General features: G+C 40.6%; 2 protein-coding genes and 1 long non-coding RNA gene across 3 annotated transcripts; 2 read left to right on the top strand and 1 right to left on the bottom strand.

Moving 5' to 3' along the window:
* Window positions 1-8,482: 8,482 nt before the first annotated feature.
* LOC309704315 (uncharacterized protein) lies at window positions 8,483-13,277 on the bottom strand. Its single transcript, XM_082529388.1, has 2 exons — window positions 13,035-13,277; window positions 8,483-11,604 (listed from the first exon to the last, which is right to left on the bottom strand). The coding sequence occupies exons 1-2, from the start codon at window positions 13,078-13,080 to the stop codon at window positions 10,016-10,018; spliced, it is 1,635 nt and encodes a 544-aa protein (XP_082385514.1). The 5' UTR covers window positions 13,081-13,277; the 3' UTR covers window positions 8,483-10,015.
* Window positions 13,278-13,298: 21 nt separating this feature from the next.
* cacng2a (calcium channel, voltage-dependent, gamma subunit 2a) lies at window positions 13,299-97,567 on the top strand. The gene is made up of 4 exons (XM_082529389.1): window positions 13,299-15,186; window positions 66,774-66,857; window positions 91,832-91,972; window positions 96,748-97,567. Exons 1-4 carry the CDS (start codon window positions 14,961-14,963, stop codon window positions 97,281-97,283), a joined length of 987 nt encoding a protein of 328 aa, XP_082385515.1. The 5' UTR covers window positions 13,299-14,960; the 3' UTR covers window positions 97,284-97,567.
* On the top strand, window positions 93,430-95,645 carry LOC309704322. The gene is made up of 3 exons (XR_014276191.1): window positions 93,430-93,513; window positions 94,287-94,410; window positions 94,552-95,645. It is a non-coding gene; the product is annotated as an uncharacterized lncRNA (long non-coding RNA).
* Window positions 97,568-107,021: the final 9,454 nt, after the last annotated feature.

Genomic DNA, 107,021 nt, shown 5'->3' on the forward strand with positions numbered 1-107,021 from the left:
AAAAGCAAGTAAAATACTGGCTTGGTGTATTAAACAGGCTCAGGCTGAAAGAACAATAAACTCTATAACTACAGATGAAGGACAGATCACAGCTGATCCTAAACATATTAATGACTCTTTTTGTACTTTTTATAAACAGCTATACAAAACTGAGCATTTAAAGTCATTTTCATCAAAACAAACTTTTTTTTTGGATCAGCTGCTTTTTCCTAGTCTACCAGAAAACGATATGGATGAACTAGAGGTTAATATAACAGTAGAAGAATTTACTAATGCTATAAGGAACATGAAAGGGGGCAAAACTCCTGGACCTGACGCAATACCAATAGAAATATTTAAAATATTTAAAGATAAATGAATCCAGCCTTTATTGGATATGTATCAGGAATCATTTGAATCTGGGTCTCTCCCCATTTCACTTAATGTTTCAACAATTACTTTGTTACTGAAACCTAATAAGCCAGCAACACATTGTAGTTCTTACAGACCAATCTCACTGTTGAATTATGATTGCAAGATACTTTGCAAACTATTAGCTATGAGATTAGAGACACTCTTGCCTAAAATGATTCATTCAGACCAGAACGGCTTTATCCAGGGGAGGCAGGGGTTTCACAATATATGGAGGGTCATGAATATCATTTATGAGAAAAAAGAGACCAGAGACAATGCGTTAATCTCAGTGGATGCGGAAAAAGCCTTCGACAGGATCGAATGGCCATTCTTATTTGAAGTTTTGAAAAAGTTTGGTATTGGAAACAGATTTTTTAAATGGATTCAATTGATATACTTCAACCCTCAAGCAGAGATTTTAACTAATGGTCTTTTTTCCACACCATTCAGATTATATCGTGGAACTAGAAAAGGGTGCCCCTTGTTACCTCTCTTGTTCACCTTGCAATGGCAATTCAGAATCATAAAAACATATCAGGAATTAAAGCAATGTTGACCACCTTATTGCCCTATATGCAGATGATGTGATCCTGTTCTGCCCTAATTTAAACAAATCAATACCATCCATATTAAGTCTCATTAATACATTTAGTACATTTTCGGGTTATAAAAGAAATTTTGATAAATCCGAAATATTATTTTTGAATAACAATGAACGACAAAATCCTCCAATCAACACTCCCTTTCTGCTATCTGAACATGGGTTTACTTATCTGGGTGTGAAATTAACTCACTCAATTGAAAATATTCTGGCATCCAATTATAATTCCTTAACGACGTCAGTTACTACACTTCTAAACAGATGGACGAAACTACCTAAATCTTTAATTGATCGTATCAATATACTAAAAATGTCAATTTTGCCAAAATATCTTTACCCTTTTCAATCAATACCTCTCTCTCCACCAAACTCTTTCTTTTTAAATTTGCAAAAACTATTCCGAAACTTTATTTGGAATAACAGAAGACCAAGACTCAGAATCTCATTATTATACCTTCATTATGAAAGAGGGGGTTTACAACTTCCAAATTTAAAGTGGTACTTCTGGGCTGCTCAAATCAGAGCGGCAATGCTTTATTTTGTTAATGAGCAAATTCCAGTGTGGGTTTCTATGGAGTCTACAGAAATCAAAATTCCCCCTTCCTTACTAATTAAACAAACTAAGAACCCTCTTTTAAAAAACACTATAATGATCTGGTTTGAAATACATAACTACTTGGGAGAAATGATACCACTGTCTAGGTTTACTCAGATATTTGGAAATAACTTTCTTCCTTGTAGGGCGAATGCAGGTTTTCAATTTTGGTTTTTCAATTTGGAATAATACTCTTATGTCTTTTGAACAACTTAGAAGTACTTTTTCTATTCCTGTCAAACATTTTTTAAAATTTCTTCAATTAAGAAATTTTATCTTAACCACACAGCTTAGAAATCCCCACCTACTCCTCTCTAGAGAACACAGTTATAAAGCATCTGATGATGAGTGGTATAAATCATGCTCCTTGGCCAAGAGTCAGACAATTAATGTGCAATCTCGACTACTTCAATATAAATGGTTAACAAGACAATATCTTATTCCTCAAAAATGCATTATTTTAATTCAAACATCCCAGACACCTGTATTAAGTGTCGAGTGGACAGGGGCACTTTATTTCACTGTATATGGGAGTGTCCACATGTGAAAATCTTTTGGGAAAAGGTAATAAATCTGTTGAGTCAAATTATTGGTGATGTGATTCCACTTAATCCTAAAATATGTATTTTAAATATATACGTGAATAATTTTATAACTGCTGCAAACAATAGAGCTCTGTTAACGATTGGACTTTTGGAAGCCAAGCGCTGTATTGCTATGTGTTGGAGAAATCCAAAAATATGTGGACTATCTCAATGGCTTAATGGACTGACATCTATACTATCTATGGAGAAAATAACTTATACATTAAGAAATAAACTGGACAAGTTTTGGGCGATATGGTCAAAATTCTACAACTTTCTGGAGAACTGCAACGTGCACACTGTGGACTTAACAGCCTGAAACTGTAACTTGATTTGTATATCTGTCCTTCCCTTCTGTTATGGTTTGCTTTGTTTTTGTTTTTGTTTGTGTTTTTTTTTGTCTTTTTTGTTTTTTTTTATTTATTTATTTATTTATTTTAAATGTTCACGGTGCACCATGTAAAACCGGTTAAAACCAATAAATAAATGTTTTGTTTTTTAAAAAGTTCAGCATTTCTGATCCACCAAGAAGCTCCATGTTGAACATGTGTGAGAAAATAATCTGTATAATGACTACAAAGTACAGTCAGTGGAAAAAAGAAGAAAAAATTTACTGGACTTTGCAGTCCTGTGAAAAACTAAATGCACCCCATGATTCAGCAGTTTGTACAACCGCCTTTATCAGCTCGATAAACTTCAAATAATTGTTTTCTGTATGACTTCATCAGTGTGTCACATCGTTGGGGAGCGATTTTGACCTGCTTTTCTTTTTAATGTTGCTTCTGTTCATTGAGGTTTGTGTGTATTCACGCATGCACACCTCTCTTAAGGTCCTATCACAGCATTTAAATCTAGTTGATGTCTTGACTGAGCCAATGAAGAACAGATTCTTTCCCTTTTCAGTCCTTCTGTTGCAAATATGCTGTTGTGCTTGCGATCGTTGTCCTGTTGATGACCTCAGCGAAGCTCAGCTGTTGGACAGATGGCCTCACATTTTACTCTAGAATACTTTGGTATACAGAGGAATTCGTGGTCAACTCAATGACTGCACCACCACCGTGCTTCATAGTATGAGGTGTTTGCGCTGATTTGCTCTGTTATAAATGGCATCTATAATCCAATTTTGAGATCCCTTCCCAGACTGGATTATAGATGAGATTCATTCCCAGGTGCCTTAACACCCACTCACATCTTCGGTCATTTGATCTCAGCAAATCACATGATAGGGTGGGGCTAGGTTTCACAATGGGTTCACCCGAAACCTTGGCTGATTGTGACCTACACCCATTTTCACGCCTTGGCTCGTGTGATTGGGTAGTGGATCAACAGGGGGTCCATGACCCTCCAGGGAAAACTCCCACAGGGCTTAAAATCTGGGACTTTCCCCCAGTTGCTCGTAGAACTGAAGAAGCTTCTCGGATGAGAGGTGAAACGTCTTCAAGGAAACATAAAGAATTCCAGACACTTTTATTTCAAAGCTCCTCAGACTACAATGACCTGGATGACTGAGAACCTTCACAGACACGAGGTACCTTTTGGGTTAATTGCACTTTCTGGGAGTCATATTTTGGAGCGAATCTGCTGGGACATCCACTCTTGTGAAAATAGAGAAAATACAAAAGTCTTTGAGAATTAATTACCAGGAAAAAATGCACTTGAAATACCAACAATGTATTACTCTGTTATTTTTAAATACCCTAGGACTTAAAGGTATATACACACACATATACTTAGAGATGAATACAAATAAAATGAACTCCTAACCATGTACAGTAACTCTTAAAAATATAGCTGATATATAAAAGAAGAAAACAACTAATTACATAACTAATCACGTTACTTAGAATAATTAATTATATTAGAGGGAAAAATCTGTTAAAAGTACATTTTTGTGGCCTGGTTTGACTATAGTTATAAAGTCCTGACTCCAGCTCTATTAAACGTGATTGTACAGAAATAAAGCATGGCAGTACTGCATCATTTTGCATTGTAACTGTTAAATGCAACATTAAATGTTCTTCAATCTGAACCTTTAAAAAGGTGCTTGTTTGTGTTTGCCTAAACTAACAGGTGCCGAGACCTTCCAGTTGAAAAAAGGTGGAGGAACCATATGCAGTTACGTTGCACCATTGTCAGCTACTTAGTGAAACCGGTGTTCATTCTGCAGGGCGGTAAACTCTCAAGGATCTCTGCAGCACTTTTCCCTGCAAACAGACCTCGAGCTCTCATTTGCCCTCTCTGCCAGGATTTGGGTCGCTGTTCACTTTCATTAAGCAATTATCCTTGGCAGGCGAGGAGGGCTCACAAATTTAGGCCTTCAGAACCACACTTGCACTGGTCCCATGTGCACTCTTTATGCCAATCTGACAGTAACTCAGCAAGCTGCAAATCCAGCCCTAATCGGGAGCTTGTTAGAGCGTCCCTGGAGCTTTGGGTCCAGGACGGCCTTCGGGAAATTGCACTCTGGGGTAAAATAAGATTTAAAAAAACAGAGGCTGCCTTAAGGGTGGTCAGACTTTGAACGTTTGTTTCCATCCTCAGTAATTAAATCTGATTAGATTGAATGTCTGGGTAAAGAAGCACCCATGGGTCAGCAGATTAGATAGCACAGTAAGTACTTTGAAGGGCGTGAATTTTTTTTACAATATATAAAATCAGGGCTTTGCAATTTCAGAGGCTGTCTTTGTATTTTTTCAAAGACACGTTCTTGGGCAATCCTATATCAAAGTTTTTAAAATATCATTATTGCAAATAATGCAATGGGGAAATTCCCAAGAATTTTGTCTTTATTTGTATATTTGATGACAACTTTTTATAATTAACTATTTATTTTTTGAGTAACGGATGTAGAGTCTGTACCTACAAATACATTCTTCCTTGAATATTGTGTGTGTGGCTTTTCAAAAGCCAAAAGATACATATGTGTAATTAAAAGTAGCCTTTCTGCAGTTTCTCCTATATTTTTAAGGGGGGACAACAGAAGACAGCCTATGCTAAACTTTTTTTTTCTTTGAAATTTTTTTGTCTGTTGGATTTTCACATTTACACATTTGATACATTCCTGTTGTCATGTGCCTCCTGGGCACACTGTATTCCCATTATTTCTGTACTGTATATGTGCAGCGAATTGGTGCTGGGTTTAGCCCTGTCACTTAAAGCAGATTCAAACCTTCCAGAAGTCTTGTTGATTTTAAGCTGGCTCTAGGTGAAAATGGGAGACAGACAAAGATGTATTAACAAGAACAATAATAAAAACAAAGAATAAACAAAAAATCCCCCAGTTTAGCATTGTTTTAAGGCCTTTTTTCCCCTACTTCCACCTAAAGACCTAAAATGACCTTAAATTAGCAATCTCAAAATCAACTGTCTTAAACGATGTGTTTCAGGAACATACTGACAGAACTCTGTGGCCTGCTTAAAGAATTTTATATAGCTAATTAATTTCATAATCATAAGTCATTTAGCTGTACTGATAGTCTTGGTCCATAAAGTGACTGAAGTGGTCAGTAATCGTGCAAAACTTGAAAACAATATAGAGGCCAAGATATAAAATGACATAAAACAAAAATACTGAATATGTCTGTGAAGGTTCTCAGTCATCCAGGTCATCGTAGTCAAAGGAGCTTGCAAAGAAAAGCGTCTGGACTTCTTTAAGTTGCTTGAAGACGTTTCACCTCTCATCCGAGAAGCTTCTTCAGTTCTAAGGTCAAATGGTGAGGAGTCACAGATTTAAACCTAGTGGGAGTATCCCCCCACAGAGGGACAAAAGGACCCCCTGATGATCCTCTAATCGCTAATCTCTAATCTAAAAATACTGAAATAATACCTCAACATGACTTATATTTTTATTCACTTTTTTGTTATTTCATGACAGTACACACTCAGTTAACTTACTAGCTGTAAATCACAGAAGCACATTTTTATTACTGTCTGTTGCTTCAGTAATGTGAAAAAGTACAGTGTTATCACATATAACTCTTTTCCTTTTTTCAAATAGCATGTTCACATTAACTAAGTGATCAAATAAATGCATTTTATTCAAGTCTGAAAGGTTTGAAGAGAAAGTACAAGGGCAACGAGACACATGAAACATGGGCATTAAAATACTATGATTTTATAGGAAAAGTAAAAAGACAAATTCATGGTAGGAAATATTGTCACATGTAAATAATATTCATTTTCGGTGGAAACCTTCCCAGAGCTATAGGGTTACATATGGAAGCTGGGGATCAAAATTTTAGGAAAAAGGAAAATCTGAGTCCGAAATAAATCCACCTGGTAGCTTGAAGATTAAGTAAGGTGTTACGTCCCCTGGCTAGTCTAGGGGGGTTGAAGGGACGAACATAAATGTGGATAGAAAAGGAGGAGCCAAGATGGTAATTCTAAAAGGTTTATTTAATACTGGTGATGGGGTTCAGACCGAGGTGTAACGTCAGGGAGAGCCAAGGCCAACATAACAAAACATCCCTGACGTAGAAATAAAAGAAACTTACCTAACTCCAAAGAAACAAAATATACAACCTATAACCATAACCTACCTAACAACACATAAACAGGAGAAAACAGGGTGTCAAAACAAAAGGCAGCTCTCCCCTACAAGCAGTCTGAACATGAAACAACAATGCTCACACAAAATACAAAGGCATGCAAGCCTGCACAAGTATGGCAACCAAAATGGCCAGAGGGCACAGAAGCACAGCTCCACAGGCCTTAAGTAGTGCTCTGCTGATTACCAATTAGCTGGACTCTGCGCAACATCCAATCAGGACAGAGGAGGTGGAGCCTGGACAAAACAAAGGGTTAATAGGGAGAAGAGACATCCTCCTGGGGGATGTAACACCCCCACCCAGAAAAAACAAACGTATAAGTTTGTTAACCTTACACCATCACATTCTTGAGAGGGCATCGGCCACAATATTTTCACATCCTCTCTTATGCTTTATTTCAATGTTGTAGTTTTGTGAAATTAAAGCCCACCTCATCAATCGTTGATTGTTGTTATACATACGAGAGAGGAACACGAGAGGATTGTGATCAGTGAAGACCTCTACAGGTTGGGAAGTAGATCCCACATACACGTCAAAATGCTGAAGAGCCAGAAGCATGGCCAGAGTCTCCTTTTCAATTGTCGAGTACCGCCTTTGATGAGTATCGAACTTCTTGCCAAAGAAGCAGACAGGATGACTCACTCCTTGTCCATCATCCTGAAGAAGAACAGCTCCAGCCCCCACCTCACTGGCATCCACTTCAAGCTTGAAAGGTTTCGAAAAGTCTGGAGCAACAAGAACAGGTGAACTCGACAGAAGACCTTTTGCACATTCAAAAGCATGTTGACACTCAGGACTCCAAATGAATGGTACCTTCGGGCTGCACAGGTTTGTCAGTGGTGTTACGACTTCAGAAAAATTCCTACAGAAACACCTGTAGTAACCAACCATCCCCAGAAATCTGCGCCGCTCACGGCGTGTTGTTGGCACAGGAAAGTTGAGAATGGCATTAACCTTTGCACTGATAGGGCGAACCTTGCCCTGCCCAACTTCCTTTCCAAGGTAGGTCACTGTAGCCTTACCAAACTCGCATTTAGCCAAGTTGAGGGTCAAGGAAGCATCAGCTAAACGCTTGAACACAGTGGTTAAAGTGTCGACATGCTCTGACCAGTTGGAAGAATAGATGACCACATCATCAAGATAAACATTACAGTTCGCCACACCAGATAATACAGTTGACATTAACCTCTGAAAGGTAGCAGGAGCATTTCTCATTCCAAATGCCATGACTGTATATTGTAAAAAGTGATCAGGTGTTACGAAAGCTGAGATTTCTGATGCTCTGTCAGAGGTACTTGCCAATAACCTTTAAGAAGGTCAAGCTTACTCACATAAGCAGCAGATCCGACGCTGTCAATACAGTCCTCAATACGGGGCAGTGGGAAAGAATCAGGTACTGTTACTGCATTTACCTTGCGGAAATCTGTGCAAAAGCGAGGTGTTCCATCTGATTTTGGCGTAACCAGGCACAGAGAACTCCATGGACTATAGCTTGGGATAGCCAATCCATGCTTCAGAAGGTAGTCTACTTCTGTGTTCATCATTTCCCTTTTCGCCATATTCACACGGTAAGCATGCTGCTTAATAGGCACTGCATTCCCAACATCAATGTCGTGCTCTATTACAGTAGTACGGGAAGGCATGTCCCCAAAGAGTGTTAAATGAATGTTGACGAGCCTTTCAATGTCCAACTGTTGCTCACGGGTCAAGTGGGACAGATATATAGACAACTGGGACAGTACCTCAGAATTAAGCATTCTGGTAGCTGGCATCACAAAGTTTGAGCCCGTCTTCATCTAAACTTGACCTCAATCCTGAGGAAGAGTTCAACAAGAGAGTTTCTGGAGATGAGATTTGCTCTGACGGAGATGCCACAGGCTTATCTGCGGTGCCACAGAAAGAGTCAGCTCTAGAATGAAAGGATTTGAGCATATTGAGATGGCACAAGCGTGTTTTACGCTTCCTATCTGGTGTTTTAATCACATAGTCAGTGTCATTTACTTTCTTATCCACCTGATATGGTCCACAGAAGCGGGCAGACAATGCAGAGCTAGCAGTTGGTAGAAGAACCAAAACCTTGTCACCTGGATTGAAAGATCGAGGAACGGCTTTCTTATCATACCAACTCTTCATCTTCCCCTGAGCAGAGGAGAGGGCTTCTGCAGCTGCCAACCTGGCCTTATGGCTCTCTCCACAGACGCTCCATCAATGGTCAGAGGAGCATGTTGGGTGTGCATTCTCCTGAAGTCCACAACAATCTCCTTCGTCTTCTCCACATTCAGAGAGAGATTGTTGTCAGCACACCACGTGGCCAGGCGTCTCACCTCACTTCTGTAGTCTGTCTCATCCCTGTTGCTAATGAGACCCACCACCGTTGTGTCGTCCGCAAACTTGATGAAGAGGTTGGAGCTGTATGATGGAGTGCAGTCATGGGTCAGCAGAGTGAAGAGGAGGGCCCTGCATGCATGACCTGCTTGAAAAGTTTAGACAGAAAGTTAGTTCCTTGGTCTGTCTGGACTACTTTGGTAAACCAAAAGTAGTGAAGAACTTTGTCAAAACTTTAATCACCAAAGGTGCAGTTATTCTCCTGAGTGGGACAGCTTCTGGAAAACGAGTCGAAGTACACATTGCAGTCAGTAAAAACTGATTACCATTCTTTGACTAGGGCAATGGACCAACACAGTCCACAATGACACGTTCAAAAGGTTCACCAAGTACTGGTATAGGATGAAGAGGAGCTATAGGAACTGTCTGGTTTGGCTTTCCTGCAATCTGACATGTTTTACAAGTGCGGCAAAACTCAACTACATCAGCCTTCAATCCTGGCCAAAAGAAATGGTTGAGTATCTTGTTGTACGTTTTTGTAACTCCCAAATGACCAGACAGGGGGTGCTCATGTGCAAGGGAGACTACGTAGTGACGATACTCAAGAGGCACAACAATCTGATAAGTAGTGCTCCAGTCACAGTCATCAGAACAGCTTCCCTCTACGTCTGCTGTTAAACTTGGGTGGGCAGTCCACTTGCGCATCAAGACCCCATCTTCCAAGAAATAAGAAGCCTTTTTATTTCCTGTTTCAGAAAGAGAAGTAAAGCGTTTAGTCAATGAGGGATCAGACTTCTGAGCAGCAACAAGGCTTTCACGTGTGACTGGCAAGTCTAACTGTGGGAGATGGAGATCCTTCCACTTCTCAGTAGTATCCTTTGAACCACTTTTAAGATCAATCAGGGTTTGCAAATCATCTGTAGCCAGAGCCTGAGCCAACGAAGAGTCTGACAAATCAATTTCTGCAGCTTCACGTCTTGCTTGAGCCCTGGTGAGAACACAAGCAGGAAAAACAGGTTGCTAGGTCGTTGCTCTTCAAGTTTGATTCTAGATCATTTGTTACTTCGGGAACAGGTTGCACTTTTCCACCAGCAATATCATTTCCCAAAATAAACTGCACCCCTTTTATGGGAAGTGAGGGGTGTACTGCCACAGAGAAGATGCCATTAACCAACTTTGATTTGATGTTTACATAATGCAAAGGAGCTTCAACATAGCCCATTTCAACTCCTTGAATCAGAATGCTACCATGACAAGAGGAATGGTCACTCAAGGGTAATACATCAGATAAAATCACAGATCGTGACCCTCCCGTATCTCTGAGTATTTGAATGGGTTTTTCATCCTCAGGCTTCCCAGTCAATGACACAGTGCCATCTAAGGGAAAGGGTTTGAAGCAGGGATCAACTCCTTCACTTTGGTCCCCTCTCTCAGCACGAATGGTTTTAATTAAACCTACTCCTTTTGGTGACTGGTTCTTGCGCTTCAAAGCGGGACATTCAACAACAACATGACCAAGTTTATGACAATAGAAACATTCCCTTTCAGTCCTTGGAGCAAAAGTCTGTCGTGGGCTTGAAGGATCCTTTCGTGGGGGAGGTTCTCTGGTGGTAACTTCACGTTTCTGCACAAAAACAGTTTTATGAGTCAGCACAAATTCATCAGCTATCACAGCTGCTTCTTTCAAAGTGGAAACCTTCTGTTCATTAAGGTGTACAACAATGCGTTCTGGCAGGCCATTTTTGAACTCTTCCAGCAGTATCAGTTCACGTAAGGAGTTGTAGTCAGGAACTTTACTTGCTGTTATCCATCTATCAAAAAGAGTAGCTTTTTCACGAGCAAACTCTACAAAAGTCTGATTTGCTGTTCTTTTGTGATTGTGAAAGCGTTGCCTATACGCTTCGGGAACAAGTTCATAAGCAGCAAGGATAGCAGACTTCACTACATCATATTTCAAACTTTCTTCCAAAGACAAAGCAGAACAGACTTCTTGTGCTTTGCCTACCAATTTGCACTGAAGAAGCAATGGCCAAACTTCTCTCGGCCAGTGCAATGACGCCGCAACACGTTCAAACACATTGAAATATGTATCAACTTCTGATTCACGAAATGGAGGTACCAACACAATGTTTTTACTCACATTGAAACCACCTGGGTTTACATGGGAGGAGGTTGTTTCATCAACAGATGAATTTGCAGAACTAGGTTGAGTAGTAGTACTTCTTGAAGTCTGTGCCTGTAACTCCAACTGACGCAGTCTGACCTCCCTTTCAATCTGCAACTCCAGCTCCAACCTTTTCAGCTTTAACACCTTTTCTGTCTCTGTTTCCAACTCTGCCTGACGAGCTTGGGCTTTATCCTGAGCCTCCAATTGTAATTTAGCCAAACGTACCTTGAGTAATACTTGTCTTGAACGAGGAGAAGATGGAGTAGCAAAAGAAGGTGAGCCATTAGTGCTTAACTTTTCCACCGTTTGTTGCTCCCCAGCAGCAGGGTTTTGCCCTTCTTCCTTTAACACAGCAGGCTTCACTCCTTCATTAGGGGACCTGTCAAGAGGAACTGGCAAACGAGGTGATTTAGAAACAGGAAGCAGGCCTTCTTCTACAAGTTTGTTTGAAACAGCAGTTTTCAAGTCCTCTTTCACCATTTGCCTTGATACATTTAACTCAAAGTGTGCTGCTATAGCAAACAAATCATGTTTTCTACACACATTTAGCTCCTCCCAAGAAGGATTACTCAGAAATGCACTCAAAGTGAAAACACCAGTTGCCATACTAACTACCTCTGCCAAATACACCAGCAGAAACAAACTCCAAACCTTCACCATCCACAAATGGATTAACCAGGACTTTTATCCCAGACGAACCGCCAATTTATGTTACGTCCCCTGGCTAGTCTAGGGGGTTGGCCAAGGCCAACATAACAAAACATCCCTGACGTAGAAATAAAAGAAACTTACCTAACTCCAAAGAAACAAAATATACAACCTATAACCATAACCTACCTAACAACACATAAACAGGAGAAAACAGGGTGTCAAAACAAAAGGCAGCTCTCCCCTACAAGCAGTCTGAACATGAAACAACAATGCTCACACAAAATACAAAGGCATGCAAGCCTGCACAAGTATGGCAACCAAAATGGCCAGAGGGCACAGAAGCACAGCTCCACAGGCCTTAAGTAGTGCTCTGCTGATTACCAATTAGCCGGACTCTGCGCAACATCCAATCAGGACAGAGGAGGTGGAGCCTGGACAAAACAAAGGGTTAATAAGGAGAAGAGACATCCTCCTGGGGGATGTAACAAAGGTTAAAGTTACGTATGATGATTCTTGTATACTTTTATTTTAAGTAACAACTTAGAGCTTTAATTTATAGTGTGTTATTTTGAAAATAAGGTGAGCACCTCTAATTAACTGAGAAAATAATTTCATGGGACCTCAGAGGTTCGATGTCTTTGGGTTACACAGGTTTTATCAATTGTAATACACATGTTTGAACACCAGGGGGCGACAAACTCCACGAAGGAACATCAGCGCTTCAGGGAGCTGTTCTTTCAGCACCACAGCCTCTCACACAACACTCACACAACATCGCTGCGCTAATGCCGGACATTACTTACACAGGAGTCCGTAATTATAAAAAATAAATAATAATAAAATAATAATTGAATGTACCGCTGGGTTCATATCTTCAAGCACTCAATGTCAGCCAAGCCTCATTCACTCTCGCTACTAAGCATCATTAAAGAAAAATCGCGTAATCAGAGCGGGGATGTCTGCCTGTAGCGCCGTGCGCTGTAGCTGAAAAATCGAGGCTTTTAGTAACAAAGAACAAAACAAAAAACAACAAAAACGCGAGAAAAGTGACATTTAGAGTGGCTACTTCACAGAAGAGTGCGAGAGCTGCAACGATTGGATCGGGCGATAATCATCACAATAAAGCCATTAAATGCGTAAATTCCTACATGTGTGCACAAATGCAACCCACCATTCAAGAAGAGAGAGAAAGCGAGGGGGGAGAGAGAGTCCACCATCGCAACACCCCCTCCTTCCGTCCCCTCCACCACTCACAGAAACGGAATTAAAAAATCTTTAATATCTTTCCAGCAACTGGCCTCCATTGCTGCAGCGCTGAGCGCGCGCACACACGCCGACACTGTGGGCCTTTAAAGCGTCGCCAGAGCGGAAGGAGGAAAGTGATCCTCCGATTCAAGAGCGGCTTCTTTACACTGAAGGAAAAAGGGGGGAAACGGCTGGAGTGGATATGTTGAATGTATAGCGCTGCTCACATTGACATCGTGACAACACCAGCGCTGTCCGTGGATCTGTGCGAGTCGCTCTCCTGATTGTGTAATATCATTTTTTCACCCCCTTCCTGCAAAAGCGGCCGAACCTGCACCCGAGAGCGCAGGAGAGAGAGCAGCGGCAGAAGCAGCAGCAGAAGAAGAAGAAGAAGAAGAGGAGGAGGAGGAGGCGAGAGCAGGGGGATCACAGCCTTCATCAGAATTTATTTTTTCTTGTTATTACATGGCGCAAGGGCTATACAAACGGGACCGTCCTGGGTGTGATACTGCCACGGTGAATTTGGATATCCACGCAGCAGCAGCACCACCATCCTCCTCCATCCGCCGAAGAAGCACCGTGGGTTGCGACGGCGCCCACACCGACTCCTCATCCTCCTCCTGCCGGCTCCATGTCGAGTGATGGTCGGCTTGCCTTGCTGGATGCTCCCCGCTCTCTCCGGATCGTCGACCACCGAACCTCCTCTGACCGCAGACCCCCATTTTCGGCGGAAACCTTCCCAGAGCTATAGGGCTACATATGGAAACTGGGGATCAAAATTTTAGGAAAAAGGAAAATCTAAGCGGTTAATTTATTTTTTTTAACTAATTTATTACTATTTTTGTTAGGTTTCGATCTGGTTTTGAGCGTGTGTGTTTCTTTGCGCCGGCTAATGAATTAATTTAGTCGTTGAGCCTTGATTTCCTCATTCCACCGGGTTGATTTGTGAGAAGACAGATTTGCTTTTAACCTCACAATAGGCTGTTATAAAACACGCAGGGAATCGCTTTTATTTCCTCTCGACAGGACTCGAATCGGTCCGTTTGTTTACTCTTCGCTGTCACCACTAATATGACAGATTTAGATTTTGTCCTTCGTTTCCTTCCCCAGTTTATTTTTACTAATAAAAGCCACTAGAATAATACTATTAATAACAACAATAGTCTTTAGAATAGCTCTCTTTCTGAATACTTACTAGTAAACGTAATGTTATAGCCTTTGACTAAAGCAACTTGTTGTAACAGACGTATTGAACTGTTGTACTTCAAACCTGCCATTACTCCAACACCGCACCCCCCACCCACCCAGCCGTCTCTTTGCTCCATTTGAGCTCGTGTAAATTCAGCTCAGTGCTTATAGCTGTGATCTCTACAAGTCAACGAACAGGTTGTACAAAATCAGCCTTGCTTGTCTTTTTAGGCTCCTCTTAGTTACCCCAGGCTTTAATTAACCAGTCATAGATCTGTGTTAATAATCACATTTGTAGCTTTTGTTTTCTTGCTGCAAGTGGCTCCAGTGCTGGGCTCCATCTGCAGCTCCAGGCCTGCTGAGGTGCTGTCATCCTCTGCATACCTAATTTTTCCACACATCTTTTTGGGTGTGAAAGTTAAAACAAACAGAGAGGAGAGACTTCACCGCCTCTTCCTCTCTCCCCCTTCTCTCTGCCATAGTTAGTTTTTTCTCTTGTTTTGGTCCTCACCCAAACGCAACCATAAGGTTCCTACCGCATCCTCCGCCTCCTTCTTCCCTCTCCTTCCGCTCGAGTATATCCCGTTTTTTCGGTTTGATTTGGTCCCGCAAATTTTCAAATATTTACTTCCTATACATCAAGAGGAAAGGGGGTCCCCCTTTCATGGAATGCGGAAACATGGGTCTGTTCGACCGCGGAGTCCAGATGCTGCTGACCACGGTGGGCGCCTTCGCGGCCTTCAGCCTCATGACCATCGCGGTCGGCACGGACTACTGGCTGTACTCCCGCGGCGTCTGCAGGAGCAAGTCCATGAGCGAGAACGAGACCAGCAAGAAGAACGAGGAGGTGATGACCCACTCGGGCCTGTGGAGGACGTGTTGCTTGGAAGGTAAGAGGAAAGTCGGTTCTTCTGTGGTGCTGTAGTGCAACATAAACTTTTCCAACGTGTTCATTTGCGTGCGTTTGAAGCCGCCCGCCCGAGAGGCCTCAGCACTGCCACGACACAAGTGTACTGTGGGAGGGGAACCTATTCTCTCTCTTTTTCTATGCTACTCAATGTAAATGAGATCCACTGCAGAGTTTCCCTGCAAAGGGTGTTTAAATGTGTGTCAAAAGCCAAACGATCTCTTAGGATACTGAATACGTCACTGACCTTCTTGGTGCCTCAAATGATACAATCTGATAGAAGGAAAGTAAAAATGCAACATGTGACCTGGCTGCTGCTTATGAGCTTATATGTGTTCTGCATTTATGGGGAAGGAGATTTCTACCTTATACCAAACATATCAACGTGCTGTAAAGATCTGACACCATCATTTAGGTTTCATGTTCTAAATCTGTTTGAAATGAACTTCACTTTTTAGCACTTAGTTATGTTTTGTTGAAAAAGAAACAAAGAAATTTCACTTTTAGCCGAAATGACAAGTCCATTTTCCAGCAGGGTGAAACAGGTTTCTGTGAGGAAAACCCAAAGGACTACACGGATGTGCAGCTAATAGATGAGAACAATTCGGATTAGAATGAGTTTTTCTGAATTTGTGGATGGTTTCAGTTTTCATCTTTTTCATGAACAAACCAAAACTTATATCAGTAGAAATGGCATCTGCATCTTGCAATGGATCACAAGGTCAAGAAAAGTTAGCATGGATCCCAAAAAGTAGGCTTTCCACATAAATTCTGTCTAAAACTAATGTAACTCATTAAATCTCAGCAGTTTTGAGCTTTGGAAGAAACTGTTGTAACTTTTACCTGGTGTAAAATAAGCCCTTATATAAAAATCACGAAACTGAATTGCTGCACTTCAACGGTTAATTTTGGTGTTTAGCTCCTGCAGGCAGGCTGAATCAGGTTTCCGGTTGCATAAAAGTCACCCACACCAGTCTGGAATTGTTTATTCAGTCCGGCTTTAGAGTTTAAATAATAAATTAACAACACATTCACAGGCTGTAGGTGGAGATGAACCTTCATCATATATCACCCTGATATATTGGCATGCCAATAAGCTGGTCTAACCCTAATTAAAGGAAGCTGCAGGAGATCTGTACCTTTAAAGAGGATGTGACACCGGGGCAGCACGTTGGACAGAGCGTGAGGACCCAAAAGTCGAGATGCAGTCACATCTGTCAGCAGGCCTGACCTGCCTGACAACCCTGATGATGGCAGAGCTACCTTCGACCTCCCTGTGCCCGGTACTTTCTGAGATGTCAAACTGCCTCACGTCCTGAGTGCAGGTTTTCAGACGACCTCGAGTGTCTGCCCTGTCAGACGGCGGCGGCGTGTTTCCTGTCATGCCCCGGTGGAGGCGGTCGGTGCTGACTTGGAGTGAGGTGCTGTAACCTTGTGAGGGCACAGAGCGTTACAAATCTGTTCATCGTCTTAGCTGTGAGCCCCTGAAAGGCCTCAGTGGCTGACTTCATGCTCTTCTGCCCCCTGTGATAAGCAGCACCCTCTGTTCAAAGTTTAAGAAGAAGAAACATTTAAAGCCGCTATAATGAATATCTTTAAAATAACTATGATAAAATAGCAGTGCGAAAGAGGTCGCTTGTGGAGTAGGGATGAATTATTGACCAAATCTACAGCTTTCCTTGGCTTACAGAGCTTTAAGGAGAGTTTAAGGTCATTATTTAACTGTGGAGGCAGTGCACCTCCCTCTTTGATTTCTGCTCACTATGAAACAGCAGGTTGTAAGAGACTAAACAGAGGGCGAAGGTGGAGGAGACCAAAAACAGACCAAAAAACAGGAGTGGAAATTGAAAATTTATTAGCTGGATACAAACTCAGATCCAAGTGATTTGGAGCTGGATGTGAAAATAAGAATCTTTTTGTCAACATCCAGTTAAAGACTGATAATATATTTAAAGAAAAAACAAATATGTTGCCACTTCAAATGTTTAGACACAAAAATGACATTTAAATGATGTGTGAAACAATGTGCTTTTGCTTTAAAATGAAAAAAAAAAATATATATATAAGATTTGTCATGTTTAAAAATTCTCCCTAGTTGTGTAAAATTGACATTTCTTTCATTTTTAGTAATCATGACAGGAACAAATTAGGAAGTCAGGGGACACTGCTATAATGCCACAGAGTCCCTGTAGGGAGGAGGTTGGGGTGAATGAATATCCGAACAAAACATTTAAATTAAATATGGCTGAACGTTTCCTGGTTTAAAACTATTGTAGAATGCCTTGAGGCCATCATTGTTGTGATTTGGCACTGAATTTTAGATGCCAGTCAGTTGAACATACTGAACGTTTCCTTGTTGAGTCTGATGATTTGCTGCTTTTTTGTCATAACTATTAAAGTCTGAATATAAAAGCAAATTAACAAGTATTTTATGCTTTTTCAGCAATTTCAAGGCAAAACTCTAAATAACCTGGAGCACAAAAATAATCATTAATTGCAGGTCTGCTAAAAAAAAAAATAGACATGCCCGATATGCAACAACGGAAATATGTCACTCTGAAAATGAAACGTAAGGTAAAGAACAAGGAGTGTAATGGTATTCAAGTCATGCTGCTGTTCCTGTTAATGAGATTCAATACATTTACCCTTAAAAACACCTTTATTTGGTGCACAGCCCTTCTTCCGATCACAGCATTGACACCTCAGCTGTTCCCGAGAAGCTGCTCAGGTGCTGGGATCAGAAAGCTGCGGTCTCACCAACACAGCTCGAGATGTGAGGCAAAAGAGCTCAGCTGGCCTTCACCTGATAAATAAGAGGAATAACACTAAACACTGATACAGTGATTATATTAGTCGACATAGGATCACAGTTACAGCTGGAGTGTAATTGTGACAGTGACTGGCTTTTATCCCTGCCAGGCCATTATTTAATTGGCAAACAGAACAGCACGGAGTCAAGATGAGAGCAAAAAACATCACACTTAGACTCGCTGTGCGCGCATGTGTGTGTGTGTTCCTTTTGCATTAGCACAATGTGCTTCTTCCTTTGAATCCAGGATCAAAATGGCAGGAAATAAACCCAGATTTGTCATTTGTGATTCATGAATGATCCCCGGCCCAGAAGAGGCAGGGGAGTGGAAAAATGGGGCCACTGCATTTACTCAGCGGGGTCAGATTCATTTAAATTCTAATTCAAATGACTTCCTGCTCAGGAAATTGGGTCTTAAAAAGCGAGTACATTTAATTATAGGTAGTTTGAGCAATTTTATACCAAAAATTGTGAGGGGGAAATTGAAAAATAGGAAAATATAGAGCGGATGCAGCTGGAGAGAGGCAGCGATAAGCACCAAACCCTGCCTTGTTTCAGCACATAGAGAGTCAGGAGGAGAGATATCAAGTTTACATTTCAGATGTTAATTAGGCTTCAATTTGTAGCTCCGCTCTATTAAATCAAAGTGCCAAGACGGATAGTATTCACGGTTCCCCGGTTCCTCTAAAGTGAGCTGGTGATCAGGCAGCGGCTGAGGCTGCAAATAGTTGAAGTGGTCGCTCCATCCTCCTCGCAGCAGTGAATGCAGACTGTGTGTTTGGCAGCTCGGTATCCCACACATTCTGCTTACTGAGTGTACGCAGGTAGGCGACCGTTTGTGTTTGTATAACAGCTACAGAAGAAGAGAACCTGTGAAAAAGCAAAATGGGAATACCCACACTGGGTGCACCTCGACCTCTGCTCCGCTCACTGCTTGTCAGAGAAACAGAAAAATCTTTCTCCTGTGGATCTACAGAAAACTGATCATTTACTTTCCCTCAGTATAAAACCGTGCAAGTGTGCTTTGGAGGTTTGCGCTGGGTAAAACACAGAATATCTCGTATTGATTTAGCAGATGTTCACTTTTCCTGTCTAAAGCTGAAATAACTGATCAGTCAACGCTGTTTGTTGCACATTTTAGGATTTGCTGCTTTTCTTTCTCAGAAATTGATTTGAACTGTTGTTTCAACAAATCGGCTTTATATGAAAATTGAAAAAATGTCACAACTTTCTCTCAGTGAGCAAAAGTGACACCAAAATGAGGCAGAAATGGAAGCTGCCATCTTGCACTGATGACTGGAAGACATTGTTCAGACTTTGGTGGGTTCAGGGGCATTTAAAGAAATGCAGTTATAACAGGATGCCATATGTGATTTTCCATCACTAAATCTTTCTCAAAAACAACAGCAAGTTGTGCAACAGCATTTAAAATGATTTTTTTTTTTTATTTCTGGAGGAACTAATTTTTCCGTTTATTATGACACCGCATAATTTGCATCCAGAGCTTTTGCAGTAGCAACTTGGGACGCATTGAGCTAAGAGTGACGGAAAGCGGTTATTGCTAATAGTTTTCTAGATGCTGGCATTTACTGAGTTTTACAATATCTATAAAATAAATGTATATATAAATCTATAAACATTTCTATAAAACTGTTACTTTTTAGGTCACATGTGTTGTGAAGGTTTTGTGTTGTTGGTTTAAAGCTTTGACTTTTGTGTTGGCTTTAGTTCAGGATTCCTCTTTTGGTGTATTCATCACTGAGTTTGAGTTTGTGCAGCATTATCTGAGCACTGGTTTCTGTTTAGGCTCATGCCTCTAGTTTTCAGCTGTACCTCCCTCCCTTAGTTGCATCTTTGTGGTGCAGTGTTTCTTTGAGTCAGTCTTGTTAAGTGTGAGTTTTCTTGTTTCTGTGTTTAGTCGTGTGTATTTTGCTTCAGTATTTTTGGCTTCCTGTACTACTTTTCTTTTCTTGGATGTTTTGTTTTGGTTTTAACTTCTTGCCTGTCTGATCGTGCTGATTACATCCACCTGTGTCTTGTTCTCCTCCTGTTTCTGATCCTGTCTGTTGTCCTCTTTGGTTTTGTCCCTTCAGTTTCTTTGTTCCTTATCACTGTTCCCACCAATGGGTCTGTACTTCCGTTTGGAATTGCTCACCTTTGGATTCTGTTTTTTGTACTTAACTTTGACTGTGTGGCTTTACTTACTGCTTGAATAAAACCTTTCTTTTATGAATTTGGATTCACCTTTAAACTGACTCTGAACAACGTAAAGTTCAAGAGGCTGAGGGCAAAGCCTCAAAACCACATCTGCAGGCTCTATTTCACTACTGCTCACAAGCATTTATGTCAGCCTTACTTACAAATGATCTCATCATATCAGCAACGTGATGTGATCATGGTGTATCTTCATAGTTAATGCTTTATATTTTGGACCTAATATCATTTGAGTAAATAAATAGATTGGTAATCAATAAGTAAGGCAAATTTAGTCAAATCGTGCCGGTGCATTTATCAATATGCAGGCTGAGTTTTTCATCATGTGGCCAACAATTTCTCAAACATGTCTGCAGGTAGAAGAATTTTGTGTGTTTCTGTGCTTTTGCAAGAACATGCACATAATACAAAACTTTATGCCTCAGATATAGGACCCTTATTGTCAACTGCAAAATTCCTCATGGATATGACTAAAGTTCAAACGGAATGCGTCACTCTGTTCAAAGCTCTCTGGGGATGGATCACTTGCTGTCACATTCCTGAGATGTGATTGGTTCCAGGGACATCAGATGATTTCTGTTGGACCCCCTGAGGAGATCGTTTTAACTGGAACAATGTCATAATCAGCCAGCACATTACAGCACAGTTACCAGTTATGTCATCGCACGGATAACACAAGCTGCAACGAAGAGTAATAACTGATCAGTTGTTTTAGCATCTAACTCTTTTTTTTAAGCAAACCGTCACTTTTTCCATCTTTCCTATTCAATAAATCAACTGCTTTCATGCTTTTAGGATAAAGCAGCTCTAGAAACAGGACCATCATCATGCTTCAGGAGGTTTCTAGGACTAAAAAGTGCCTTTGATGGCTTTATTTTGAGAGAAACATCCGATTCTTTTATGCACTGCAAGTCTAGAAAACTTTCAGTATTAGTGTGAAAATACTAATCTGAAAAATACTAAGTACTATTTCTTAATATAGCTCTTGATCACTTAAATGAAAACACATTAACGTGGCACAATTTTAGGAGTTTCCTTGAAAAGGTTTAAATTTTTATTTATTCTGTGTCCGTCTTCCTTCAGTTTTTTGATCCTCGTGTCAAATGTTTTATTAGTTTAGGTGAACCTGGGGCTTTAATCAGTCCACACTGAACAGTGGCTTAATTTTCTTTTTAGTTGTTTGATTTTATCTAGACATTACTTTAGTTCTTTTTGGTCCTTTGCCATTCAGCCTTAAACCAGCATTAAAAGTCCAGTGACTGCGGTTCCACATACACACAGATGTGGTTGCACACAGTGTGGGTGCAGAGAGAGATTCAGCTGGTGAAGCATGAACGGTGCAGAGTAAACATGTGTGATGCGGATGAATTGGTCCCTGGAGGCCGCCGCTCCTCCGTCCTATCTGGGACGTCTGTAAAAAAGCCGCCTCTGCTCCTCCCTCCTCGTGCACGTCGCTCGTAATCTGAGGCATTCGTCTTCATTACAGCGCCACCCTCCGGCTCTACCGTGGCTTCAGGATGAGGACACAGTTTAGGAAGAGACGTTGGAGAGAAATGGTGCACTTCATGATGAAAGAGGGCCACATTTTTCTTTTGTGCCTGGACCTAAAGCAGTGAGACTAATCTAAGTCTTTCTAGCTGTGTCCAAACCACAAAAGCTAAAATACAATAACTAACTAAGCTGTGAAAGTTTTTTCACTTAGTGTTCGCTTCTTCCAGGGTTTACACCGCCTCTCGCCCTTTGAGAGCTGGCACACACTCCAACCTGCTACAACCCTTAAACTGGATAAGCAGAAGAGAATGGTGGGATGGATGGATGGATGGATGCTTTTTCATCTAATCATTTGACCTATGATTTATGAAATTTCAAAGAAATACCCTTTATATTCTAAAGTCCCAGTTGGTGTCCTTAAATTTCCTGTTTTGTCTGAATCACAGTCCAAATCCAAAAGAGATCAGGTTCATTCTTGTTGCATAATGTTGCAGGTAAAGAAAATATATTTAGAATATTTGTAGCATTTTTAAACAAGACTTTGAACCTATGTTGTTTGTGAGTCTGTACATGCTCGCAACATTAATATCTTTAGCAGGTAAAATATCAACCTGTTCATCATTCTAGCACAGCCTATGTTGAACCTATATTATCAGGGAAACATAAATATGTTTCACAAAAGCGTTTTTGTGCCAATTCACCCAGCATCTGTTGAGATCAAGTAGCATCCTCTGGGGATGAAGGCCATCGCAGAGGTGCAAAAAAACTGCTGTTGAGGCTGGCTCCGAAAGAGAGTCATCCCTAAAGACCGTGTTAAAATGTCCAACTTTATAGCAGAGATATGCATGTGTACAAAAACAGGGCATTTTTTTGTTATGTTGTTCTTCATGGCGGCTGTGTGGGGGCAATTTCTTTAAATTCACTGATACAGGCAGCTGTAGAGTATAGCTGCTGGCTAGGCTTCAACTGAACTTCAGTTTAACACACACTTTGCTAACATGTTAGCTACTAACAGTCAATCCAAAAATGATCACATCTGTCTGCAGAAAAGCACCAGAGCAACATCTGTAAAACCAGGTTAGCCATAAAGGTATGCAGAGTTATCAAATCAGGGAGGTGACATTTTTACAGCCGCTTATAGTCGAGGCATCAACCAACTGATCTCCGTCATGGGTTATTAAAATGTATCCAGTGGCTGATCATTCAAATGGGTGCATATTAAGTTGGCTGTGGCTGAAATGGTAGAGAAGGGCATCCTCTGATCACAGAGTTTATTGTTCTATCATCCCCAAGTGTAAAATTGGCCCTTAAATATCTGTGCTGCCAGATGTGTATGCGCTCGTGTGTACTCATATTGCTAAGGTGCTACATATATACTACCCAGCATGCTTGAATTTTGTGCTGCTACTCAGGTTTTTTTCATAAGGGCTCTAAAGAGTCAAAGGCAACATGTGGGTGTGTCTTTTTGTTGTTATGTTAAGAGGTGACGTACTATAGGAGACTTACACAGCTCCTGTCCATCACCCCAGATCACAGTTCACGATTCCTGCTTCATGATTTTATGTATTTGTATGTGGGAGTATCTGTGTACTGCACATTGGTGCATCTGAAAACACATGTGGGAGTCATTTCTGTGCATATTGTGCATGTTTGAATAGTGATGTTTGTGCTCAGTGCATAACAGAGAGGCAGGATGAGATAAAAGAAGATAGCAGTGCAGAGTGGCAGAAAAGAGCAGGATTAGTCTCATAGTCCAATCAGATAAGGATTACCCAGCTGGAGCATGCCCACCCAGGCTAATGCTCTGGCCCTAAAGTGGCATTACACTGTATTATGACACCGATCCCCTGTACGTACAGCTGCATGGGACGGATTACAGTTACAAGTCGAGGGCAGCGTAGATGGAAGCGAATACGGCCACTTGTTGGAGTAAAAACTGAGCCCCCTCTCCTCCGACAGTATCGCTGCTCTGGGCTGCCTCCCCCCTTCATCTGATAACACACTGTGTAAAGTGACTGAGCTCTATTGCACTGCACTGTCAATGCTGTGCAGCCGGCGATGGATGGGCTTCATTTTGCCCTCACCGGAGCTCCGCTGAGACAGCACACAGTCACTGACGAACATGACTATTTTATTGGTCTTCACCTTGCCCTCTTTATTGCCCACTAAGGCCAAATTACAGACCAGACATTATCAGATTAAGCCCGGGCTGCAGACAGTCTAAGAACAGTGCAGAACTCTGGCCTTTGGCTGTGATGCCGTTAAGGCTGTCGTTTATAATTCTCACGGCTACAACCAACAGACTCAGATATCAGTGTAGAGTTTATTGATTACGTGTCTGGTTGAGATCATTAGACAAATATAGTCTGTCTTCAGTTTATATTAAACCTGATGTCTTTATCTTTTGTTTCAGATTGCTTTAAGTCTGCTTGGTTTGTCCTTACTTCTGGGACCAACATTTTTAAGTTTGCTTTACTCCCGGGGTCAAAAACTCATAACAGTGCAACAACTTAACAGAAAATAGGCCCAAAATGGGATCCAAATAAACACAAAGTAGCATCCAGAGAAGTTTTCTTCCAAACAACATTTGGAACAGAGTCTTGTTGCTAGCAGCGGTCCTTTAACTCTTTGCACCATGGAGGTCACTGCACCGAGACCAGACTGATGAGAATTAAAGAGGCTGCCTATTACTACTAAGAAATTGTTCTCCAGCGAATGAACCCTTGTACACTTGTAAGACTTTTGCTTGGTTTTTTTTTGATTGGATATATTTGCCTTATTTAGTAATTAAAAAGAATTCCTGATTTGCAGGTATTAATAATGAATATTTAAGGTGGTATTTTAGCTGTCAAGTACTTTGTCACAGTTATGTAAAGGAGCTGTGTTATCACTTACCTGTCACTTACCTTTCCAGAAAGTCTTTGATATAGCACCAGAACCAGCTCTTCACCTGCTGCAGGTTCTGGTTAGAGCAACCGTCTAGCATGCAACTCCAGAGCAGAATAAACACTTCAATCCACAGCTGTAGTCTGAGATGATGGATTTCAAGTTCAGCTGAGTGACTGTGTGGAGAGGGTGCTCAATGATTGAAGGCTGCCACAATCGACTGTGGTCAGCGAGACACCCAGCAGGGAAACACAACACAGCAAAGGTGTGGACAGAGTGTGGCAAATCAGTTTCAATCACTGTCCTGGACCAACGAAGGAAAGCTGTAAATAAATAACGCTAACACGAGCAGCCAATTATACTTTGGCAGCAGACAGACAAAGTTTGGTAAACACTGTCCCCGCCTCACCCTACTGCCTGAACTCTTTCTGCACTGACTCCACTCACAAGTTCTCCTTCTTCATGGAGGTGAACACTGCATCTGTCCATGTTTTGTTAACCAAGAGAAGAAAACCCATAAACATAACCACACACAAAGCATTTCAATAGCTTAACACTTGTAGGGAAGTTTTATTGCATTTACAGTGCTGAAAATACGCAAGCCAACTTAGTATAATCTGCTATCATATAAACTGTATGTAACACAGTATTGTGACATATTTCTGTTGTGCTTTGGAGATCCAAAGCACAAAATACAATCGTAAAATAGAAAAAACTGAATTTTACGTGCTAGAAACAGTAAATAACTCATATGTTATAAATATTAATTTCGTGAAATACAAAACAAATTGAAAACAAATGTATTGAATAAATAAGTAATGGGTTAAAAGTAAGTTAAGCAATTTCTAAGAATGAACAAAATGTGGTTAGACTGATGTTTAAAGCTACATTTTAGACACCTTAATTTTAAAAAGCTAGCTTAAAAAATACATTTCCTTCCCAGTAAATCAAAGTTTGAAAAAGCATTAGTGCTGAACAATGATAGAACCAAACACATCCATCATCAGTCTTATTATTAGCCATGTCGATCATTACATATCCCCTCTCATTCTCAGACAGATCCCTCGTAATGAGAAAAACATTTATCCTGAATTATGGCAATCTCGATTGAACCACGGAGGTTTAAAGCACACAGCAGACATCATTCTGATTCCCTCCTTGTACATTAATAGTGATGGCTCTTTGTGAAGCTGCATTCGGCTGTCCTGATGAAGTCTCTGAGATTAGATGGACAGCCAGAGGAGTGTGATGGCACGGTAATTGGTTTAGTGTATGATTAATGCCTTGGATGGCTTTGATCAATGAGAGAGGGGCTGTAAACTTCGGTAGCACTCTCCCATAAATGCTGTCGCCCTCTTTGCATGGAGATGCCCCCCACCCACCCGTACTCCAGATATGCGCTTTAGCTACAAATTAGGAAAAAAGTCAACTACAAAGCATTAATGACGGGACATGCTTTGAGGAGGAGAAACATCAGTTATTAACCGCTCTGACCCCCAACACCTCCTCGTCCTCACAGCCAGAAGGGCTGCATGTGTGTTTCTGTGTGTTGTTGCCACGTGATATTTTTTAGCTGCAGTTGGTCCTGTTGGGTGGGGTCTATCTTTATCCTACATGACCAGAGAACAAATCGATATGAAACATACCCAGGGCCAATCTTTGTGTAAGCAAACTGTGTGGCACCACAACTGTGGAACCACGACTGCTGGCCGTCTGCTCCTAACTCCACATATTTCCATGACAATTGGTAGGACATATGGATTCGAAACAGAAGCCACCTCAAATCTGTATTTTTAATAAAGATTCTGATCAACATCTGCTGGTGTAAGAATTGTACTGTTACCACAACATTGCATTGATATGCTCTCAGATTAAAAGCACTTTATGCAGAGATGCATAAAGAACTGCTGATTATAATCCTTTAAGCTTCCCAATGACGATGACAATGATGAAGGTGGATGAGTAATAATAATGTGGCTTGAAATATCTCTGTGAACATTTAAAAACAACCAGGCAGTGTTTCAAACTCTAAGTAAAAACTTTAAATTCTGGGAATTTATTTCAGTGTGAGATGAGAAAACTGATGTCATGCTCATGTGAGTGGAGCTTGCTTTTAGTCTCCAACAGCATCAAATACTAATGTTTTGTCAGATGTTCACAGAATCACAGAGAAACACTAAAGGTGAGCTTGGTGTGAGAGCTGTGATCCATCAGCTGCAGCAGCAGGGAAACAGATAGGGTGTTGCTTCCACCTCGTCATGTATGGATGCTTCTTTGGGACCCCCTGACTTTTAAACTCACCGGGTACCACTAAACATCATCTTTTAACATGCACGAGTACGGCTGCTCCCAAAGAATACATCCTGGTAAACAAACAACTGATTAAAATATAAACAGGCTTTGTTGATTTTTCGAGCAACATGACCGTTGGTGATGTTCAGCATTGCCGTGTCCAGTGAATTAGGATAACTTGTGCGTATCACACTTTTCTAAACAAACAGCAGTATTTGACACACTGTAATGTGAAAGCATGAGTCAGTATGGTAAATATGACACTATTGCCATTTGTCAGCTAGCTTAGCTTAGCATAAAGACGGTAAACATTGGGAAACTGGATATGTTCAAGGCAGCAAAATGACTCTGAATGCATCATAGCTTAATTTGTTTCTGCACAAGAGCTGCAAGGTAAAAGAAAGAGATATGTCTGACTAAGTGTTTGCAAAGCGCAACAGTTTCTTTTGCTAAGCTAAACTACCTGCCATTTGGCTCCAACTACAGATGTACACAAAAGATATCAAAATGTTTTCAGTTTGCAAAAAAATATTTGTGTTTTCATTTGCTGCAGCTTTTTAGAGTTGAATCTGTTTGCTTCAACTAATCATTGGGGGTTTTATGTGTCCATTTGGGTATGTTTTGGATATTTTAAGAGACATTATGCCAAAAATCCAACATTTAATATTGTGTTTTGGTGTCATAAACTGAATTTCTGTGGATTGCAGAGATTTTGAAGACAGGATAACATGAGTAAAAAGATTTTTTTAAAATTTTCCTTCCAAACAGAAAAACTCTGCAGTGTTTGGATATCGAGCACCAGCACAGTCAGACTTCTCAGCCATCATCGTTTATTTGATCTCAGCCGCTGTTTATTAAAGACATGTTATCCCCTTGAAAATGTAAAGTTTGCATGTTAAAGTGGCTTGAATAACCACTCGATTTTCAGTAGGATTGCACTCTGATTATGTAGAATTGATCCTCTTACATTGGAAGTGTAATTACCAGCAGGTCTATCTCTGACTCCATCGCAGTAGAGCTGCTCTCTGTTCCACCTCCTCGGCCATATCCTTAAGCTGTGGAAGCATCCCAAAGAGACCCTGTAGTAACTGATAATTAACTGCAGATACAATCCATTCATTTAAAGGAGGCACAATTCACTCTTTTTTCCTGCAATAGCACAGAGAAAGCAATCTTCCTTTTGATTAATTGGTGGTGTCCGTGGTGCAGTTCATTTGCAATCTATTACAGCGTATTTGCTTTGTGTCAGAACACAGCCCAAACACACTGCATCATCTCCGAGTTGGTTGAAGGTATGAAGCAGCGTTGGTCTGTTTGGAGGTTTTACCCCAGCTCAGTTTAGTACAGCCTGCTGATATTGATACTAATGTGATAACAATAACAATAGTGGCCATGACTGTGTAATGTAATTGTGTAATGGATATGCAGCATGAGGTAAGCATTCTGTTTTACCCACACTTGCACTGTAAGAGCTCATGTTCAAAGAAGTTCTCGTAAAGGTTTGGCAACTTCTTTACATGTACGTCGGCCTTTATGAGAATATTAGCATTCAGTTTAGTAGTTTTTAGTTCATTTAACTTTTTTAACTGTACAGCTCTACATCTGTATATCTTTATATGTCTATGTGAATAGCTAGACATGTAAATTATTATGATTTTTATCATTTTCATCATCTTTGACATGGAAATACCAAATATAAATTCCAAAAGTGTCTCTGATGCTCTCAGCTGAAGATTTGTTGATTCCTAATTTACTGTGAGTTTTGTACTGGCTAAAAAGAGTTCAATATGGACCCTTGAAATCTATCTTTTTCATAATTTGGCAAAAAAAAATTAATGTAGACTAATTTTTAAAAAATCACCCAAAGATTTTAAACAAGCGATTGAGACCAAAAACAATAAAAAATGCTTACAGAGGTCATAAATCGCTTGAACTGGGATATTCTGTATGATCTGGCAATTAGACGAATGCAGGTTTAAGACACTTCTGAATAGGTATCACTTTGACCCCCAGATTTAAAAAGTAATTCATTTAGAAGATGTCACAATTAGTAGTCATGTTCACAAAAGACCCAAAGACAGACAAAGCTGAGACAGACAGGCAGGTGGATAAATAAAGGAGCTTTAGTCGGGAACTTATGGATTAACAGAAAGTGCTTCACAGTGTGGGAGGAAAAGCCGATAAACTAACAAAATCCAAAAGAACAAAACAAATGTAGGGAGCCAGTAGGAGAAAACAAGGGATGCCTCCCCAATAGGAGGATGATGAGACAGCAGGAGAACTCACAGACTGTATACACACCGGGAAGAAGACGCAGGTGAACTTTCAAAAGGATTTTTTTACTAATAAGAAACTATAACTAGATTCCTGTAAATGTTACGCTTTCTCGTATCACTGCAGTATAAAGTTTCTACTAGCTCTCCTGGAAAAGTAGCTGCTAAGATGCTGTGGTTAAAAGGAATCAAAGGAATCATGGTATACAAAGAAACAAAGCAGCACTAAAGAAAGCAGACAGAGATGTTCCCACCTCTGCAAAGCCCTCTTAACACCCAGTGGGAGAGCTGCTGACACCTCTGCGACTATCACAGAAGTCTTGGACTGAGGTGATGGGAGGTCTGGGTCAGAGGAGGACGTACGGAGGTAACGCCAGTAGGGCAGTGCATGACAGATGGAGGAGCGAACACAGGGCAAACAAAGAGGGCAAGGAGGAAGTAAAAAGACAACATGATGCAGTTTCATAAGGTTACACAGGCAGAGAGGGCAAAGATGATCCAGTCCAAGTGGCCCTGCATAGTATTCAAAGTGTATATACAAGGCTTTATAGTGTATTTAGATATCACATGTCTTTGGCATTTGACTGTGATTGATTTGTTTTCTGTGCAACAATGCAAAGAGACTAGACAGAGTTGTAATTTCAGACAGACAGACAGACAGACAGACAGACAGTTGAGCCAATGGGATTGATTTCTCTTTTGTTTTTTATACTGCAGGACAGACGCAGTAACAGGTTGCTCGTTCTCACCCCTGGCCTCATTTTTTAGGTCACTTCAGTTATCAAACAACCCTATAACCCTAAGTCTGTATCTTAGAGAAAAGTAAAATGGACCAAAAAGTTTTCGATGTATCTAAATAATGGTTTTCTTTGTTCTGTGACTGACGACACTTAGGAAACAATAACGACCACAAAAAAAAACTTAAAATGATATGTTCTGATTGGATAGGGTTGAGGTTGTTATTGAAAACAATAAATCTAGCTAACAGTATGACACAGTAAGATACTGAGACAAACTGAGGCCTTAAATACACAGTTAATCAAGAAAAGTGGACACAGCAGAGTGACGAGACACAGCTGAAACTAATTTTTTTTTTTTTTTTTGCCTGTCCCGTTTGGCTCTTTTGCCATCAGAATTATTGTCTAAAGGCGGATAAAAAAGATGCCCAACGGATTTACTTTACCAAATGGACCATCCCAGCCTTGCCGTAATGGTCTATTTGGTTCACCTTTTATTGTTTATTTTACTTTATTTTCACTTGCTAAATACGGGACAGATTTGACTGGGGAAAAGAAAGGGGAGAAAGAAAGAGGGAAAGAAAAACAGCGGGGAAGAGGGACGGGGATAAAGGGCAAAAAACAAAAACCACCAAAATAAGCAGACAAAAAATACATATTTCAATCACCTTGATCACCTGTTGAGAAAGAAAAAAGAGAAAACAAGCAGAAGAAAAAAAAGAGCAATATAATAAACAACATCACGATGATGTATGGCATAGGTGTCAAACTCTGGCCCGCGGGCCAAATTTGGCCCGCAGCCTAATTACATTTGGCCCGCGAAGCCATACCAAATTATTATTAGAGCTGGCCTACTGGTATTATACAGCTATTATATATATTGTTTAGTATTAAGCTTTGCTTGTTCCATATTCAGTTTTTCAGAAAAACGTGTTTGAGTCCATAAGAAGAGATTCATTCTTAAATCTGGAGGAAGATTTATTTTTCAGTAAATATTAACGTTAGCCCGCGACTTTGCTCCAGTTTTGAATTTTGGCCCACTGTGTATTTGAGTTTGACACCCCTGATCTATGGGAATATAACACTAAATACTAAATATTAAACATTATTGTCCAGCACGTAAGATCAACAGTGTGCTTTGAAGTAGGAGCCAAAAAGGGTGTAGTTTGTGTGTGTGAGCACCCGTGTGTACACCTGTGAGCATGAGTGCGCTTGTATTTAAAAGGTTCCTTCCTGTAATGATCTGCTAGAGGGTGTGGGGGGCCACAGCCCTGTCCTCCAGGGCATGAAGCAGGTATGGAGGAGATCAAAACTCCAGACATCCAGAGGCCCTCAGAACACAAGAGACCAAGGTCTGTCAAATGGAATAAATTCTGTTCCTTCTAATATATGTTCTAAATATTTGACTCCTTTACCACTCCAATATGGAAAGTTTATCATATTATTGTTTTGTAATATGTCAGGGTTGTTCCAGATAGGTGTACGTCTGCATGGGATTAATGAAGACTCCGTCAATTTTAGAAACTCCCACCATGCTGTCAGAGAAGAGCTGATGCTGACGCTTTTGAAGCATTCATGTCGTTGGATGTTTGAGCTGATAAATGGTAGGTCAGAAATCTCTAGATTATTGCAAAGTGCTTGTTCTACATCTAGCCAAAGTTCGTCTAAGAAGGTATGTTTTAGCCATCCTGAGATAAACTGAAGCCTGTTGGCTAAAAAGTAGTGCTGAAAGTTAAGTAGTTCTAATCCTCCTTTATCCTTGGTCTTTTGTAGTGTTTTTAAGCTTATACATGGGGGTTTATGTTTCCAAAGGAATTTGGACATATATGAATCGAGAGATCTGAACCAATCTTGTGGCGGTTTAGTTGGGATCATTGAGAATAAATAATTTATTTTTGGTAAGACCATCATTTTTATAGCGGCAACCCTTCCCATGAGTGATATGGGTAAACATTTCCAATCTAGCCAGATCATCTTCTACTTTCTTTAAAAGTGGGATATGGTTTATTTTTGTTAGATCTGCAAGCTTGGGAGAAACATTAATACCTAAATATTTTATATTTCCAGATTGCAGTGGTGTAGAAGAGGAATTATGGAAGGAGCAATTAATCGGAAGGACTGTAGATTTTGACCAGTTAATTGAGTAATCTGATATTCTTGCAAAAGAGTTTATCAATTCAATCACCCCAGAGATATTGGTTTGTGAGTTTTGGAGAAAAAGTAACACATCATCCGCATAAAGGCTGATTTTATGTTCCACGTTCTTGCATTTTATGCCCTTAATTACTGTATTCTGTCTAATTGCTGCTGCTAGTGGTTCAATAAAAATTGCAAACAGTGAAGGGGAGAGTGGGCATAACTCAAACTCAGAGCACTAAACAACCCAGGACCATGACAACTGTATTCAATTTGATTGTCTCAGTATCTCCAATCCCTTTAAGCCACCTTTCTTCTGATTGGGTGGCCCTTTAACCCCATAAGGATATCCAAACTCACTGACATCATTCATAGCCAAGAGTAAAGCTCTTGTCTTTCATTTTCACACAATCCGAACTTAATGTTTTATATATATAATGGTATATATCTGACAGAGAAACAGGAAAAGCGCTGTATGTTCATCGTCATCCTGGATGTTTAGGATGATGATCTGCCTGGAAAAAATATTCTCAAATCTTCAGTAGCAGCACCTCAGCATTGAGGACAACATGAACAGTGTTCATCTCGGTGCATAAGCAGTATTTAGAAGAATTTTGAAATGGTAACTGGAACATTGTGACATGTGCAAAAAGTGAAAACTATGTCCTGCTTTCATCTTGTTCAGTAACTAGCTGACCTCTGGCGCATCTCTTCAGTGCTTGTTCAGTGATTGTTTTAAACACAATCTTTCTGCAGCTTGAAAACAGCCATTTTTTTTCTTTTCACATTAATACAGTGGGCATGAACAAGAACAGCACAGAAATTAACCTGCTTGAAGAGTTTACACGGTAGCATTTGCACCCCTCTGAAATCAGGTTGCTACTGCACACACTAAGACCTCAATAAGAATAAACGGGGTCGTTATTATTCCACGTGAGTTTTAAAAATGATTATAATGGGATTGCAGGGTTTTCATGTTAACCTGTTCAATAACACCTCTGCTCTAAGTCAGAGAAATAAAGCACACATACTAAATATTCCATGCATTTTGCACTTTGTGTCAAAAAAATGTTGAAAGTTCTCTCTCCTATAGCTGTAAAACATTTAAAGAAAACAGTTTTCTGCTCGCTTTACACTCGCTTTATTTTTTTCCCAAAAAATATATGGTTATTTTAATTATTTTTAACAAATTTTCACTTTTTTAGGATAAAAAAAAAACTTCTCTTAAGCAGCCACGCTTACACAGTAGGTTTGGGTCCGTCGTCGTGCCCTTTGGTGGCCATGTTGGAGCGAAGCCCCCTGAGGCTGCCCGCCTGCCTTAGAGGACATCAGAGCTGCCTGTCAGTGTGACACTGCTCAGATGGCCATGTTTACTGCACTCCAGAGTGAGTATTTACTGCAGTCGACAGGGCTGGCAGACCCCACTGTCACAGCAAATGGTGCTGTTGGGAAAACAAACATTTGTAATGAGACTGTGTCTGTCAATTGAGGCTGCGGAAAACCACTTCAGTCCAAAACACGAAGGAGAAGTTACGCTTCAAGTTTAAACCGGGAGCAGGGCACGTTCGACATCCTTGGTTTCGTTTTGGTGCATTTTGGGCCGATGCTGAACGTGACCTGACTCTCATTAATTTAGATGCTGTTGGTTCTACCAATCGCATGTCGAGCCGGAGCAGCTTGACGGAGTGACTTGGGTCCTTAACCTGAAGGATGATGATTTAATATGCTTCCCACGTGAAATGATGTAAACCTGGTGTCTGGGAAAGGCTGACACATGATTATTCATGTCTGTGGCGGTATGTACTGTGACTCCAACGCTTCCACAAAGCCTCAGCTGAACTGCTGACGATGCTGCTGATTTTTGCTGGGATAAAAAAGACCGTGCCTCACTAATCTCCAGATCAGAGCGAGTCAGGGAATTTGTCAAAAATGAAGCTGCTGCTGTTATCATCGCTACATCCTGATGTGGGCAAGGATAAGGTGTTGCTAAGTCCACTGAAGAAGATGATGTAATTTCCAGTGGAGCACACTTATTTTCTCCTCCCCCCTCTCTTCTGGCCTATGTTCGTACATGTGTGTGTGTGTGTGTGTGTGTTTGTTAACGTGTGCGCGTGTAGGCATGTATGGGAGCGATCACCTTCATGTCTCTGTTTCCCTCAGAGCAATAAGAAACAGAATGAATATTTAATGAGGAGCAGCGTGGCTTCTCTTTGCTGTGTCAGATCACTTTCCAGGACAGGGAGTCTCTCATGATCATAGCAGCATGCATACAGGCAGCCCAGAGTGTGAAAAGTCACACACATATCCACACAAAATCAGACTTTCACCTGGAAATAACTACAGTTGTCATGTAGAGTCTGACTGCACATGCATGTTTTGCTCCCTTCTTTATGAGTGACACTGTGTCTTACAGTTGTGCTTCTGTAACCAGCCTTTTTATTTTGTGTGTCACACCATTACATCATCACAGCCAGGGCCGACGCTGTGCCGGTCTTTAGGATGACGGCATGAACAAGTTGTGAAAATGAATCTATTATTTACCCACAGTGCTCTTCATACCGCTCGCTGCGGGGCAGCTTGGCCTGCGAAGTCATCTCACTATGCCTTAGTATTGAAAACCACACATCTGGAAATAAAATGAAAGTAAGAACCTAAAGGGCTCCTCTTTTCAACCCAAATGAATGAACTGATCATTGAACGAAATCAAATCGTCTTTGCCATCATTGGTAGCGTGCATATTTCAGTGAAATTAAGACTGTAGGCTACAGAAATGTACACAGCCACTGAAATACTTTTACATGTTGTAGGTGTGTGGTCACCAGGAATAAGACATGAACAGTCTTACTCTGTATTTTTTATTTAATTTCAGGTATAAGTATGGCCCTCAAAAGTGTAGCTTCACAATCTTCAGCTTTTTGGTTTTAAGCAGGACATAGCAGATCATTTATCAAAATTCTTATGTGTTTCCGATTTTTATCTCATTTGGTACACAAATGAGCCACTACAGGCAAAACACATTCCTTCATATAATTCCCACTGTCTGTTATTTTTAATATTTTATTCAGATTAACCTCTTAAAACTATGCTGTTGTTCTTTGAAGGCCTCATTCTGAATGAAATTGTCCACCATTTGAAAGCATAAAACTATGTGATCCGACACTTTTTAAGACAGAGCACAACGTTTTGTTGTATGCCATATTGAATTGTAGCTTCAGTTTTCTGTTCTTAGTTGAGCGTAGTGGCACCCGATACGGCCTTTGGACTTGTATGTTTCGAGATGTCCTTCTGCTTACCTTGGTACGAGTGGTTGTTTGAGTTGCTGTTGCCTTCTTGTTTGGCCTATCCTCCTGTCAGACCAGTCCATTTCCATGTTTAGTCACTTAAATCACCTTTCTTCCTCATTCTGATACTTAGTATGAACCTCACAAGGTCATCTTGACCTTATCTACACTCTTAAATAGATTGAGTTACTGCCATTTCATTGGTTGATTAGATATTTTCATTAATGGGCAGCTGAACAGGTGTCATGGGCCGGTGACTGTATGGGGGTTAAATAATGTGATGCAGACTTACTTTTACGTACATATTGTGATACTGCTTCCAGTTTTGTGCTAAGCTAAGCTAACTGGCTGCGCTCTCCAGCCTCATATTTACAGAGTGATATTGATCTTCTCATCGAACGCTCCATTTGCTGAGTAAAAATGCAAACTTTGCTCACAGAAGACAACATCTTCCCCTTAAGGCAACACCGGCACAAAACATGACTGCAGCCATGTGACTTGGACACACATCCATCTTCCATGTCTTTTTATGTCACATTACAGTTATTTCAGTTTTATTCTTTTGAAAAGTCAGATTCCTAATTTTACTGAATTTAAAATGCCAACTATTCATCAATTGGTTCTCGTGGACTTTTTAGGGCGTCCTTTCAGTAGATTTCAACCATAAACACTCCTGTAAAGGGATCATTTGGCATCATCTTGCACTTACATTTTGGTTTCTACGTTGTCAGAGCTGCATTCTTCATCTAGAGGATTTTTTTTTTGTGCACCTTTCCATCTACTTTAATTTCATCACCCGTTGCTGCTGCTGAGTATGTGCCCTTGAAAGGTCATTTGACAAACACGACATTTGCTGATTGTTCTACACATTCCATTTCTCTCATTTACTATGTAGAGTCAGACATGCTGTGTGTGATTGTCAGCCAGCAAATGTAGGTCATACTCCTCTCCCAACGCCGTTTTTCAGAAATGTGCTTGTAGTACACAGAGAGACAGGCTCGTCAGTGCAAACGCTAACCACATACAGGCTTAATTAAACTGATTACCCAACAGAATTAAGTGCCGATCAGACAGCCTGTCATCTTCTCTAACCCGACCACCTTCCATTGCTTCTCAGAGGCCACAATATTAAATTTCCTTAGCAGCTGTGTGCAGATTTAACTGAAGAAAAAAAGAAGAAAAGATACAGAGGAAAGATGGGAAGAGAAATGAAAAGAGGCAGTGAAGAATTGGTGGCGGTGAAAACGGTGCACAAGACGATGTTTGTCTTATATCAGGGGAGGGGAGGGGGGAGATGGAGGGTGTGGAGGTGAGGGGGTGGGTAAAGGATGGAGATGGGCTGTAAGCACACACACACACTGTAGGTAGTAGCATTTACATAGATGTAATGAAACAGGGAATTGGATGAATGCATGCCTCCATCCATCTAGCCATCTTGCCTCCCTCCTTTTTTCCCCTCCGTTCCTCCTCCCAGCATGCCGCGCTGCTCGCCGCTGCAGCAGGGCAAGAGATGACATGTGGACACTCAGTGAATTGCCAATCTCCACCGAGAGAGAGGGGTGGAGGGGGGAGGTGAGGTTTGGGGGGGGGGACTGAAGGGAGGTGGTTTGACGCATCCAGACTGCAACCATTGGCTTCTTTTTTCCTACATTAAAGATTAGAGGGGGAAAAGAACTGCAGAGAAGCATTACACTGAATACTGGATGTGTCCCCCCCACCCAGCCAACCCCTCTCCACACACTCCTCTCCCTCTCTCCCACAACCTCACCCCTTTCCCCCCTCACACACTACCTCCCCCTCCCCTCCCCCCATACATACTTTCAGTTCAGGAAGAGAAATCAGTAGCCACAAATTAATCATTCTGCCTTGGGCCGACCAAAGGAGGAGGCAGTTCGGGGGTGTAGAGGGTGGGGTGGAGGGGCAGAGGACACTAGAGAGGGGTGTTTAGAGAACTACAGAAAGGTATAACGAGTGCTTTCTCAAGATCTTAAGAGTTTGGGGGATTTGGGACCCCTCACACACGCATACACCCACGCACACATACAACTAAACAAAGAGAGCTAAAACTCTGTGGCAGGTGCAAGACATTGCTGCAGATGGCCCTGCCCCTCCCTGTGCCTGGTTCTGCCAGAGGTTTCTTCCTGTTAAAAGGGAGTTTTTCCTTCCCTCTGTCGCCAAGTGTTTCTTCATAGGCAGCCGTCTGATTGTTGATCTTTTCTCTGTATTATTATAGGATCTTTACCATATATGTAAAGCGCCTGTAAATAAATAAATAAATAAAATAAAAGTTAGTTGAACTGAATTGATCTGAACTGAATTTCTGGGGGGCATTTGTCTGTCATCAGTTTCCTTGTTTCACAGGAGAACTACATTATATGGACAAGATATTGGGACACACCTTTGAATTCAGGTGTATCACTCACATTGCCACAGAAAGAATGGGTCATGAGTCTTCACAGTGAGCCAGATTACTTATCGAATTTAAATGATCCAAATGACATTAACGACACAGACATGATCAAGAGATCCAGTTGAAACAGTGAGGCTTAGCACACGGCTGTTCTGCTCCTTGTGTCGCCTGTCAAAGTAGCTACGTCCACAACATTAAACCTTACCTTACTTAATCTTAGTTACAATTATAAAAGTGAGTTATAAAAAATCATCCCCCTTACAGTCAACAACAAGTGAAAGATCCCCGATTCAATCCCAGAAAGTGACACAAATACCTTCAGGGGATTGCTGCAATCGGACATGTGGAGGTACCCGCTGCAGTAACCCTTGGTGAATGAGGGAGCAGTTCAAAGTAGCTTTTTTTGTGGAGATTATTTAAACTTTTTATTTAACTCTGTTGTGTTATAGTTGCTGAGAACAAACTCACTATGATTTAAGCATATGCAATAAGATTGTGGGTCAACGACAACACAGTGTGACACAGCTTTCCTTGACTCGAGTGATGTAACCATTCCTCAGTGATGTATAATACTGAGTCACCACAATCAGGATTAAGGTACAGGGTCCCGCCTTTGCAGGCTTCTCATTTACACCTTCTAGTATGACACTGCTAAACACATCCAGGTGATATGAGATTTGTGTTGCTTGTTCTTTGTGGTGCTTTGATCGTTGGTGGTAGTGTTTTGGTGTTAAATTCATAAAGTGTCTGTAATTATGATGTCTTTTTTGTTCTGTTGTAATGGTTGTGTTACAGGCCTTCGATGAGGTCTGTTTTTAAACTGTTTTTTTAACAGAAAAGCAGAGACAGGAGACATGAGTTGCGTTCGGTCTGCAGGCTCTTCCTTGTCTGATTTATTAACAGAATTAAACAGTTCCTTTCATTCAGACACACACATTTCTCTTTTAACAACAAAAACACAGTCAATCAGGTCCTTAGGTCAAACCCTTTTGGTTACCTTGCTGTCTCGCAAGAATAAACTTATAAAATAATCATTGTATATGAGTGTCCTTATTTACAATAAATCTGTAACCAATTCTACTGCATTTCAGCATCAAAAACCTTCTGTGCAGTACCATTAACACTGCAATTAACCTGCTTATATACTATTATACATTCTTTATATTCTAACAGATTCAAACCATATATTACATTTGTAAACAATAAACAAAAATATTCTACCATTGCTCACAAACAGTTTACAATCGTCCACAAACAGTACACATCAGACTATTTACATTTGACACATAAGAACTGGGTCCTAATCAACTGTAACTTCCAATAATGTCAGGATAAAAGAAGTGTCTAAGAGCTGCATTTGTCGCAAAATAAAACAGGTAATAAGACCAGTTGCCTATTTAGACTACAAGTGAAATGGTGGCTTCCATTACAAATGGCGGTATAGTTAGCTTTTTCTCAATCGGTGAAAACACACTCTCTCGCAACATTTTCGGTTTTTAAACTAAGACAAAAAAAGGTTTCTTGCCTTTATATGTGCATTGCAGTGAGCAAACTTGAACTACTAACCTGTTTTTTTAACAGAAAAGCAGAGACAGGAGACATGAGTTGCGTTTGGTCTGCAGGCTCTGAGGCACAGAAGCGTTGCAACGGCCTATCGCACTCAGCGCTATCTCCCCCTTGCGGCAATGCCATGCAATTACAGATACAAAGAAAATTTATAAAAGTCAGTTAAGTAAGTCGGTAGATGCTAGGTAGAAAGGTTTCATCATACCTGTCTGTAAAAAGCTTTTTAATGCAGTTTTAACTAAGTCTGCGTTCTTTTTAATGGCCACCAGGGGGCAGTATATCTGGTTGTAAATTACTCTTGGCTTCCTCACACTGTGACATTTGTAAACACTGTATAGGCTCAGTAGCCCATAAAGTTAATCCAATATAGATCATTTTGAAAAACACATGAAATTAATTTTGCAAAGTATGCTCATTATTAGAGTCACAAAGAAGAGTTATTAAGGGTAGGCTCGTTGGTTAATGACTAGTGATTCATTAGCCAGAGTCTCCCTTGGTTTCGCAGTTAGATCCACTCCCTCACACTTCATGTCTGGACTTCACTAACCAGTGGGGCACAATCTGATATCCCCGTGTTGGTGTTTTCCCTACAGCATCATAACATCGGCATTGCATCTGACCAATCAAGTTGTCCGGGTACTCAGTTAGTTACGTCAGCTTAGCTAATGCTATTAAAAATGCACAACATGAGTAACCTAATTTAGGCTAACAGCAAACCTAACTTGATAATATATTTAGTTATGTTGCGCAGATTAATAAAGAAAACACTTGAAATTCTTATAAACACACACTATGACATCACAACAACGTTACTGGTCAGTCGCCATGTTGATTCTGGACCAATATGGTTATAATGATGTGGGACCACACCAGCACTGGGATATCATATACACCACAGGTGTCGAACTCCAAGCCTCGAGGGCCGGTGTTCTGCAGGCTTTAGATGTGTCCCTAATCCAACACAGCTGATTTAAATGGCTAAATTACCTCCTCAACATGTCTTGAAGTTCTCCAGAGGCCTGGTAATGAACTAATCATTTGATTCAGGTATGTTGGCCCAGGGTGAGATCTAAAACCTGCAGGACACCGGCCCTCAAGGCCTGGAGTTCAACACCCCTGATATACACCAACCAGTAGGTGTCATCTTTTACGAAGTCTGTGGTGGAGATTATCTTTTCCATGGAGCCTACCAGGAGGCCATTTAGGGAACTGCACATTTTTTTGCACTTAGGCATTGACATTTTTAAGCTGTGCAGGCAATCACTTGTCCCTAGTATGGAGAACAGGTTTGTAGTCCTCTGTACAACGCAGATGAAAGGCAGTTGGGATCATTTTGGGTCTTTGAGAATGTGTAAAAATAAGAAACCATCTTGCACGGTGCCTGGTGGGTGCTCAGAAGTCACTTTTCATTTTTGTTTTTCTAAAGCACTTCCATTTACGACACAGCACTTGATATATTTTAAAATGAGGGTTGAGACTTCATAAAAGTGAACAACTCTGCATTTTAGTGTTCTGATATATTGTACTTCCTCAGACAATTCAATTTGCGATGCCGAGCATAAAGCAGCTGTCTCGCAGTGCTGGAATTTGTCTCTCCTGCTGATGTGTGATGTCGGGCTGAGCTACAGAATTGCACCTCAGAGAACTTACTGTAATTGGCAGAGATGGGAAAGGTGACTTTGACAGTGTGAGCATGCATTTTCTGATTCCTAACTGTTATCTCTGCTTTTAAAATGGAGCTTGGCTTCACTGGAAAAGCTTATATCCTTTGGAAAGATCCACAAAGTCAGTGTGCCGTTTGCCGTCGATAGAGCATCTCCAGCTTTGATGACATCAGACCCTGAGGCTGAGAGAGTGAGAGAGGTTCACGATCACAAATATTGATCAGCATGTCCAAAGCCATATGAATCATGGGAATTTGTAAACTGAGTAACGCTTCCACTTGAGAGACATCCAATAGCATAAAAGATTTTTTTTTTATGTTGGCATGAGATATTGTATTTACAGTAAACCACCATTACTCACTCCCTCGAGCTGTCCGAACTCCTGCTGTCATATTCATCACTGCTTGCATCTAACTGCATTTCCCCACATCACCTTTACTGGAAATGAGTTTGCCTTTTATGCCTCTCTGTGCATTTGTATCTCTGCGAAGACTGTGTAATCTTTCCGCAATAACCTTATCTGCTAAACTGCACAGGTGTTGCTGAGGTCTGCACTATTCAAGAGCAAGGAGAAGCTGATCGAATTATTTAAATTCACTGAAAACTCTTTTTAAATCATTTTCTGGCAAGAGACTGAAATCTACATTTCATGCACCTAATCGGGGCTTATTGTCTTATTTAAAGGTTAGCACTATTACCCCCCACCAGTAGAATATATACCAATGGGTGGCATTACTGTAATGCATGGTATGCATGTTCAGGATGTTACTGGAAAAATGGAAAGTTGCAATTTTTTATAATAAATTTAGGATTTGAATTGAAAAAATACACATAATTGGCACAAACACACACACACACACCATATAGCTTGACAAAAGAAATTGGTAAACTGTTTAAATTTAGCCTAAGGTTATAAATCCATCCATTTTCTGCCACTTATCCATGTCGGGTTAAAGGGACAACAGCCTAAGTAGAGAAGCCAAAACCTCTTGCTGCCCAGTCAGCTCCTCCAGCTTGTCTGGGGGGCCGTCGACAAAAGAAAGAAAACCAAGGGACCAGTTCACCCTGCCCAAAATAGGGTTATGGTGGCCCCACCTTGGACCTTGAGGGAAACCACCTTGTGGCTGGGCTTTGTACTATGCACAGCATAGCCCTGCTCTCTAAATAGCTAAAGTAACTAGCTAAATGGTTTCAATAGTTAATGGTATCTGACAAATAATTACCTAAAATAGTCACATGGACAGCTGTATAAGGGCACTTTTGTGTCAGCATCCTCTACGCTGTACAATAGTGTTAAACTGCTCAGTTCACAAGTCATGGATTGGTGTTACGGGTATGCTGCTGGTAATTTTGCAGAGGGCAAGGTTAGAAGCATCACTTGATAGAGGTTTCAGACACTAAAGGAAGAAAGGAGTCCACGATATTTTAAGTATACAAAAGTGGGCTGAAAATTTCCACAACTCAACCTGAAGCTTGTCTTAAAGAGGAACTATGTTCTCGATCTGCCAGTTCTCGCCGCATTCAAAACGACAAGTACTTTGTTTGCCTGAGGAAAAGCCTCTCGCTCGCACACGCTCACAGTAGGGGTAGTGGTGGGAGTGATTTTTCACTAGATGCTTTTAAGAAGAGAGGAAACAGAAAGGGAGATTAGGGCATTGTGAGAAAGAAAGGAGAGCGAGGGTGTTAAGATTAATATCATATGCTGGATGGAATCAGGGTGGTATCAGGCACCAGGCAAAAGCAAAGAGAGCACAGGCACCTCAGTATGAGCATAACATACAAAAATGAAATGTGGCAGAGGAAGCCAGATGAACACAAAAGGAAGGCCGTAATTTGTGTAAAATTTGTACTATTTAAAACGTTTAGTAACTGATAATTTGTCAACGCAGCCATCATACTGGTGCAGGGAAGCTGCTCCTGATTGATGTAGCAGAACACAAGGTAGATTTCATGACATTTCTCAACAGTAAGAAATCTTTTCCATTGCTGCAGATTTCTTCCAGGCACTGAAATCCTCCCCAACTGTGTTCTGACTGTGTTGTGACTAATATCTCTGTTTACTTCCTCCACCTCTGAACCCATAAAAGGACTCCAAGTTCATTCTTGATCCTTAAAAATCTTGCATAAGACGCTGATCGCACTGTGTGAACTTATCTATCCACATCACACACAGTTAGCAGAGAGCAACTCGACCTCTTTTGGAGGATGTGGTATAACTGAGCCTTTTCCAGATAATGATGACTTATCGGCCCGTGTGTTATTAGCCAGCGATGGAATCCAAAACATCCTGTTTTTACTGCAAAGAAAGACTGACATATTAACATAGAGTGAGTCATAATCACTGTAAATGTAGCCAACTGTAAAAAGTATGTCTCACTCCCCCTTTCAGGGAATATCATTAGGGCTCTATTATTCAGGACTGATGCTCGGACAGGCTGCAGAACATTCACACTTTCCAACACGCATCAGTGCTGCAGCAGAGTGGCTGGCTTTGAGCTTTGCTTGCTATTGTATGTTAATTTTTATGCTTTTAAACAGCTTGAGAGCTACATTATTCAACGTTGTCGTCATCCACAGAAACAGCACAAACCATCAGTGACGTGTAGTCCTGGTTTAGCTCTAGATGTTGTGTCCTTCTAGCGGCAAGTCTTTCTACTCGGCAGCCATCATGAAACATTTTTGGACATTTATTTGTAAGGTCATTTTGAACTATTATATCATAAGGATATAAATACGAAATGCATCTCGAGTAAATATGTGAAAATGGTTATCTTCCTCTATCTTCCAATACACTACTGGTGGAGTTCTGAATATATTTTTGCTCCACATTATGTTTACAGTTCAGGGATGCAGCTGAAAATCGCATCCAGTGACCACAAAAACCATTTCTGGTCTGCTGGTACAGTGAACTACTTTCACAGTATTTCTTTTGAAAGTCTCTGAACATCATTGTCTTATCATCCAAGCTTCAGATAAGTGAGGTTAAAAGTGAAAAAGGTTGATAGGCTTGAATTTTGCAGCAGTCTTAAAATTGACTTGCTCTGCCCTGAGTTTCACCTCTCAGACTACCTTGCTACACCTTCTTATGACTTTGCTACACTTTACGAGGCACCAAACACAACTTGTGCTGTATTGCCATCTCATTTTCTAATTAAAAAGCCTATATATTTATTTTTAATTTACAGTACTTTATATATGTTCATAAAAAGGCAAAAAGATACGGTATCCGTTAAAGATAAGACAGAAGAGGTGTGTCTGTGTGCTAAAGACATCATTATTATTTTGTAGATAGATATGCAGATCCCAGTAACTCAATTTATTATAATATGTAATGAGACAATGTAACTACGAGTTTCCCAACTCATTACATAGTGACTGCTTAGTCAGACACATTGGATTAGAGGCACAGAAACAGACAAATAGCCGTTTAGCATGTTTTTTATGTTGTGAATCCAAATCACACTTTCCCCTCCGAACCTAACCACTTAATTTTATGCCCAAATCTAAACATGCAGTTTAACATCTTAACACCTAAGCCTAACCAAACAATTAGAAAAAAAGGGGAAAAAAGAAAAAGAAAAGTGATACCAGACAAAACTAGAACTTTCCCGTTTGGAGGGTGTGCGATTTTTACCGTTCCTAACATTAGAAATCGATGATAAAATGGTATCTTTGACTTACACAACGGCACCGTGTTAAAACATAACACAGTGAGGGGGTTCCTGACCGAGCGTCAGTGTGGGACGAGTTACAAGTCAGAACTTTAACAGGAAGTGTATTTTCTTTCATAACTGATTTTTATGCCTGTGTGAGATGGTGAGTGGGCAGGTGGCTGGATACACAACATTTTTTTGGGCAGAGATTGTGTGTTTGTGCATGCGTGTGTGTGTGTGTGTGTTGCTAAGAGCAGCTCTGAAGAGCATTTAACAAGCTGGGATGGCGATCAGGACCCCCAGTGCCCTGCAAACACAAGCGTGAGTCAGCCTGGACCACAGGCCTGTAGTCCCGATCATTTCAGCACAGATCACACAAACAGTACAAAATACTAACTGGATGGAATCATACACACTGGTGCTGCTTTTAAATTATTTCAGCATCCACTGAATGGACTGCTATAAACCTTTCCACAGACATTTGTGATTACTTAATAACAAAGTTTAGCATTTTAACACATTAATAGATGTTGAATTTTATGTGCCTTTAACATTAGTTAGCACCGTCAGTGATCTGGCAGAGCCTCACCACCCTCGTGACAGTCTTGTAACTTTTTTATTCCGGGAACTTTAACAATGCTGGTTTTTACTTTGTTTGTGGTCTTGTAAATAGTTTATATTTTATTTACCATACACTGACAGTGGGCGGTGAGCACTGTGCTTGAGTTCCAGTTTCTTCCCACACATGCGTTTCTGTTTATCCGTTAGCCCTGTGGTAAACTGACAACCTTTCCAGAGTGTACCCAGCCTCACATGCTGGTCAGATAGGCACTTGAGAGAATTGATGGATAGATGGGTGGGTGACTGGGTGAATGATGTGAAACTGGGTGATTGCTTCTTGTGCTGGTGACATAATTTGAAACCACAGTTTCTGCATTAGTTACAGGCTTTAGACACATAATACTGCGGTCCTACTTCCTGCTGGGCCAAAATACCTAATCATTTTCTACATAAAAAGTGATTATCTCATTAGCTATCAATTATAATGACTCCCCACCCTAACCTCCACCCCATATGGTAGCAGAATGAGGGGGACGTTTTTGGCTGACTGCAGCCAGCTACTGTAACTAGGAGTTATTGATTTTGGCTTAATTTCTGGCAACTTTCATTCACCAGATCACAACAACAGTCGACTCAAGGTGCTGTATTTCACTCATAAAGTCTTTAGCGACTTTATCTCACTATACTTGCATGTCATTCATGCAGTCCATGCACTTATTTATCCTGCTGTTGTGCGCTATGTGCACCCTGTAACAGGGCCGTGCTCTTTGACCCTATTACCCAGCATGCCCTGGGAGCATTACTGACTTTCTTTCTCTTTATTTACATTTACATTTACATTACATTTTAATTGACACCTTATTCAAAGTGACTTCTCTGGGTGAATGGGTTGATGGTTCAGTGTCTTGCCCAAGGACACACAGACAGAAGGTCTCCATTAATCTGCAGAATAATGTTTACACGTTTACAGTATTAAAATAAAATAACCTTAATTGACACAGAACTGGATTATAGCTGAAAAAGTAGATTTTTATGATACTATAATACAGTAGTGTTTTATTTTCTTTGGTTGTGGATGATCAGGTAATATATTAAATTCACATAAAATAGAATTTTAATCTCTGTTCCTATATTTAACCACCTGCTGAGACAGAAAGTAAAACTCATGCTACCTTTTTGAGTACCATACTTTTGTGCAGAGGCTTAGTTACTCGAGTAATTGATTAGTCATCTCTTTTATATAATTGTTTGGGTAATTTTAAGGATTGTCTACTCTTATAGGATCATAAATTCAGCAGCTGCATTGATTTGGACTGATGATGTGGCAAACAAGGAATTTGGAGGCATCAGTTTCTATTTAACTGAGCAAACGATCAATCTCTTAATTAAGAAAATAATCAGCGCATTAATCAGTTAGTAAAATAGCCATTAGTTGAGGTCGATTCCTCCAAACAAAGAAATTCTCAAATAAATTCTGAAAAGCACAAATCACGATGAAATGCACAGATCTTTCTTTTTCCAATTTAAGATATTTTAATAAGATTAACCACAAAATGTTTTCGTCTTTGGTAATAATAGTAGCAGGCCTGTTTCATTTTTCCTGTCTCGCTGCTCATACAGCAATGGTTATAATCCAGAGAAACAGCTGCATCGACTGCCTTTGATTTGTGATCTTTTACAGTCGGCAGTAAAAATAACCACACTCCCACCCTGCAGATTTGTCCGCAAGTGTTCCTGCCGTTATTAATGGTGGTCAGGAGTCCAGTTGATTTAAATAAGAGTGTGGCACGTTCATAAGATCAATGGGCAGCTGTTTTAAGAGGGAATTTATAACGACCACAGACTGTCCTGCTGTGCTCACTGTGCACATTTTGCGCTTATACCGTGAGCTCCCTTGCAGGGGATGTGATGTAAATCATAGAAAAAGGCCAGCAGCGGAGGTCAGATCATTTAGGATTTCATCACAGCCAAAAGAGCATCAGCAACTACTTCATCATCACAAGCGCAGAGAGGTGAACAATCCGCGGCGCAGATACCTCAGCGCTGCTGCCAGTTTATTAAACTGAGCGGAATTGAGTGTGATGTTTTCCAGGCTGTGCATATAAACCCGAGGTGAGAAAGTTTAAAGGACGCTTTGTTCTCCCGCTCAGATGCAAAAGCACAGTTGCGAGCTTCACCACGAACACAGAGAGATTAGAGCTCAACACACGCAAAGAGCATTACGTCGCCCTCGTTTCTGCGCAACAAAAAGTTTGACAAGTTGATCTGATTAGCTTCAGCCAACCTAAAGCGATAAAAGCAAAGACGCACGAGTTAAAAATGGACAAGAGAAGATATCGATCGCTACTTGTTTGTGAGGAGGATGAAGGGTTGCTTCAGAAATGATGTGGGCCTGAACTTGAAATACACTTACAGCAACTTTCTAAAAGTTCTTCTGAGCTGAGGTGTGTGTAAACTGTATTTATTTGATCTTGTGTGGAGTTTGTGCTGCTCAGATTTAATTAGTCATTTTTAGCAGAAAATCTGAGCATCAGATGGTTTTAAATTAAATTTCATTGAAAAAAATCCAGGATAAAATTAGTTTAGATACCTTCAAGTGCCTTGATATGGACTTAAAAGCTACATTAGAATGCTGATACTAAGGTGGCTGCATTAGTGGGTCCAAATTTCACATAGTACACTCGAAGGTTGTGGACCAATCAGTTCAGTAAGTGAATGGATTAAGGGACTTGTTCTCAAGAAAAATGCTAAATAATGACCACTTCTGATGACCCAGTGTGAGTGTTTCTGCCGTTTTCTTTGTCTTCTAAGTTCATAGATGGATGACTTGGAGTTTTTTAGGAGCAAATTTGAGTATTTAGTCTTGGGCTTTAGGAGCATTTTCTGGCAATTAACAGACCAGACAGAATAATTGATTACACAATTTTGAGAAACTGAGTAGTCTGTATCTAAGGCTGGAACTACAATTGTTTTCATTGATTTATCAATTCATTTATGTGGTGTTAAAAAAAAAAAAAGCTCTAATAGCAAAAATCTGCATTATTCAACATATTACTTATTTCATCTGCTCCTACTGGGGCTCAGCTACCTCCATCTCCCCTGATCTCAAACAGCCTCTTCTGTCACACCAATGCCCTGCATGCCCTGCCTGGCAGCTCCATATTCAATGCCCTTTGTCCAGTGTAGCCACTATCTCTCCTCTGCATATGTCCAAACCATCTCTAACTTTGTCTTTCCTGACAAAAAAACAATAGCAAAGGAGACCAGGGAGGGTTTTTTTTCTGGAGAAATAGCTGAAATTATGGGTGATTAATATTTAGTAATGTAAATAATGTATTAATTGGTCTGCCTCTTCTCCATTTGTTGCCCCTCATTTTACTGGCCACAGTCAGGGGTGCTGTCACAGTTTTTATAAGAACTAACACTATTCTTTTTTTTTTTCATTTTGTTATTTTTTTTCAATCAGTGATGAAGCCCATTAAATAATAAGCAACTGTTATGTGTGGGTGATAATCCCTAGCCAATCCCTTGGCTCTGGCATAGCTAATAAATTCATGAAAAGCCCTGAAAAAATTATTTAAAATTATTTAAAAAACAATAATAATTAATTTTTGCATTGACCCATCAGTCACACATTTGCAGGGCAAGCCTTGGTTGTTTAATTAAAAATGACTCATGCAGTTCTAGGATGTGTGTTGTACAGTAAAGGGTGTGTTTTTTTTTTTTTTTTAGATTGTTGTTGCCCTGGACTGCCGGACAAAGCTTTTAAATTCATGCCACTCCATTAATTCAGGTCTAAGGGATTAAGAGTCGGTTTGTTGGAGTGCGGCACTGTGCAGCAGGCAGGAGGCATCTCAGTCATGCAGAGAAGATGTTTTATGTCCTGTAGCAGCATGGCGTGTATCCTGTACCTGCCCAGTTTCTAATTCTTTTCTCTTTCCTTTTTTTTTCATGTTGGCCAACAGCTATTAGAGTATTCTGCCCATTTACACAGCACCTGCACTGAAAACAGGGGCATGTCTTTTGTCTTCTGTCCATAATTTAGTTCCTCCACCAAAGTCTTTCTCGCAAATGGAGTTTGCAGGAGAGATTTCATAGAATTAGAAGACTGTGTTATTCATGCTTTATTCCCCATATTTAAGCAACGATGACCGTCACTATCTGATGAGGAGTTGTACTGGATGAGTTCTGGTGCCCTCAGAAGAGCTGTTAGAAACAGAAACATGAAACAATGACTAGTTACACTGTGGTATTAGCAACATTCATGTTACAATTAAACTGATCCCTGTTGCAGAGTATAAAAATGGAGGAAGCATCCATGCAGCTGTTATTAAGACTAAGCTGTTTTAAAACCAAGTTCTGTGAATAAACGCGCACTGGTTCCATCAATTTCCATCAATTTTAGATGGTGTGGAGTCATCAGCCCTGGTTAACTATGAAAATGTCACTTTTTAAGTTTTATTATGACTGTAAAATGCTACATTTTATCTAATAATCATTTCTGATACTTAAGCACACACACTGGTAAATTTAGCCTCTGTCTTGAGCACTTCGGTCATTCCCATCTTGGTCTTTGAAAAGCAGCTTGCTCTGCAGCATGTCCTGCTTTATCATGTATTTTACTGCAAATTGATTTAATAAAGAAATATCATATTGTATTCAGTAAAATCTGAAACTAGTCATTGAGACCATTAACTGATAAGGAAAGTGTTTACTGAAGTCATGGATCTAGTGAGAAGTTGTGTAATATTTTCATACATTTCTATGACTAGATGCTTCCTTTGCAACAAAATGAGTCGCCCCCTGCTGGCCATTAGATAGAAGGCAGGTTTAAGGTAAATGCAGTCAATGGCTAATCAAACAGTGTGAAAACTAAAAATGTTTGCAGAAAACTGCCAAATGTCAGCCTCTTTGTCAGTAGTTTTGTGTGCCTGTAACTCCTTCACCCTTTTCAAATTTCAGACTGCAGGAACAAATATCCTTTAAAATCGTCCTGTTGGAAATAACTTCACCTGAAATCTTAATTCTCTGTGTTAATGAGTCTACTGTAACTGCAGATCATTTTTGTCTTTTGAGAAAACCTCACCCGTGAGCATGTTTATGTTTACATGTTCTCATCGTACTTGGGAATCTGAAGGGTGAGTTGTGAATTCGATTGGCTGATGTGATGCTGTGATGTCATAACACGAGAAGTGAAATACTCATACACAACAGCAAGTACAGAGCAAACACCAAGCCATTAGGACTGGTTGTTGTGATTGACTCTTCGTTTTCCCTGCATAATGAGTGATTTGGGTTGACATCACCCCATTTATGAGTCAGTGTAAGTTACTTCTAAGCATCCTAATTTTCATTCTAACGCTGAAGTCTCATGATTTTACACCAAGTTTGGCAGACTGATGCTAAATGCTGTTTGTCAGTGTTGCTGCTGAGGAACAAATTATCCTGCTCACCACTCTATATAAATTTGCCTCTTTTTTTCTGTTTCCTGGTTGCCTCACACTTTCCACCTGCAGCAAAACTGCATCCACCTCATTGCAGGGATCTGTTTGCCTGTGCTTGTGTGCATGGTGTGCTTAACACTAAAATAAGTGATTTTACTGGTCAGCTTTTTAAAGCATGCTTTATGCTTTAAGTTTCTAAAGAGGACCAAAAAGATTCAACCCCCCCCCCCCCCCCAATGGAGATCATTATATGATTGTGACTGGTGTAGGTGAGGTGTTTTGTTGTTATTCGTGTGAAGTGTTTACTTGGCCTGTGTTCTGGGAATGCCTCTCCCTGTGGGTGCTGCTGAGGGACTCTTCTAAGAACTGGACAGCTTTCACCCCGTCTGACCAGAAGGCTGTGACGCACTCGGCTGCAGCTCCAGTGACTCACTGGTACTCCTGTTCCTGGATCTGTGAAAGCTTGTTCTCTCCTTCATGGCGGTTCCTGCCCTCCCTGACCTAACAGGTCCTGGTGTTTCCACACGTCTCGGCTGTGATGCACAGATGGACCACAGGCAGGAGAAATCCTTCCTACTTCCTCTGAACATGAGGGTGATGGTGCTCATCTTGTCTTCACTTATAATACAGCAGGAAGCCAAACAGTCCACATTGAAAGCAAATAAAGAATTGCATTTAGCAGAAATTCATCAAAATATGAGCTCTAAGCTGCTGACTGACAGCTTTTAGCTTTTTCTAAGCCTGTTTTAATTTATATGCCTGCCAGAAGCACCTTAATCATTGGCCTCAGCTTCTTAAACAAGAGCCAATCAGTTCCCAGATTGCTGTGTAGTACCATAGTGTAATGGCCACATAGTTTACTTGAGGGACAGACAACAGTATCTTGGCCACAGATACTTTGACGTGCAGAAAGGAGCAGTCACAGAATCAATCCACGGACTTTCTGGCTGGTAAATGACCCATTCTACCTCCTGAGCCACAGCTGCCCTAATTAAGTTTTAGACTTTTTGATATCACTTTCATTTCACTAAACCAGCAACTATGTTTGACCTCTGAAAACTATCCAAAATGTCTAACAAACCGTCAGATTTTTCTGGTGTTCCTTTAAAGAAATCCACTTCAAATCAGCAGCACCTCCAGCAGCTTCAACAGTAATGCTGCACAGCGATGGTTCAGTATTAATAATCTAATGATGTCATCTCATATAGAGGGATAAAACTAGCACTTTGATTTTTCATGCAAGGTATTTGCTTCTGGAGTGTTTTACATTGCTCTTTATTATTTGTAGTGTCATACTCCAACTGTTATCTATTATGCTCCTACTGTCCTGCCAGACTAATAATATTCTAATCTAATAAAATACTGTGCAGTTTACATAGCCAAATAATGAGTGAATGAGTTGTCAAATATAAATGGCATGTTTTCTGATCAAATGCCCCTTCCTGTTGTCGCAGCTACCATTTATCTGTGATTCCAGTGCTGGAAAATAAGAGCACTTCTAGATTAGATACGATTAATCTACACCGTGCCTGAAAATGATCCTCCCACTCATTTCACAGCTCCTTTCTGGCCAGAGTTCGCATCACATTAATTTTTGTGAAATCAATTCTAAACTATGAAATGTGATATAGATATATATATCGCAAGGACAGATAGTGGTGTCTGTTGTGAGTGGTCAGATCTGCTGTTTGTCTACATTCATACTGAGAGAACAGTATGAGAGAGCACATTTAATTAGAGGATGTGAACGTCTTCGCTGTTGTCAATTTTCCTTTTGCAAAAAATATTTTTAAGTGAAAAAAAGAGAAAACATAACAAAACAAAACACTGTGTAGGTTGGACGTGGAAAACAAGCAACACTTTCCACTAAACACCAATGTTTTGTTGATCCATCCACCACCTCGACCTCCACACAGACTACATGCTTTATGAAAGAATCAGCTGTCTTCCATGTAATCTCCCAATATCATCTCCCAATATAATTTCTATAAAAAGCAGAGGGTGGTGACACTTGCAAAAGGCAACTACACCCTTTCCTGTTGCATAAAACAGCTTCTTTTTTTTACCATCAAACTGGCAACTGGCCCATTTTACAAGCTCTCTTTAAATGGCTATAACCCCATCACCATTTGTGTTAGAAACAAAATTCAAATGGTTTCAGAAAGAAGAGACAATGAGCATTTGGGGCATATTTGGTGTATCACAGTAGTATAAAGCATTCACAAGGTACTGTTGTCTGAACACAGACAACTCTTGCTCTCTGTGCACGTGGTAAAATCCGCTCTTTCTAGATTTTACCATGGCCTACAATAGCCTGTATAATATCTGAGTGATAAAGGGTTAACATAAGACACATTCATTTCAAATTTTGAGCAGTATTGAAAGTTAATAAATTAACTCCTGAAGATGGTTGAGATGATAAAAACTAAACAGAACCTGTGACAGTGGCTACATATTGAGCTCTTCTTGTGCAATAGGGCAGCAAGCAGAATATAAAAGTAGAACACTATAAATAAGGATGGCTTGAAGAGAGGAGTCAAGAAAGCAGTGAGAAGAAACAAGTATGACTGAGAGGGTCTGGCCTCCCTGAGGGTTCGCAGTTCCTTTGGTAGTGTATCACAGGTGATCTCCTCCCTATTTCTTTTCCATCAACACATCAACTCAGGAGTAAACAGACACACAGTGCTGCAGCGGCTCACAGACAGACGCAGATGTGGCGTTTCAGATCAAAAGCAGTAGACAACTCAGCCATTCAGGACAGAGAAGAACGCCTTTGTTGGGCAAGCGCTCGAGCCGAGCTGTGGGAGGTCAAATGACTGTCTAACATCTGTCAGTCATCCTCCAACGAGCCGAAACCTGACGGCACCTTGCTGCCTCCATTAGTCTGCCTCCCACATCACCTGCAGCTACAGCTGCTGCGTTACATACCTGCCAACCTCTCAGCCTGCAAGATGCATCTTTATTTGGCCAGGCTGCTAATATTGTATTCCTTTTGCTTTCTGGTTAACTTTTCACAGCTAAGACTCCAAATGTCCATGACAAATGTCTTAAAGAGTCATTTCCAACTCCATATTGTTCATTTGTAACATCTACTAGAGCACCTTTGTATTCAGAGACTATAAGATAATGGTCTCTTTCTAATCATCTGCTTACAGGTGTCCACTATTATGGACATGTCCAATATGGGCACAGATGTCCATTATAGTTACTGTTTTTTACTAGACTTGTTTAGGTCTCAGTCACACAGGTCTAGAGACCAGTCAGGAACTCCATGGCAACCTCTGGCAACAGGGGAAAAATGTTTATTCCCCAACTGGCTGGCAAACAGTTGCTAACTGTAACCAGGTCAAACTGGTCACCAAGGTGCAGGAACCAAAGTGGTTGTTTTAATCACTAGATGATTGCCACTGTCGATGCTGACAAATTGCCGTCCTCCAAAACAAACTACAGGTTACTGCAGCAGCTTGCTAGAATCACATCAATCAAAATGAGGTTTTCAGTGCAACACTATATGCATTTGCAACTAATTTTACCTAGCTGACTCCAGCAACCACTTTCCCAGCAACTGGTGGTTACTAGGGTGTCACTGACCTCTCTCTGGGTCAAACTTCATCAGCTGATTTCGCCGCTACGTCAGCAACCCTTTCCAGCCCATCACAGAATTGTAATTTTTCCCTCACAACCTGTTTTTGCTAGATGAATTCAAATTCAAATTCAAATTTTTTATTTGTCACGTACACAGTCATACACAGTACGATATGTAGTGAAATGCTTGGACAACTGCTCGTGACCTAAAGAAAACAAAAAAGGAAAAGGCTATGAATAAGAAAGGAAATAAATATGAAAAATTAAAAAGGGTAAATTTAACTAGGAAGGAATAAAATATAAATTAAGGTTAAAAATGAAATAACTGTACAACACAAATTAGAATGAAGGGTAAATTTAACTGGGAAGAATAAGATAAAGATAAATATATAAATTAAAGTTGAAAATAAAATAACTGTACAACAAAATACACAATACACAATATAGAACTATATAAGAATGTATGAAGAAATCTAAATATAAATAAATATATACACAATAACAGCAGCTGTACAAGTATTAACCGGAAATGAAGAATATAGTGACCAGTGTTGTGCAAAACCAAAGTCCAGAAAGTCCAGTGTGTGTGTAAGAACCATATGTGTGGGTCAGTACTGTGTGGTGGTGTGATTGAGAGACCGTATCGCCTGCGGGAAGAAGCTCCTCCTCAGTCTCTCTGTGTTGGTCTTCAGGGAGCGGAATCGCTTTCCTGACCTCAACAGAGAGAACAGTCTGTTGTTGGGATGGCTGAGGTCCTTCACCATCTTCCTGGCCTTGGTCCAGCACCGCCTGCTGTAGATTGAGTGCAGGTCAGGGAGCTCGGAGCGGATGGTGCGCTCAGCTGACCGCACAACCCTCTGTAGAGCTCGTCTGTCCTGCATGGTGCTGTTCCCGAACCAGGTTAAGATGTTTCCCGCCAGGATGCTCTCTATGGTGCACGAGTAAAAGTTCCTGAGCACTTTGGAGGGCAGTTGGAAGTCTCTCAAGCGTCTGAGGTGGTAGAGACGCTGTCGGGCCTTTTTCACCACGGTGTTGATGTGACAGGACCATGACAGGTCCTGCGTGATGTGAACTCCAAGGTATTTGAAGCTGTCCACTCTCTCCACTGGGCACTCGTTGATGACGGGGGTCTGGTAGTTCCTCTCCTGCTTAGTGCTGAAGTCCACTATCAGCTCCTTTGTCTTACTGACGTTTAGAAGGAGGTTGTTCCTCTGGCACCAGTTCTCCAGATTCCTAATCTCCTTCAGGTAGGCCGTCTCGTTGTTATCAGAGATCAGGCCCACCACGACGGTGTCGTCAGCAAACTTGATGATGGTGGTGGAGCTGGTAGTGGCCACACAGTCATATGTGTACAAAGAGTACAGCAGGGGGCTCAGAACACACCCCTGGGGGGCTCCAGTGCTGAGAGTGGTGGAGGCTGAGACATGTCCGCCCATCCTTACTGCCTGTGGTCTGCCAGTTAGGAAGTTGGAGATCCACTGACACATAGATGAGCTGAGTCCCAGATGCTCCAGCTTGGTGGTGAGTGTGGAGGGAATTATGGTGTTAAATGCAGAGCTGTAGTCTATGAAGAGCATTTTAACATAATTCCCCCTTCTAGTGTCCAAGTGAGTGAGTGATGTGTGGAGGAGATGAGAGATGGCATCGTCTGTGGAACGATTTGGACGGTAAGCGAACTGTAGTGGGTCCAGTGTGTCTGGTAGTGAAGAAATGATGAAGTCTCTGACCAGGCGTTCAAAGCACTTCATCACTACTGAGGTGAGGGCTACAGGGCGATAGTCATTGAGAGAAGCAGGGTGGGGTTTCTTCGGGACAGGAACAATGATGGACTCTTTGAAGCATGTGGGGATCACCGACTGAGATAAAGAGATGTTGAATATCTCAGTGAACACAGGAGCTAGCTGGTATGCGCAGTCTCTTAGGATACGACCTGGGATGCCGTCTGGTCCTGCTGCTTTCCTGGTGTTCACTCTCTTGAAGGCTCTCCTTACTTCATGCTCGGAGATGACGAGCACGTTTCCGGATGGTTGCAACTGGTCACTAGGCTTGTGTGACTGAGCTGAACTGGACCTCTCCTCCATGTTGAAGCATTGGTTTGCTCTGAAATTAATCGAACTACCAGGTTGTCCAAGAAGTCTGCTCTTCTTTGATTTTTTGATTAAAATTCTAGTGCTATTTGTGTATTTGTTAGTGCAACAGGATTCTGTGATTTTGCAACCTGTGAATGCACTTTGTTAACTAGCATTACTGATAATATACCATGCCACCTTCTCATCCAAATGACCCTTTAGAACTTCAGGCTCCAAGAAAAACCCAGGTGGTCAAGTTCAAGCCTTTAGAAATGTAGTGCAAAAACCAAATAGTTGTGACAACAACCAAGGCTTTTTTCGTACAGTTTGTGGGTAACGACAAAAAATTGAGCCTTATGTATGTAACTAGATAAGATCGGTAAATTTCACAGATTCATTTAGTGTGTTTTCTCTTAGCCTTGTGAGTTTGTGTGTACATGTGCAATGTTTTTAACTTTTAGTTACACAAATTAATTATTACATTCCCCCCAAAATCAGTTGGCATTAGCAGCTCAGTTTCACTTACAATTTGGAAAGCAAAGATCAGAAACTATAATTACAGTTTATAAAAAGAACGATGAAAGACAAACTGAATGAGGAGTTAGTGATTATATAGGAATTGATATTAGTGGCATTCTGTAAAAAAACAAAAACATTTTACATTAATTATTTGTACTGTGATTGGTTGGAGCTGTGTTTAGATGCCAGCTTACAAAATACCAATTTTGCACTTCTAAAATTGAATGTGTGTGATTTAAGTGCCATTTGAGCCTCTTCCTCTGCCTCCTTGATTCACCAACACAGGTGAGGGTGGTGTGGGTGGAGGCAAAAAAGCCTTCACTGTATCCAGATCTGAAGTCAGGCCCCATTTTGCAGCTATCAAATGAAATCTCTTGATGGCTGATCCTCACTGCAGTGATACCTTATCTGCATATTTAAAATATGTTACAAAACTGCATAAACTGTCATTTAACTGCGTCTTTAAGTGTTAGCAACAGTTCTGCTCCAGTGCTGACATGGAAAAAGACCCAGTATTGTGTGTGTGTGTTCGTATTGGGAGCGATGGTGCACATGAGCCTCCCAGCCTTAGCAGGGTCATTACCAAGATGAATATAGTGATTATAAGGATGAATAAGGTGTGATTATGATGATGAATAAGACGATTAGGGATCTTGTCATTGCTGCTAGGATGGCTGTTCATTAGGAGGGAGATGATGTCAATGTGTAACATGCATGAACCCATTACCTTTTCATCCACAGGGGATTTATTTGCTCATACCTGTGCATGCATCCACATGGGAATGCCGCAATAGTGTAACTGCAGACTAGAGGAGACCATTTGTGTTCATTTGTGAAGTTAAATGACCCATATAAGCAATATATCTTTTTCCATCCGTGGTGTAATCCAACAGTAAGTTTATACGTTTGACCCGAAAGGACACAAGCATACCTGACTGCCTTTGCAGGCCTCTGTGTGGAGTCAGCGCTAGCTTACAGGCTGCCGTGCTGGTACTATAACAGCTGCTGACTAATACTGCATGCTGTGTCACTGAAGCCGCTTTGTGTCCAGGGGTTAAAGACACCTCACCGGCTCCAACCATGTGATCCCAGATAGCTATATCCATGGCAACCGCAGCGAATGGTTCTGATGTCCACATGGCAACGGCTGCTGTAGGGACTGAGGATGGAGGTGGGAGGAGGAGGATATGGAGGAGGGGAAGGAGGGGTTTCTGGATGCTGACGCACTCAGTGGCTGCCTGGAAAGTTTTCGAGAATGCCACCCACTGGCAAATCAGAAGTGGGCTTGAATCTCTCTGTCTCTAACTCTTTCTCTTTAAACTGCACCTCCTACTCAGTCAAGTCCTCCTGACCCCCCCTGCAGCCCCCCAACCCCCCACCCTCCCCTTCCCATCATGCACCTCCTACGTGTTTGTGTCTCATCAGACCTTTGTCTCAGTTTGCAGCAATGTGGCAGCAGTTATCGTGCTTGATCACTGTTAGAGGGTTTCATGTGTGGGCAGGCGTGACCCGGACGTCTCTCTCCTCTGCCATCCAGGAAAGATTTGTCCAGTTCTGTGTAATTGTTAAGATACTGCTGGTACCACCACTTACTGCAGACACCGATGAAAGTTTGTGACGGTCTGTTTATTTAGGTTTAATCTTAACCCACGTTACATTTGATTATTACTAATTTGATCATCACATCATTAGATATTGATCAACATTAGCTAACTGGAGCCTTATGTTTGCTTTTCATGTTGCTCAATAACCAGCCCACATACCAGTAAAAAAAAAAGTTACCTCAGTAAAGGTCCATATATACATTATTTTAGCTTTAAATTTTATTTTCCTTCGAAGTGAAGAACTCTAGACTGCTGTTAAGTTTCCAAAGCAAGACAAAACATGGTGGACGGAGCAGCCATTTTTTCCTGCAAAGTCCGCTCTGGGGGGGCGGAGCTTCTGGAGATAAAACATGACTACTCCGTTTCATTTCAACATAATTCAGTCTGATAAACTGATAAGCCTTGGTTCCTTAAACAATATATAACAATTACAAGATAGGGAGTTCCTTATATGCAAATTCAGCATCTGGCTTATTGCACTTTTTTCAGTGTGCAGTGTTATAGTTTTCAGTGCATTATGGCAGCAAGCAGAGGTCCAATTCCATCAACAGTTAGTAACGCCCTATCTCCAGCATTTTGGCCACTTTTAATTTGAAAAACAGATATAAATAATGAGTGAAGGTTGAAACTGACTGCACGTTTTTACACTAGAACTTGTCAATCTCAAGTTAAAACAGACTATAAATCACAACTTGCTTTATCCCCTGTTTCACTCTTTATAGGAACCAGATTTTAAAAACTAGCATCATGGTGTATTGAAGCATACTTGCAACAACTTATTAAGACCATAATCTCATCATATAGATCAAAAGAGAGCAAGGCCATTTTTCCACAGATTGGATCATAAACAGCTTTTTGCAGCCAGAGCAGTTTCCGCAGGTTGTAGGCACTTCTGCATAAGATTCACTTGACCACACAACTGATCTTTCATATATCATCTATGCTTCTTTGTTATTAGAAACACTTTATTTTAAACAGAGCTTAGTTTGAAGTTAGGCAGTACTTTAGGAAATCATGCTCTTTAAATAACACAGCGATAGGGAGGCTTTTCAGTCAGCTTGATAGATGAGATGAATTTGTATTTAAAGAACTACTCTAGCAAAATAGTGTTGGGGGACTCGTTAGGTTAACGTGTTACTCTAAATTGGCCGATATGATTGCAAATGGATGTCTGCATCTCTGTAATAGACCTAACTGATCACCTGTCCAGTGTGTCCCCTGTCCCTCACCCATTGTAAGCAGCGTAGACTCCATCCCATAAACATCCCTATTTGTGTAAACAGCTAAAAAGAGGGATAGGAGTCATCTTGGGTGTGTAGAAAGTGTAACTGAGCTTTTTGTTCTTTTATATCAGATAAATTAATCAGCTACTCAATGAAGATAATTGTTAGCACAAATTCGTTTGATTCAACTTAGTAAACCAATGATGAGGAATTTCTGCAAATTTTAAAGCAGGTTTCACTCATTTCTTCCCCACTTCTCACTGAGGTATGAAAGTCCAACTCAACCCTCTTTATTTAGACCAATGATAAGTGATCCCCCTTGAGTCGCTCTCTCAGATGAAACTTCTCCAAAGACACACAAGTAAACTGATCTTCATGTGTCAAATAACTGGAAAGCTCAAGCAGGAATATTGATGCTCTTCTGCGCTGGATATAAAACCAGATAGATGAATCATACGTGGTCATGTTCCCTGTTACTGTTATTTCATCTGCATTTGAGGATCTCACCTACTGCTGATGATACTGTTGTGTGATATGTTGGTTTAATCACTCAGAAAAAGAAGGAAAGTAAGCTAAAATCCCTCCGTGTGTGTTCTGTCAGGCTTTGTGCAGTGACTTCGATCATACTATATGCAGCAAAATGGAGATTAACTCACAGTCGAGGAGGAAGAAATGACTCAAAGCTGCCTTAAAACTTGAAGAAATTTCTCAGCAGCAGGCCAGAAATCTGCCTGCGAGAATGATGGCAAGAGAGAAAATAGGAGTTAGTGTTTCCTGTTCCTGTAATAACCAGGGGCCAGGGCCCATGCTTGTGCTATCAGTGGCATTAGAAAAACTTTCTCAGCTTCGTCACGGACCTTTTTTAACCAGTCAACACCTAAACTTTGGAACAGATCCACACTGGGTTGAGCTCTGCCTCAGCTGGAGCTGGTCCAATATCCTGCACCTAAATGTGAACATCACCCTGGGGAAAGCTTGAATAAAGAGCAACATGGCAACATCACCAGACCAACAAGAGCTCCTCCTCGGTGTTATGTGTATGTGCTGTGTAAGGGCCGTGAAAATGAGCCTGATGCCGGCTGGATAAGCTCCGGCCCCTCAGGACTAGACCCTGAGCCTTGCTGCTGTGGGCAACTGTAAATCTGTACGTTCACCTTCCCACCCCCTCTCATTGCCACACACACACACACACTGTACTTCACTCCTGAGTGTTTCTGCCACTCCAGGCTCTGTGGTAATGAGGTGCTTTATGGCTGCAGGGGATGGGAGGGGACACAGAGGACATGGGGTTAGCCCATAGCTCATTTCCAGTATAGGAGGGAACGGCGGTCAGTGGTGTCTGGGCTGATTGACTTAGTCAGGATAACACCCTCTCTGGACAACACTCAAAGACTTTCCTCAACCACAGCTAAGGGTCCGTGGAGGGACTGGTGATGGCTCACTCCCAGCAAGAGATCACAGATAAACCTGCTCTATCGTTTTATGGCGGCAGCTCAATAAATCATGGTCACTTGCTGCTTTTCAGTCCGGCTGAGCAGGCTGTGGTTATTTCAATATTCAGAAGTGTCAGAAAGTTTCATTTTTCATCTATTCTGTTAAGTTATCTGAAGTCCTTTGAGGATTTTGTTTTTCATTTTATCTGTTCATCCTTCATGTTATAATGCTTCTCTGCAGAGAAATTGGTTTTTATATTAAAATTCCTCTAATTTTACTCCTTGTTAAACACACTGACATCCACCGGACAACACACATTAAACCTCCAGCGTGTTTTACAGCGAAAGATCAGTTCCCATTTTGGCTTGAGGCCTGACTTTGAGCTGCTAATATGGCTAAAATCAGTAGTACTTGTTGAACCATAAGTAGAGTCATTTTGGTCCAGGATGAAAAAATACTAAACGCCTCGTCATTTAATTCAGTACAGCAATTCATGGATGACTTGTTAATTGTTTGTTTTAAAAAAGGGTATCATTACATACTACATACTTTCTGCTGTACTTTACAAAGCTAATAGCTAGATCTTTATACTCTAAAAAGCTAAATAAAGCACAATAAATTTCATACACACTGGTATGCACATGATATTCAAGATACATGCTAAAAACTTGGCAAACAAGTTAGATTCAACTGGTGAAGTGTAACCGTGCATTCTTGTGGTTTCGTCTGCTAGTGTGTGTTTGATTCGTGGTGCTCCAGCATATAAGAGGCCTGCAGCATGCCCTGCCCCTCACACATAGGCTTCTATAGAAGGAAGCTTTTTTTGATTGGGGAATAAATCTTTTTCATCTTATTCAATGAAAAATATTATTATAAATATCATAATTATATCAATATTATTAAGTAACACGCTATTGCTATTTTTTTCCACTTACTTCACTGACTTTATGAAGTTTAGACTTGAGCCATACTGAAATTTTCTAAAGTCCTTGGCTTCTTTTGGGTCTTGATAGTTAATAGCTGACAACCCACTCCAGGGTAAATACTGGGATTCTCAGACGACAGGTGAAATATCTTCAAGAACCAAATGAAGTCCAGTTGCTTTGACTTGAGCACTTCAACCAACCATGAACTGTAGGATTGAGAATCTACATCAACATAAAGGCACAGTGAAAGTGCAAAGTTGGAAAGGAGAGCATGTTGGAGTTCAGTTTAGGGTGAAGCATCGTACCTGCTAGACATGAGCATATTTGCAAAGTAAACATCGATTTCACCAGTTTTGTTGTAACGCTGAACATCTTAGCTGATGGTTGAACATTCAGAGATTCTGTTTAGTGTTGACCACCTCCTGCTCCTGTTGGTAGTTGCTTCAGTTGCTGAGTTGAAAATTGTTAAAAGTTTAACTCAGTACCACCCACTTCACTTCACTTTTTTTTTTACCTGTTGTTGCTACAAGTGACTGAATTTCCCCGACATTTTTTGGTTTTTGAATACTAAATCACTGCGGTCTCTTCTCGAGAGGATGCCCCTTAAAGCTGCTTGCAGTGCGGTGCACTGACTATGTTCAGGATGTGTTAAATTGTACTCAACACACTGCAGTTTGTGCACCAATTAATCTAAACACAAGCTTTGTCTGAAAAATATTGCCAAGGTATTTCTGAAGTTATTTCAAGATCACCTGCAATTTACTGTACTTTTTTCACTCTGTGTAGAAGAACTGTGCAAGCAATATGTGTGACGTTTCAATTAAGAATACTCTATTTTGTAATTTTTAAAATAACACCAACTTGAATTCTGCAGGAAACACCATTAACTTCATTGCATTGTTAAAGAATTTAGGATCTTTAAAAAAAATGTTTGTACCTTCATCCTGGCTCATGGTGGAAAAATATGATTTTCCAGCCGCCTTGTGATTTTAAACACAGAGCTCTTTGGTTACTCGGCATACTGCGCTGAAAGTACAAGAGCTGCTCAGTGCACACAGGTGTTTCTCTTCAAAGTGATAAGTGTTTTGACCCACTGAACACCTGAGTCTTCAGTAATACCTTCCCATTCACCAGTAGTCCCCCTGCCAAAGCTCCTAATGGCCAAACGGATCGCTCCGCGTTGTGCCCCTGCATTCACACTCACGTGGGGAGGCCTCTGAAATGAAAATGCCATTATAAAACATTTACCAGCCTGCTGAGTTTACATGTCTTACAAGAAAAGGACCGTTTGGAGCGGTTAAGTGTCACATAAATCTTTCAGCACGCTAATTGAAGTGGTTCCCCCAATAGGCCACTCTCCACAGCTGGTATTACAAATCACACTACTGTGGATAGGCCAGCCAGCTGCAAACCAAATCTTACACCCACTTGATAACGCTGTTAAGACACACACATGGTGCTCTGTGGGTTGCTGCTGCTGCTGCTAGTTTGCTCAGACAGCTCCACTGGGAGTGTGTAATGTAGTCGTATGTAAACACAAGTCATCTTTCAGTGAAATATGCTCTGAGAGGAGGCACAAGTGTGTCCCCCCTTGCCTCTCTTCCCCCAGAAATGCAACTTATTTAAAGCTTCTTTAAGCAGGTATGTTGAAGAGGTACTGACTGGGGGTAGTAGTTGCAGAAGGTGGTGAGGTTACACCTGCAGTAGTCACCAACTCACTACTGAAACTAGCATGCTACAGAAGCTACAGAAGCTTTGGTGGATTATTTTCCTTCAGCTTCAGTTATCTTTAGTGAAAAGAAATCACCCAGCAGCTGACTGGAAATTTGGTCCGCCATCCAAAGAGGAGCTTCACATCATATATCAGAGCATCAAGTGCAAAACTGTGGAGGACCGGTAAACTCTGGAGGCCCTATTCATGGCTCAGCAATTACACTGACACTCAGACTTGATGTATTCCACCTCCTGCTCCATCTTCCCTCGCTGTCCTTCAAAACCTCTCTGTTACCTGCCCTTCCTATATTTATCTCTCCTCCTCCTTCCCATTAATTGTCTTTCTGCCTGCTTTTCTCTCTTTTTGTCTTCCCCCCTCTTTGCCACAGAGCCTGTTGATGAAAATCCTTTTTATTTCGTTGTTTATTAATGGATTAGAAGCGATAAATGAGTGGTACACTGTTTCACACCTTTTGAATGTCTGAATTTATTAGAGTAGTTTTGTATGAGAAGTGCAGCTCCTCAGTTCATCCAGCGTGTGATATGTGAACTTTAGCTCCTCTTCCATTAAGCTGACTTTATTCTGATAAACACCAGGTGGGTGGAGCTTCTGTACTTCTGTCTAAATGATCCACATAGGTGACCATATTCAGAAATCCTGCAGATCCTAGAATAGAAAAATAAAAGTTTAGAGCTGAGAACAGGAATGGACTGACGACTCTCAATTTGTACTTTGAATTTGGCGTAAAAAGCATAAAGTCATCCTTCCGTGCATCAGTGGGTCAGGATGCTGCTGGTGGGGGTGGTGATGTAATGGTGTACGGGATATTTTGTTAACACACTTTGACCACCTTAGTGCCTGAGCATTGTTATTGACTATGTAAATCCCTTTATGACCAGTTAGTGATCTTCTGATTAACAGGGAACCGTGTCACAAAGATCAAATGAGTTTCAGTTTCAGTTACAAAGCCTCTCTTCACCTCACTACAGTTGTATTTTTATTGTAACTTCTTAGTCAAAGAAGGACTAAATATTAGGACTACATCAATGTTTTAAGGAGTTCACCTCATTCTTTAGCAACTTTTTATAGCCTCTTCTTTTCTTAGTAATCAGACCTCTTTCAGAACTCTGAAGGGGAATCTGAAGGGGAATATGGCGCGTGCCAAATGGCTGACTGCAAATTTTCCATAGATATTTATAAAAATTATATTTATAGATATTTAAATTAAATGATTTTATAATCCTTTAGAGAAAACCTGATATATAAAAGCTTATATATAAAAATTCTTTAGGGGGAAAAGTGCAAAATAGTTTCAGGTTTGGCTGAAATGAAAGAAACGTGGCAGAGTGACTAAATACGACACAATTTAAAAGCAGTTCTTATTGAGCTTTATTTTGAACACTGGTACCCAGACTTCCTTAAAGAAAACATCTGTGTGAACTGGTGATTCTCACATATATCACATGTTTTTTACCATTCAGGTCTGACCTGTGCTTTTTAAATTGCATCAGCTCATCTATTTCTCGTGTTTTCCAGTAGTTTAATGGCTTTGTTAGTACCTGCGAATGTTCATTCATTACAAAATAAGCCCGTTTTTATTTTTACTGAATTATGGTAGTATTTTTGCTACATCTGTAGGCAAACTTTACAAGTGACAATGAGGCAATCAGATGAACATTTCTCCATTCAATACTCGTACCAGACAACAGCTGGCGCTAACCCACAGGTCATGATGAGAGAGTCGATCGAGGGTGCTTTGATGGCTTGTTTTGTCAGGTGACGCTCTCTTTAATATCTGAGTGGTCATCACCAGGGGTCCCCTTCCCACCGCTGTATGTGGGCCATTCACAGAGCAATAACTGCATCCCGCTGTGCCCATCATGCCTCGCTGCCAAGACCTCCTCAGCACCATGGTAACCAACACCTGTTCCCCTAATTAGAGGGACACTGGAGGGAAAGGAGATGAAGAAGTTAATGAAACACTAATCTGGTCCAATCAAACGGCCAGGCATCTGCCTCCTCGCTGCAGCAGCAGGTGACCATAATGGATGCCTTATGGGTGCCTCCCCCGCCACGTCACCCTGAGTGACCTCATCAATGCCAGATCTCTGCACGGAGCAGACAGGCAGGGAAGAGCTGGAGGGAGGGGAGAGGAGAGGGATGCTGTTTCCTGGATGGACAGCATACCTGAACGGCGAGGTGTCAGCCAAAAAGAGATGAGGTTCTCTCTGCACGGCAGTTGGAGCAGCTCCAGGTCGCACCAGCTGCACAGCTCTTGTTTACAAGCTGCCAACTGCTGCCAGAGAGGCCTGATGCTCAGGTGTGCTTTCTAAAGAGATCAGTCCACTCATATGAGCTGTTATGACACTGTCTGTGTTGACCATTAAAAGAACAAAAGTGTTGTGCATGATCATAAACAGTTTGTGTTTAATTAATAGTTAATATTAAACTCTGGCTCTTTTCCACAGTGGGACTTTTGTCCTGTGTCGCTTCCCTCAGCCCCTTCCCAAGCCTGGATCAGCCGGAGGCTTCCTTCCTGTTAAAAGGGAGTTTTTCCTTCCCACTGTCGCCAAGTGCTTGTTCACTGGGGGTTGTCTGATTGTTGGGTTTTCTCTTTATTACTGTAGGATCTTTACCTTACAGTATAAAGCACCTTGAGGTACATGTTTGAAACCTAAAATATTCAGTTAACTTACAGTAAAGACCAAAAGGACCTTTGAACCTGTCCTCCAAGTTGTGGAGCTGTGAAAATGATATTTTAAAAAGTCAGACTGAGAAAAGCTGAAGAACAAAAACATGAACATGCAAAACGGTTTTTACCTTTATCTACTTCACTTATACAACAAAACAAGTAATGTTGGCATGGCCCACGTGTTAGATTCAGTCTGGTACACCAGTAGTAACTGGTTGAGGAAAGTCAAATTCCCTCCTCAATAGAACTGAGGATACATAGTCTGTTGATGATATGGAGTGTAAAAGGTCGACGTGTCTGTCTGATATCAAACTGACTCCAGTTGTAGATTTTTGCAGTGTTTCGTTTAGAGCTCTCCTGAACCCTCTTTCTGTTTTCACTCAACAGGAAACTTCAAAGGCATGTGTAAACAGATAGACCACTTTCCCGAGGAAACAGATTATGAAGCAGACCCATCTGAGTACTTCTTACGTAAGTATATATTCAGTCTTTACTTTCACACACAGAAACATTGTGACTTTTTTCTGTTTGTCTTTAAAGTGACCACACGAGAAAAAAAATCACTTCAGGAATTTTGCTTCTCCTTCTATAATTTCTTTTTGAAATTCTTTCCACTTTTTGCTCAGACTGGAGCACGGTGCCAGTCGCTGCTCTTGGCCCGTGTGTCAGCACCGTCTCTTCCTGCCTTTAGCGTGAGGCTGGCCAGGCTGAGCCCTGCCAAGCAGCTCGTCTGTTTTTACTGCTTGGCTGTGTGTAACATAACGTGCAGTGTTACAGTCGGCTGTGTACCCTGTAAACACAGCCCATTGATTTCTGCTCTCTTTTTCTTTGTGCAAGCAAGACAGAGATGCTTGTCGGACTCATTTGCCTGCTAATCCTAAAAATCACAACAGGTGCTGTTACTATCACTAGGTCAATAGTCCCATTAATCTTTGTATTTGCTTAAAAGATAAGAAATTCAATTTAGAGATTTAGATCAGTAACTAATTGTTAATACTTTTATGAGCACACCTAAGCTTTAAATCCTTTTTTCTTTGAGTGGATTTAATTTGGTTTGTTTTTTTGGAAGGACAGAGAAGAAATTTTTATGAGCTGCCTTCTTTCTTGTAATGCAATCTGTTAACACAGCTTTCATAGAGAAACTTTTTTGGAGTGTAATACTGATTTTGGAAACGCATTGGCTGGAGTCCTCATATCCACACTGAAAAGTTTATATGGACACTTGTAACTTTGTGACTGCTCCAGGCCTGCTGATAGCTGATAGTGACTGTACATGTTTCTGTTCTGCTGAAGTGTGTGGTGCAGCTGTCACTCATGAACTGTAGATACGGAGGTACAGTTCTTCATTGCACAGCAGGAAATATTCGCACTACTCAAACTTCTCCGTGTGCACTCTGTGTGCAAAAGTGCCCCACTGCATCCCCTTGGTTCTGAATATCATTACCTCTGAGACACTCACGGCAATTCAAGAAAAAAATCATAATTTTGGCACCAATGTTGATATGAGAAAACACTAACAGACTACTAGAAAAAGCATAAGACAGATTGAGGGCAAAAAGCATGTGATCATTTGACCGAAAATGAGACTTTAAGTCATAATATCCAGAAACGATTTGTCATTTTTTAACTAAAGGCAACATAATTTTAAGTAAGTAAGAATGAATTATGTTTAAATATAAAGGTTAAAGTAAAAGGAAAGGTGTAGGACCTTCCCTCTTACTTTTTTGTTTTCTTTACAAATCTTTACATTTTTGTTTTTTAATTTCATTGCAATCCTGATGTTTTTGTGTCTCATAGTGTTGTGGAAAACTCTAAATAAAGAACAAATGGCAATAAAAATAAACATTCTGAATAGTAATATTAGTAGTAGAAGGAGTAGAAGTATTCATTTTTATAGTATTCAAGATTTGTTTTTAAACTTCCAAAGAAAGCCAGGCCTTTGTCATCTTTTCGTACATATGGTTTGAACTTCTAACGCATTTTGTGCAACGTGCAAATAAATTCAGGTACAGAAATATTGATAAATCACTGATTTACATGCAGATTTGCGTATATGCACTGCTAATAAATGAGGCCTAATAGCTTGATACAGAAGGCGGGTGTGAGCTTCATCCGAGTTAAAAAATATTTGTACTCTACTCTCTAAAGTTTGCTACAAATAGATGTGTAGATGACTTGGTCATATAACTATATTTTTCTGTAAGTACTGACATCTAGAATTTTTACGTTTCATTAACACTCATCATAATTAAACATAGGTGCCAGCTTTAACGCTCTGTCATACTTCATAAAAATGCCAATGTCCCGAGCCCTGGTTGACCTCATTCCCCCTGCAGCCTGCAGTGATTTGAAACTGTAAGTCAGAAAGTGTCCATCCTCTCGTCTTCGTCTGCAGGGATTGTAATCGAGGCCTGACAGACAGCCTAACGGTGTGTGCCAGTGCTGGATATTAACCCCGGCCAATTAGGCTGCGTTTGACTCAGCGCTCTGAGCGGTTGTTCCCGCCCGTATGCACCACGGTTACGATAACAGTTCTGGTAATGATTCTAACAATGCCATAGCCCTGGCAAAAGCAGATCACACTCATAACAAGGCATCTCTCAGGCTGAGGATGACAGTCATGGGGTAGAAGCAGCGGTCTGGCCCTCAGACCACTGATGCTCTGTGCACGTTAACCTCTTCCCAGGCTGTGACTGGAGGAGAAGGCCGCATTGCTCCCAGTAGCTTGCCAATTAGGACACTCACATCCATAAATATTTCAGCCTCCTTCTTATATAGGTCAGGCCTCTCTCGGTCGTTGTCTCTCTCACTCTCTCTGCATCTCTTCACCCTCACACCTCACACTCATAGTTTTACATGTCAGGAGTTGCACAGTGCCTCATGTCATCTCAGTCACGATGATTTGCAGCATTGCATGTTTTTTTTTTTTTATCCCGTATGCAAGATAAGGTCATGTGGGATGCAGTATGCGTGTCTTTCATGTTAAACCCCAGTGATGCTTTTATACATCGGCGCTTTTCCCTTTCACGGACACACCTGGCATTTCCATAATGAGGAGTTTCACGGTGCCTCTGGGTGGCCAAAGATGGAGAAAAGCTGCCTTTGCTCTCACAGCTGAGGGAGAGAGGGGATAGTTATGCAACAGGAATGATGTCACTTCAGGTGAAGGCCCGACGGAAGTGACATCACCGGCGAGCACGGCGTCCAAAATCAAGGGGACACATTGGTGATGTCATCAGACAGCATAGTGAGGAGGAGGGAGTGAGAAATTCGGTGATGTGGCTGCCGAGCATAAAACAGACAAATCTGACTTTACTGTGCTCAACATACACCCCCGCTCCACCGCACATGCACAGATCTGCTGTCCTCATGCCGACATCCACGCATGTACAAATACATACGAGCATGCCACATGTCAGTAGCTTCTCTCTGTGCGTGTTTGTGTGCGCATGTGTGTCTGCTCCGTGAGTCCAGCCCTCCCAATAGCAAGGCAGTTTGCGCATCCACACGGGGTTATATAAGCCAGCTGAGGCACACTAAAGCGCCACTGGGTTTTTAGATCATGCCGTGTTGGAGCTCCCATCATCGGCTGCTCTACTGGGTGCTAAGCAGCTGAGAGAGAAGAAACAGAGGAAGAAAACGCCTAGTTATGCAATCTGCTAATACTAAAACCAAACAACGTGTAGCAATGAGAGGGAAAAATCATGTGCGGGGAGGAGATGTGGATGCCCGTGGATCCACGCTGGAGCAGGAAATTAACTGTTAGTCACAGGCAGGCATTTTAGTCTCTTGATATTATTTTTAGCAGTATTTATTCTATTCAATTCAATTCAATTCAATTTTATTTATATAGCGCCAAATCACAACAAAAGTCGCCTCAAGGCGCTTCATAGATACAGAGAAAAACCTAACAATCATATGACCCCCTATGAGCAGCACTTTGGCGACAGTGGGAAGGAAAAACTCCCTTTTAATAGGAAGAAACCTCCGGCAGAACCAGGCTCAGGGAGGGGCGGCCATCTGTTGTGATTGGTTGGGGTGAGAGAAGGAAGACAGGATAAAAGACATGCTGTGGAAGAGAGACAGAGGTTAATAACAGATATGATTCAATGCAGAGAGGTCTATTAATACATAGTGAGTGAGAAAGGTGACTGGAAAGAAAAAACTCAATGCATCATGGGAATCCCCCGGCAGCCTACGTCTATTGCAGCATAACTAAGGGAGGATTCAGGGTCACCTGGTCCAGCCCTAACTATATGCTTTAGCAAAAAGGAAAGTTTGAAGCCTAATCTTGAAAGTAGAGATAGTGTCTGTCTCCCGAATCCAAACTGGAAGCTGGTTCCACAGAAGAGGGGCCTGAAAACTGAAGGCTCTGCCTCCCATTCTACTTTTAAATACTCTAGGAACAACAAGTAGGCCTGCAGAGCGAGAGCGAAGTGCTCTAATAGGGTGATATGGTTCTACAAGGTCATTAAGATAAGATGGGGCCTGATTATTTAAGACCTTGTATGTGAGGAGCAGGATTTTGAATTCAATTCTGGATTTAACAGGAAGCCAATGAAGGGAAGCCAAAACAGGAGAAATCTGCTCTCTCTTTCTAGTCCCTGTCAGGATTCTTACTGCAGCATTTTGGATTAGCTGAAGGCTTTTCAGCGAGGTTTTAGGACTTCCTGATAATAATGAATTACAGTCGTCCAGCCTGGAAGTAATAAATGCATTCAGCGTCACTCTGAGACAGGATATTTCTAACTTTAGAGATATTGCGCAAATGGAAGAACGCAGTCTTACATATTTGTTTAATATGTGCGCTGAAGGACATGTCCTGGTCAAAAATGACTCCAACGTTCCTCATGGCGTTACTGGAGGCCAAGGTAATGCCATCCAGAGTAAGAATCTGCTTAGATACCATATTTCTAAGATGTTCAGGGCCGAGTACAATAACCTCAGTTTTATCTGAATCAAGAAGCAGAAAGTTAGCGGCCATCCAGGTCTTTATGTCTTTAAGACATTCCTGCAGTTTAACTAATTGGTGTGTGTTAGCTGGCTTCATAGATAGATAGAGCTGGGTGTCATCTGCATAGCAGTGAACATTTATGCTATGTCTTCTAATGATGCTGCCTAAGGGAAGTATGTATAATGTAAACAGAATTGGTCCTAGCACTAAACTCTGCGGAACACCATAATTGACCTCAGTGTGTGAAGAGGACTCTCCATTTACATGCACAAACTGGAGTCTATTAGATAGAGACAATACAAACCACTGCAGTGCAGTACCTGTAATACCTACAGCATGTTCTAGTCGCTCTAATAGGATATTATGGTCAACAGTATCGAACGCTGCACTAAGGTATAGCAGGACAAGCACAGAGATGAGTCCACTGTCAGAAGCCATAAGAAGATCATTTGTAACCTTCACTAAAGCTGTTTCTGTGCTGTGATGAGCTCGGAAACCTGACTGGAACTCTTCAAATAAACCATTCCTCTGCAGATGATCTGTTAGCTGTTTGACGACTACTCTTTCAAGGATTTTTGATATGAAAGGGAGGTTGGAGATTGGCCTATAATTAGCTAAGACTGCTGGGTCTAGAGATGCTTTTTGAGTAAAGGTTTAACTACAGCCAGCTTGAAGGCCTGTGGTACATAGCCGATCATTAGAGATAGGTTGATCATATTTAAGATCGAAGAATTAATTAATGGCAGGACTTCTTTGAGCAGTTTTGTAGGAATGGGGTCTAAAAGACACGTTGATGGTTTGGAGGAAGTAATTATTGAAGTTAACTCAGAAAGATCAATTAGAGAAAAAGAGTCTAACTTAACATCAATGGTACTAAGAGTAGCTGTAGATAATATTACATCTGTGGGATGATTTCTGGTAATTTTTTCTCTAATGATAAAAATTTTATTTGTGAAGAAGTTCATGAAGTCATTACTAGTTAACGTTAAAGGGATTGTTGGCTCAAAAGAGCTCTGACTTTTTGTCAGCCTGGCTACAGTGCTGAAGAGAAACCTGGGGTTGTTCTTTTCTTCAATCAGTGACGAATAGTAAGATCTGGCTTTGCGGAGGGCTTTCTTATAAAGCAGCAAACTATTTCTCCAGGCTAAATGATGATCCTCTAGATTTGTGACACGCCATTTCCTCTCCAGATTACGAGTCATCTGCTTTAGGCTACGTGTTTGAGAATTATACCACGGAGTCAGGTACTTCTGATTTGAGGCCTTAGTTTTCACAGGAGCTACAGTATCCAGAGTCGTACGTAGTGAGGAGGTGAAATTATTAACAAGATGATCGACCTCTGTTGGAGTAGCGTTCAGATAGCTGCTCTGCTCTGTGTTGGTACAGGGCATTGAAGATGATAACAGTGGGTGGATTATATTCTTAAACTTAGTTACAGCACTTTCAGAAAGACATCTACTTTGATAAAGTCTACTCTTCACCGCTGTGTAATCAATTATTGTAAAAGTAAATGTTATCAGGAAATGATCAGACAGGAGAGGGTTTTCAGGAAACACTGTTAAATGTTCAGTTTCTATGCCATATGTTAAAACAAGATCTAGAGTGTGATTAAAGTGGTGGGTGGGTTCTTTTACATTTTGAGAGAAGCCAATTGAGTCTAATAACAGATTAAATGCCATGTTGAGGCTGTCACTTTTAGCATCTACATGGATGTTAAAATCACCCACAATAATTATTTTATCTGAGCTCAGAACTAAATTAGATATAAAGTCTGAGAAATCAGACAGAAACTCTGTGTAAGGCCCAGGTGGACGATAGATGATAACAAGTAAGACTGATTTCTGAGTTTCACAGCTGGGCATCAGGCTTTCACTGAACTAAAAGTCTGTCTTGGTCTTTCATTAATTAATAGGCTGGTGTGAAAAATTGCTGCCACACCGCCCCCTCGGCCTGTGCTTCGAGATTTCTGATAGTTAGAATGACTCGGGGGTGTTGATTCATTTAAACTAACATAATCATCCTGCTGCAACCAGGTTTCTGTAAGGCAGAGTAAATCAATTTGTTGATCATTTATTAAGTCATGTACTAACAGAGACTTGGAGGAGAGAGACCTAATATTTAATAATCCACATTTCACTGTTTTACTCTTTGGTTCAGATGTGGATACTGTATTGTTCTTTCTTTGTAACTGTTTATGTTTAAGTTGTTTGTTGCTGGTTTTTAATTTATTTTTTGTGTTTTTGGGAGCTGACACAGTCTCAATGGAAATGGGGGTTTTTTTTTGGGGGGGGGGGGGGGGGTAGCAGGAGGAGAGAAGCTGCAGAGAGGCGTGTAAGACTGCAACTCTGCTTCCTGGTCCCAACTCTGGATAGTCATATTTTGGGGGGTTTAATAAATTTGTCCATATTTCTAGAAATGAGAGCTGCTCCATCCAAAGTGGGATGGATGCCGTCTCTCCTAACAAGACCAGGTTTCCTCCAGAAGGTTTGCCAATTATCTATGAAGACCACATCGTTTCTGGGACACCACTCAGACAGCCAGCAATTTAAGGAGAACATGCGGCTAAACATGTCACTCCTGGTCTGATTGGGGAGGGAACCAGAGAAAAGAGTCTGACATTGTTTTGGCAAAGTTACACACCGATTCAATATTGATTTTAGTGACCTCCGATTGGCGTAACCGGGTGTCATTACTGCCGACGTGAATTATGATTTTACTGAATTTACGTTTACCCTTAGCCAGCAGTTTTAAATTTCCTTCAATGTCGCCTGCTCTGGCCTCTGGAAGACAATTGACTATGGTTGCCGGTGTCTCAAGCTCTCTTCAACTTTTGAATTAGTCAAACTGTTGATTATATGATCCAAACCTTTGTTATTTTCTGCAGTAGCAGTTTTGAGAATGTTTTACTCACCTCAATTTAATCATCACAAAACCAAGTGATGTTTAAAATTTGAACAGATAAATATACAGTGCTGTGCAAAAGTCTTGAGCCATCCCACAATAGGTGAAGCGATTTATGGAATCAAATATAACATATAAGCAAAAAGCAGAGTTCATACAACATGCTTGAAGGACACAGTCTGATCCCGCTCAGGCAAGCTGTCTTGTAATTTTTTTAAGCAGTCTTCAAAAAAAGTTCTCCAGACTTCTTGAAGAGCATTAAAAAAACTTGGCTGTTGGCTGCCTTTTAGTGAGTTCTCTGCTGAGATGATACCACACTGCTTCAATGATGTTGAGGTCTTTTGTTCCTGATACTTCTTATCTACAAGTTGACCAAATTTCAGGTAAAAGTAGGACTTTTTTAAGAAAGCAATAAGCATTTAATAATTTTAAAATGTCTTTAATTGTACTTATTTACTTATAATATAAATTTAAGGTGGTTGGAAGATTATTTGCATGCATACCTTTGAATTTCAGTATTAGCTTACTTAGTTAACTAGTTACATATCCAACCTATAAATCATTGAAAACATGCAAAACATTAAGCATTGTAAAATCATTTTAAAGCAGACTAAATGCAAATGTTAATACTGGCATGTTCTTAGCTCTAGATTAGACATTGATTTTGCTTTATTCACAAATCATGTTAATTTACATATTTTAGAATGTCAATAATTAAAAGTGACAAAAATCAATGTCTTTATAGTACAAATGAGCCATAGAGTCAGACTGAGTTTATTTGTTTATGAGGTTGTTACAAATATGACAGCAGTTAACTTAGAAGACATATCACATTTTAAAAAGGAGTTTATGAATCAGTGTTGTGTTTATACCATTTTACAAAAATCAGTTATTGTAGGTTTACATAAGAACAATAATACCATTTGTATTTCTGTTTTTTTTTCTTGTATTGTTTCTTCAAAGATCAATCCCACATTCAATTCAAGTTTGTTTGTTTTTTTCTGTGTGAATGTATTAGTCTGATAAGTGTACACTGTAGAATGAGGGCACAGCTGTGAGCGCCCACTATTTATTTACAGTGGCCCACAGTCGAGTAGTTTCAGCATGTGAAGTCAATGAATATCACATGCAAAATGTTTTCCATTTAGGAGGAGACTTTAATCACAGATTTTTTTGTTTGTCCAGATCCAGCCTTGAGTCTTCTGCTTGCATGCGTTGATCTGGAAGTATTCGCTGACATTGATGACAGAAGGACAGGCTTCTCATGGCCTATGTCACCCTAAGGCCTTGCGGCAGACTGGACGCTGGCCTAAACTGGCTTTGGTGTCGCCCAATAAAATCAATGGGTCTGGGGGAGGACACACAGGGGCTTGTAGGGCACAGGCAGGGGGTAGCAATCACACCAGCTTGCAGAGCAGTGCAGTGAGTCTCTAGTATGAGTTTTGATAGTGTCTGTGTATGTGTGTGTAGAGATAGATAGGGGAGGGATGGGCTATCAAACGGGTATAAAATATGTTAATAGGTGGTGGTAGTTAGTATCCAGCCTGAGTGTTTGCTTCAGCAGCTTCCTAGTTGGTCACACTGACCTTGAGCATCCTGTACTTTTTGCAGTATCCAAGGCAACAAATAAGGAATCCGTTGCCTAATACATAAAACATACAGTGCTTAGACACGGGCCAATAAATTAATAGCCAATCATTTTTGTCCTGGGTGACCGAGTGAATGTTAGCCCTCTAACTTTATATCTTATTAAGGGAGAATATAGAGGAAGCTCAGCTTGTAAAACACAGAGGTGAGGAAGTGCGTCCTCACATTAAAATGAGATTAGCGTATGCGGGACGAGCCACAGTGGTCCGCTGTCACCGGGACATTTGAAAAGACGGCCACACCCTCTCAGATCAGTTTTACACATTTATTCATCAGTTGTGAGGGCTGAAATTTCCAATACGCGCCTTCTTTTTATCTTCAAACATTGAGCGGTAAAAGGGTCAGTGTTGACAGTTTGTGGGCTTTTTGTGCAGCACATAACCAAAGTGAAAATGTTTCATGCAGTGATGCAAGACAGAGAGAAAGCTGATCCATATGCAATCAAAAGAGAAAAAAATACCTCTGGGTACTAAAGAAGAAACTGGTTCAATACATGAATTCCGTATGAGATAAATTTGTGGATTTGAGCTTCTAAGTAAAAGGTAATTTGTGTTGAAAGTATTTAGTTTTTCTGTAGTTTACATAATAATTACAATGATTTTATTCAACTCAATTTGACTTGCGTTTAGCAGGAGGTACTTATGTGGCCCTTAGCCTGTTGTCTCTGTCATGGAGTCATGGAGGGCTTTGAGAGGGACGAGCAGACTCTTGTATTGGATGTGCTGGAGAATGGGGAGCCAGTGATGCTGGATGAGGAGAGGTTCTGTCAAATTTGAATCTTTTTTAAGAAGACCAAAATGGCACTACAGCAATCTTACGTGAGAACTTCAGAATCAGAATCTTTACTGCCATTACACAAAAAGTACAAAAGAATTGTTTGCAGGCTCTTTCATTGCAAAGAGAGCAATATAACTATCTTAATAAACATTTTTTTCTATATATAGGGATTGGATATTTTTACTTGAGTTCTATGATGTTTGGGTATGAGAAAGAAAGGGGCGGAGTCTTGTTGGACTAAAGTAAGCTAAACATGAGGCATTAGTGATGTTGGCAGTGAAGAAGAGTATTATCCAAGACCACACCAAGACTTTTGAAATGGGGGCAGGTGTGGACTGGACAGCCATCTATGTAAAAAGTAACCGTTGAGGATGATGTCACTTTATTTATTGTTTAGTTTGACTGTCAGTGATCATCATACAGATGGTGAATGCCTTAAGGTGTTGGGTTTTGTAGACACATAAAGTATAAAAAAATATAACTGTATTCCAGAATGATGAATATTTCAAAGAGGAAGTAGATCAATTATAAAGAACAGGGGTCTTAACACTAATTTCAGAGGGATGCTGTGTATAGCGTGGAGTTTTAGACATCTAGTACTATTACGCTGTGTAAATAGCAGGTTCCTCGTTTTGTGACATGTGAGTATGATAGGCTTATTGCCCATTGCTTTGTAGATGATCAAAAAGTTCTGTGAAACAGCCATTTAGATTATGCTAAACTCCCATTAAGATCATCTCTGACAGTTTTCAGCACAGCAGCTATTTTCAGATTGCTTTTTTAGATTTTTAGAGCTCACAATTTCCAAGCTTCAGAGCAGAACCTCAGGTGAGGAGACCAGGATAATGCTCTTTAGTTCTTAAACTGATCTTCCAGGAGCTTGCAGTCAACAAGAAGTTCCACTCTAACGTCTTAAGCACCTTCCTAATGGAGACCATTCAGAGGAAACGATCTGAACTTTACTCTGTGTCCTTGTTGCTCATTGTAAATGAACTCTCAGTAATCTTTGGACCACCTGGATCACCTGTGACACCATCCACTTCCCAAAAAAATGAAAATCAAGATGAAAGATTAGTTTTTATCTGGAGGAGATTCAGCACGAGTGAAAGAAGATATCAGGGATCTCTACAGAGAGATCTATAAATAGTATACTCACTGAAAACAGTCCAGAGGTGCCAGCGAACATATTTAAATCAGGTATTGTGGACATTCCTGGTTGCATTAGAAGTCTTCTGATAGATTTTCCACCCTGACAGTATCTAACACTCTGATCAACACAAGTCAGTAAATCTATTCATCATTCAAGCTTCTAGATGTGTGTAGAAACTTTGAGAAGAACATTAAGATGAGTTAAGCAACAAGGATTAAGGAAACCTGAGGAGCAGCACAGTTTGGTTCATATATCTCTGTTTTTTTATGTGATCACACAGGAAACATGGTAACAATGTCCCCTTCTGTTTTTGAGTTATAGCTTTGAAGAATGTATTGAAATGTGTTTTTGCAAAGCTTTATGACATCACTGTGTAGTTAACCTTTGACATTTTCATAAAATCTTGATCTTTGGGACCATTTTTGTCTCCATGTGAAAAGATTCTTAGCACCGTTTTGGCCACATCATGCCTCTGTATGTTGTTCTTGATTCCAGTTTGATGCATGATGTAAGCAAACTTTCATCAAATCTATTTAAAGTAAAATATGTTGTAATGTTGATTAAAATATTGGGTTTATAAAGCAGCTGCAAGCACACAAGCTTTGTACTGCTCATGATATATGTATACTTTCAAACCTGTTTTGAGGCAGCTCAGTGGGGCGTTTCCTTCCCCGCATGTGTGCTGTTGGTCATGCTAAGGTCTGGCAGCGAGCCAGACGTCATCACACACACATTGAGGCGTGATCTGTGGGGACATCAGCAGTGGAGTGGAGGGTAATTACAGTAATTGAAATGTGTTCTGTGAAGGGAACTTTAGCTGTGAGAGCAGGCCTGTCACATGAACTGATTTCTCTTTTACAGTCCACCACGGATCGGCCTGCATGCGTTGGTATGTTAATGTGACGGTGCAGTGCTCGGTAGGAGAACTGCTTGGCTTTAATGACAGCAGGGTGAATATGAGAAGATCATGGGATTGTATTCAGATTTTTGTCATCTGGTGGTTCAAATCAGTGTTTCAAACAAACAACAAAACGTGAGCGTATCCATGAAAAGATTTTGCATCCCTATCATACTAATATGTGCTGTAAACCTGTTCAGAGTTTTCTTTTTTAAACGTGCGCCAAGGTCACCATCACAGAGATCAGATAATCTCAACTATCACAAAACAAAAATACAAGAAACTGATGTTTTTAAAAGGCTTGATAAGGAGTTTTTTTTAGAAACTGTCAACCAAATTAGCCAAATTTTATATGTACAAAACTCTAGAAACTTTATAAAAAATAAGTCAAAAGAGCAAAAACATGATTAATTTCCTGAGTTTACATCAAAATATAAACTTGGGAAATTCAGCACTACTTACTTATGCTGCAAAATGGTTGGGAAACCATTTTTTTTGGCAATTAAAAAATGTTTTTCATAACAGTTTTTGCTATTTTAGAGGGAATAGTGCAGCGGTCCCTAACCCCCGGGCCACGGACCGAGAGTTGAGGCTCAGGTGTGAAATTCATGGTTTTCAGGGGTTTTATCGTTTTTTATCGTTATTTTTTTTTATCGTTTTTATCATTAACTCAGTTTCCCTGGGTCTTTTCTCGTGTGTTATGAATAAATCTTCCTTTTTTTTTGGTACCGGTACTGGTTTTATTTTGTTGTATTTATCCGCAACACCGTAAGGCCGGTCCGTGAAAATATTGTCGGACATAAACCGGTCCATGGCGCAAAAAAGGTTGGGGGCCGCTGCCATTGTGCACCCATAACATGCACATTAGGGCTGCACTTAAAAAAATGATGCCTTCAGGGCCCAATTTTATGACAAAAAGCTTTGTACCAAAAAGTGGTAAGGCATGGATAATGTTGTCATTAAAGTAGTCATATTATGCTTTTTCGTATTTTTTGTCATATATAAAGTCATAGAGGTGGATGTGCATGCTAACCATGTTAAACATTTCAAGTACTGAGGTCAGCATGAAAAAGAAAGTTCAGGTTTCAGGAGAGTTTTTTTCTACTCTGCTCTGTATGATGTATGATGGGAGAGGATATTCTTGGTGATCTCAGATAGAGAGTTGACTCTGATTAGCCTGACTTAAAAGTTGTGTGGCTTCAAAAAGGGAAGAGCAAAAACAGCTCGTGTCAGTGAGTGAATGACCTGACAAACAGCATCAAGTCCCATTTAAGGTAAATAAGGATTATGTGAAACTCTGAATCATTCAAACCTACTTTCTCATTGCTATTTGTTTCACATGGGACTCAAGTCCCAGTAACCTATGTGACAGTCTGCTGCTTGACTCCACCTCCTGTTGTTGTGGACTCGGCCCTCTTTCTACCATCTCACAGCACTTCATTAAAGCTGTCTGACAGTCTGCATTAATGCAGTTATCTATGGTCCATCTTTGCGTTACCATCCTTCAGCTGTGACTTGAAACAGATTAAAAGTGTGGAAGATCCTCAAATGATGTGACTAACTGTAGCTTAGCTGTGGGTGGGGGGGGGGGGGGGTTCTGCTAACACAAGCTATGGCTTTTGCTTGAAATCTGTCGGCCAGCTGGGGTCTTTCTGTTTAGAATTGCATGTTCTCCATGTGCTTCCGTGGGTTCTCTCTGCATTCCCGCATGGTAGGTTAATTGGTGATTCTAAGTAGACCATATGTGAAATATTATTGCTGGTGGCTGGTAACCTATTCAGGGTGTATTGAAACTGTCCTGTGAGACTTTGGGTATTTTCATGGTCCTTTTGACGTCATTCACTTCCAATGTTTGCTAATATGCAGTCACAAGTAGTTAATTTTTGTTGTTTTGCTTAAAGTGACTTAAATAAAAAACATACAAAAATTAACAATACATAAATAAGAGGGGTCTTCAGCATCAATTGTGAATAACTCTAATGTTCTTGTGCCACTTTACAATTGCCAGTGAGTAGAACCTGCATCCATTTTTCAGTCATTTCAAGTTGAATTGCATTGTGCCTGCGACGCGTGTTGTCAAGACGGATAAGCTTTCAGAAACAGGATGAAAGCTGTGCAAGCACTCTCTCAAATTTTATATTTAGCCACCAAAGCTAATTTCTGTTGTCTGTGCACACATCGTTTTACACTGTATATTTTTTGTGTGTGATTGATGCGAGGTAGATGAGGAGGGGGGAGCCTCACGGCCAGGACGAGGACGGTGCAAGGGCTCGGTATTGAGGAAGAGGAGGGGAGAGATGTGGAGGGGGATTAATAAGCGTTTGTAGTATTAAGTCAATGTGCCTGGGAGCTGAGGCACCTGATTAGCATGACCCCATCCTGCACATCAGCACATTTAGGGCTGGGGGAGGCTGATTAAGAGCCAATGCTAATTTCCTCTCAGCCCTGTCAATGAAAGAGAGAGGGGGAAAGACAGGGGGGAGGGATAGAAGGTGCAGGGAGATGCATTTGTAAAGAGGACAGTGTGCATGTTTAGACACGTGAATATGTTATACAATGCAATACAGCATATGAACAAAACTACTGGATCATCTAAATGTACAGAAACTGCTCAGCTATAGAAGCCCATGCCATGAAGTTCCCAATGTACAGTGTTTGTCCTGACGTCAATACCAGAGAAGGCTTGCTTCTCTACAGTCGTTTATATATGTTATGTTATATATATAAAATATATAAAAGCTGAGGCAAAAGATACAGTTTATGTTCCCATATGAGTTTTTACTGAGATAAAAATAATGAAAAAGTGCAGTTTAGTCATTTGTACTTTTAGTTTAGCCTAATTTATCACCATTTAGCTTCATTTCAGAACATACAGAGCACTCAATAGCATTTTACAGACATCCCTCAACATGTCAGGTAGTCAAGTTGCTCAGGAATTATAGAGCAACTTGCTGAGAGAGGAGAACTTTTAAGCTTTGTTTAATTTGATCTTTTTATCAGTTTAATTCAGATTTATTTATATAGCACCGAATCACAACAATAGTTACCTGGAGGTATTTTACATTTTAAGGTAAAGACCCTACAATTATTACAGAGAAAAGACTTACTTTAGATAATCCCCTATGAGCAAACACTTGGCAACAGGGGGAAGGAAAAACTCCCTCTTAACAGTAAGAAACCTCCAGCAGAACTGGGCTCAGGGAGGGGGCGACCATCTGCTGCAACTGGTTGGAGGTGAGGAGAGGAAGACAGGACAAAAGCATCACTAACTATATGCTTTATCAAAAAGAAAAGTTTTAAGCCTAATCTTAAAAGTAGAGACAGTGTCTGACTCCTGAATCCAAACTGGGATCTGGTTCCACAGAAGAGGCAGCTGAAGCTGAAGCTCTCCCTCCCACTCAACTTCCAAATATCCCAGGAACCACAAGTAAGCCCGCAGTCTGAGAGTGAAGTGCTCTATAGGGATGATATGGTACTATGAGGACTTTAAAATTAAATGGGCCCTGATTACTTGTATGTGTATTTTGTGTGTTGTCAAAAAACAAAGATTTAAATATATTTTAAAATATGTTGCATTTTTTCCCCAGAACATTTTTATGTAGTCCGTAGACAGTATGACAGAATGTAGCCACATGGGACATCACCCGCTAGGTTATAAAGTTCCATGATGAAGCCTTGGCTTGAGCACTGAAATTTCAAATATAACACGTCTCATTTTACTAGAATAGGAGAATTCTTAAGAATAAGACGTCTTGGTTAAAAAAAAAAAAAAAAAAGGTACACATATACTGCAGTTTTATAGGAATCTGACTAGAACTCTGACTTGTATATTCTCAGTTTGCTTTGTGAGGCCTCAGTGGTAGTAGTTTTGGGTTTTTTCTTTTGGACAAAGGTTGCAAGTGTGGAACCACTGTGACATGAGCAGGACCAGCTGCTGGTGAAGCCCAGCCATGGGTGTGCATGGGTGTTGAGTCTCATTAAGTTGTTTGTCAGCCAGTGCAGAAGAGTGCTAGAGCTCGGACACCAGCCCGAGCTGCAGCCGTGCCAATCAATACAGTACACACAGTATCCGCTCTCACCCTGGGTCTCTGCGAGCAGGTTGGCACGCATGATAGCAGGATGGCAGGGATGGGCGGGGCTACCCCGCTTCCATAATTCCCATCATGCTGAAGCCAGGATGTCTGCACAGAGAAAGAAAAAAGAGAAAAAACTGCACACAGTGTTACTCAAGCCTTAAAAAATAATATATTATCACTACACTGTAATGATACTTTCCTTGCTAGCCTACTTTTCTGTTGTCATAAGAGAAACCAAATAGCAGCAATATACAGTGTTCCGGCTCAATAAAATCACAGTAGGTGGGATTTAGTCCATCTGGGGAAAGTAAACTTATGCGGCATTTCTCATTTCAGCTCCTGACAGAAGAAGAAGGGAAAAAAACAGTCATATTGTTGGTAAATAGAAAAGTGCCAATCATCACAAGGCAAACAGACACCAAGCAGTAGGAGAAGAAATCAATTAAAGTTTGAGAAAAGCAGTGACTTTTAATTTTATTGGTCTTTACAGAACAATTTATACTTTAAACTGGCATCTGCATCATCAAATGTAGATAAGAAATGGATGTATAACAGAGAGGTAGTGTAAAGTACTGTGCTGGTGCCATACAGAGCTTTCCAAATGTATCAAAAACAGGTTTACCATCCTGAAGTTTCTGGAAATCAAACTCAGCCTCCTCAAACCAAATTATCAGCAGACAGCACAGCTAAAGTCAAATATAGTATAAGCCATGATACGGCTTTTAATGTAAGTGCAAGTGAGAGCTGCAAGAAGCATTCATCACCAGAAAAGTTCCTAAACTTATGTCACGACATAAAACAGTCGAGATGCTCCGCTCTCTGTGACGGTGACCTCAACCTAAATCAAAACTGTGACCTCGGTGCTAATCACAGGACTCCAGAGAGTATCCTTTCATGTGCTCTGAAGTCAGGGCTTCAGAAACAAAATGCACCGCGAAGGTCACTGCCGTCATTACATATTAGCACAGAGGTTAAAGCTGTCATTTGGATGGGATTGTTGAGATTGGCAGTGATTTGCCACTCATTTTACCCTCCTCTCTTAGCAGCTGTCTGTCAGAATTAAGCCACTTTGCTTGATAATAATTATCAATGAGACCTTTTCTATTTGCTGTGAAGATATAGCACTTGTGTAGATTATAAGCATCACTAAATGTGCACAAACAGTCATATAAAGCTAGCAGACCTTTGTATGAACCTTTCTTGGTTTCTGTAAAAGAGTTAAACTTCATTCACCAAGGTCAGGATTGTCAAATGCACGGCCTGCAAGCCAGAACTGGCACACGGCTGGGTTTAATGTGGCAGGTGTGCAGAAGAGAATAACTTTTCCTTTTTTGCAGTAAAAACGCTAAGCCCTGATCAACAGAATCAACTTTTCAGGATTTCCTTACCTGGATGATTAAGTGTGCATCAAGACTTTTTTTAACAGTAATTTCATCCAGAAAAGCACTTGTAGTTTATGGATCATGACTTGTGATGATGTCATGATCCAAGTTCTATCTTTTCATCTGAGCCAGAGGTGTGAGTAATTGTCACTTTTACAGCCATCTTGCTGTCACAGACATGCAGTGCCTGCTATTCAGACACATTCATTTGATTGACAACAGCTGTCTTTTGTTTTTGTTTATTGTTGGGGGGGGGGGGGGGTTTGGGGGGGGGGATTTAATAGCAGATTGACTGAATATAGACAGTCAGATTTGTTCATTAAATCTGAACATTTTCTCCATGCAGCTATACTTCCTTATGATGAAAAACAAAGCTTGTTTCTTTGTTTGTTGTACATAGCTTACAGTACAACAGTTTCACTGGTCTTACCCACTAAAACTTTGGCTGCATGCTGCCCATGAACTAAAATCAGTTTGAATGTGCTGACCTAGACTACTTACAGTATTACAGTGCATCAGTATTTGCAGTGCAATCACTGACAAGGGGGAATGCATGCACAATTCAACTGTCTAAATAATGTTTTTGTTCCTAATTTGCTTTCTTTTTGTGTTTGTTTGTTTATTTTTACATCGTTGTAACAGTACCTTTACTTGTCCTGATGCACGCTCAGTCATCCAGCACCTTTACAGATTCTTCCAATCGTCATTTATCTTGGCCTTGGTGCAGTTCCTCATTTCATCCTCTAACTGAATAAAGTCATTTGAGGCCATGCCTTTAAGGTAGTAGTTTTCAAACTGGTGAGATTTATGTAACTAAAATTTTGTTTAACTGTTTATGGGTTCATTTGTTAATTAAGGATGGATGTGTGTCAGCCCTGCGACAGAGTGATGACCTTTCCAGGGTGTATCCCACCTCTTGCCTATAGATGGATGGATGGCTTTCATTATCTGGAACTATTTAAAGCCATGTTTAAATAATCCACTAAAATTTATTTAAAAAACAGTTTGTGCAGATACAAATTTCTAATCAGTAAGAAATCATGTATGTATATCAGAGACAGCATGCATTAATTGTAAATGTGTAAAAGAAGGACAAAGAGGTGGCGTATCATAGACCTGTCCTTTCACCACTCACCCATCCACAGCAGTGACTATTCCCCGTGTATCTGTCAGCCTGTCAGTCTCTCTGCCTGCGTCCCCCTGGGGATGCTTCTCTGCTTAAGCATCCCTCCAGGCAGGATCCAAAACTCTGACGGGGGCTCAGCTGATCCTATAAAGATGGAAAGTGAAGATGTGAAATCCTGAGAATGTAGTTTGAGAAAGGACTGGTTTTAAATAGGTGGCCTCTCAGACATGCAGCCTCACTGCCTGGGGGCATAGTTATTTGCCCAGTCTTTATCCAACAATTCCCATCCTCTGTCCTCACTGCAGGCAACAAGCTGCTCGGAGACACAGCTATGTGAGCTTCATACAAACGAACGATAAGTGAGCACTGACACACTCAGTATTACACGGGAGAACAGAGTGCATCCTGGCATGAAAAATCTGCAGGGACTTCAGCCTTTCTTTCTGAGATAGCGCGTGGTCAGCCAAACCCAGGGGCATGTTGGCGCAGCCTGATCCCAGTGAAGGCTCACTGCATGCTGGGAGGTCACTCTGAAGGTCGCTGCACTTTTCAGCGCACTGCTAAACATGGATGTTAGCACATGGGATGCAGAGGACCGGAGTGGCACTGCAGGCCAGCTGACCTTCGAAGCCATGCAAATGAGTTGGAGCTTCTCGTCTTGGAACTACACAGCATCCCTTTCATTGCTTTCAGGATTTCACAGAAGCTCTCATACCTGAGGCACTCGTTCTGCAGAGACAAGAAGGGCTCAAATATTAAAGGCTTATAAAGGGTCTGCTTACATTTGCTAATGCTTATTGTGCTGTTGACTATACACTGAAAGGATTAGTTTGCTTGTTTAAGGGTTCATAAGGTGTTGCTTCATTACTATATATAAAATAACATGTTTATAAGCATTTATTTTTGGATTAATAAAAGCACATCTAATATTAGATATCTAACCAATTGCCTTTGGGGCTGAATGCTTGTTTATAACCCAGTCATTCCTTTCTGGGTTTCATGTCTTGAATTTCACAGCTTGAGTACCCAATCAGTCGTGAATTTTCATGTTCATAATAAGCTTGTCAACACTAATTGTTTATTTATTCAGTTGTTAATTTTGTAGCAATTAAATTTCACATTTAGATTCAAATACTGATGGACATTTAAATTAATAAATACAATCTGTAAAGGCTTAGCAGCAGCTTTAGGAATCAAAGCCGTCGGCTGTTGTTCTGGACTAAGATGGACAAAATTCTCAGTTACATTTTGTTGCTAACCAATGTGCGTATCAGCTGATTAGTGAAATAAAGTCAAAATCGGCTTCCTTTTCCTCTCTAAGTTTGTCTGCAACTGAGCCTCTCTGAGGTTTCCTCAACTTTGGTGTCACCTTGAGATCCCGCACCGTTAAACAGCCCCACTGTCAACAATCAATAAATTTGGTTGGCCCTCTGTCCCTCTTTTGTCCCTGCAAATGAAGCTGATGGATGAAAAAGAGCCCCCGTGCCCTCACGCAGGTAATGTGCTGTGAATGGCCAGGTCAATACTTTTGGGGTTAACGGGAGAGGTGGTGAGGGAGGCAGAGAGTGAGGGGGAGGCATTTAGGAAGAGTGGTGCGTTTAGAGTGGGACACAGGAGCGGGGTCAACTCTCAGGACAACTTAATATTTAATCATCCCCCCTCACTGGTTACTCAAAACCCCACAATCCCCTGTGGATGAGCAAGGAGACAAGCGGGAGAGAGGGGGGAGGGCGAGATGACACTTTATCTCTCAAACTGCCTTGTGCTTTGACTGAGTGCAAATTAAGTGAGAGAGAGAGAGAAATGGGGGGGAAGACAAAGAAAAAATGAGATGTGGGACGTTTGCTGTGTGACAAAGTTGGCGAGATGACTGTGTGCAGCAGACAGAGACAGACACATGAAAGAAAAATGGAAGGTGGCGAATAACGGCATTAAAGTCTTCTTCATCATACAGATTGGAGCTCAGTGGCCGGGCAAGGTTAAATATAACGATAAGTACATCGTGATGTTGAATGATGGCATGATGGATGTGGGTGGGGCAGGGAGCAGAGACATTACAATGTCAGGTCAGAAACAGTTTCATAAAGGTGCTACTGATCCGTGAATCTCTTCAGCTCAGTCATTTTCATCCTATTATCCAAAACCAGGTGCTCCAGGTCTTTTGTTTTGATCAGCTAGGATGAATTTAAAGGAAATGTCAGAAACATGAATGCTCTCTAGGTCCTTTATAGATCAAGCACTAAGGTTTCACATATTAAATCGTTTCTATCCATGTTGCTCATAGCAGAGAAATTTTAACAAATACCACCTCATTGAAGCTCTCCATAGATTTTTCCACTTAATTGTTCTCATTTCAATGCCCAAAAGAGTTCTTCCTGTAATTTCTGGCACCCATGTGACACCACAAATGGAAAGTAACTTTAATGGCGGGATGTTTAGTTTTAGAATCATTTGCTTGTCTTTGGTATGCTGGATGATTAACTTGAATTTTTAACTAAAATTTAAGGGTCTGATTTTATGTTTTGCCTGTACCCTACCAGAGGGTAGAATCAGGAGATGCTGGAGTGATTATATCTCTCAGCTGTCTTAGGAACACCTCGGTGTCCCCTCAGAAGTCTCTGTGTTTGCTTAGACTGCTTCCCGTGAAATCTGGAGCAGCAGGAAATAGATGGATGGAATATATCGGATTTTTTATTTTTTGTAATTGAATTCATCAGCATTGATTTTACAATATAAAAGGTAAAAAAAAATAAAGTCAAACAGTTTTTTGTTTCCATGCAGTATCTCATAATTTCTTTTTTTAAGTACATTACAAGTTGTTTAAATAGTAACATCCTAAATAAAAAGTATGGCAGCGCATTCTTACATCATTTAAAAATATACAAGTGAATCCATAAATCCTAAAGTAAAGAGCATTTGTGTGACAGTGTGGGCCTTGCATTCATTGTCCCAGATGGCCATTCAGACAAACATTATTTAAACAAATCCAGTCTGCATTTTTTGAACAGATTTTTCTGTGTAAAATGTAAAAGCAGCAGTTTTTTTATTGTAATTTATTTGATAACTGTCGTCTCATCCATGTACAGCGCAGAACAGAATGAACATCGTACTTTATTTAATTTTTTTCAGGCTGTTGGCAGTTTTGGAGATAAAAAAATAATAATTGTTTGTCAGCTCTGGGATCATTATAATTAATTCTATATATATGTTTGGATCTATTAACAAACCCACCAAATGTCATATACTCATTAAAATTTAAAATATCAAATAATGCATGAAAGTGTGAATCCTCTAGGGATGAGGAGCGGTTTCGCTTTGTTTTTGTTTTGGCCTCGTAATGCCCGGAACAGAAAGGTCATGGGGTCACCAAAAATCATTAGCATTCATCCTCTGGGGGAGCACAAATCACCATACTGAATTTCAGGTCAGTGTGGTCACTAGATGTTGAAATATCTGCTCTGGACCAGCAGTGTTGGATGACACTGCTGTCCGTTACACCACTTTACATAACATCCAAAAATACAGTCATAGGCTGTTATCCAAATAGGTGCTATTTTCATACAATGGTACCTTTCACACCAAAGCTGAATGTTCAGTCTATGAAACCTGTGAACAATGTGCCTCCTCCTGAGCGCTGTCAGTGGGATGTGGATCTATAATGTAAGTATTTTTATTATTTTCTCACCTGCTCCCTACCTGCTTTTTGCCACTTTAACAGCCTTTTTATGTGAAAACCTGATGAAGACATATCCTTAAATTTTGTTGCTGATTATTTTTCATATTAGCTAATTGTCACGCAATCATTACTTGTTGTTAGTTTGTGGTTAGGTCCTCGTTACCTGGCTATACCCTTTCCACACTTTATATGCTGAAAATCTTAGTTGCCAATGTCAGAGAAAGGATGCATGTCCTATCCAAACCTCTGTGTGCTCACTTCACTTTCTGCACCACTGCTTATGCAGTGTAGCCCACTCCGGCACTGCTGCTGCCAACCATGCACTGAGCTCAGCGTGAGTTTCAGTTGGTTTAGAGATACAGGAGGGAATTAGACCAAAACCCTTTGTCATGGTCTCAACAGACTATCAGCACCATGTTATCTTTCTTGTGTTTGTCCATATCTCAGCTTTATGCTAAACAAGACCTCAATTCTTGATTTTTGGCTGATGTAACCAATGCGTCCTCAAGCTTAGCTTTGCCATTACCACCTTGGTGTTTTGAAAGGGAAAAGGGTGGATATGAGTGAGAAACTAAGAGACAGTGTACTGTTTTAATCCAGCAACTTGTCAATAGTTGTTCCATCTTTAAACTTTATCATGCTTTTTGGCCTTAGTTGGGCCCATTATTCACAAAATCAACATTATGTTGTGTTGACTATAACTTGAGACTAACAGTTGAAACTGTGACCTTATCAGGAAATTGTCTGCTAAAGTCATAGATTAAGTTAACCAGTGATTGTTTTTCCCCTTAGATTTCAAACAGACATTTTTTCTGCACTCACAGGAGTCGCCCTCTGCTGGCTATTAGAAATAATGCAGCTTTAAGGCACTTCCTCACTGGCCTTCACTTTTCAGTCTGAGGAGTTATGGCCTATATCAGTTTATTCAGCCAATTAAATTACTAAGAGACTAATCACAGCATGGTTACAATTTGACAAGAACTTCTGTTTTGCCCTTAGTGAATTTCCAAGTTGTTGAGCTTCTATAAGAGCTATTCAAACTGGAGCTCTGTATTATTGTGGATGATATGAGATATATGTTTTTAAATACATGCCTTTTTACTTACCAACAGACTTACTGTATTTCAGTTTTGTCACAAGTGTCATATCAAAACTTTGTGGGTTTTTGTCATCTTTGCCTATAAAACTTTAGAAGAATTCATGACTGAATTTATCAATGTTTTCAGGTTTGAATGTCAGAAAACACCCTAGGGCATTATCACAAAGATAGACATAGCTATTATATTATCACCTATTAGTTTTAGACACTCGCATCTCTTTTTCCTTTCAGAGTTAGATATAATTATATTGGGATAAGAGGGTGAAGGGATAACTTATCAGCCAAGAGTAGAAAGATTGCTGCACACATAGAGTGTAGGTTGCAATGCACAGACACAGATACCTGCTAATTAGTGCAAAGTGACATACAAATAATGTACTGGAATTGCCTTCATCAAAACAAAGGTACATCCTTTTTGAATGCCAGAGCTGCAGTTTTTGACACATTGATGCTGCCTTCATTTATCAGCTGTAGAGTTTGCTGCTTGGATTAAATTGATGAAGATAGTCTTGAGTGAGATCAAGAAATCAAGCAGCCAACTCTTTTCTAATTATTATTCATTTTTTATTATGACGGCATCCATCGCATACACTTTGCAGAGCCTCAGCAGTCACCTATCTTGCTGTAGTTACCAGTGAGAGCCCAGTGGAGGGTAAACGCCCTGCCAGCTGTGGCCACCACTGGCATTGCAGCTGTTAGCTGATGCCAACCAGCCCACCTGAGGGCACAAGGTAGCTTTCCCACTGAGCCAGCAATCAGCCAAGAAGTCTCACGGTGCTCAGCGGGAAGGAGACAAACGGATCCAGGATAGAGATCAAGTGAGGAGGGAAGTGATGAATGGCGGCGGGTAGGCAGGCAGAAGGGCCGCTGGGACCTCCAGCTGGTCCCCATGGAGGTGCAAGCGGCCAAGCTCCACACAGAGCCACCCAGCCCCGTGTCAGCACTTTGGGGAGAAGCTGAGAAAAGTGCTGAGGCGGCAGCAACGTGGGGAGATGAGGTGAAGTGGTGAAAATTTAACCACCCTGATGAAAGTCTAAGTGTGCATGTTAAACAGGCGAGAGGGGGAGGGATGGGGGAAATTGAAGTGTGAGAGGCAAAAGTATGGCAGGAGGTGACTGTTAGAGAGAAACTGTGTGCTTCTCAAACTCTAATTTTACCTGACACCCCAGGGTGCAGTGCAGCTCTTTTATGACCCTGGTTTGACCTCAAAAGTAACATCTTATCCCGTTTCCATTTTTTTTCCTCATGATAATTAGCTGCAAGGACACTGTTTTGTTTCAAAGACAGAGGCTGTATCCCTCTGCACTGCGGCCTGGCTCATATACATGCCAGAGTCTCGTAGCGCTTTTGTGGACCGCCTTTCACATGAAGCAACCGGTTTGCTCTGTGGTGTGTGGAGAAGTGTGCAAAGGAAGAGAGAGGTAGAGTCAAGCAGTGTGATTACATAAGGTTGGGTAACAGGCTCACTGTGGGGATACACACTCACTAGACAGTGTTGATGGAGTCTTTCACAGGCCTGCTGGGGTGTTGATTAGGATGTGCTCACAAACAAGGACCAGATGCTGAAATGGATCTTAATATGCTTTTCTGTCTTTGTTTGTCGCTCCCTCTGATTTATGCTCATCCCTGCCATTTCCCCCACTTTCTTTTTTGCCCTTTTGGCTGTCCTCCCTCTGTGTGTACACCAAATCACATCCCATTCTCCATTGGCCTCCCTCTCCCCAATTTTTTCCCTCTCCCGTCTTCCACTGATTTCCAGGTGCGGTGCGAGCCTCCAGCATCTTCCCCATCCTCAGCGTCATCCTGCTCTTCATGGGAGGCCTGTGTATAGCTGCCAGTGAGTTCTACAAGTCACGCCACAACATCATCCTCAGCGCAGGGATCTTCTTTGTGTCTGCAGGTCAGTCAAACACCCGCAAAATGAAACAAAAGCTTGAGAATTTGTCAAACCATCTGCACTAATTTTGAACTGGCTGCAGACAATCATTCGCACTCACAGTCAAGCAGGCCAATTTAGAATCAGTTAACTTAGCATGCATGCCTTTGATATGTATGTTTAGTTAACTTGGAGAAACCAATGCAAACACAGAAAGGTGGTACATAAGAACCCAGGGGTTTCTTTGAGGCAATAGTGCTAACTAATGCACTGCTCTTTTTCTATGTTATGTTCTGTCATAAAGTATTCACACTGGCATTTACTGGACAACATATATTTAAGTACTGTGTTTGATATGGCAGTATCAGCCCAATGTATCAGTCAACCCTCTGTATTTATAACCCCATTTTTGAATTCATCATTCATCTGTTTCATGAAAAACATGGCATCTTTTCACCCCAAAGCAAATAAATAACATCAGAATGCACTGACATGTAGATGAAATGTACATTTAGTTTGGGTACAAGCATATGTGCTCTAATTACAAAGCAGACAAGTACAACGCACGTAAAATTGCTTTTACTGAGCAACAAATTCACTATTTTGATGCAATACAAGAAATCAATCAAACATATTGTCTTTGCTTTTGCAAACTGATGGTCACTTTACCTTAAATGCCACATAACAGTTGAAACCAGCAGGTATTATTCATAATCTGTTACGATTATCTGCTTAAAGAAGGGATAAACATTAAACTGTTGGAAGCTGGAGGTTAGACTACATCTACACTGTAAACCAAATGTTCAAAGTAATTAAATACATTAAGAAAATGTCAACTTAATTTTTTAAAAACAGTCCTACTAACTCAAATAGCTTATGTTCATCTAAAATTTTCTTACATTTGAATTAGTTCATAATTTATTGTTTTGGATCAACTTCAACTATTTTGGCTATTAAGTGCCCGCTACTTTTACTAATTTATTTAAATTATATGGCCGACATCTTTGGAAGGTTTTGATTCCTGGTGTCAGTTTGAACCCCAAATATAAAAGATATTTGTTTTTAGTCTGCTATAGCAGCTGGGTTGATTCAGATTCTGGGAAAAGACAATGAGTGAACAGGGACCGAGAATTAAAGTGTCCTTGTCTTTTATTAGTTGCTCACAGGTTCTTTCACTAACATTATCCACAAAGTTTAACAAATTGTTTTTGTTTGGGGTTTTGTTTTGTTTTGTTTTTTGGGGGTTTTTTTGCTCTTTTTTTGTCGCTTTTATTTTTTTTTTTGGAACATTTCATAAACATTTTAAACATTTAAAAAACAATTGAAAATTATTCATTTAGTGCAGTGCAGTTATTAGGCCATTATAAAAATCTGCATCAACTGCAAGCTTTAAAAACAATAACCTGACCTTTTTATCTAGGTTTGTTTTGTACTAATAAAGACTCCACTAATGCTGTAATTTCCTGTCAAATATGGAGGTCCGCCCATGTGTCTGCAGTAGTTTGATTTTAAAATGTGAGTGGGTGGGACTGAAGACTCATTGAACCACCAATGTTTGTATCACAGTAAGTATTCTACTTTTCTTTAGATCTCACTTTTTTCCAACCCATTTTAGTGAAATGTCAGCAAAGCAATTCTCATTCAGTGACACCGTTAGCTAACAGTTAATAAGCTAACAGCTAATAAGATGAGTTCACCGTGGTAGCTGAGACAGACTGCTACATTTTTACTATAGACAATGTGTTATTCTGAGGTATTTGATTTTTTTTGTCCTTTTTTGATACAATGCTCTCTGTCCTATATAAACATTATGATGAAGTCTTTCAAACTTAAGGGGACGGAATTAATGAAAATTTCAGAACTGGAGAAAAAGTGACATAAGCTGGTAAAAGCAAAGAGAAGTTAACCTTTCGTGATATGACCATGTAGAGCAGGGGTGTCCAACTCCAGGCCTCAAGGGCCGGTGTCCTGCAGGTTTTAGACGTGTCCAGCTGATTTAAATGGCTAAATGAGCTCCTCAACATGTCTTGAAGTTCTCCAGAGGCCTGGTAATGAACCAGGTGTGTTGACACAGGGTGATATCTAAAACCTGCAGGACACCGGCCCTTGAGGCCTGGACTTGGACACCCCTGATGTAGAGAGATGGATAAACTTTTTAGGGGGGGGATATGTTACTTCAGCCTTTTGAAAGTCAGAATTCTCGTTTCAGTGTCTTTCAACAACATCTAATATTACCAGAATCCAAATGTGTTAGCTACTTCACTCAATTTGATGAGAGGCATAGGTTCTTGTTCTCACCATAGCAAAGGTCATAACTTGCAGTTTTTTTCCGATGTAGGTGTACTCAAAGCACCAACCTTCAAAGGGGTTCAAACAGAACATGCCCAACACGTTCCACGCCAAACCTAATGGCCATCTGATTCAGTCAATTACTTTTTTCAAATAGAAGTATCCTAATACAGGTAAGACAGCAAAAGTTTTGGCTGAAATGTAAAATGTTAATAATGAAAAGAGATTTGAAATGAACCTCAAACTGAGACTTTGAATTCTATTCTTGAATTCACTTTGCTTTAATTTTTAGCTTTCCTCTTTCTTTTCTCCAGCCTTACAGCTCAACCTTCAACATCATCTGTCCACTATATCCAATATTCCTCCTCTGCACACGCCCAGACCATCTCAGCTTTTCCTCTTTATTTGTCACTGGGGTTCAGTGGACTCAGAACAGATTACAGTCTAGAACACAGATCATCTGTTTTTACCTACCCACGTGTAGTTTGTTCTCAAAACAACTACAAAATGCAGAGTTGTAGCTAAAATAATACATGGCTTTTGAACATAACTCCGACACAACAAAGGTTCCTGGATGGTGCTTAAAGACTTAACGTATTATAAAGATTTGCAGAATCTCCTGCGTCACAACAAGTATAAACCACTTTTCTGATGAAAATGATTATGATGATTAACTGGAGAGGTGATCTGTCATACAATAGTCCTGTGAATTAGAGAATTAGTTTGTGATCACATTCTCTGATTCATTCAGGACGAATCAAATGAGCCATATCTGAGATGATGCCACGGCCCTCGTTATAGTAATCTTTGCCAAAAACCCACTTCATTACCAGACTGTGAAAGTCCTTCAGAGTGACTTTGTGGAGGTCTCCCAAGAACTGCTGATGAACTTCTTAGTCATGTTTGGAGTGATCTGTGCACTACACCTACTACTACAACTATTACCAAGGGACTGAACAACACTGTATTCCTTGAGAGTACTCTGTAATCTGGTAAACTGTTCCCCAAAAGTGTGCATCACCGTCTCAGAGCACAGTATTGTTTTTGTTGTTTTATTTTATTATTTTTGTTGCAATAACTGAACTTCAAGACATTTCTGATGGTCATTATTTTGAATATGAATGTTAACAAAGCAGGTTGTAAAATAACAGAACCAGGACGGTTGTACATAAGCATTTAAAAATGTAGCATTTCATCAGTTTACAGTGTAATTAGTCACATCTGCTATTTGAAAAAGACATATGTCTTTAGCATTTGATATTTTTGAATATTAACAGTGCAGTGTGTCATCAGTGGAGGCCAAGAAAATACTGTTGAACTGAAGAAATGTGCTTTTAAATTTTGAAGTACACAATTGGTTTTTGTACAGTTTGTATGACATGTTTTTGAGTTTTCAGTGTCCAGATCTTTGAGTTTTGTGTAATTAAAAAAGATCACAAAAGTGAACAACAAATGTGACTGTGTTTCACTCATTCCTTTTAGGTAATGTCAACTTGTTCTCATGGCAGATATGAATGAAAACTTTAAGTTCTAGTTACTAAATATTTTTCAATGTAATTATTAAACATTTTACTTTTATTTTAGTGAAAAGGGTAAATGTGAAATGTACACAATATAGTAGAGTTCTGATAAACTGAAACATTTAAGTTCATCAACAAGTTCTGCTAAATTCTTTGGGTTTACAGTGTACTTCAAAATGAGATCAAGTGAATATGTTCCCATAGAGTGTAAATGAGGGAAGCTGCTTGCTTGGCTCTGTGTAAAGGTAACAAAATCTCAGATGCACCCTAATTTTTACTGCACAGACACGATGTTGGTGTTTTTCCTCTCAGTATTTGCTATAAAGTACTTTTTTAAAACTTAATGTTCTACACCATGAATTCAAAAGGCCATGCTGAAAACTCTCGGGCTGCTGGTCACGTCTGTCACTGCAGCTACAAGTCACTTCTTCTCTTCCCTTCCTTTCATTTCTCTTGGTCCTGTTGCTAGGCTAAAAACCACCCGTTGGGACTCATCTCTAAAAATATGGTGTCCCTGACACACTTTCCCTACAATCCATCTTCCCAGAAATACCATGTCAAACATTTCTGTGTGTGTGACTAAACTAAAAAGGCAAAGTAAGATATATAGATGGAGACGTAAATATATATAAAGAGATCATATATTTGGATATATGTTCAGACACAGAATATATGCTTTATTTCAATCTAGACAAGACATAAATGTCCTTTTTTGCCACAGAAAGGGCAAAGATTAAGACTGTAACATCAGCCGTGTTGGATGAGGAGTTGGACAGGATTAGCAGACTGTGTACAGTGCCTGAATCAGCACTCTAAACATATTTGGTGTGAGCGTGAATGGTAAGTTACCAGGATTAAAGGCTTGAGTTCATCTTGACTGATACTTTGTGTCTTGTTTTCTCTTTGTCTTTTTTCCTCTATCTTTTTTTCCCAATAAATCGACAATTCTTCCCTTATTTTGTGCCCATCTTACATCTCCCAACACGTCAGGCCTGAGCAACATCATCGGGATCATTGTGTACATATCAGCCAACGCAGGAGACCCTTCAAAAAGTGACTCGAAGAAGAACAGCTACTCTTACGGCTGGTCTTTCTACTTCGGTGCCCTCTCCTTCATCATGGCTGAGATGGTGGGCGTCTTGGCCGTGCACATGTTCATCGACCGCCATCGACAGCTGCGAATAGGGGCGCGCGCGGCCGACTACCTCCAAGGCTCGGCCATAACACGGATCCCCAGCTACCGCTACCGCTACAGACGCCGCTCGCGCTCCTCCTCCCGCTCCACAGACCCGTCACATTCTCGCGACACCTCGCCGATGGGCCTCAAGGGCTTCAGCGCGCTGCCATCCACGGAGATCTCCATGTACACGCTTCCCCGGGACACCCTCAAATCCTCCGGCACACCAACCGCCACCTACAACTCTGAGAGGGACCACAACTTCCTGCAAGTCCACAACTGCATCCAGAAGGACTTGAAAGACTCGAGCCACACCAACACAGCGAACCGCCGCACCACGCCTGTATGAGAGAGTCGACACAGGCCAGGCCAGCACGGCGGAGACCAGGAGACACGGAAACCCCTGTGGGTGGAGAACGCCCCAGGAGAAGATGGATTTCCATGTTTATAGACATTTGTTCTTTTTGTTCAGCTGCATGACTTTTCCATTACCATTGTTGAGAGAGTTTCAACAAGTCTGCTGTGTTCCTGGATTGAATGGCAGAGGACTGAGAGTGGGACAGGATGTCCCAAGGAAGTGAGCTCTGTCAGGTATTTTTGAGCAGGATTTGTTTGTGAGGTTCGGGGCGCTGACAGGGAGGGTGGGAGGGGTGGGCATTTATGAGACAAAGAATTGGTTTCATCATTTCATTGCCCTTATGGTTGACAGTATTGCCCCACAAGTTTGGTTGGAGCAACAGGTCAAGCTCCCCCCTCAGCCAGCCTGCCACCTCTTTTATTTACTGACTGATTTGTTCATTTTTTTTGCATTAAAACTGTGAATTGTTACAGCTTGGGATTCAGTAAGAATTACCCCAATCTGTAATCTCTAACAAAGGTACTATGTATACATATATATATGTATTACTTTTATAAATAAATTATTACGTTAATAATCAAGAGATACAGACTTTACCGAAGCAAAAAAAGAGAAAAAAAACACACACATACACAAAAAAAATCGAGTTAACTAAACCAAGTGCTGTTGTTAATATGAGAAAAGACTCTTTTAGTATGCTTTCATTCGAAGGTCGAGAACAAGAGATGGTCCTTCAGGTAGCAGCAGTACAGCAGCCACCACAGGCAGACGCAGACAGTAGAATAATATCTTTTAATAGAACCTTCTCGTCTTTTTCTTGGTCCCTGTTCACTTTCTTTTTTTATATGGGGGGGTCGTAACGCGAGAGTCGAAACCCCTTAACAGAAAGAGCCAACAAAAGGGGGTTAAAGGTCACACAAAGCGAAGACTCCAAACACGACTTCTGCTAAATAAGAAAGGAAGGAGCAGAGGGCAAGGAAAAGAAGAGGACGCCAAACACAAAAATAAAAACAAGTTAAATATGAAATAGTACAAGAGAAGCTAAGTGACTCACAATTTCAGAAATTAAATGCATGCTATAAAATTACAGCAAATCTGCTCTTGAGAAACTTAAGTTTTAAAGGTTAATAATTATAAAGGGGGGGGGGAAAAGCCAAGGCGCTAAAGTATTAATGTTTTCATGTGTATTTTTCTTATGTTTCTTATTTATTTATTTATTTAGTTCATTACTGCTTTTGTGGGACGAACCAAACAATCTACATGGAACAAAACTGCTTTTTTAAATGGTTTGGTCGATTTCTTTATAAATATATAAATATATGTATGTATGTATGTATTTTATTTTTAAAACTCACACAGCCTTAGTCATTTCTTTGTTTCGTTTGATTTTTAATGTGTTGTTCAAATTGAAGGTGCCAAAACCGAATGATCCTATACTTGGATGCATCAAGTCCTGATGAATAAAATACGAACCCTAGGGGGAACAAATCATCACGTTTCACTGCGTGTCTCTACAACACCTTCTTGTTTGTCGCACTTGTCTGTCTGTCACATTTTGATATCTGAAATGTTGGTCCTTATTAGAGAAGAAAAGAAATACAAACAGAATCAGGCTTGAAAGGAAAGTATTTGTCAAACAGAGCTGTGGTTTTTAGCATTTATAATGTTTTGACTTCATTGTGAATGTGACTTTTTAGCCTTTTATCTAAAATAGATAAGTTCAGGAAAACACATGTCTCGAAGTGCTTGATAACATGACCTAGACCCCATGATATTACAGAGAAAACAATAACAATTCCCAACAAGCAGAGCTTGGCAACTGTGAGGAGTAAGAACTCACTTTTAACAGGAAGCGACCACCTGCAGAAGCAGGAGAAGCAGAGATGTATGACATGCCATGTGATTAACAATGGCATGTAAGCTATGCCTTCTGCTTCCCATAATGAATAAAAGGGAAGCAGAGAAGAAATGCTAAGTGCATCATGCGAAGTTTCCTCAGCAGCTCGAGCCTATAGCAGCATAACTAAAGGCTGATTCAGGGTTCTAAGCATAATCTTAAAAGTAGATGACCTACCGCTGTTCTAGCTGGTGCACCATGGCAGGAGCCTGGTAACTAAAGGCCCCGCCTCCCACTAGAAACTCTACGAACTACAAGTCTGCAGTCTTTTTGGGGAGAAAGATCTTGGACCTGGATTTACAGGAAGCCAATATTTAAGAAAAGAGACATATTGCTCACTGTGACGTTATGATTCAGAGATTTTTAGGGCAGCATATGATAATTCAGTATTTAGAATAGTTTAACTAATTTATTTGTGTTGTCTGGCTTCGTAGAGAACTACAAGTGCACATTTAATGTATGCAGTGGTTTCTGTTTTCTGTTGTTTGTTTGTTTTTTCAATAATATCAGCTAAAGTTTTAATATATATAACGAGAGAGGAATCAGTCCTTGTGCAGAACCCTGGTGAACTCTGACTCTGACTAACTTTTAAGGACTTTTGAAGAGTCCTGATTTATTGGAAGAAACTGGAATGTATCAGATAAACAGGATTTAAACCAACATTATTTATTACTGTGGTGGACTGAAGTCTCTGTAGTAAAATGTCAAATAAGGGAGGACAAGCGCTGAGGTGAGTAACATCCACATAATTATTGTCTCATATTTTTTTTATTTTCAGGTTTACTTATTTAAGAGTTTGGCAAATCCAGTATTTCACAAGGAAAGATGAAAACTACAATAGATGCAGATGCTATAATTACAAAACAAGATTAGGTGAAATGTGAAAAATATTGTGAAATTATGGGGAATAATGTAGGCTACTCCTTTTCAACACGCAAGGCTGTAAAAGGAAGGCCTTTGTAATAAAGGGTTGAAATCCGTTTTTTATACCAATCAGCATTTACAAGATCTCACATCTGCCTATAGCCAAAGACACAAACAGGTCCAGGATCAGAAATCCTGTCAAACTTGTGGTCTGAAGCTTGAGCTGTCAGAGAGAGATTATATTTTTCTGCATTTTGGAAGGTACACTGAACAAACTATAAACTGTTTCTGTTTACTGTTAGCCATCAAATACACTGATGATGAAATTCAGAAAAAATGATTAAGTCCACTTTAAGCACACACTGCTTACAACAAAAGTCACTCGGATTAAATAGGTAACTGGATAATTTCTGGAGCGATTAATATGCTTAGGATGGCAACAGGATATTTAACACTTCTCAATCATGACTCCTTTCTACCATACGCTAATCTCAGGTTTCTTCAGCTGATCGGGTCTTCAGCAACGTTATGTGGCGAAAAAATTAGGTCACCTGACCACCTAGATATACTGAATGACCAGGCTTTTCCATCAATTGATTTGTTTTCTTCCCTGATGGCACAGACATATTCTAAGATGGCAATGCCAGGATTCATCAGGCTCAAATTGGGACCGTGTGGTTCAGGGAGCATGGGGCATCATTTTTCACACAAGGATCGGCCACCACAGAGTGTAGACCTTAAGTCCAATGAGAATATTGAAAATCTAGCATCAATACAAGATTTTGGTAAATAAATAAATAATGCAACATTGGACAGAAATAAATGTTTTAACTCAGTATACAGACATTTTTTCCATCTTTTCTTTACAGAACCATTTTGGTGTTAACCTTATATAGTATATGGAATAAAGAAATGCCAGGAGTTTGATAGAGGGCTATTTTTCAGACACTGAATATCTATACAAAATATTTGCTATTTGGCATCTTCCTTCTAAAAAATATTGGCATCAGCCTTCATACACCCATAAAAATAAAAGCTGAGCTGTCAGACATAAAACCATGTGTGCTCTGCTAAAATCAGGGCCTCAGCCTGCTGTTGTAAAATTGTGATAACACGCTGTAATCGACCACTGGGAGCTGCAATCCAAAAAATATCACCATTGCCCATCAAATGTCTGACTTTACCTCGTTTAAAGCATGACAATATCTCTGTTTAACAAAAAGCAGCTCAAACCATAAATTTACAAAACAGGCTGTCTGGGAGTTTTATCTCTTGTGCTTTACAAACACAGCTCTTTTACACAGTAGTGAGCACATTTGTTCCTTTCTTTCTAAAAAGCCTCAGAGAAGCCTGCATGTTCGATGCAAACAGCAGTGGCATCTTTCTGCATCGAGGCATCCCCAAGAAAGAAACACGGGTTTGCAATAACACAGTTCTACCAGAGGTTTGCCTGCAAAAAGAACATCCAAAACCTTTCTACACCACCAGCCTAAAAGCATTGCTTTCAGAGCCTAAAACACTGCTGCAAGCGTGTGAAGTGCTAACTGTACGCTGTTGAAGCAGGTGTACAAAGCAAATCTATTTGTGAGACAAAAGGCAGATTGTTCTTCAGCATGTGTTTCTTGTGCAGAGACAAGTCAAACCACTGAAATACATATAAATCAAAGGATTTGCAGACTTCTCTGTGAAATTATGCTCTTAGATATCCTCTAAGCTCTGGACACTTTCAGATTCATCAAATAAGAGGGCAGAGAAAAGTTTCTCTTTAAAAATGTGCTGAGATCCTAATAAGCCATTATCTGAGTTCATGGACACGAGCTGCTCCCCATAAATTTGAGGGGAAAATGTGTCAACGTAGCAGTCCAAATGAATAGGGCTTCTTTATGTATAGCTTCCTTTATTCAGAATTCATAAGCAGAAGCCATTTTACAAGCCTGGATTACATTAAAGAGAAAGTGTGTGTGTGTGTGTGTGTGTGTGTGTGTGTGTGTGTGTGTGTGTGTGTGTGTGTGTGTGTGTGTGTGTGTGTGTGCGCGCGGAGGCGCCTTAGAGGTACAGCTTCCTCACAAAGCAGCACCTGGCCTCGGTGCAGCTGTCTGAATGTCACATTTTTAATATGTTTTAGGAATGAATAAGTTTTTTTTCTTTTTTTACTTTCCCCTCTCAGCTTTGCCCGAGTATATCATCTTCATTTTGTCATGCTGTCTTCTCTGACTTCTCGCTCATAACTTTTTCCAAATCAGTGTCTTGGCTTGTCACGCTATGCAGTGATTTGGACCTGCCAGACAGTAGGCAGACACAGGGCCATAAATGTCCGTGAAACAATACATCAACTGTGGTATCGCAGATTGGAAGGGCAAGGACAAGTTCAGCCCTTATTTCTAATTTGGAGAGAGTTTAAGTTGTCACCTTTTAAATCATTGTTATTCAGGAAAGGTGTCCTCAGGCTTCGCTCTTGGTTTCAGTCTTATTTTACACAAATGCTGGCAGTGCCTGCTAGTTCTAATACATAAATTGTGGTTGGAAACCAAAGAATGTTAACACTCATTGGCCACGTTATTAGGTAAACTTCTTCAGCTACTTGTTAAAGCAAATAATAATCAATCACAAGTGAGCAAGATAACAGGATGATGTTCATGGCATGGTTAGTAGACACGCTGGAGGAGTTTTGTCAGAGAAAAATGGTCCGACTGCTTTAAACTGACAGGAACTCAAATAACCACTTGTTACAACTAAAGTATGCAGAAGAGCATTTCTGAATGCATAAAACGGTCTTGAAGCAGCAGAAGACTACGCCAAGTGGAAAAGTCCACATTCACCAGATCTCAGTCCAACAGAGCACCGTCAGGATGTGGTGCAACAGGAGATTCACATCCTCTGTAGCTCACAGATCTGTAGCAGCTGTGTGATGCTATCATGTCAACATGGACAACAGTGCCCTTGCCCATAGAAAACCCATATAGAAGCAAGAATTCCCAGAGTCCATGTAGGATAAATATAACTTTGCCCCATCCACATAGCTCCACAGTTCAGCTACACGCTGTGGGCCCACAGAGGCAATTTTATTCATATAGCGCCAAATCTCAACAACAACAACCCAGCCTCAAGGCGCTGTATATTGTAAGGTTAAGACCATACAATGATACAAATAAAATCTCAACAATCATATGACTCCTTATGTGCAAGTGCTTTGGTGACAGTGGAGATGAAAAACTCACTTTGAACAGGAAGAAACCTCCAGTAGAACCAGGCTCAATTCTGGATTTTACAGGGCCAACGAAAAGAAATGAATATAGGAGAAATCTGCTCTCTGTTTCTAGTCCCTGTAAGTACTCTTGCTGCAGCATTTTGGATTAACTGAAGGTTTTTTTGGACATATTGAGTAGTTCTATATATTTAATAAATACGCATTGGAGGACATATCCTGATCAAAAATGACTTCAAGATTCCTCACAGTGTTACTAGAGGCCAGTGTAAAGAGGAAACATCTGGCTAGACCCTGCATTTCTAAGATTTTTAGGACCAAGTACAATAACCTCAGTTTTATCTGAATTTAGAAGCAGAACATTAGATGTCATTCAGGTCTTTATGTCTTTAAAGCATTCCTGCAGTTTAACTAATTGGTGTGTGTTATCTGGCTCCATGGATAGATAGAGTTGGGTGTCATCTGCATAGCAGTGCAAATGTAAGCTATGCCTTCTAATTATAGTGCCTAAGGGAAGCATGTATAATGTAAACAGAATTGGTCCTAGCACTGAACCCTGTGGAACTCCATAATTAACCTTTGTGTTTGAAGAGGACTCTCCATTTACATGAACAAACTGGAGTCTGTTACATAGATATGATTCAAACCACTGCAGCGCAATACCTTTAATACCTACCGCATACTCTAAATGCTGTAATAAAATGTGTTTTTAGTATCGAATGCTACAGTATCTAAAGTTGTACGCAGTGAAGAAGTAAAGATCTTAACAAGATATTCACATCTGCAGGAGTAGCAGTTCTGCTCTGTGTTGGAGGTGAAGATGATAACAGCGGGTGAATTATATTGTTAAACTTAATTACATCACTTTCAGAAAGACGTCTACTGTGATGAAATCCATTTCAATGCTGTGTAATCCATTATTGTAAATTTAAATTTTATTAGGAAATGATCAGACGAAAGAGGGTTTTCAGCAAATACTGTTAAATGTTCAGTTTCTATGCTATTGGTCAGAACAAGCTGTAGACTGTGATTAAAGTGGTGAGCGGGTTCTTTTACATTTTGAAAGAAGCCACTTGAGTCTAATAATTATTTTATTTAAAAAAAAACAATCCTGAGATTCAGGCAGAAGCTCTGAGTAAGACCCAGGTGGACAATAGAACAGCAACAAATGAAACTTTTTTGGGGGGGGGAGTTTTCTGGCTAGGGTGGTCAAAGCTAAGCATTGGGCTTTCAAATGAATTAAAACTCTGTCTGGGTCTTTAGTTGATTAACAAGCTAAACAAGTCACTGCTGGTACAACTGGGGAGGGAACCAGAGAAAAGAGTCTGACATTGTTTTGGTAAAGTTACACAACGACTCAGTATTAATTTTAGTGACCTCCAATTGACGTAACCAGCTGTCATTACTGCCAAAGTGAATTATAATTTTATGGAATTTATGTTTACCCTTAGCCAGCAGTTTTAAATTTCCCTCAGTGTCGCCTGTTCTGGCCCCTGGAAGACAGTTGACTATTAGAGGAAGAGCAGTTTTCCATTTGCTGAATGACAACTGTAAAGTAGAACAAGTGGGAAGACTTTCAATGTTTACATAAAACATCCTCCTCTTTTCTTCAGTTTCATACAGAGAGTAACTAGATGAGTACACAGTTTTGTTTTCTTTGTATAGCAGGAGTTGTGCAGAGGGCCTGTATTGAGCGCTCTTGCACCAAAACTAATGACAGCTTCACCCTGCAGATGCACTAAATCATCACTAAAGTTTGTCCATGCTTTAACAATTAAGACAGAGAGTACAGTCTGAGTCTAAGAAAGCAAATAAATAATCCTGAAAGTCAATGAAAAGTCCTCAGATTTGACATCCAGGTAAACTGGAGTGCAAATTAGTCGACATCGCCAGGCTCCCCTGCATTTAACCCCCTGCTCTCCTTCATTTTCCCCTAAGCTTCCTCTTCTCCCCTCCCTCTCTTTCTTTTGTTCCTGCTGTGGCGATCAAAGTGTCTCTGCAGAGCTGCACGATCAAAGACGTGGAGGGAGGGACTCCGGAGGAGGTGAAGAGGCCTCACCCTACCTGGGTTGGCAATATTAACATGGAACACACTGGTTTTGTCTTTTTGCCAGAGCTTGGCTCTATGTCTCTGGCACGTTGCAAGGTTACCTAACCATCAAACCCACTGGTGACCTTTGTGTGACTTTACTGGACAATATTCTGGAACTGAGGAGCAAGCTCCCACTGGAGCTGTTCCTCCCAAGATGCCACCAATGTTATAACTGCTGAGAAGCTCACAGTAGAAGTCCCACATTTACTCTCTGAGAATTAAATGTGTGTGCAGATATCCATGCGTGGGAATGTTTGTATTTTTTCCCCATTTCATGCAAACAGTGGATCTGCATGAGCAAGCATGTGTGCGGGTACATGTGTGTGTTGTTTGTGCTGACCATGGAGGAGTTGCTGACAGCGCTTACCTCGGGTTATTTTTGGGTCATGTAGAGTTGAATAGCAATGGAGAGCTTTAAGCAACCAGCTGAAAAGAAAAAAAAATCAGTGGAGCAAACATAGTCTAAAATGACACATTCACATCACCCCCACTGCTGATACGTACAAGCAGCAAGAAGCTTCATCATATGGACCAAAGAGCAGTCTAGGCCGTGTCACTGCTGTTTCACCAACCATCTAATGTTTTTAAATCCAACTCTGAATAGAGGACTTTTTTTTTTTTAAAGAGGGGGATATAAAGAAGAAGAACCTAAGTAGGCTACAGCACACAAAGTGCTCTGGGACGCGTGAAGAAAATGCAGTGTTGTGCTCTGCCCTCTGGTGGTACAATGGGAGAAGGGTGCAGAGATGCTGCCTGCTCCATCAGCTCAGGGAACGCCGTGTCCATGAACGGGCCTGGAATACTGATGCCACAGTGCAGGGGTGCAGGAGCTGCAGTCTGGCAGGCCCCAGAGAAGCACTCAGATTCATTGTCCTCTACAGAGACACAGACAAAAGAAGACCACTGACTTGTCTGTGAGGCCTTATAGTCCTAATCAATGCTGAACGCGATATGGTTGAAGAGTTTTAAGCCTCAAAAAAGCCAAAAATGTCTACATCATTTGATGCCTCGGAGGAAGAAGAGAAAATGCTCTCTGCTTGTTTATGCCTTTTTTCCACACTTTGAATTTAAGCTGAAGGACGCCCCAAAAATACTGTAAAATAAACTTCATAACAGTAAAATAAAAGTCCCAACAGCTGTGATGAAGCTCACAGTTAAACTGTAACACTGTAGCAGCACACTTGTCTGACGTCTGCATACCAGTTCAACTGACTGGAGGAATAAATACTGGAAAAGTAAAGACATCACCTCATATTGTCTAATATCCTATAACCTTACAAAATAGAGGTCCCTCAACATTGTATGTTAAGGTAGGAGAAAGATGCTAAGATACATTCGGCCACGTGAAGGAGGGAATGATGCTGAAAAAAATACTTTAAGGTTTTTCATAACTCAAATAATAAAGTAACTGAACATTGTTACTGATGAACAATGTGTGGGGATGTCTTTGATTTCATTGGGATTGTCCTGTGGTTTCTTCTAGCTGGTTGGATGGGGTTCTGAAGATGATCAATAATCAGTTACAGGTTTATTTTGATTTTAGTCATATTTATTTGGAGCATGAACTGACTGAATTTAAAAAAAAAAAAAAACAAGACAGCCACTTATAGCCTTCAACTAAGAAGGCTTCAGATACATAAAAACACTCTAGTTAATACTAGTTAATTACTA

This window comes from Aulonocara stuartgranti, assembly GCF_965226115.1.
Source record: "Aulonocara stuartgranti genome assembly, chromosome: 4".
NCBI lineage: Eukaryota > Metazoa > Chordata > Actinopteri > Cichliformes > Cichlidae > Aulonocara > Aulonocara stuartgranti.

Excerpts from the sequence above, each read along its gene's own strand:
- LOC309704315 (XM_082529388.1), bottom strand. The coding sequence starts at position 13,080 with ATGGTGGACTCTCTCTCCCCCCTCGCTTTCTCTCTCTTCTTGAATG. Across the intron at positions 11,605-13,034 it reads TTTCTCTCTCTTCTTGAATG|TTCCTCTTGACAGGTCCCCT; the intron begins GTGGGTTGCATT and ends CTCGTTTGCCAG.
- cacng2a (XM_082529389.1), top strand. The coding sequence starts at position 14,961 with ATGGAATGCGGAAACATGGGTCTGTTCGACCGCGGAGTCCAGATGCTG. Across the intron at positions 66,858-91,831 it reads CCCATCTGAGTACTTCTTAC|GTGCGGTGCGAGCCTCCAGC; the intron begins GTAAGTATATAT and ends ACTGATTTCCAG. Across the intron at positions 91,973-96,747 it reads GATCTTCTTTGTGTCTGCAG|GCCTGAGCAACATCATCGGG; the intron begins GTCAGTCAAACA and ends CCAACACGTCAG.